We start from the raw sequence: 144,179 nt of genomic DNA on the forward strand, positions 1-144,179 counted from the left end.
ATCCAAGTGTGGGAAGCTTGTGGTCAGGGTCTTGGGATCTACTTCCTAGGACAATGAAACTATCAGTCAAAACAAAAGTCAGTGTGAGGAACTTGGTTTCTTTAGATTTGCAATAGGTCCTCAGTTACCAAAAATTGATTCTCAAAGCCACTTCCTGGAGAAATTAAATAGAGGGCATAGATAAAATTACTGGAAACCTGGGTGAAAAGTTTAAAGCAAAATGAACAGCTGGACCAACTGAATGAAGAGAGAAAGATTTGCACTTTCATTCCTCTTGGCCTAGACAGGAAGATGAAGCAGGTCCCATGAAATAGCCTGAGACCCCCAGAAATAAGGACCAAAAAGATTTTATAGCACATATGGAAACCTTCCAGTTATAATTTTACCATCTAAGTTTTGTTACTTCTGACCATAGGACATTTATGTTACCAAACTAAATAAGTGACGAACACACTTATTGTAATATTTAATTTTGTTATGAATTCTCATCACTTAACAGACCTGCCAATTTCACCTTGCCATTAATATTTCTCAAAATTCTCAATATTATCGACTGTAGACCAAAAAAGAACAAAATATACAACAATCAAGCTCAAACAGAGAAATAAAAGAAGCAGATGGCAAAACAAGATTTATTGTGCAAGGATTTTCTTGGGGATGCCTCTATGATGGAAAATAGGGAAAGACCCAGGAAAGGCTGCAAGGGCTGCAAAACTATGATACAAATCAGATGCCAAGTGAAGTATAGAGGAAGGAAATATTGGGTGGAAATATGTTAGACTGTTATGCCAATCAAAGAAGTTGTGGCAAAAGCATCAGGGAATTCCCAAGCCAAAGACAGTTATCAGGAGGGTCCCAAGTTTCCAAGGAACAGGTCAGCCTTAGTATAGTCCTGTTGAGGTGCGGTCTTTTAGCACCTGCAGACATAGATTCCAGAATGAAACAGCTGTGGCTCTTGGTCAGTTATACTCAATAGATTTGGAAGTCAGTGAAGAAGGAGAGTGAATTCTCAGGGCTCCCACATAGTTTATTTATATATAAGTTTCCCTGTGCAAAGTTTTCAGACTTTAAAGGATCCTTTTTGAGATCATAGGGAAGTCAGAGGTTATTCATCACTAAATTCCATCTTCAACAAAGGAAAGAACTAGGGTTGAAAGATGTTACTTAATTTTCTCAACAGCACACCATGAGCTAGTTTTAAACCTAGGACATGAACCTCATGCCTGGCTTCCCAGGCCAGAGGTACACTACCATGTTGCCTCATTTCCATGCCAGCTGCCTCACTTTATCCCTGACACATGAAATTCTGATTTCTGGATTAAAACATATACATCGCTCACTCTTACTCTTTAGCAGAGTAATCAAGCTCGACATCATTAACCATTAACCTTTTCTGTTTGCCTGGTAGAGCACGTGAGAGAGGGTAGCAGGCAATGAGCTCCTAGGGTGCTGGAGAGGTGCCAATACAATTATGCTCCTCCGGCTCTCTGAACCAGCAGCGGTGTCTGAGGTTGACAAGAAGTGTGGGTGAGGCATCCCTGGGCACCAAGCTGCATGAAGACTTCACTCATCTCCCAGTTAGCCGGGGCTGGCAACCTGACAATCAGCACAGTCAGTTCAGCCTGTGATCCTTTTGAGTAGAGAAGGACAGACATATTGGGAAGCCCCAGTCAGATGAGAGCTACCTTCCTGAATCCTACATTTGGAGTGTTGCCCTCTAACTGTCTCTTCTTATTATAGTGAGGAGTATTGTGGGGATGATTAAATAGTGAAGGCAAGGCTGCCACTTCCATAATCACATCTTCTGACCTCTTGGTGAAACGGCAATGATTGCAGATAGATTCCCACAAACACATAACAAGCTTTTTTTTAAGGTGATATTGTCTTTCATGAATATATAGATTAATCATATTATATTTTCCATTATATAAAATTTAGCTGAAAATTGGAATAACTTGCTTATTCTACTACTCTATTTACACATACTGAAATAAATATCTCTGTACTAAATGCAGTCTTGTGATAGACTCAAATCCAGGCAAATAACGATATGCTGAGAGTTCTGACCTGTTCTAGGAGCAGGTTCGTTTTAATGTACCATATATTTGTCTGAACTTAACACGTATAAAACCTAACTGAGATGTTAGAGCACAAATGATAGGAACAAATGAAGTAGAATATCATAAAGTATTAAACTAAATATACAGATCCAAAATATATAGTAATAACCACTAAGATAATGTTATAATAATAGTATTATTTGTCATATGTATAATGCTTAGGAATGTCATGGCCATTTCACATAATTTCTTCACTAGAGCTTTTGGAGATGAGTAGAGCAAGAATTATTATTTCTACACTAAAGATAAATTAACCTGTTCTTAATACAGGTTAAGAGATAAATAATTTTGTGAAATTTCATATAACTACAACATAAGAGACTTTGGACAAGAACTTTGTTTGATTCCTATTCCAATAATATATTTCATGGGCAATCATACAGTTACTACTGGATGGAGTTATCAGAATCATTCATGTCAATGTTAGGAGTTGAGAAAGTAAAATCAATCAAAAAATATTACAGAACACTTTTACTCTGGGTCATTTCTGTACAAAGAACACTGCAAAACATAAGAGAAAGAGAATATACAGAGGATCTCCATTGGCCATCACTGAGGTGACTTCCCATAGAGAGCACATCTAAGAGTCATTTTCCTAGAGGTGGTAGGTTATTATTTGCCCTAACTTCCTAATAGGCTTGTTCACAAAGCTATTTCTTGACAATTCCACAAGCTCCTGGTAGGATATTTTAAAGGTATAAAAATCTGAGTTTCCTAGAATTCTAGTGAGACTCTAACTAAATTCCATAAAATAATTAGAAAAAAAAAAAAAGAGAAAACATAGTTTATTCTTAAATCTTAAGTTTGTAGTCAGGAATGTGGATCTATAGAAATCTAGATAATCCATTGTTTTATATTCAATAAATGCCTCATAAGAGATGTGATGTCGATTTAACCTTAAACAATAGGTAAAATTTAGACAGGGAGAAAATAAAAGGTATTCATTAGAAAAAGCTGTGTTCATGAGATGTGTTTGGTACCTGGTGTGTGCTGGGTTTGGGAGATTATTTAAGTTAGAGAATTTTAGAGAAAGTCATCTGCTGAGAGAGAAACATCAATTCTCATTACTAATCTTAGAAATACAACTTTTTCTTCCTTTAAAATATTCTATTGAAAGCTTGGGGAATTGTCAAAGAATATCTCTGTGGTTGGCCTATCAGAAAATTAGGACCGAGGAGGAGGAGAGAAGATGGCGGAAGAGTAAGACGCGGAGATCACCTTCCTTCCCACAGATACAGTAGAAATACATCTACACGTGGAACTGCTCCTACAGAACACCCACTGAACGCTGGCAGAAAACGTCCGACCTCCAAAAAGGCAAGAAACTCCCCCTGTACTTGGGTAGGGCAAAAGAGAAAAAAGAAATAACAGAGACAAAAGAATAGGGACGGCACCTGCACCAGTGGGAGGGAGCTGTGAAGGAGGAAAGATTTCCACGCACTAGGAAGCCCCTTCGCGGGCAGAGACTGCGGGTGGCAGAGGGGGGAAGCTTCGGAGCCACGGAGGAGAGCGCAGCCACAGGGGTGCGGAGGGCAAAGCGGAGAGGCTCCCGCACGGAGAAGCGGTGCCGACCAGCACTCACCAGCCCGAGAGGCTTCTCTGCTCCCCCGCCGGGGCGGGCGGGGGCTGGGAGCTGAGGCTCGGGCTTCGGTCGGATCGCAGGGAGAGGACTGGGATTGGCGGCGTGAACACAGCCTGAAGGGGTTAGCGCACCACAGCTAGCTGGGAGGGAGTCCGAGAAAAATTCTGCAGCTGCCAAAGAGGCAAGAGACTTTTTCTTCCCTCTTTGTTTCCTGGTGCGCGAGGAGAGGGGATTCAGAGCGCCGCCTAAACGAACTTCAGAGACGGGCGCGAGCCGCAGCTAACAGCGCGGATCCCACAGCAACAGGGGCGCAGAGGAAAAAGCGGAGAGACTCCCGCACAGAGGCTCGGCGCCGAGCAGCGCTCACCAGCCCGAGAGGCTTGTCTGCTCCCCCGCCGGGGCGGGCGGGGCTGGGAGCTGAGGCTCAGCTTCGGTCGGATCGCAGGGAGAGGACTGGGGCTGGCGGCGTGAACACAGCCTGAAGGGCTTAGCGCACCACAGCTGACTGGGAGGGAGACCGGGAAAAGGTCTGCAGCTGCCGAAGAGGCAAGAGGCTTTTTCTTGCCTCTTTGTTTCAGTGCGCGCAAGGAGAGGGGATTCAGAGCGCCGCCTAAACAAACTCCAGAGAAAGGCGCGAGCCGCGGCGATCAGCGCGGACCCCAGAGACGGGCGTGAGACGCTGGGGCTGCTGCTGCCGCCTCCAAAAAGCCTGTGTGTGAGCACAGGTCACTCTCCACACCGCCCCTCCCGGGAGCCGGTGCAGCCCGCCACTGCCAGGGTCCCGTGATCCCCGGACAAATTCCCCAGGAGAACGCACTGTGCGCCGTCTGGTGCAACGTCACGCCGGCTGGTGCAACATCAGGCTGGTGCAACGTCACGCCGGCCTCTGCTGCCACAGGCTCGCCCCGCCTCCTCCGTACCCCTCCCTCCCCGCGGCCTGAGTGAGCCAGCGCCCCCGAAGCAGCTGCTCCTTTAACCCCGTTCTGTCTGGGCGGGGAATAGACGCCCTCAGGCGACCTACACGCAGAGGCGGGTCCAAATCCAAAGCTGAACCCCAGGAGCTGTGTGAACAGGGAGGAGAAGGGGAAATCTCTCCCAGCAGCCTCAGAAGCAGCGGATTAAAACTCCACAAACAACTTGATGTGCCTGCATCTGTTGAATACCTGAATAGACAACGAATCATCCCAAATTCAGGAGGTGGACTTTGGGAGCAGGATATATTAATTTTTCCCCTGTTCCTTTTTTTTTGTGAGTGTATATGTATATGCTTCTGGGTGAGATTTTGTCTGTATAGCTTTGCTTTACAATAGCTTTATTTTGCTTACTATACTATAGCCTCTTTCTTTCTTTCTTTCTTTCTTTCTTTCTTTCTTTCTTTCTTTCTTTCTTTCTATTTTTTCTCCCTTTTACTCTGAGCCGTGTGGACGAAAGGCTCTTGGTGCTCCAGCCAGGCATCAGGGCCGTGCCTCTGAGGTGGGAGAGCCAACTTCAGGACACTGGTCCACAAGAGACCTCCCAGCTCCACGTAATACCAAACGGTAAAAATCTCTCAGAGATCTCCATCTCAAAATCAAGACCCAGCATCACTCAATGACCAGCAAGCTACAGTGCTGAACACCCTATGCCAAACAACTAGCAAGACAGGAACACAGCCCCATCCATTAGCAGAGAGGCTGCCTAAAATCATAATAAGGCCACAGACACCCCAAAATACACCACCAGACGTGGATGTGCCCACCAGAAAGACAAGATCCAGCCTCATCCACCAGAGCTCAGGCACTAGTTCCCTACACCAGGAAGCCTACACAACCCACTGAACCAACCTTAGCCACTGGGGACAGATACCAAAAACAACGGGAACTACAAACCTGCAGTCTGTGAAAAGGAGACCCCAAACACAGTAAGATAAGCAAAATGAGACGACAGAAAAACACACAGCAGATGAAGGAGCAGGGTCAAAGCACACTAGACTTAACAAATGAAGAGGAAATAGGTAGTCTACCTGAAAAAGAATTCAGAATAATGATAGTAAGGATGATCCAAAATCTTGGAAATAGAATAGACAAAATGCAAGAAACATTTAACAAGGACGTAGAAGAACTAAAGAGGAACCAAGCAATGATGAAAAACACAATAAATGAAATTAAAAATACTCTAGATGGGATCAATAGCAGAATAACTGAGGCAGAAGAAAGGATAAGTGACCTGGAAGATAAAATGGTGGAAATAACTACTACAGAGCAGGATAAAGAAAAAAGAATGAAAAGAACTGAGGACAGTCTCAGAGACCTCTGGGACAACATTAAACGCACCAACATTCGAATTATAGGGGTCCCAGAAGAAGAAGAGAAAAAGAAAGGGACTGAGAAAATATTTGAAGAGATTATAGTTGAAAACTTCCCTAATATGGGAAAGGAAATAGTTAATCAAGTCCTGGAAGCACAGAGAGTCCCATACAGGATAAACCCAAGGAGAAACACGCCAAGACACATATTAATCAAACTGTCAAAAATTAAATATAAGGAAAACATATTAAAGGCAGCAAGGGAAAAAAAACAAATAACACACAAGGGAATCCCCATAAGGTTAACATCTGATCTTTCAGCAGAAACTCTGCAAGCCAGAAGGGAGTGGCAGGATATACTTAAAGTGATGAAGGAGAAAAACCTACAACCAAGATTACTCTACCCAGCAAGGATCTCATTCAGATTCGATGGAGAAATTAAAACCTTTACAGACAAGCAAAAGCTGAGAGAGTTCAGCACCACCAAACCAGCTTTACAACAAATGCTAAAGGAACTTCTCTAGGCAAGAAACACAAGAGAAGGAAAACACCTACAATAACAAACCCAAAACATTTAAGAAAATGGGAATAGGAACATACATATCGATAATTACCTTGAATGTAAATGGATTAAATGCTCCCACCAAAAGACACAGGCTGGCTGAATGGATACAAAAAGAAGACCCATATATATGCTGTCTACAAGAGACCCACTTCAGACCTAGAGACACATACAGACTGAAAGTGAGGGGATGGAAAAAGATATTCCATGCAAATGGAAATCAAAAGAAAGCTGGAGTAGCAATTCTCATATCAGACAAAATAGACTTCAAAATAAAGACTATTACAAGAGACAAAGAAGGACACTATATAATGATCAAGGGATCGATCCAAGAGGAAGCTATAACAATTGTAAATATTTATGCACCCAACATAGGATCACCTCAATACATAAGGCAAATACTAACAGCCATAAAAGGGGAAATCGACAGCAACACAATCATAGTAGGGGACTTTAACACCCCACTTTCACCAATGGACAGATCATCCAAAATGAAAATAAATAAGGAAACACAAGCTTTAAATGATACATTAAACAAGATGGACTTAATTGATATTTATAGGACATTCTACCCAAAAACAACAGAATACACATTTTTCTCAAGTGCTCATGGAACATTCTCCAGGATAGATCATATCTTGGGTCATAAATCAAGCCTTGGTAAATTTAAGAAAATTGAAATCGTATCAAGTATCTTTTCCGACCACAACGCTATGAGACTAGATATCAATTACAGGAAAAGATCTGTAAAAAATACAAACACATGGAGGCTACACAATACACTACTTAATAACGAAGTGATTACTGAAGAAATCAAAGGGGAAATCAAAAAATACCTAGAAACAAACGACAATGGAGATACGACGACCCAAAACCTATGGGACGCAGCAAAAGCAGTGCTAAGAGGGAAGTTTATAGCAATACAAGCCTACCTCAAGAAACAGGAAACATCTCGAATAAACAACCTAACCTTGCACCTGAAGCAATTAGAGAAAGAAGAACAAAAAAACCCCAAAGCCAGCAGAAGGAAAGAAATTATAAAGATCAGGTCAGAAATAAATGAAAAAGAAATGAAGGAAACAATAGCAAAAATCAATGAAACTAAAAGCTGGTTCTTTGAGAAGATAAACAAAATTGATAAACCATTAGCCAGACTCATCAAGAGAAAAAGGGAGAAGACTCAGATCAATAGAATTAGAAATGAAAATGGAGAAGTAACCACTGACACTGCAGAAATACAAAAGATCATGAGAGATTACTACAAGCAACTCTATGCCAATAAAATGGACAACCTGGAAGAAATGGACAGATTCTTAGAAATGCACAAACTGCCGAGACTGAACCAGGAAGAAATAGAAAATATGAACAGACCAATCACAAGCACTGAAATTGAAACTGTGATTAAAAACCTTCCAACAAACAAAAGCCCAGGACCAGATGGTTTCACAGGTGAATTCTATCAAACATTTAGAGACGAGCTAACACCTATCCTTCTCAAACTCTTCCAAAATATTGCAGAGGGAGGAACACTCCCAAACTCATTCTACGAGGCCACCATCACCCTGATACCAAAACCAGACAAAGATGTCACAAAGAAAGAAAACTACAGGCCAATATCACTGATGAACATAGATGCAAAAATCCTCAACAAAATACTAGCAAACAGAATCCAACAGCACATTAAAAGGATCATACACCATGATCAAGTGGGGTTTATCCCAGGAATGCAAGGATTCTTCAATATACGCAAATCAATCAATGTGATACACCATATTAACAAATTGAAGGAGAAAAACCATATGATCATCTCAATAGATGCAGAGAAAGCTTTCGACAAAATTCAACACCCATTTATGATAAAAGCCCTGCAGAAAGTAGGCATAGAGGGAACTTTCCTCAACATAATAAAGGCCATATATGACAAACCCACAGCCAACATTGTCCTCAATGGTGAAAAACTGAAACCATTTCCACTAAGATCAGGAACAAGACAAGGTTGCCCACTCTCACCACTATTATTCAACATAGTTTTGGAAGTGTTAGCCACAGCAATCAGAGAAGACAAAGAAATAAAAGGAATCCAAATCGGAAAAGAAGAAGTAAAGCTGTCACTATTTGCAGATGACATGATACTATACATAGAGAATCCTAAAGATGCTACCAGAAAACTCCTAGAGCTAATCAATGAATTTGGTAAAGTAGCAGGATACAAAATAAATGCACAGAAATCTCTTGCATTTCTATACACTAATGACGAAAAATCTGAAAGTGAAATTAAGAAATCACTCCCATTTACCATTGCAACAAAAAGAATAAAATATCTAGGAATAAACCTACCTAAGGAGACAAAAGACCTGTATGCAGAAAATTATAAGACACTGATGAAAGAAATTAAAGATGATACAAATAGATGGAGAGATATACCATGTTCCTGGATTGGAAGAATCAACATTGTGAAAATGACTCTACTACCCAAAGCAATCTACAGATTCAATGCAATCCCTATCAAACTACCACTGGCATTTTTCACAGAACTAGAACAAAAAATTTCACAATTTGTATGGAAACACAAAAGACCCCGAATAGCCAAAGCAATCTTGAGAACGAAAAATGGAGCTGGGGGAATCAGGCTCCCTGACTTCAGACTCTATTACAAAGCTTCAGTAATCAAGACAGTTTGGTACTGGCACAAAAACAGAAATATAGATCAATGGAACAGGATAGAAAGCCCAGAGATAAACCCACACACATATGGTCATCTTATCTTTGATAAAGGTGGCAAGAATATACAGTGGAGAAAAGACAGCCTCTTCAATAAGTGGTGCTGGGAAAATTGGACAGGTACATGTAAAAGTATGAAATTAGAACACTCCCTGACACCATGCACAAAAATAAACTCAAAATGGATTAAAGACCTAAGTGTAAGGGCAGACACTATCAAACTCTTAGAGGAAAACATAGGCAGAACACTCTATGACATACATCACAGCAAGATTCTTTTTGACCCAGCTCCCAGAGAAATGGAAATAAGAACACAAATAAACAAATGGGACCTAATGAAACTTAAAAGCTTTTGCACAGCAAAGGAAACCATAAACAAGACCAAAAGACAGCCATCAGAATGGGAGAAAATATTTGCAAATGAAGCAACTGACAAAGGATTAATCTCCAAGATTTACAAGCAGCTCATGCAGCTCAATAACAAAAAAACCAACAACCCAATCCAAAAATGGGCAGAAGACCTAAATAGACATTTCTCCAAAGAAGATATACAGATGGCCTACAGACACATGAAAGAATGCTCAACATCATTAATCATTAGAGAAATGCAAATCAAAACTACAATGAGATATCATCTCACACCGGTCAGAATGGCCATCATCAAAAAATCTACAAACAATAAATGCTGGAGAGGGTGTGGAGGAAAGGGAACACTCTTGCACTGCTGGTGGGAATGCAAATTGATACAGCCACTATGGAGAACAGTATGGAGGTTCCTGAAAAAACTACAAATAGAACTACCATACGACCCAGCAATCCCAATACTGGGCATATACCCTGAGAAAACCATAGGTCAAAAAGAGTCATGTACCAAAATGTTCATTGCAGCTCTATTTACAATAGCCAGGACATGGAAGCAACCTAAATGTCCATCGACAGATGAATGGATAAAGAAGATGTGGCACATATATACAATGGAATATTACTCAGCCATAAAAAGAAATGAAATGGAGGTATTTGTAATGAGGTGGATGGAGTTAGAGTCTGTCATACAGAGTGAAGTAAGTCAGAAAGAGAAAAACAAATACAGTATGCTAACACATATATACGGAATCTAAGGGAAAAAAAAAAAAAGGCCATGAAGAACCTAGTGGCAAGACGGGAATAAAGACACAGACCTACTAGAGAATGGACTTGAGGATATGGGGAGGGGGTGGGGTGAGATGTGACAGGGTAAGAGAGTGTCATGGACATATATACACTACCAAATGTAAAATAGATAACTAGTGGGAAGCAGCCGCATAGCACAGGGAGATCAGCTCGGTGCTTTGTGACCACCTAGAGGGGTGGGATGGGGAGGGTGGGAGGGAGGGAGATGCAAGAGGGAAGAGAAATGGGAACATATTGTATATGTATAACTGATTCACTTTGTTATAAAGCAGAATTTAACACACCATTGTAAGGCAATTATACTTCAATAAAGATGTTTAAAAAAAAAAAAAAAAAAAAAAAATTAGGACCAATAATCAACTCACCACCTCTAGGAGAATGACCTAAAGGGATATGCTCTTCCTGTGTGGGGAGTTACCTCAGCAAAGGCCAATTGAGAGAGAAAACCTCAATACTAAGAGCATTCCTCTTTCATATTTCTGTACATGATTATTTCTTCCAAAATAAAGGAGAAAAAACAAAAAAGGGAAGGATAGAGTACTAGCCCCATTAGTTAATACTAAATATAAAAACTGTGTAATAGTCATATGTTTGTTTCAAAAGTATCCCACTTGCACTGGTCACTAACTTACCACTCCAGACTAGATGCCTAATGTGTTCTACATAGCCCTTCTCCCAACTGCAGAAGTCATGGTCTCCTTTTATGTCTTGTAAAGAATCTGATAAACAAATTACTCCATAGATGGCTCTGTAAGGTTGTGGGAAAAAGTTACTGGAGTTAAAAATTAACAGGTATAAGATCCAGTATTACTAACTACTTATAAGATTGTGAAAGAAGAAGAACAAAGAGCATTGCTCATCACTCAGTTCTGCAAAGGTTAAGTCACTACCCACTGACAGTGCACCTTGAGAGGAATTCAGAATGAAAAACAAGATGAAGCACTTTGTGCTTTGAATAAATGGACCCCTAGATAGTTAAATGCATATCTCAGGAAGAATTTTAATGACTCCAGATTGTTGCATCTTCCCATACATAGAAAAGCACTAAAATAATTAAATTGAGATGTCGGTTCATTGTGATTAGCAGTCATCTTTTACCAAGATGTATGCTAGACTACATGTATTTCCCAGCCAAAAAAAAATTATACATAAACTCTCCCTTATCTCTTCAGAGCAGCTCTTTGGAGCTGAGTGCCTGTTTCCCAATCTATAGTCCTCTGTAAGAGCCTGAATAAAACCTAAATTCACAACCCTTATATTGTGTGTTTTTCTTTAAGTCAACAGGTGTTTTAGCTAAACTAAGATCTCTTTGGATCTTAGTAAATGCAGGTGTTGGAGAAATGATCTCTAAGTAATTTTCCAACTCTAATATTTTACGATGTTTACTTAGAGATGTAAGTTCCAAACGAGTGAATAAATATAGAAGTGCTCTGAATAGTAAATTGTATTCAATAAATTAATGTTATGAAAATTATCCCATGACGTGTACTTGCTATATTCTGAGAGGAACAGAATCCTGGGAAAAGAATGGTCAGACATTTTGTTGCTTGCTGGCATCATTTGCTCTTTGGCTTTTTGCATTCCACCTGCCCAGCCATGCATATTTCCTATTTCACCCATTTCTGCCTTCTGAACTTGGGGGGTTAATCCCTATGTTAAGGTCTCATGTGGCCACAGAGCTCTACCTCCAAAGAGACTAAAGCAGGAGTTTTTGACAAACTACCTCCAGCCATGGAGATTATAGAGCAATCCTCAGATTGATTTGCTTTTCAATACAAAAATGGAAATTCAAGCATCATGTTACAAGCACTATGTCTCCACACCACCACATACCCTACCTCCTTCCTTGTTATCTGTCTCTGTCTTGCCTGTTACTTCCAGCATAATTAATCAAGGTTAACAACGCAGGCATAGTGCCATCTCTCATCACTGCCTGGTGTTCTAATGGGCTTGGATGTATGCACATGCTGAGGGGACATTTAAATGATGTTTGTGTGCTGCACAGTCAGAAAAAACATTTCTGCACTGGCTTCTTTGATCTCCTAAAAGCCAGCTATCACAGTACAAGAAGATTTTTTAAGTGGATATAAATAAATCCAGGTCGTTCCAAACTACCCCACAAGGCCTCATGTGGCTCCAGTGGCTCATCCCAGTTTGCCTTTCCACAGATTTTATTGGGCACAGTTATCACACTTCAAATAAGTTTGGGTTCCAACCACAGAATTAAAACAAAAATGAAATCCTTTCTAAAAGGATTGTAAGGGGTTATTGTTAGAGTTGGGGGAAAAAAAGAAAGGGGAATCAGTTTCTCCCATCAGAAAAATCAAGGAGAGATTTCTGTGTTATGCATTATTAGCAACTTTAGGGTAAAACAATAGATGTTCTTGACTTTAGTTTGAGCCTGGTGCCAGTGTCAAAATGCAGATAGAAACAAGTTGTAAATACTTTCAAATTGCCAAATTTATTTGAAGCAAATTGGAAGTGGGGGTAATTCAGAAGGGAGTTAGAATCAGAAAAGACTTCACAAACGAGGCATTTGACATGGAGAAAAAGAGCATTTTGGCATAGGAGAATCCATATAAGGAAAACAAACAAATCCACAACATATTCTGGGAATTGTGGAAAGATAATATGCTGGAACACATATTGCATGAGGTGGGGGTGAATAAAGAAGAGGTAAAAGAAACTAGTAGGGATATATGGAGTCATATTGAGAAATGATGAGGACCTTCAATAAAGACGCCCTTGAGAATGTAGATGACAGAAGAGCAAATCATTTGATATCTCTGTGAGGAGTAGGATCAGTGGAACCCAAGTTACAAATAACTATAAAAACTCTAGTTGGAGTTATTGCGTGAAAGAAAGGATCAAAATTACAAAAGAAAGTGATTTGTTGAAAAGTTAAGTTGCGTGTATACTGCATCATATATACCCATAGGACATAGATATGGAATATCTAAGCAGTTGTTGGAAATACAGGCCTGGATATGAGGAGAGAGAAAGGGGATGAAAATTTGGTGACAAGAGAAATATAAGGATTGGAATTTAAAATTTGTATAGTTTGGAAAGTGTTGGGAAGTCCCAAGGATAGATTAGGAAAGTGATCACTGTGGTAGGAAATAAGTCAGAAATAAGTAAAAACCAGAAGTGTGTAGGGCTTGAAACCTAAGACAAGAGTTCATGTTGTGTACTGGACATTGCAAAAGTCAAAATAATTACAGTATGAGAAATAAAGAGGATTGTTGGAGTCGGCAATTAAGTACAAGTGTAAGTAATTTCAGGAGAGAAGGTAAAGCAAAATCCCAGAGGGAGAGTAGATGAAAGGTAACTATGGATTTAGAGTGTAACTAATCGGAAAACAAGTTTCAAAGTAAAGAGGACAACAATAGGGTGATAATTCTGTGGTTTGAGAAGATTACAGGTGAGGGTAAGTGAAAGTTAAACTTGAAGAATATCACAAGTGTCAGTTCCAACCGTAAAGTGTGATCACCTCTATGCAGATATTTTGGAAGAGAAGGTGTCTCAAGGGTTCTAGGTTATCACCTGGCTCCCATTTATCAATTGGCCCTTCAAGCTGTTAGAAACTACCTAGAACTCTTGAGCACAGTTCCCCTCTATATGATGCTGCAACTTTGGCCCAACACTTAAGGGGGGAATGATGCAATTTTTCTACATGACCAGAGGCTAAATGGGTGAAGCAGTCTCCATTAAGATGTTGGAGTAACAAAAACAAAAACCAAAAACCAAAAAAAAACCCACTAAAAGCAGGGAAACAAGGAGGGAAATCAGAATCTCAGCTGATGGGAGCAAGTAACATGACTGCTAAGAAAATTAATGTTACATCTGAGTTGCCACGATGTGCTCAATAAAAACAGAATGGAAGAGAAGAAGAGAAGATATATAGAATGTAGTGCTTGGGATTGAATTAGGATCCTGGAGCCAGAGAGGATTAAAAACCAGGATGTCTGGCAAAAGAGAGAGACACACAGGCAAGACTGGAACAAGCAGGTAGAAGACTGATTTTGAATCAAACAAGTGGGTTTATTAGGAAAGGGTACAAAATCTCAATGGGTACCAAACCAAATGAGGAAATAAGTAGCAATTAACACAGGTATCCAATACATTTTCTTCTGTAGAACTGTGGTTGGTCAAAACATCAAGAAATCATTTAAAGTTGCAATCATGGAGTCTCTGATTATACCTCTAGAAGCAAGTCCAATATATCCAAAGTAAGTTAGGAAAAGCTGGTAGTGGAGACAAATACAGGCAAGATGGGAATTAAGATTAAGATGGATGAACATTGAATACAAATACCTCTGTGCTTTTGAAGAGTGGTGACACAGACATGACCAATGGTGGGGTTTTTGTAATAACATCACCTTTAATTTGTACACATTTTATTTAGTTAAGATTTCCTCTCAATTGACCCACACAACAATGTTAGCAAAAGCAAGGTTAGAAATAAGAATCACCACTTGTAGATAAGAAGCATATTAAAGTAATTATCTCAAGGTCTTGAAATTACTGGCAAAGTCAAACCTAGAACTGGTGAGACTTAGTCCAGTACCTTTGTGTGTGTGTGTGTGTGTGTGTGTGTGTGTGTGTGTGCCCTATTTCTTTATAAATTCCAATAATTTTTAAAAATTTCAGATTAAAACAAAATGATTAAGGAGCCTGATGATAATTCTAATAATTCTTTTAATTTCTTTTTTCTTGTCTCCTTTCTTTCTCAGGTTCAAGACGTGAATGTGACAGATAATTCTACATTTTGAAAAAAGTGAAAAACTATTTCCTTTCTTTTGCTATCTAAGCTTCTTAATGAAGGCCTATGGGATCAGGAAATATTTGAAAAACTGAAACAAACCTCATGAGAGTAAGATTTGACTGCTTTTCTCCCTGAACACTCTCTCCTTGATCTGCAAACATTCCACACACAAGGACAGCAACTAAGTCACATTTCTCCCTTGTCCAGCCTCACTCCCTCCTTATTTTTTTAGAGTCTTTTGTCATTTAGGAAATTAGACTAAAATAATGATGCATTCCTTTGTGAATAATCTTGTAAAGCTGTTGGTCTAGTTGCTTAGAGTAGTAGCTCTTCATCTCTGTGGAAAAAACAAGGAGTGAGTTGAAGAGGGGTTGAGGAGACAATGAAAGTGACCAGTTAAATCTCAGAATTTTTTTTTTTTCATTACCAAAAAGAAAAGAAAAAAATAAGATTAACTGTTCTCTGGATGATGGAGCTTTTCAGGAGACCAAGTAAGTCTTCTATAAACAGTTTTACCTTCCTGACTGTGATTTACCAGACAGACACCAAATTTGTTCTGAGCACCATTGATGCCTCAGACACAATGGTGGATGACAGCTCACATAACCTCTCTTTCAGCTTTCATCTCATATATTCCATTTGAAGTTGAGTCCTGACAAGAGAGAGGTACGGAATTAATATTACCTTGTATCAGCTCAGTCTCCAGAGGGAACAGCAAGGTTTTTCTGGAAACAATAAACCCTTTAAATATGACAGGGGAAATGGGACCTTAGGAGGTCTCTGAAAGTATCCATTATTAAAGAAAAGGGAGAAAAGTCCTCATGGTGACTTTGATTTTTTTTTTTTCTTTTCAGAAAAAACAGTGAACTAGTGCCAGTTTTACATACAAATTTAAAGATGTGGGATGATTTATGTTAAAAATCTCTCTTTCCCCTCCCCTATAGCACATGCAGTGGAGAGAAAGAATTCATTATGACTGTGTTTCTTATGACATTGATATTCCTTTATTTTTTAATCTTTACCAAATAAAATTAAAATAAAACTCATGACGACTTTGAAAATAAAATCCAGAGGAAAAATATTATATCTGATCACATATATAAAGGTCAGATTTAATAGCCCAAATATGCAGGCAAGAACATATGTGTCCATCTCAAGCACTAGAAAAATTGTTAAATGAAACTTAAATGTGTGGATTTCCACAAGATTCAAACAGGGAAAAAAAAATCACATACATACACACACAATTGCATATGTATATGTACATATGTGTGTATTAATAAAATATCTTACTATAATAATTTATTACAATTAAAAATAAGTACATATGTGAACTGTATCTCACTAAATTTTTTTTATAAAATGAAAGTACTTAAAAATAAGAACATTCCATCCATATGCAGCAGAATACACATTCTTCTAATGTACACATGGAATATTTTCCAGAATAGATCACATGCTATGCCATCAAACAAGTCTTAATAAATTTAAGAAGATTGAAATCATAGCAGGCAACTTTTCCAAACACAAGGCTATGAGCTAGAAATCAACTACAAGAACAAAACTGAAAAAAACCACAAATATGTATGAGGCTAAAGAGTATTCTGTAAACAAATCAAAGAGTAAATTTAAAAATACCTGGAGACAAATGAAAACAAAAACACAATGATCCAAAACCTATGGGATGTGGAAAAAGCAATTTTAAGAGGGAAATTTATGGTGGTATAAGCCTACCTCAGGAAACAAAAAAAATCTCAAATAAGCAACTTAAACTTACACCTATAATAACTAGGAAAAGTAGAACAAAGCCCAAAATTAGTAGAAGGAAATACTGTAAATAATAAAGATCAGAGCAGAGATAAAAGATATGGAGATTATAAAAACAGTAGAAAAGATCAGTGAAACTAAGAGCTGGTTGTTTGACAAGATAAACAAAATTGATAATCTTCAGCCAGACTCATCAAGTGAAAAAAAGAGAGAGGTCTAAAATCAATAAAATCAGAAATGAAAAAGAAGTTACAGCCAACAAACAGAAATACAAATTTCATAAGAAATCACTATGGCAATTATATGCCAATAAAATGGACAACCTAGAAGAAATGGGCAAATTCCTAGAAATATGCCCTCTCCCAAGACTGAATCAGGAAGAAATAGAAAATAGGAACAGACCAATTACCAGCAATAAAACTAAATTTGTAATAAATAAACTTCCAACAAACAAAATTTGAGGACCTGATGCCTTCACAGATGAATTCACCAAACATTTAAAGAAGAGTAAACACCCATCTTTCTCAAACTGTGCCAAAAAAATTAAGGAGGAGGGAACACACCCAAACTCATTCTACAAGGCCAGAATCACCCTGATAATAAAACCTAATACATTACAAAATGAAAATCACAGGCCAATATTACTGATGAACATACATGCAAAACTTCTCAACAAAATATTAGCAAACCAAATTCAAGAATACATTAAAAGGATCTTACACCATGATTAGGTGGGATTTATCCCAAGAATGAAGGGATGATTCAATATCCACAAAACAATCAATGTGATACACCACATTAAAAAACTGAAGAATAAAAATCATGCAAACATCTCAACAGATGCAGACAAAGATTTTTACAAGATTCAACATCGATTTATGATAAAAACTCTCAACAAAGTGGGTATAGAGGAAACATACTTCAACAAAATAAAGGCCATATATGAAAAGCCCACAGCTAACATCATACTCAATGGTAAAAAGCTGAAAGCATTTCCTTTGAGATCAGGAACAAGACAAGGATGCCATGTCATTCCACTTTTATTTAACATAGTATTGGAAGTCCTAGCCACAGCCATCAGACAAGAAATATAAATAAAAGTGATCCAGGTTGGAAAGGAAGAAGTCAAACTGTCACAGTTTGCAGATGACGTGATACTATACACAGAAAATCCTAAAGATACCACTCAAAAACTATCAGAAATTATCAATGAATTCAGTAAAACTGCAGGATACAAAATGTACAGAAATCTGTTGCATTTCTATACACTAACAATGAACTCTCAGAAAGAGAAAAGTTTTAAAAATTCCAATTACAATCACATCAAAATAATAAAATATCTAGAAATAAATCTAACTATGGAGGTATACAACCTATACTTGGAAAACTATAAGACACTGATGAAAGAAATTAAGGACAACACCAAAAAATGGAAAGATATACTGTACTCATGGATTAGAACAACTAATATTGTTAAAATGACCATACTACCCAAGGCAACCTACAGATTCAGTGCAATCCCTATCACAATCCAATGGCATTTTTCACACACCTAGAACAAATAATTTTAAAATTTGTATGGAAACACAAAAAACCCCAAATAGCCAAAATGATCTTGACAAAGAACAAAGCTGGATGTATCACACTTCCTGATTTCAGACTATACTACAAAGCTACAGTAATCAAAGCTATATGGTACTGGCACAAAAACAGACATGTAGATCAATCAAACAGAAGAGATCCCAGAAATAAATCCACACTTATATGGTTAATTATTCTATGTCAAAGGAGGAAAGACTATACAATGGGGAAAAGATAACCTCTTCAATAAGTGGTGTTGGGAAAACTGGACAGCTACATGCAAAAGAATAAAACTGGACTACTTTTTTACACCATGTAGAAAAAATTAACATGAAATGGATCAAAGACTTAAATATAAACCATAAAACCATAAAACTTCTAGAAGAAAACATAGGCAGTATGCTCACTGACATTAGTCTAGCAATGTGTTTTTTGTATCTGTTTCCTCAGGCAAGGTAAACAAAAGCAAAAATAAATGACTATAGCTACATCAAACTAAAAATCTTTTGCAGAGCAAAGGAAACTATTGGGTTGGCCAAAAATTTCGTTCGGGTATTTCCATAAGATGTTACAAAAAACTTAATGAACTTTTTGGCCAACCCAATGTCAACAAAATGAAAAGTTCACCTACTGAATGGAAGAATATATTTGCAAATGATATATCTGATAAGGGGTTGATATCCAAAATATATAGAAAATTCATACAACTTAACATCAAAACAAACAACTTGATTAAAAAATGGACAAAGGAGCTTAATAGGCATTTTTCCAAAGAAGACACACAGATGGCCAACAGGCACACAGAAAGAAGCTCAAAATCACTAATCATCAGGGAAATGCAAATCAAAACCACAATGAACTCTCATCTCACACCTGTCAGAATGGCAATTATCAAAAAGTCAACAAATAACAAGTGTTGGCGAAGATGTGGAGAAAAGGGAACCCTCATGCAATGTTGGTGAAAATGTAAATTGATGCAGTCTCTATGGCGTAAATTGATGCAGCCACTATGGAAAACAATATGGAGGTTCCTCAAAAACATTAAAAATAGTACTACCATGCAATCTATCCAAAGAAAACAAAAACACTAATTCCCAAGGATACATGTATTACTATGTTCATTGCAGCATTATTTACAGTAAGCAAGATATGGAAGCAATCTAAGTGTCTATTAATAGATGAATGGATAAAGAAGATGTAATATATACATGTAAAATCCTTCCAAGGTCCATACAACACAGATGGACCGTGGAAGAATTATGGTAAGTGAGATAAGTCTGAAAAAGAAAGACAAATACTGTATGCTTTCACTTGTATGTAGAATCTAAAAAACAAAAGAAATGAACAAATATAACAAAACAAAAACTGAGTCATAGCTGAGTCATACAGAGAATAAACAGGTGGTTGTCAGAGGGGAGGGGAGATGGAAGAGGAGATAAATAAGTGAGGGAGATTAAGAGGTATAAGCTTCCAGTTACAAAATAAATGAGTCATGGTTATGAAGTGTACAGTGTGGAAATATAGTCAATAATTATGCAATATCTTTTTATGGTGACAGATGGTAACTAGGTTTATCATGGCTATCATTTTAAAATATATCAAAATATTTAATCACTATGTTGTGTACCAGGAACTAACATAGTGCTATAGGTGAACTATACTTCAAAAACAAACAAACAAACAAGGAAACAGAGAAAGGGATCAGATTTGTGGTTATCAGAGCCCGGGTGTTGGGGAGAGGGAGAACCAGATAAAGGTAGTCAAAATGTACAAACTTCTCTTTATAAGATAAACAAGTACTAGGAATGTAATGTATAACATGATAAATATAATTAACACTGTTGTATGTTACATATGAAAGTTAAGAGAGTAAATCCTAAGAGTCTCCATCACAAGGAAAACATAATATTTTTATATTTCTTTAATCTACATGAGATGATTGATGTTCACTAAACTTATTGTGGTAATCATATCATGATATATGTAAGTCAAATTATTATACTGTACACTAAATTATACATTGCTTTATCTCAATTATATCTCAATAAAACAGGAAAAAAGAAAAAAAATAAGTACATTTACTCACTTGGCATTTAGCAAAGATGGTCTGATATTTTTCAAATCTCTTTTTGTTGAGTAACTTGTAATAGCTTCTCTAACTACGATATTGAAGAAAATAAATCTGAGGCAACACTGTATGTTGAACCTGGAGTCCAAAATACTAAACTTCCTACTTGTAAAAGTAGCTTATTTTTTCTGTGTGACCAAACCATTATCTGTAAAATGGGTATAATAATATTTATCTCACAACATCCTTTGGAAGGACAATCAAGTGGAGTCATTTACATGAGTAGTTATAAATAACTAAAAATCCCTTCTGGGAATGCTGAGGAGCACTGGGGCTCCAGTTTAGGATGCTTACAGAATAAGGCTGAGCATGGGATTGACTAGGACTAAAAGATAGAACAAGAAAGTCTTGAATTCCAGGTTCTCATTGGTGCTCATCTAGGATTGTAAGGATGAGGGCCAGCACCGGTGTCCCACTGGAATTGGGGAGACTGTTTTAATTATCTATTGTAGTATCACAATTTACCTCAAAATCCTTTGGCTTAGATCCACAGAATTTACTATCTCACAATTTTTGTGGGTCAGGAATCCAAGCAGGATGTTGCTGGGAGCCTCTAACTCAGGACCTCTCATAGTCTGTAATCAAGGTAATGGCCTGGGCTGCAGTCATCTCAAGGCTGGGCTGGGAAGGATATGTTTCCAAGCTCTGTCATTTGGATGGCAGTAGGCCTCAGAAGATTCTCTTCCAAGTTCATTCAGGTGACTGTTGACCTGCTTTAGGAGTGCTGCCAACAAGAAACATCTGTTCCTAGCTACATGGGGCTCTCCATAGGGCTGAACAACATGGTAGCTTGTTTAGGAAGAGCAATGGCTCAGAGAAGAAACCAGGCTTTTTGTAACTTAATCTCCAAATTGGCATCCATAGCTTCTTATGTATTCTATTTCACAGAAGGGAATCACTAGGTCCAGCCTATACCCAAGGGAAGGGAGTTACACAGGCCCATAAATACCAGGGGCAGGGATCTATGGGGACCACTTTAGAGGTTGCCTATCAAACTGGGAGACAAGGAAAAATCTGTAAGAACCTGATGGAAAGCACCCTAGAAACCCCAGGAAAGGTCTACTCACAAAAGAAATGGAAAGGAAAGCACATAGGTTCAGAAGTTAGGGCTTGGGAAATCCCCTGTCACCATGGTACACAAAGGAAGAGAGGTGTTTTGAGCCCCTGGAACTCAGAAGGACATATTAACAACTTCACATTTCCAGGGTCCATCACTGTAACTAGAAGACTTGATGTTTGAGGATCTTTTTAAATTTGATTTTTAAATTAAGTCATGGAGGTATGTATTCCCTAATTGAAAGCTGAGGAGAGAGTCTCTGAGTTATCCAAACACTTGCCTACAGCCCTGGTCAGTGGTTAAACCAGGTCTGGAACGAAGTGTTATGATTTCCAACCTGTATTCTTCTGAGGTTGCCACCTTCTCCTTGGTGTAAAAGACACATGACAGTACAGAGCAGAATACTCCATGGCACGTGCCTCTGTGCTGATGATTCGTGTTTATTCATCAAGCAAAGGGGATCATAGCAGAGATGCTTTTAAAATCTCACTATCTAGTTTTCCCCATGGGACAGGTCATTTAATACAAAGGGTTGCTCCAAGAAAAGCACTGCAATTTACCTTCACTTACCAGGTGCAAGGAAACTGCAATGAACAGGAACACAGCTGAACTCAATTAAGCACTCTTTTTTTTTTTTTTACCCCCTCCCACCCCCAACCACCGCTACCACCAGAATGTTCCTTTAAGAAGAAAGAGGCCAGCTACAGTAAGTGAGCTAATGTTTGTTAGCAATTTCTCTAAAAAAGCCACTTCCTGAGTATGTCCTGGGTCAGAACACACTAATTTGAATTTTTTATACATTGTTAATTGATGTCCCTGAGGGATCACAAACTCATTTATTCAAGGAAGATTCAGTGATATTCACCAGATAGGAATTAATGAGGTAAGCACATAGAACCACACATTTAAGAAAATTTTCCACAGCCAAATGGGATTAAAAGTAACTGGGATCTGGGGGTAGATCTTTGTTTCCCAGAGTAAAGTAAAACTAAATAACCAGAGACTACTATAACAAATGGCCTGTATGTGAAAGGTTGATCTCTTAAATATATTTAATAGTTTAATTTCTATAGGTTAAAAGTGATATCATTAAGAATTAAAAATTTAGTTAAATTAAATGACATTTTTTAAAACCACACCTTCCATTTTATAAAACATTTTCACACACATGATCTCCAGCTAACTTCAATCATTTGTATTTGCCCATTGCCAAAAACTTCTCCAGGTGTAAAGCTTTATCTAGATTTCCCTTTCTCAATACTATAGTCTGTTGTTGTCAACAACAATACTAATGTTGTTACTACCTAACAACATTCCTTCCAACACATCGACAAGCACACTCCACCTGACCAACTCCTCCTTATCTCCTCCTTAGATCTCAATTTAGCCTTCACTTCCTCTAGGGTCATTCCCATCCTAGACTGAATTTTATAATCCATTGGAAAGGCCATCCCCACACCAATTACTTCAAGATCACTTGAGACAGAGCCAAGCATCCATATAGTTTTAAAGCACTCCAGGTGATTCAAATGTAATCATGAATTTGAGAAAATAAACCAGAGTTAAAATGTTTTGCATGGGAGCAGTGTTGGTTTTAGTCAGACCCAGGCAAACAAGAATTCAAATATACTCTATCTTGTGAGAAGTATCCAGAGTCATTTATCTGGACTGTGAATAGCTAGAAGATAAGGATTTACTGTAAGCCTTTTTGTTTTTAATATCCCTATAGCATGTAGCTCCTACATAGCTATGCAATGAGCAATAGTAGACCTTAACAAAACTATCTGAACATCAGAATCTCTAGGGAAGTTTATGAAATGTGGAAATTCTTAGGTTTGACTCTGTACCTATAGAATCAAAATTTGTGGATTTAGATAATTCTGATACCATAGATTGAGGAGACATTAGTCTAAAGTGAAGGGACCTTGGAATTCATTTACTTTGAAAATATACCTAGAGCAGGAACCACAAGTAAAACCTCCCAACAGATACTTGAACATTTCTAGTGACATGATGTTCATTATTTCTCCTTCAAGTCCTCTTCACTGTTAGACCACTATGGTATTAACCCATTCTTGCTGATCGATATCCTTTCAAAGTCCTTTTCTTTAGAATGAATATTTGTTAGTTCTTGCTGTCTCTTTCAAAAATTTTAAGGAGTATGAGGTTATAGTAGTAAACATAATAAATTGCCTGGCCGTAAGAAACTGAGGGGTATAAACAAGTAAAAATAAATTAAGGTAGTATGTTAAGTACTACCGAAGGAGTTCCAAACAGGATGATGACCTGAACTTGTACAACAGGCATATAAGTCAGTCTTGGGGGAGTCCAGGAAGGTTTCCTAGAAAAAATGTGGACTAAGATGAGGCCTGGAAAGTTAGTAGGGATTATCTAGGGGAAATGTGTGACTAGAAGGGGAGGGGCAGAGCAATATATAAGAGTATTGTAGAGCAGTATTCTAGGCAAATAATTTTTCCAGGGATTAAGGTGATCAACTATCCTGGTTTGTCCAGGACTTGCCTAGTTTTAGCACTGAACATTTCATGTTTTGGTAAACCTATTAGTCTCAGGTTAGTAACCATAGAGGTTTAATGGACATTGCTGTGGTGAGATGGCCAAAATGATTTCATTAAAAAGAAGATGGTTAATAAAGTTTACCACTGATGCTCAGTCTCCAGTGTGCATGCAGAGTTTAAGGAAGGACTTCAGAAAGTATGGAAAGGATGATTAAAGAGATTCTAGAATGATAATAAAGACACATAACCAATTTTACAATTTTTCTTGCATTATCCTGTTCATATTTTCAAAATGACTCTGTGTGTCATCTTTAATACATGTGTGATAGATAGAGACCTGACTCCTATGCTAGATAGTTATGACAGGCCTTAGTCTTTGGACAGATCTTAGATAAATACTCATCATATAGGAACTTATCAAGTCCAGAAATTGGTTTCACCAATCTCAACTGATAAGAAAAGGGTTTGTTAAATTGCTTGGTCAATTTGAAGATTTAGGAGGAAAGATTACCAGGAAAAGAATACTCTGATCTCAGACTTAGAAAGAAGGCAGATATGATGTGAGAAAGAAGGCATATATGAAGTGATGCCCTAGAATTTCTTGGAACAGAGTTTAACGCAAAGTTCTCTTTTAAGTGAACATGCTAGTGGGATTTTTTAAGTTAATTAGTTGACAAGACTACTTAGCATATTAGAACACCGCATACTCCAAAGTTAAAAGATTAAAAATAATTTTTCTCCTACTGTCTCACAATTAATTGCTTTCTGCAGCTTGCCTGAAACAGCTGTTTCCTTATTCTTTCTTATTGAGGCTTGACCACAGGCATGTAATATTCAATGCCAGTTTTCAAATGTGATTCGTGGAAAATTAAAAATCCCCTTTTCTATAATTTTTTTTCTGGTTTGCATGAGGAATTTGGAGATATTAGTCCAAGAGGAAACATTAGGAACTCACACTTACCTGGGAGCTCCATGCCCTAAGAGAAAATGAGAATATCATTGTACAGTTTAGCATTAAAGCGATAGGGACTTATTCTGTTATTCCTTTAATGGATGTTTGCATTTTAAATGAGACTTACAGACTTCGACAGTGTTTAATCTAAAGGAATTATTTTCATACTCTAGCAAGTTGGGAAGTGCTGAAGAAACTATTTCAAGTGTGGGGGTTACATTATGTCATAACAATATGGTATGACTAAAGAAGAGGTAATCTTAGAGCCCATTATATTTATGATCTTTGCTGTTACTAATGTATAATAATAATAATAATAATAATAATAATAATAATAATTGTTATTATCACTAACAAATACTAACAAATACTCAGCATTGTATATGAGCCAGGCACTATTCAAGGCACTAAGGATGCAACAGGAACAAAGCCCATGCACTCATGAAACTTTTAATCTAACAGATAACTAATGAATGAACAAACCAATACTCAAACAAGAAAAATGCCAGTTGACAATAAATGTTAGTGATGGAGAGGGACTGGAATACTACTATTTTATTTATCGCCATAATTTGGTTGCCATAATCATAATTATGTTTACTCAGGATATCTGAAATCAGATAAACTGAGAATAAAGGAATACATCATCTCACCATTCAACAAATATTTATAGAGCTTTTCCCACATTGCAGGTGCTGTATTAGATGTTAGAAACAACACTTTCTATTGAACTGTGCGTCAATGATTCAGGTCCTCACCTCCTTTTGGGAACCAATTATTCTGGCAACATATGGAGGTGGTATGAGACTCTCCCTTACACTATCTCATGCTGGTTCCCTATATCCTTATTTTCTCTTTCTTTTAGTTACTTTTTCCACAATCTCTAGGCCATAATCTTGATACCAACTGTTCTTTGGCTAAAGGTTTTATATTTTGACTTTCTTTATATATGTCTCTACTTCCTCTAAAATTTTAATTACTCAGAGGGACAGTGTTCTTCCCATAATTAGAGGGAGCGTCTTAACTGAAAATATCCTTCTAATCGCCTGTTCCATAATATGACCCCAAACTGGCCAGTTGCTCTGCCTGAGTTCTCAGAAGATGGTCAGTATCCTTGTTTAGTGACAGTTCTTTTCATACTCTGGTTTGGGAAATATATATTTTCTAGTGATGAGAGTTCATGCAGATGCCTCGAACCATAAAGGGTTTTCTTGACCATAGTTTTATGAAAAAAAAAATCATAAAGGATTTATTCATGAAGGATTTATTCCTCCACCAAATACTTACGGTGTTGACTATATGCTAGAAACTGATCAAGGCACTGGGGATAAAACAATAAGACTAACCAAACAACCAACCAAGTCCCTGTCCTCATGGAGTTTACTGGTGTGCCGGTGAAATCTATACGGATGAAATATATTTTAGTTTTAAAAGTGTTTTTAAAATGTATTTGCTTGCTTGTTTATTTCTTTTAAGATTCCCAGAGAAATCTGAGAACACTGTGTAACAAAAAGGACATTTCCCATAGTTTTGGTCAAAACCTGCTTCCTATTTTAATGCTAAAGAACAAAACTGCAATAATTATGATGATATTTAAAAAAAGCTTCATTAAGTCCTCTTTCCAGACAAATGGTGGAGTTAAAAGAACTGGTGACTTCTTGGCTATGCATTAGACTATATGTGTATGTAGATACAAGCTTGTATTAGTATGCATGTGTGTATACAGATGTGCATATGTGTTTGTCTTCAGCTGTCCCTTATTAAGTGTCTAACCATTATACTATAGTCTTCTGAAAGCTAAAAGGAAACTCTCAAACTTACATGATTGTCTCCCAAACTCAGTTAACATAATCTCAGGACAAGGGTCTTGCAAGTGTTGTTAGTATTCCTGCTATAAGATGTGGTTTTATATATATTTCCAATGGTTGGTTTTTCAACACATATTTTTTCTATATTTCAAGTACATTTATTCAATTACAAAGCTAAGGTATCTATGTAATATTTTACCATAAAGTAATTAAGTTGATGTCGTTGCTAAACAAGGAAATTATTTTTCATGTGTGAGATATCTTTGATTAGAAATTTGGCATCTAGGATATCTCCTTATTTTTTATCACCTGGGCACCATTGTTTCAGTATTATCTGGTTACCTTCATTTGGAAGAGTGGGTATAACAGAGGAATATAAAGTTGATCTATGATTGCCTGTTGCCAAGAGCATATATTCAATTGCTAAATCATTGATGGTCAACAATCTGCTACTTATATTACCTTTATAGGTCCCTCAGTTTTAAAGCATTTACCTTAGTTTCCTCTGTCTAATTATTCTAAAAGAGTCAGTCTGATACTTATATAGAGTAAGAAGTTCCCTAAGGGGGAAGTTTTTAAAGCACTAGGATGACTGAGGCCTACATAAGACACACCTTCTGGTGCATGAATGATGACTACAATTATTTTTAATAAAAATACAGTCTCTCTTTTCACCATTAGAAGTGAGTCTAAAATGAGTTCTTCCATGAGGGATAATGGAGTGACTCACATTCATTTTGAGGCATCAGGGGCCACATACCAGGTCTTTTCTTGACAGTGTATTTTTATGTTTGAGAAGGCAGCAATAGTAAGATGAATACATATTTCCAAAACACCAAAATTTGAAAAAATGTTCCTTAAAAGGGCAGAATTAGAGCATATGTGACTTCTTCACTAGTGTTTTATTGATATCAGGTTGATTGCCCAGACTCTTATGTGCACCCTTAATGAGCAGGATGGAGGCACAGAGAACTTGGCTGGAATTGAGGGTGGTCGGAGGACTATGAGGGAACCACTGTATTCACCAGTAAGGAAAAAGAAAAATGAGTGACTTCTGCCAGGTGACATTAGACTGTCAGTGGGATTTCCTAAATGTATAATGTCATACTTTCAAGGATTTATTTATAAAAATAAATTGTTCCTCCACCTTCTGTTCATGACATGGACAGATTGACTCAGATATCATACACTCAGCACTTTTTAAATGTAGATCAATTAGGTTTTCTTTAGCTTAATATACAAATAGCTATTCATTTTAGAAAATCATTTAAAAATTGAAATGATAAAGAAAAATTAAACAAAATAAGTGGCTTTCTCTGGAGGCCAAGAACCTAAATATATACTGTGTCTACTCACCTGCCTAGAAGTAGATATAAAGGTAAGTGAGAAAGCTGTGTCAGAATGGGGGAGTACTGAGAAGGGGCCCAACTGTCTATTTCCCAAGCTTTAAGAAGTCCTGGAGGTAGGGCTTAGTGGAAACAATAGAGGAAGTGTGGGAGTGGAATAAAAGAGACCTAGAATTCTCTTCCCTGATGTAGTCCTGGGAGGTAGCAAATCTGGAGAGTTTCAGAAGCTATTCACAGTGAGGACCAGTAAACTAGGTGTGGCTGTTGCTGGGCTGTCTTTTATTTTAGACTGGATTATTGGTCACAGTTTGTTTCTCTCCTATAATACTATTTTATATCTACATGATTCCCATGGTCTCATGGAGGTTGAAATATACTGAATTTGGGCTTGGCTGTGAAAATTGCTTTTTCCAATGAGATGTTAGCAACTACAACCTGAACAAATGCTTCAAAATGAAAGTTCTGGTTGAACATATCCTCTTACCCTGCTTCCTTTTGCTATGAGAAGGAAATTCCTTGGGTAGCTGCAGAGAGCTTCTCTGTACTCTGAAGCTAAACCCAGCCTCATCTGAATTCATTGAACCTCAGTGGACTCCCACACACATACAAGAAATAAATGCTCATCATTGTAAACCACTGAGTTTTGCGGTGGTTTGTTGTACAGCACTGTTGCAAAACTGACCAGTACAAATGTCCAGTCAGTTGACCTGAAATCATCTCCAAGTTCTCTAGGTGAGGGAAGAACCACCCATATGTTTCCCTGTAGCCAAGAAAGATAAATATGAGGAACAGGGGAATAATGCTTATAATAGAAAAACAATGTAAGTCAATTTTTTTTGTGAACTGAGAAACCTAAAAGCTTCTTAACAGCAAAATAATTACAGATTTGAATTAGTGCTCTAAAACAAATATAAAATTTGGTATAATAGAAAAAGTTGGGGCAGACCAATTATATAAAATTAGGGTATACTAACCTTCAAAGTTAGCTGGTCCTCACATTTTCTGTCTTTGGAATATGAGAGTGAAGGAACCACTTTACTCCTATATTAATGCAATTCAATCAATGCAGCAAACTGGAGCTAAAATTATGGCAAGCTGAGAGCCCTCATGAAAGTTAAAGTTGTGATGGAGCAAAAACAGTGAGTTAGAAGAGATAGTTGGTTAGAAGGTATTTGAACTCAGAAAAAAATCAGAGATGCAAAGAAGAAGATACTTAATTATTAGACAATCTGTACACCTACTTGGGTCCCTGTTAGTTTCATGTTATTTTTCTGAATCTTTTGATATTTATTCTGTCTATAAAAATCTCCATTACTTAAGTGAAGTGCGCTGGTTCCTCATTATTAGAAACAGCAACAAAAAAGTCTATTATTGTTGAAGCACCTGAAACTTTGAAATAAGGCTAAAAACAATAACTTACACATTTCTATACTCAATAAGCTTTGATTCCAAAATAAAACATTACATTACATAAGTGTTCTACTCTGGGTAGCTGAGGGAACTCTTTATCTCATTACAAATGGCACCAATTTGTTCCAAGTGTCTCTCCTCATGAGTGGGTCTGTGTGAGTTTCTCCAAATTCCAATCTAACTCAGAATTGCAGTAATTTATTTGGGTCTCATCCAAGGATTGTATATCATTTCTAGGAGAAATGGCAAACCCATTTCTAGGAGATACTATGCTTAGAAAATTCTCCTTAATTCATTTCATGTTTTCCCACTCAGCAGACTGGAAATGCCCAAACCTATTTGCTAGTACAATTCACTCCTTAATTATGGGAGGCCTAATTGCCACTCCTCTGTGGTATAACAGGCTTCTAAGTTCCCATTTCTATGCCCAAAATGGGAACTTGACTGTGTAACTGAACTACTTATTTAATTGGAGTGGAATAGAAGGGGGGAAAAAGAGAGAGATTGCACAGACTGCCTATAGAGTATAAACAAGTCAGATTCATTTACATATGTAAATTTAGCCAATTTTAGGCTTCTAATAAGCTCTCTTCCTTCCTTTAAATCAGCACTTTAGGCGAGACCATCAAGATGGCAGAAGAGTAAGATGTAGAGATCACCTCCTTCCTCACAAATACATCAGAAAGACATCTACATGTGGGACAACTCCTACAGAACATCTACTGAACACTGGCAGAAGACTTCAGACTTCCCAAAAGGCAAGAAATTCCCCACTTACCTGGGTAGGGCAAAAGAAAAAAGAAAAAACAGAGACAAAAGAATAGGGATGGGAACTGCACCATTGGGAGGGAGCTGTGAAGGAGGAAAAGTTTCCACACATTAGGAAGCCCCTTCACTGATGGAGATGGTGGGCGGCAGTGGGGAAAGCTTCGGAGCTATGGAGGAGAGTGCAGCAATAAGTGTGCAGAGGGCAAAGCGGAGAGATTCCCGCACAGAGGATCGGTGCCGACCAGCACTCACTAGCCCAAGAGGCTTGTCTAATCACCCGCTGGGGTGGGTGGGGGCTGAGAGCTGAGGTTGGGCCTTCAGAGGTCAGATTCCAGGGAGAGGACTGGGGTTGGCTGCGTGAACACAGCTTGAAGGGGGCTAGTGCACCACGGCTAGCCATGAGGGAGTCCAGGAAAAACTCTGGATCTGCCTAATAGGCAAGAGACCATTGTTTCAGGGTGCGTGAAAAGAGGGGATTCAGAGCACCGCCTAAACGAGCTTCAGAGATGGGCACAAGCCACGGTTATCAGCACAGACAATGAGACAGACATGAAATGCTAAGGCTGCTGCTGCAGCCACCAAGAAGCTTGTGTGCAAGCACAGGTCACTAACCACACCTCCCCTCCTGGGAGCCTGTGCAGCCCGCCATTGCCAGGGTCCCGTGATCCAGGGACAACTACCCCAGGAGAACGCATGGCATGCGTCAGGCTGCTGAAACGTCACGCCGGCCTCTGCCACCGCGGCTCGCCCTGCAACCATACCCCTCCCTTCCCCCGGCCTGAGTGAGCCAAAGCCCCCGAAGCACCTGCTCCTTTAACCCCGTCCTGTGTGAGCAAAGAACAGATGCCCTCAGGCGACCTACACACAGAGGCGGGTCCAAATCCAAAGCTGAACCCCGGGAGCTGTGCGAACAAAGAAAAGAAAGGGAAATCTCTCCCAGCAGCCTCAGAAGCAGTGGATTAAAGCTCCACAAACAAATTGATGTACCTGCATCTGTGGAATACATGAATAGACAACGAATAATCCCAAATTGAGGAGGTGGACTTTGGGAGCAGGATATATTAATTTTTCCCATTTTCCTCTTTTTGTGAGTGTGTATGTGTATCCTTCTGTGTGAAATTTTCTCTGTATAGCTTTGCTTTCACCATTTATCCTAGGGTTCAGTCCATCCGTTTTATTTTATTTTATTTTATTTTATACTTAGAAATTTTTTTTTTCTAAATAAATTTTTTCTTAATAATTTTTTCATTATTTCTTATTTAAAAAAATTTTAAAAATTTTTTTCTTAATATATTTTTTCTTAATAATTTTTTATTATTTTTAACTTTAAAAATTGAAAAAATATTTTTTCTAATAAATTTTTCCTTAAAAATTTTTTTTCTTATTTTTTACTTAAAAAAATTAAAAATAATTTTCTTAGTAATTTTTTTCTTAATAATTTTTTCTTATTTTTTATTATAAAAAATTAAAAATTTTATTTAAAAAAAATAAATTTTTTTCTTAATAAATTTTTTCTTAATAATTATTTTCTTATTTTTTGTTATAATACTTTTATTTTCTTTTATCTTACTTTCTTTTCTTTTCTTTTCTTTTCTTTTATCCTCTTTCTTTCTTTCTTTCTATTTTTTCTCCCTTTTATGTGTATGAAAGGCTCTTGGTGCTCCAGCCAGGCGTCAGGGCTGTCTCTGAGGTGGGAGAGCCAACTTCAGGACACTGGTCCACAAGAGACCTCTCAGCTCCACGCAATACCAAACAGCAAAAATCTCTCAGAGATCTCCATCTCAACAACAAGACCCAGCTTCACTCAACCACCAGCAAGCTACAGTGCTGGACACCCTATGCCAAACAACTAGCAAGACAGGAAAACAACCCCATCCAATAGCAGAGAGGCTGCCTAAAATCATAATAAGGCCACAGACACCCCAAAACACACCACCACACGTGGACCTGCTCAGCAGAAAGACAAGATACAGCCTCATCCACCAGAACACAAGAACCAGTCCCCTCCACAAGGAAGCCTACACAATCCACTGAACCAACTTTAGCCACTGGGGACAGATACCAAAAACAAAAGGAGCTACGAATCTGCAGCCTGTGAAAAGGAGACCCCAAACACAGTAAGATAAGCAAAATAAGAAGACAGAAAAACACACAGCAGATGAAGGAGCAAGGTAAAAACCCACCAGACCTAACAAATGAAGAGGAAATAGGCAGTCTACCTGAAAAAGAATTCAGAATAATGATAGTAAAGATGATCCAAAATCTTGGAAATAGAATAGACAAAATGCAAGAAACATTTAACAAGGACGTAGAAGAACTAAAGAGGAACCAAGCAACGATGAAAAACACAATAAATGAAATTAAAAATACTCTAGATGGGATCAATAGCAGAATAACTGAGGCAGAAGAACGGGTAAGTGACCTGGAAGATAAAATAGTGGAAATAACTACTGCAGAGCAGAATAAAGAAAAAAGATTGAAAAGAACTGAATAGTCTCAGAGACCTCTGGGACAACATTAAACGCACCAACATTCGAATTATAGGGGTCCCAGAAGAAGAAGAGAAAAAGAAAGGGACTGAGAAAATACTTGAAGAGATTATAGTTGAAAACTTCCCTAATATGGGAAAGGAAATAGTTAATCAAGTTCTGGAAACACAGAGAGTCCCATACAGGATAAGTCGAAGGAGAAACACGCCAAGACACATATTAATCAAACTATCAAAAATTAAATATAAAGAAAAGATATTAAAAGCAGCAAGGAAAAAACAACAAATAACACACAAGGGAATCCCCATAAGGTTAACAGCTGATCTCTCAGCAGAAACTCAGCAAGCCAGAAGGGAGTGGCAGGATATACTTAAAGTGATGAAGGAGAAAAACCTACAACCAAGATTACTCTACCCAGCAAGGATCTCATTCAGATTTGATGGAGAAATTAAAATATTTACAGACAAGCAAAAGCTGAGAGAGTTCAGCACCACCAAACCAGCTTTACAACAAATGCTAAAGGAACTTCTCTAGGCAAGAAACACAAGAGAAGGAAAACACCTACAATAACAAACCCAAAATATTTAAGAAAATGGGAATACGAACATACATATCGATAATTACCTTAAATGTAAATGGATTAAATGCTCCCACCAAAAGACACAGACTGGCTGAATGGATACAAAAACAAGACCCGTATATATACTGTCTACAAGAGACCCACTTCAGACCGAGGGACACATACAGACTTAAAGTAAGGGGACGGAAAAAGATATTCCATGCAAATGGAAATCAAAAGAAAGCTGGCATAGCAATTCTCATATCAGACAAAATAGACTTTAAAACAAAGACTTTTACAAGAGACAAAGAAGGACACTACATAATGATCAAGGGATCAATCCAAGCAGAAGATATAACAATTGTAAATATTTATGCACCCAACATAGGAGCACCTCAATACATAAGGGAAATACTAACAGCCATAAAAGGGGGAATTGACAGTAACACAATCATAGTAGCGGACTTTAACACCCCACTTTCACCAATGGACAGATCATCCAAAATGAAAATAAATAAGGAAACACAAGCTTTAAATGACACATTAAACAAGATGGACTTAATTGATATTTATAGGACATTCCACCCAAAAACAACAGAATACACATTTTTCTCAAGTGTTCATGGAAAATTCTCCAGGATAGATCATATCTTGCGTCACAAATCAAGCCTTGGTAAATTTAAGAAAATTGAAATCGTATCAAGTATCTTTTCCGACCACAACGTTATGAGACTAGATATCAATTACAGGAAAAGATCTGTAAAAAATACAAACACATGGAGGCTACACAATACACTACTTAATAACGAAGTGATCACTGAAGAAATCAAAGGGGAAATCAAAAAATACCTAGAAACAAATTACAATGGAGACACGACGATCCAAAACCTGTGGGATGCAGCAAAAGCAGTTCTAAGAGGGAAGTTTATAGCAATACAATCCTACCTCAAGAAACAGGAAACATCTCGAATAAACAACCTAACCTTACACCTAAAACAATTAGAGAAAGAAGACAAAAAAACCCCAAAGTTACCAGAAGGAAAGAAGTCAGAAACATCAGATTAGAAATAAATGAAAAAGAAATGAAGGAAACGATAGCAAAGATCAATAAAACTAAAAGCTGGTTCTTTGAGAAGATAAAAAAAAATTGACAAACCATTAGCCAGACTCATCAAGAAAAAAAGGGAGAAGACTCAAATCAATAGAATTAGAAATGAAAAAGGAGAAGTAACAAGTGACACTGCAGAAATACAAAGGAACATGAGAGATTACTACAAGCAACTCTATGCCAATAAAATGGACAACCTGGAAGAAATGGACAGATTCTTAGAAATGCACAACCTTCTGAGACTAAACCAGGAAGGAATAGAAAATATTAACAGACCAATCACAAGCACTGAAATTGAAACTGTGATTTAAAATCTTCCAACAAACAAAAGCCCAGGACCAGGTGGCTTCACAGGCGAATTCTACCAAACATTTAGAGAAGAGCTAACACCTATCCTTCTCAAACTCTTCCAAAATATTGCAGAGGGAGGAACACTCCCCAACTCATTCTACGAGGCCACCATCACCCTGATACCAAAACCAGAGAAAGATGTCACAAAGAAAGAAAACTACAGGGCAATATCACTGATGAACATAGACGCAAAAATCCTCAACCAAATACTAGCAAACAGAATCCAACAGCACATTAAAAGGATCATACACCATGATCAAGTGGGGTTTATTCCAGGAATGCAAGGATTCTTCAGTATAAACAAATCAATCAACTTGATACACCATATTAACAAATTGAAGGAGAAAAACCATATAATCATCTCAATAGATGCAGGGAAAGCTTTTGACAAAATTCAACACCATTTATGATAAAAGCCCTGCAGAAAGTAGGCATAGAGGGAACTTTCCTCAACATAATAAAGGCCATATATGACAAACCCACAGCCAACATTGTCCTCATTGGTGAAAAACTGAAACCATTTCCACTAAGATCAGGAACAAGACAAGGTTGCCCACTCTCACCACTAGTATTCAACATATTCTTGGAAGTGTTAGCCACAGCAATCAGAGAAGCAAAAGAAATAAAAGGAATCCAAATCGGAAAAGAAGAAGTAACGCTGTCACTGTTTGCAGATGACATGATACTATACATAGAGAATCCTAAAGATGCTACCAGAAAACTACCAGAGCTAATCAATGAATTTGGTAAAGTAGCAGGGTACAAAATTAATGCACAGAAATCTCTTGCATTCCTATTCACTAATGATGAAAAATCCGAAAGTGAAATTAAAAAATACTCCTATTTACCATTGCAACAAAAAGAATAAAATATCTAGGAATAAACCTACCTAAGGAGACAAAAGACCTGTATGCAGAAAATTATAAGACACTGATGAAAGAAATTAAAGATGATACAAATAGGTGGAGAGATATACCATGTTCTTGGATTGGAAGAATCAACATTGTGAAAATGAGTATGCTACCCAAAGCAATCTACAGATTCAATGCAATCCCTATCAAACAACCACTTGCATTTTTCACGGAAAGAGAACAAAAAATTTCACAATTTGTATGGAAACACAAAAGACCTCGAATAGCCAAAGCAATCTTGAGAAACAAAAACGGAGCTGGAGAATGAAAAATGGAGCTGGAGGAATCAGGCTCCCTGACTTCAGACTATACTACAAAGCTACAGTAATCAAGACAGTTTGGTACTGGTGCAAAAACAGAAACATAGATCAATGGAACAGGATAGAAAGCCCAGAGATAAACCCATGCACATATGGTCACCTCATCTTTGATAAAGGAGGCAAGCAAAAACAGTGGAGAAAAGACAGCCTCTTCAATAAGTGGTGCTGGGAAATCTGGACAGGTACATGTAAAAGTATGAAATTAGAACACTCCCTAACACCATACACAAAAATAAACTCAAAATGGATTAAAGACCTAAATGTAAGGCCAGACACTATCAAAGTCTTAGTGGAAAACATAGGCAGAACACTCTATGACATAAATCACAGCAAGATCCTTTTTGACCCACCTCCTAGAGAAATGGAAATAAAAACACAAATAAACAAATGGGACCTAATGAAACTTAAAATTTTTTGCACAGCAAAGGAAACCATAAACAAGAACAAAAGACAACCCTCAGAATGGGAGAAGACATTTGCAAGTGAAGCAACTGACAAAGAATTAATCTCCAAGATTTACAAGCAGCTCATGTAGCTAATAACAAAAAAACAAACAACCCAATCCAAAAATGGGCAGAAGACCTAAATAGACATTTCTCCAAAGAAGATATACAGATTGGCAACAAACACATGAAAGAATGCTCAACATCATTAATCATTAGAGAAATGCAAATCAAAACTAAAATGAGGTATCATCTCACACTGGTCAGAATGGCCATCATCAAAAAATCTAGAAACAATCAATGCTGGAAAGGGTGTGGAGAAAAGGGAACACTCTTGCACTGTTGGTGGGAATTTAAATTGATACAGCCACTATGGAGAACAGTATGGAGGTTCCTTAAAAAACTAAAAATAAAACTACCATATGACCCAGCAATCCCACTACTCGGTATGTACCCTGAGAAAACCATAAATCAGAAAGAGTCATGTACCACAATGTTCATTGCAGCACTGTTTACAACAGCCAAGACATGGAAACAACCTAAGTGTCCATTGACAGATGAATGGATAACAGAGATATGGCACATACATACAATGGAATATTACTCAGCCATAAAAAGAAACGAGTTATTTGTAGTGAGGTGGATGGACCTAGAGTCTGTCATACAGAGTGAGGTAAGTTAGAGAGAGAAAAACAAATACCATATGCTAACACATATCTATGGAATCTTAAAAAAAAAAAGTTTCTGAAGAACCAAGGGGCAGGAAAGGAATAAAGACACAGATGTAGAGTATGGACTTGAGGACAGGGCGAGGGGGAAGGGTAAGCTGGGACAAAGTGAGAGAGTGGCATGGACATATATACACTACCAAATGTAAAATCGATAGCTAGTGGGAAGCAGCCACATAGAACAGGGAGATCAGCTCGGTGCTTTGTGACCACCTAGAGGGGTGAGATAGGGAGGGTCGGAGGCAGGGAGACACAGAGGGAAGAGATATGGGGATATATGTATATGTATAGCTGTTTCAGTTTGTTATAAAGCAGAAACTAACACACCATTGTAAAGCAATTATACTCCAATAGAGATGTTAAAAAAATTAAAATTAAAAAAAATAAATTAAAAAAAATCAACACTTCAAAGGGATTTGCAAGGAGGTTCCCTGAAGTAAAATTGAACTTGAGAGTAAACATTGAAATGTGCTTATGTTTTCTCACTTGAATATTCTGAAGACATTTAGCATATACTTTTAATCTATAAAGTACACTTAATGATATTTTATTAATTACATGAATTAATACAAGATTTTGAAACTAAATACTATTAGCCTCCAAGAATTATAGACACCATAAAGATTTATATCACTGGCATACAGGATATGACTATGGCAGATAATTCAGATAAATTATGCCTTAAATCCTTCATCTGCTTAATTATATGAATATTTCAGTCAAAATGGCCTGTATTAGAACATCAGGGGCATAATTCTTGAAAGAAAAAAATGACAAGCTTAAATGCATTAAAATTAAAAATGTCTGCTCTGTGAAAGACACTGCCAGGAGAATAAAAAGACAAATCACTGCCAGGAGAATAAAAAGACAAATCACAGACAAATCACATTTGGATATCAAATATCCAAACATCCAAAGAAATTTTAGAATTCAACAGTAACAAAACAGACAACCTGATTTTTAAAATGGGCCAAAGACCTTAATAGACATCTCACCATAGGGTCACAGATGACAAATAAACATATGAAGAGATACTCCACATCATATGTCACCAGGGAAATGCAATTTTTTAAATGAGATACCACTACATACTTATTAATATCACCAAAATGTAAAACACTGACAACACCCAAGTCTGGTGAGGATGTAGAACAATAGGAACTCTAATTTGTTGCTAGCAGCAATGTGAATTGTATATCCACTTTGGAAAACAGTTGGTGATTTCTTAGAAAATTAAGCATACTCTTCCCTTATGATCCAGCAATTATGCTCCTTGGTATTTAGACAAATGAGTTGAAACTCCTTTAGTATCAGACAGACTTATGAGCTTCACACAAGTCTCATGGATGCTTAAAGCACATATCTGTAAACACACAGATGTTTATGGCAGATTTATTCATAATTGCCAAAACTCAGAAACATCCAAGATGATCCTCAGTAGGTGAATGGATAGGTAAGTTGTGGCACATCCAGACAGTGGGATATTATTCAGTTCTAAAAAGACATGAATTATCAAGTCACAAAAAGACATGGAAGAAACTTAGATATTTATTACTATGTGAAAGGAGCCAATCTGAAAAGACTACAAACTGCATGATTCCAACTGTACGACATTTTGAAAAAGACAAAATTATGGAGACAGTCAAAAGATAATTGGTTTCCAGGGAATAGGGACTGGGGAGGGGGGAAGGATGAATAGATGGAGGACAGAGGAATTTTAGGGCAACTAGATTAGTCTGTCTGATACTATAATTGTGGAGACATGCTATTATACATTTGTCCAAACTCATAGAATGTACAACACCAGTAGTGAACTCTAATGTAAACTATGGACTTTGAGTCATGATGTGTCAATGTTGGTTCATCAATTGTAACACAGGTATCATGCTGCTCCTGGATGTTGATAATGGGAGAGGCTATGCATATATGGTGGTAAGGGGTACGTGGGAAATATCTGATCCTTCCTCTCAGTTTTGCTGTGAATCTAAATCTTCTCTAACAATTAAAGTTTATTTTAAAAAAAAATGGTGTGGATTAAGAAGGCACAAATTTATTTTTCAATTATGTCTATATTTGACCAATATAAGTAGACTGCCTAAATATGTTTTGATTGTTGCCTATCTCTTCAGTTCACTGTTTGAGTGAATAGGCAGCTCATTTAAACATCATGAGCAGTCTGATCTTTGGAGAGAAAAGGCCAATGCAGAGAAGTCCTGTCAGTGGGAAGTTATCTGTTTAAATATTCTCTCATCATTATTATTCTTTTAATGAAGTGGAAATGGGATGAATTTATTGCATGTAATAAACTCACCCACTCCCAGACTCCATCCTTTGAGAGCATCTAAAGGCATTCCCTCCACAAAGTCATGAGAAGTGAACTGCTGAGAGGAGTCCTAACATCTTTGAGAAGTATTGTATTCATTCTCTGCAGGCTACAGATGAAAGTAAAAGAGGCTGCCATATGAGATAGGTTTCCTGACTGTAGGGCAGTTGATGAAACTCCTAGGAGGTAGAAGGCAGTAGCACTTAGCTGTCAGAGACAAGGGTGGTAATCAGAATGTTTTGACACAAAGAGATCTTTGATGTTGTCCCATTGATCATGAGGTCCCTAGAAGAAAATCCTACTTAATTTGATCAGAGTCATTCCTCCTCAACCAATTCTCCTCCACCAATATCTGTATCTGAAACAGTAAAGACCAGTTTCTCTTATGCTGGAGAGGCTTTAGGAAGACCCTTGCAATAATTTTCTGAGTATGTGCTCAAATTTTCCTCTGTGTTCCTCTCCAAAGTAATTGCTATTACGTGATGCATGATACAGGCATAATGAGATGGCTGTAGACTGGGGAAAGAGAAATACCCAGAATTTTTTGGAATAATTGAATCCTGAATCTGAGATACTGCTAACCTTTGGGGACCCAGAAAGCCCTAGTAGTCCACTGGTCAGAGTGAGAATTTACGGGGTTAGGTGGTAAAATAGAATGTTGTCTCAAATTCACTTCAAAGTAAAATTACCACACGGTTATTCCCCAGTCCTTACGTATGTGGTTAGACCAGATATACTCAGAAAGTTGCAGAATTCCTATATTGATTCTCTGACCCATTAGGTTTAAGCTTTGAAAAAGGACAAGTTAAAAAAAAAAAACAACATCAACAACAACAGGAGTTCCCCTGATCTTATGAAAAACAGTAATACTTCATGGTACTTTCTTGGAAATTAGTGCCATAACCATTTAAAAGATATGGGGAGGGTATCCTTATCACATCCCTTTTTAACTTGTTAATCTGTACTGTGCAGAAAATAGATGGATATTGAAGAATGAGAAGGATTATCATAAATTTAGTCAGTTAGTGACATCAATTGCAGCTGAATCACATGTAATCTCCTCACCAGAGCAAACCAGCACGCTCAGGGAAATCTGATATTAAGCTATCGATATTTTGAGTACATTTTCCTCTATATAAATAGGCATAATTTAGCTCTCACCTGACTTCATTCTCTCATATCAGGGTTATATTAACTCTGTACTATAATTAGTCTGCAGGAAATTTGATTCTCTCACATCCCTCAGGACACATTGTTCTACTACTTTGATTTTCTCATGCTGATAGGACCTTGTAAGCAGAATGTAGCAAGAAGTATCATGTCTTGGTAATTTGCATTTTTTACATCCAGAGGTCAGAAAATAAACCCCATAAAAATTCAGGGGCCTGGACAATAAATATATGGTGAAACTTTTAGAAAATATTCAACTTTTAGATATTCCCTTTAAAAGGAAAGAACAATTGTATCATCTTGCAACCACAACTTCTAACAAAGTGTAAATATTTTGGAAAGGATCTTAGAATTTTAGAGGCCACTTACAACATATTGGGTTCTTCTACTCCTAGCTATTTATTTATTTATTATTTATTTATTTATTTATTTATTTTTAAACATCTTTATTGGAGTATAATTGCTTTACAATGGTGTGTTAGTTTCTGCTTTATAACAAAGTGAATCAGCTATATATATACATATATCCCCATATTTCCCTTCCTCCCACCCTCCCTATCCCACCCCTCTAGGTGGACACAAAGCACAGAGCTGACTTCCCTGTGCTATGTGGCTGCTTCCCACTAGCCATCTTTTTTTAAATTTCAAAGTGTATATGTGTCCATGCCACTCTCTCACTTTATCCCAGCTTACCCTTCCCCCTCCCCGCATCCTCAAGTCCATTCTCTAGTAGGTCTGTGTCTTTATTCCCGCCCTGCCCCTAGGTTCTTCATGAACTTTTTTTTTTTTCTTTTTTTTTAGATTCCATATATATGTGTTAACATACCATATTTGTATTTCTCTTTCTGATTTACTTCACTCTGTATGACAGACGCTAGGTCCATCCAACTCACTACAAATAACTCAATTTTGTGTCTTTTTATGGCTGAGTAGTAGTTCATTATATATATGAGCCACATCTTCTTTATCCATTCATCTGTCGATGGACACTTAGGTTGTTTCCATGTCCTAGCTATTGTAAATAGAGCTGCAATGAACACTGTGGTACATGACTCTTTTTGAATTATGGTTTTCTCGGGGTATTTGCAAAGTAGTGGGATTGCTGGGTCGTATGGTAATTCTGTTTTTAGTTTTTTAAGGAAGCTCCATAATGTTCTCCATATTGGCTGTATCATTTTACATTCCCACCAACAGTGCAGAACGGTTCCCTTTTCTCCACACACTCTCCAGCATTTATTCTTTGTACATTTTTTGATGACGGCCATTCTGATTGGTGTGAGATGATATCTCATTGTAGTTTTGATTTGCATTCCTCTAATAATTAATGATGTTGAGCATTCTTTCATGTGTTTGTTGGCAATCTGTATATCTTCTTTGGAGAAATGTCTATTTAGACCTTCTGCCCATTTTGGATTGGGTTGTTTGTTTTTGTGATATTGAGCTTCATGAGCTGCTTGTAAATTTTGGACATTAATCCTTAGTCAGTTGCTTCATTTATAAATATTTTCTCCCATTCTGTGGTTGGCTTTTCGTCTTGTTTATCGTTTCCTTTGCTGTGCAAAAGCTTTTAAGTTTCATTAGGTCGCATTTGTTTATTTTTCTTTTTCTTTCCATTTCTCCAGGAGGTGGGTCAAAAAGGATCTTGCTGTGATTTATGTCATAGAGTATTCTGCCTATGTTTTCCACTAAGAGTTTGATAGTGTCTGGCCTTACATTTAGGTCTTTAATCCATTTTGAGTTTGTTTTTGTGTATGGTGTTAGCGAGTTTTCTAATTTCATACTTTTACATGTACCTGTACAGTTTTCCCAGCACCATTTACTGACGAGGCTGTCTTTTCTCCACTGTAAATTCTTGCCCCCTTTATCAAAGATAAGGTGACTATATGTGCGTGGGTTTATCTCTGGGCTTTCTATCCTGTTCCATTGATCTATATTTCTGTTTTTGTGCCAGTACCATACTGTCTTGATTACTGTAGCTTTGTAGTATAGTCTGAAGTCAGGGAGCCTGATTCTTCCAGCTCCGTTTTTGTTTCTCAAGATTGCTTTGGCTATTCGGGGTCTTTAGTGTTTCCATACAAATTGTGAAATTTTTTGTTCTCTTTCTGTGAAAAAATGCCACTGGTAGTTTGATAGGGATTGCATTGAATGTGTAGATTGCTTTGGGTAGTAGAGTCATTTTCACAATGTTGAATCTTCCAATCCAAGAACATGGTATATCTCTCCATCTCTTTGTATCATCTTTAATTTCTTTCATCAGTGTCTTATAGTTTTCTGCATACAGGTCTTTTGTCTCCTTAGGTAGGTTTATTCTGAGGTATTTTATTCTTTTTGTTACAATGGTGAGTGGGAGTGTTTCCTTAATTTCACTTTCAGATTTTTCATCATTACTGTATAGGAATGCAAGATATTTCTGTGCATTAATTTTGTACACCACTACTTTATCAAATTCATTGATTAGCTCTAGTAGTTTTCTGGTAGCATCTTTAGGATTCTGTATGTGTAGTATCATGTCATCTGCAAACAGTGACAGCGTTACTTCTTCTTTTCCGATTTGGATTCCTTTTATTTCTTTTTCTTCTCTGATTGCTGTGGCTAAAATTTCCCAAAAAATGTTGAATACTAGTGGTGAGAGTGGGCAACCTTGTCTTGTTCCTGATCTTAGTGGAAATGGTTTCAGTTTTTCACCATTGAGGACGATTTTGGCTGTGGGTTTGTCATATATGACCTCTATTATGTGGAGGTAAGTTCCCTCTCTGCCTAGTTTCTGGAGGGTTTTTAACATAAATCGGTGTTGAATTTTCTGAAAAACTTTTTCTGCATCTATTGAGATGATCATATGGTTTTTATTCTTCAATTTGTTCGTATGGTGTATCACATTGATTGATTTACATATATTGAAGAATCCTTACATTCCTGGGATAAACCCTACTTGATCATGGTGTATGATCCTTGTAATGTGCTGTTGGATTCTGTTTGCTAGTATTTTCTTGAGGATTTTTGCATCTATGTTCATCAGTGATATTGGCCCGTAATTTTCTTTCTTTGTGACATCTTTGTCTGGTTTTGGTATCAGGGTGATGGTGGCCTTGTAGAATGAGTTTAGGAGTGTTCCTCCCTCTGCTATATTTTGGAACAGTTTGAGAAGGACAGGTGTTAGCTCTCCTCTAAATGTTTGATAGAATTCACCTGTTAAGCCATCTGGTCTTAAGCTTTTGTGTGTTGGAATCTTCATAATCACAGTTTCAATTTCAGTGTTTGTGATTGGTCTGTTTATATTTTCTATTTCTTCCTGGTTCAGTCTCAGAAGGTTGTGCTTTTCTAAGTATTTGTCCGTTTCTTCCACGTTGTCCATTTTATTGGCATATAGTTGCTTTTAGTAATCTCTCATGTTCCTTTGTATTTCTGCAGTGTCACTTGTTACTTCTCCTTTTTCATTTCTAATTCTATTCATTTGAGTCTTCTCCCTTTTTGTTGATGATTCTGGCTAATGGTTTATCAATTTTGTTTCTCTTGTCAAAGACCAGCTTTTAGTTTTATTGATCTTTGGTATTTTTTCCTTCATTTATTTTTCATTTATTTCTGATCTGATCCATATGACTTCTTTCCTTCTGCTAACTTTGTGGGTTTTTTTTTCTTCTTTCTCTGATTGCTTTAGGTGTAATATTAGGTTGTTTATTTGAGATGTTTCTTGTTTCTTAAGGTAGGATTATATTGCTATAAACTTCCCTCTTAGCACTGCTTTTGCTGCATCCCATAGGTTTTGGGTCATCGTGTCTCTATTGTCAATTGTTTCTAGGTATTTTTTAATTTCCTCTTTGATTTCTTCAGTGATCTCTTGGTTATTAAGTAGTCTATTTTTTAGTCTCCATGTATTTGTATGTTTTACAGATTTTTTCCTGTAATTGATATCTAGTCTCATAGCGTTGTGGTCAGAAAAGATACTTGATACGATTTCAAATTTCTTAAATTTACCAAGGCTTGTTTTGTGACCCAAGATATGATCTATCCTGGAGAATATTCTATGAGTACTTGAGAAGAAAGAGTATTTTGTGGTTTTTGGGTGGAATGTCCTCTAAATATCAATAAGTCCATCTTGTTTAATGTATCATTTAAAGCTTGTGTTTCCTTATTTATTTTCATTTTGGATGATCTGTCCATTGGTGAAAGTTGGGCGTTAATGTCCCCTGCTATGATTGTGTTACTGTCAATTTCCCCTTTTATGGCTGTTAGCATTTGCCTTATGTATTGAGGTGCTCCTATGTTGGGTGCGTAAATATTACAATTGTTATATCTTCTTCTTGGATTGATCCCTTGATCATTATGTAGTGTCCTTCTTTGTCTCTTGTAATAGTCTTTGTTTTTAAGTCTATTTTGTCTGATATGAGAATTGCTATGCCAGCTTTCTTTGGATTTCCATTTGATGGAATATCTTTTTCCATCCCCTCACTTTCAGTCTGTATGTGTCCCAAGGTCTGAAATGTGTCTCTTGTAGACAACATATATAGAGGTCTTGTTTTTATATCCATTCAGCCAGTCTATATCTTTTGGTTGGAGTATTTAATCCATTTACATTTAAGGTAATTATCAATATGTATGCTCCTATTGCCATGTTCTTAATTGTTTTGAGTTTGTTATTGAAGGTCTTTTCCTTCTCTTGTGTTTCCTGCCTATAGAAGTTCCTTTACCATTTGTTGTAAAGCTAGTTTGGTGGTGCTGAATTCTCTTAGCTTTTGCTTGTCTGTGACGTTTTTAAGTTTCTCCATCAAATTTGAATGAGATCCTTGCTGGGTAGATGAATCTTGGTTGTAGATTTTTCCCTTTCCTCACTTTAAATATGTCCTTTCACTCCCGTCTGGCTTGCAGAGTTTCTGCTGAAAGATCAGCTGTTAACCTTATGGGGATTCCCTTGTATGTTATTTCTTGTTTTCCCTTGATGCTTTTAATATTTTTCTTTGTATTTAATTTTTGATCGATTCATTAGTATGTGTCTTAGTATGTTTCTCCCTGGATTTTATAGTACTCTCTGTGCTTCCTGGAATTCGTTAACTATTTCCTTTCCCATAATAGGGAAGTTTTCAACTATAATCTCTTCAAATATTTTCTCAGTCCCTTTTTTTTTCTCTTCTTCTTTTGGGATCCCTATAATTCGAATGTTGCTGCTTTTAACGTTGTCCCAGAAGTCTCTGAGACTGTCCTCAAGTCTTTGCATTCTTTTTTCTTTATTCTGCTCTGAAGTAGTTATTTCCACTATTTTATCCTCCATGTCACTTATCCGTTCTTCTGCCTCAGTTATTCTGCTATTGATTCCTTCTAGAGAATTTTTAATTGCATGTATTGTGTTGTTCATCACTGTTTGTTTGCTTTTTAGTTCTTCTTGGTCATTGTTAAACGTTTCTTGTATTTTCTCCATTCTATTTCCAAGATTTTGGATCATCTTTACTATCATTACTGTGAATTCTTTTTCAGGTATACTGCTTATTTCCTCTTCATTTGTTAGGTCTGGTGTGTTTTTACCTTGCTCCTTCATCTGCTGTGTGTTTCTATGTCTTCTCATTTTGCTTAACTTACTGTGTTTGGGGTCTCCTTTTCGCAGGCTGCTTGTTCGTAGTTCTCATTGTTATTGGTGTCTTCCCCCAGTGGCTAACGTTGGTTCAGTGGGTTGTGTAGGCTTCCTGGTGGAAAGGACTAGTGCATGTGTTCTGGTGGATGAAGCTGGATCTTGTCTTTCTGGTGAGCAGGTCCACGTCTGGTGGTTTGTTTTGGGGTGTCTGTGACCTTATTATGATTTTAGGCAGCCTCTATGCTAATGGGTGAGTTTGTTTTCCTGTCTTGCTAGTTGTTTGGCATAGGGTGTCCATCACTGTAGCTCGCTGGTCGTTGAGTGGGATTGGGACTTGGTGTTGAGATGGAGATCTCTGGGAAATTTTCACCATTTGATATTACATGGAGCTGGGATGTCTCTTGTGGAGCAATGTCCTGAACTTGGTTCTCCCACCACAGGCACAGCCCTGACGCCTGGCCGGAGCACCAAGGCCCTGTCATCCACACGGCTCAGAATAAAAGGGAGAAGAAAAGAAAGAAAGAAAGAAAAATAAATAAATAAAATAAAGCTATTAAAATAAAAAATAAAAAAAATAATTATTAAAAATGAAAAAAGAGAGTAACAAAACCAAAAAGCAAATCCACCAATGATAAGAAGCTCTAAAAACTATACTTAAAAAAAAAAAAAAGGACAGACAGAACCCTAGGACAAATGGTAAAAGCAAAACTACAGAGAAAAATTCACACAAAGAAGCATACACATGCACACTCACAAAATAAGAAAAAGGAAAAATATATATATATCTTTTCTCCCAAAGTCCACCACCTCAATTTGGGATGATTCATTGTCTATTCAGTTATTCCACAGTTGCAGGGTATATCTAGTTGATTGTGGATATTTAATCCGCTGCTCCTGAGCCTGCTGGGAGAGATTTCCCATTCTCTTCTTTGTTCGCACAGCTCCTGGGGTTCAGCTTTTGATTGGCCCCCGCCTCTACATGTAGGTCGCCTGAGGGCATCTTTTCCCCGCTCAGACAGGATGAGGTTAAAGGAGCAGATGATTTGGGGGCTCTGGCTCACTCAGGACAGGGGGAGGGAGGGGTACAGAATGCGGGTCAAGCCTGCGGCGGCAGAGGGCAGCATGATGTTGCAACAGCCTGAGGTGCTGTGTGTTCTCCTGGAGAAGTTGTCCCCGGATCGCGGGACCCTGGCAGTGGCAGGCTGCACAGGCTCCCTGGAAGGGAGGCATGGACAGTGACCTGTGCCTGCACACAGTCCTCCTGGTGGCTGCAGCAGCAGCCCTATCAGCTCATGCCCGTCTCTGGGGTCCGTGCTGACAGTCGCGGCCCACCCCCATCTCTAGAGCTCATTCAAGTGGCACTCCTAATCCCCTCTCCTCACACACCTCGAAACAGGGAGGCAAGAAAAGTCTCTTGTCTCCTCGGCAGCTCCAGACCTTTTCCCGGACTCCCTCCTGGCTAGCTGTGGCTCACTAGCCCCCTTCAGGCTGTATTCATGTAGCCTACCCAGTCCTCTCCCTGGGATCTGACCTCCAAAGCTGGAACCTCAGCTCCTAGCCACACCCGTCCTGGCGGGTGAGCAGACAAGCCTCTCAGGCTAGTGAGTGCTGGTCGGCACCGATCCTTTGTGCGGGGATCTCTTCGCTTTGCCCTCTGCACCCCTGTTGCTGCACTCTCCTCCGTGGCTCTGAAGCTTGCCCCCTTCGCCACCCACAGTCTCTGCCCGTGAAGGGGCTTCCTAGTGTGTGGAAACTTTTCCTCCTTCACAGCTCCCTCCCACTCGTGCAGGTCCTGTCCCTATTCTTTTGTCTCTGTTTTTTCTTTTTTCTTCTGCCCTATCCATGTACGTGGGGAGTTTCTTGCCTTTGGGGAGGTCTGAGGTCTTCTGCCAGTGTTCAGTAGGGGTTGTTCCACATGTAGTTGTATTTCTGATGTATTTGTGGGGCAGAAAGTGATCTCCATGTCTTACTCTTCCACCATCTTGAAGCTCCTCCTAGCTATTTATTTTTTAAGTCACAGTCCCTAAACCAGCAACTTTGAGTATGATCCAGGAAAAAGTAAGCCTTTTCACCTGGTCCAGGTTGCAATTCAAGCAGCTCTGCCATTTGTCTCTTATGATGCCATGGATATTAGAATGTTGTAAGCAGGATCTGAAAAATTCTAGCAGGAGAATCACAGTGTGGCCCCCTAGAGGTTTGGAGAAAAGCTCTGTTGTCCTCAGTGGATAACCAGTGTTCTTTAGATAGGCTGATCTCAAACTTTTTCATCTCAGGAGTCGTTTATGTTCTTAACATTTTTTGAAAACCCCAAAGAGTTTTTGTTTCTGTGGATTGTATCTTCTGATACTTGCTGTATTAGAAACTGAAGTTGTGAAAAAATTAAAATATTTATCTAATAATTTATTTAAAATAACAATAAACCCATTATATGATAACAAAAATGATGTATTTTTATGAAATGTTCACTGTTTTCTCAATAACCTGATGAACAAGGTAACCCTTTCAGCCTTTTTCCTCAGTGTATAGGAAAAACCTTTCCTCCTGTGTGTTTCTGCTTTCCTGTCACACTATTACTGCACTCACAACACTTCTGACACCAGATGTGAGGGGTTTTTTTTTTCCCCACATCAAATAATTTTCTGTGATATCATCTGGGTGTCCTACAATTCAATTTAATTCTGACATAAGAAGCGTTAGTGCAGATTTTACAGATTAAGGCCTCAGTACCATGAGACTGTCCCCCACTTCAGAAGCCAATTGTAAGTAGCAGGTTCCCAGGTTCTACAACTTCTGTCCGACTTGGCTACAAATCAGAGATTCCCATGACCTCCCTCTTGAATTTGTGTGTTTGCTAGAACAGAACTCAGGGAAACACTTACTTGCATTAACAAGTTTATTACATAATAAAGGATGTGGTTTAGGATACACATGAATAGCCAGATGAAGAGGTATGTTGGGGAAGATCTTGGGAGTGTAGCAGCTTCTGTCCCCATTAAGTTAGGATGCATCACCCTCTAGTACATGGATGTGTCAACCTACCTGGAAGTTTCCCAAGCCCCATACTATAGGCATGATAGATTATTAACTCTATTTCCAGCCCCTCTCCCTTTTCTGGAGAATTGGGGGGTGGGGCTGAAAATTCCAAGCTTTATTCATGGCTTGATATTTGGTGACCAACCCCCATCCTGGAGCCATCTAGGAGCCTACACAGAGTCATCTCATTAGAATAAAAGACACTCCTATTACCCAGAAAATTCCAAGGGATTTTAGGGACTCTGTGTCAGGAACTGGGGTCAAAGAAACAAATATTAGAAAAAAAGATGCTTTTAGTGCTCTTATCAGTTAGGAAATTGCAAGAGTGTTAGGAGCTCTGTGTTGGGAACTGGTCAAAGACTAAATGTTAGAAAAAAAAAAAAAACTATTCTCTTATTTACATGGGTTTAGGAGCCCTGTTTCAAGAAACAGGGATATCTCTCTATCATCTATCTATCTCTCTCTCTATCTATCTATCTATCTATCTATCTATCTATCATCTGCCGATTTTATTATTTCACTTCTGTGCTGGTTCATTTGGCTCCTGAAAAAGAGATAAATTGTTTGTGGGTTCAAAAACAAGTATGATCCTCAACAAGGCCAATCTTGATACTACTACTGAATACCCAATCTATCAACATATCTGGGGAGACCACCCAGTCATCTGTTGCCAGAACAGTTGTATTGGAAACCATCCATTATGGATTAAACAATGGTTTGTCCTCTTTTGGACTTTGCTTATATTGGATATGGATTTGAATTAACTTTCCAAGACATATCTGCCAGCAATAATATCTGTGAACTGCCAGAATGCTTTATTCACCACTGTAATATCCCAGACTACATTGCTTCTGATTAAAAAAATACTTATTTGGCAGCAAAAATGTGTAGCAATGAGCTTATGTTGCAGACATTCACTGGCTTTACATCACTCAGAAAAAGTTGTACTAATGCACAGTGGACTGACCTTTTGAAGAATCAATTACAAACCCAACTAGGAATAGATTTCCAATATACAATGCTCCTTTCCCATAACCAAAGTACAATGATAGAGAAACATAGTATGGAAATGTGATGTGCTCCTCTCAATATTAATACATAATGAACTATTCATGAAAAGCATGTTTACTAATAATTTGACTTTAGGCACTTCAGGCTTAGAGGTTTTGTACCCAAGAAAGAAGACGATATAATACTTCATTTTAAGTGGAGGTTTGGATTGCCACTTAGCTATTTTTTGGTTCCTCATGATATTGAACAATCCAACATAAAAGGACAACTCTTCTGTGCCCTCTATGTTTGTTAGGGCACTCAATATTGACTATTATACAGAAATTGATGTACTGGTACATAATGGAAATAAGGAGGAATGGGTATGGAACACATAGGATACTCTAAAGTTTCTCCTAGTACAGCCATATCCATCAAAATGATTCAATGGAGTAATGTAGAAACCCACGTATACAGAGGGCAACCAAATGTCCGGGTTTGCCTGAGACTGTCTTCGTTTATACACCTTATACTAGCATAATTATTAATAACCCTCTCATACTCAAAACTGCCTCAGATTAAAATACAAAGTATATCTATCTATGTTTATCTATCTATCTATCTATCTATCTATCTATCTATCTATCTATCTGGTGATTTTAATCACATTGTGAACCATCAGAGACTTAGATTCTTCAGGGTTTATGACATGAATTGTCCCTCCAGTAAAATATTCTTGACAAACTAGATGCTGGTTAAGGGCAAGAGGAATATTGAAAGAGCAGTGGAGAAAATAAGTTAAATATACTAACCTAGCTTTGTGGCCAGCTGTGAAAATGAGAACTCTAGAACCTACCCATTTTCTTGTCTTGCTCTCTATTATCTGTATGTATGTATCTATCTATCAATCATCCATCTATCTAGATATATATCTATAGATACATATCTCCATCTATATCTATATATAGAGTGTGAGATATATACATATAATATCTATATATCTAGATTATATATATATATATATATAATTTAAATATACAGATCTAGATATATAGATAAATCTAAATAATATCTACTTATCTAATATATATCTGTGTATGTGTATAATTTATTTTTTCTTACCATTTTTATAGGGTAATAGTGATTGTGATTAACTATAAATTAATGCAGATTTTATTGGCTTATAAAGATAAGCTTGAAGTTAATTCTAATTCCTGGAAAGAATAATAGATTTGACTTGGGCCATTTCATTTGTAAGAGAAGTTAAGTACCTTTTCTTTTGTTTGAGGAAGATTTATGCTCTGTAAAGAAGCAGGTTCTTGCTGCTAATGTTCATTATTGGAAAATAATGTATGGGAGAAGTGTGGGGGAAATTCTTAAACATGTAGATCCCTTGGAACACTTTCATACTGGATTCAGTAGGTCCCACAGTAGGGCTTGAGAGTTTGGATATTTAACCATCTCTGCAAAAGATTGGAAAACAGGCAGTTCCCAGGTTACAAATTGGGGAACCCTATGTTTGTTAGAAGGAGAAAGCAAAGTTAAGCGGAATTTGTCAAAGTTAGGATTCCTGATTCAGTGGAAAGCCAAACTTACAGGAAGGTTTTAGGATTCTCCCAACAGTGCTGAGAGTATAAAAGGTATGTATCCTGGTGTCGGCAAACCACTTCTCTTTCCTCCTGTGACATCTGATTCCCTGGGCTGACTGAGATGTCATCTGCACAGAGGCTTTGATGACCCGTCACGAAGGCATACTCAGTGCTTGGGGCTAAACAGAACTCAGACTATACATTTTTCTCCCAACAAAAGTCATCCTTTCTCATTGGAGGCAGCCCCATCAAGATTTTAAGTTTTGCTACAAGGGTGGACCAGATCAAACCAGCTATGTGTCACAACTTGGGCTGTTCTTAATTCAAGCCTGGAGCATAATTGAGGCTCCAGGAAATAGTAGACCCATTTAATTAATTTTGCTCCTCTCTACTGCCTGCTGGAACAGAGCCTTTGGTGAGAAAAAGATAAAGGAATCATAGGAAAAGAAAAAGTAATTCCTATATACGTAGCTGAATGAAGCTGTCATTTTGACTCTTCAGCAACCTGTTGAACATTTAAGGAGAGACTATTTATTGTGTAACCACTATTACCATTTCATATGTTGGTTTTGCTAGTTGAAATGCACTAGGGTTGGGAAGGAAGAGACAAAAAAGAGGAGCCTCTGATTGATTTGGATTACTTTGGCTAATTTCTTGTGGGTCACTGAGGTTTTTTGTAATTTATTTGGTTAAATTTTTTCTTCCTATTTTATTGACCTATAATTGACACATAACACTGTATAAGTTTAATCAGCATAATGATTTGACTTAAATACATCATGAAATGATTACCACAACTTTAGTGAACATCCATCATCTCATATAGACACAAAATAAAAGAAAAAAAATATTTTTTCTTGTGGTGAGAACTCAGGATTTACTCTTTTTATTAAATAAACATTTTTTTAAATTTTTCCAGTTTTATTAAGATATAATTGGTATATAATATTGTATTGATTTGACTTGATATATGTGTGCATTGCAAAATGATCAGAACAATAAGTTTAGTTAACATTCACCATCTCACATAGTTACAATTTTTTTTCTTGTAATGAGAAGGTTTAAGTTCTACTTTCTTAGAAACTTTTAAATATACAGTACAGTATTTTAACTATAGTCTCCATGCTGTACATTACATCTCCATAACTTATGTATCTTATAATTAGAAATTGGTGCCTTTTGACCACTGTCATCCACTTCTCCTACCCCCCACAAAATCATTGAGTTTAATGATTGCACCAAGTGGTTCAAGGTTTAAAAAAAAAAAAAAAATCTCAGTAATCAAAACTAAGCAGACTTTGTAACAACAGGTGGTAAATTTTTCATCCAAAGTCCTTCTTTGATCATATAACAAGGACCTCAGTAATGGAATGAGGGGTGACAATTATTTTTGCTCTTAGTTTCTCCCCAATAAACTAGACAATGTAGAATTGTAGAATCATAGTGCCCTATTTTCAGAACTAGGAGAGATATTTGAGAACATTTGCTCCAGCTTTTATTTCATTGGTGGGAAAAAGAGGCCTAGAGAAAAAGACATCATTTGTCCGAAGTAAAATAGCTAGTTAGAATAAAATAAAATGAGAAAAAACTATGATAACTACTGATAACAAACTTGGTATTTCAATCATATTTTAAAGAATTTTTTTTTCAGAAAGATATCATGTGTTAGTTTAAGTGAAGGTTCTTTGCTTTAACAAAAATAGTAATACCATAGAAACTTTACTAGCATTGAAGCTTTGGGAAGATATGAAATACATATATATGAAAATAGAAACGTGATATTTTCTTCTCTCACAGTTACTTATAAACCAAATTAACTAAGCAGAATTAACTAAAACAGATAATTATTATTAATGGCATACAGTTTTTATTCATCTTAACAAAGAATTTGCTAGTTATTTTTTATTCTGTGGTAAGGCACATAAAAATGTGCATAAAAGATGTCATAAAAACTATGGTGGATAAGGAAAGGAGTAAAAAAGGAGACATACAAGTAACATAATTTTTCTCTAATGGCTGAAGTTTCCACAAAAGAATTCAACTTCCATTATGGATTTAAAGTAATATAGAGCTGGATATGGACTTAAGTGCAATTGGAACATCCTGTGTGACTCCAGTCACACTTAAGGTAAGTAAGCCCCAAAATGCTCCATTAGAATGTAATGTCTTTATTATTTATTGCTCTATGGAGTGAGGGATGAAACATAAAGAGTACTGTATCACTACAAACTTAGCTGGACATAGCTAAGGGGAAAGAAACTTGGTTTGAACGTTGATATTAGAACTCAACTGGACTAAAATGAGATGCTGGGTAGGGTAGCATTCTGGTGAGTGCTGAAAGTAGAAGGCAGAGTATAGAGCTTAGAATTCTGAAACAAAAAACAGCGACTGTGAATTATACCTATGATTAGATAATAGTATAGTTTCCATAAAATCCAAAGAATTAATATTATACAGAATAGTTCTCTTGAGAAAGCAGAATTAAATGTTAAATTAATAAGAGAGGGATATCTGAAAAGTCCCCAAACATTTGGGGAAAAAACCCAAAACATTCCTAAATATACACTGGGTCAAAGATGACATTAAAGAAAAAATTTTCCAACATATTTTCAACTGAATTACAGTGGAAAAATTCCTTTTATTTTTATTTTATTTTTTTTTTAATTTTTATTTATGATAAAGAATGCTTATTTTATTTAAGCTACTTTGCATTTACATACAAAATGTCAGAGTGAATGATGAAGACTTTTTTGCTCACAGAAAATGCTCCAAATAAAAATGTATTTAACAAATACATTTTTGCATACAGATGCACTTATAAATATGATATCATTGGTTTTGACCAATAGGCTCTATAACAAAGAGACACTGGGAATCTGTGCCTGTAGTTACTGTAAAAATATCGAGAACAAGGGCCACTATATCTATATCATCTTCAAGAAGCTCCATATGACACTCTTTTTTATCTTTTATTTTTATTTTTTAAACAGCTTTACTATAGTATAATTGATCAATAATATGTTAGGTGAGACCCAGAGCAGTATTTAGTGTTGGGTTAATTACTTTCCACTACTGATGCAAGACCTTTCTGGGTTTTCTACCCAATGCCTTGTGAAGCATGAAGATTTCCAGTATAAGTTGTGGAAACAGGTATTATTTCCCCACCTGTGTCAGTGCCAACCAGTCTTACATCCCTGGGCTTGGATAGTTTTCTTACGCAATTCACTGAGCAGCTCTTTGCTGAACTCTTTAAGGAGGACCCTTGCAGATCTCCAGAGTTTTCCCTCTGAGTTCTGTTTTCTTTGGTGTGCTGTGAACTTTATCCACCTTGGTCTCCCTGGACACTCAGCTCTGTCTCTTCAACCCAAGGAATCCACTGGGTTTGGCCTGAGTTTCACCTCCTTGTGCTGTGTCCCAGAAACTCTCTTTAGTCAGTCAGGTAGGACAATCATAGGGTTTAGCTCATTTTATTTTCTATTTCACAGGAATCATTGACCTTCATTGCTGATGTGTAGTGTTCTAAAAGCTATTTTTAATATATTTTGTCCTTAGGATGGGGGCAGGTGCAGTTGTTTCAGTTGGTAAGGTAAACACAGTCCCCGTTATATTACTTTGAGTTGGTCAGGTGCAAAAGTCCACCTTCCATTAGTTTTAACTAAGTAAAAAATGAATTGCTAACTAGATACAAATTCTGTATGATGTGTTTCTGATTCAAAAAAAAAATTAAGATAAATTTGAGGAGCTTACTCTCTTGTAGGGAATGTAAAACATGAAGGTTAATCATTGCAATAAAAATGCAGAAAAGGATAAGCACCTAATCAGTGGATAAATGGCTGTGAAAGTCTGGATTTAAGGGCAGTGATAGCTTGCTCTCAGCTCATGATATTAAGGCAAGTTTAATAGAAGAAAACACTTTTGAGTTGGATGGGGAATGTAGAATACCTGGGAGAGGTAGAATAGTACAAAGTGACGGTAGAGTGGTATAAAGCCAGGAAGAATTTTGGATGCTAGACAAAAGAGCAGTAAATTCTATCAAACATTTATGAAAGAAGTAAAAAAGTCTTTAAAAAACTCTTTTAGAAAATACAGGAGGAGGGAACCCTACCCAACTTATTTTATAAGGTGATCATAACTCTGATACCAAAACCTGACAGAGACATTGAAGGAACAAAATAATATTACAAATCAATGTATGTCATGGATAGTGACACAAAGATCCTCAAAAGAATATTAGCAACTGAATCCAGTAAAGTGTAAAAAGAATACTACATGGTCAGAAATGCAAGATTTGTTCAATCTTTGAAAATCAATGAATATAATTCACTGCATTAATATAACATAAAGGAAAATTTTATTAGTATCTTGACAGATCCAGAAAAAGCAGTTGACAAAATTCAACACATATTCATGATGAAAATCCTCAGCAAACTGTAAAAATACCTCAGTCTGATAAATGGCATCCAAAACTCCTTTAGCATACAACATTATAAGAAATATAAAATTGAACTCTTTACCCATATGAAAAGAAACAAGGAAAACATGAATGCTCATTAAACACATATAAATGTGTTCAATATTAATTGTTATCTGGAAAATCTAAATTAAAATCGCATTGAGGTACTATTACACATCTGCCAGAATAGCTAAAATTATAAAGAAACACAAACCCAAATTTATTGAAGATATGATGAAATAGGCGCTCTACCTGTGATAGAGTTGAAACTCTATCAGTGGCAAAACCACTTTGAAAAAGAGTTTGCTAGTGTTGACTTAAACAAATAGACTGCCAGTTATTTCTCCAGCAAAAATGGGTTTCCTCAGGATCAGCAAAGAATTGCAATTTGGGGTTGGACAACCAAGGTGAGCTAGGTGCAAGTTCCCATGCCACAAAGAGAGAATTCTTTATGGAGGGGAAAGGGAAATTGGGAGGGCTATAGTAAACAAAGAGTCCATTGGAGGAAGTGAAAGTTCAAAGTAAAGTGGCTTTTCATTGACTGAGTTGTGACAGTCTCTCATTGGCTGAATCCCTGCCAAGAAAGGAATGGAATTCTTTCTTCTTCCTGTTGGGCTCTGCTATCATCATTGGACATGGGAGCTCTCAATTCTGGCCTCCCAACCCTATTTTAAGTGAAGTTTCTGTTTATTATGTTTTACACTAGTTTCTTAAAAAGTTACACATACTAAATGATTCAGCAATTTCATTCTCATGTATTTACCTATGAGAATTAAAAATGTATGTTTATACAAAGATTTGATCACAGAGGTTCACAGCAGCTTTATTTATAATAGACAACAACTGAAAACAACTCAAATGTCCATCAATAGGGGTATGGACAAAAAAGCTACAGTATATTCATAAAAGGGAATAATACTCAGCAATAAAAATAAATAACTTACTGATAAATGAAACACCAAGCTGAGTAAAAGCAGCTCAACACAAAAGGGTACATACTTTAGTAACCCTTTTGTATGAAGTTTAAAACAAGCAAAACTAATTTATGGTGACAGAATTCAGAGGAGTGGGGATCCTGGGAGGGGAATATAGGAAATTTCTGAGGTGATGGAAATGTTATCTTATTAGTGGTGTAGATTATACAGGTGTATGCATTATCAAAATGCATTGAATTATACAGTTAAAACCTATGTATCTCATTTTGTAAACTGTATCTCAACTAAAAAAATAACTAATGGAAAGGATGACACAAAGTTTTCCATGAGAGCAGTAATAAATATGATATTCCCAAGAAAGTAAGGAAGAAGTTCTATATTCAGCAGAAGTCTGTGACAGTACTTTCAGAAATAAGAACTGGAGGAATGGCAGATTTTGTTTATAGAAATCCTTGAGAACCAAGCAGAAGATGTATATTATGATGCTCCATCAAAATAAGACCCACAGATGCTTTTTGAACAGCAAGTATCATGTTAAAGCAGTGTTTTTTAGATAAGTATGTGCAAGGATGTGTGTAGAGACTAGAATTAGGTTGTGGTGGAAGAAAGAGCTCCCTGCTTTATAAAACCAAGCACATCGTTGTCTCTAAAGAAAGCCAGGCTGTTGGACCATCACAAGCTGCAAAGTTGAGGTCAAGGGAACAGGGCAGTGTATAAGCATAAACAAGTCCAAAGACATTCTTTCAGTGAATGAAGGACTCTAATTCACTATTGGAATCTGGGAAAAAGATGGATAATGGACTAAAGCCAGGAAGTATTCACATAGAAGCAGCCAGTCTATATCTTAACAGCATAAGCATTGAATTAGCCAGAAGGCACAGAGTCAACACCCAATTACTGAGGAAAGTGCAAAGAGAAGAGACATTGCAGTGCATTGAATTTAAGTGCCTAGCAAATAGAGATCCACTTGCCTTTCCTAAAGATGCAATTAAGAACCTTCAGTTCCAATAACCACATGATCTGGAATTAAAATGTTGCCTGGTTTTTTTTCTACAGATGGTAGATGTTCCAACACAAGTTTCAACACAAGTTTCATTCTAGTACATGTTAAAAAGATTCAGTTCACCATTCATTCTATGTGTATACAGGAATCAGGGTGGTGATTATAAAGGAAACTACTCAACATTGTTTCTCTCTTAAAATACAGAGCTTATTTTTAGTTCAGGTGCCAACTAATACAATAATGTGTTTTTTTAAAAAAACAAACCAGAACTTACATATCCAAATGAATTTGTCCTTCTAACAATCTCTTGCTGTGTATCTATTTTATTATTGGACCTTTATTGAACACTTTTAATCATTGTGTTTAGAACCCATGATGTATGATTTTACTATGAATCCTGAAGAATGATAAATCTTTGCTCTTTGAAGGTGTATTCATTTTATTTTAAGTTGAAAATTTCTTTGAAATATGTTTCAAATAGAGGGTGGGAATACAAGGTAATTCCACTATGGTTAAAAAAAAAAAAAAAAGGAAAAAAGAAGGTGTTGACAGAAACCAGTTTCTTTGTATGAAATATGCTCTGGCTCTGAAGAGAAATCCATTTAAAAAAATTAGGAACTGTGTTATTAAATGTCTGGATGTTTCCAAATACCCAGCTGTTTGGCATTATGCAGCTCCTTTATCCAGTTGATTGAACAGTGAATGTTTCACTTTACATCTGCCTGTTTGCTGCTGTGTAAATACTACCATTAACTTTATCATCACTGCTGCAATCTGACCATGTAAACCCTCTCTTATACAGTTCATTAATGTTTTATACTTTTCCAAGGATTACTTATTTTCTGGGTCCTACAATCTTATTAGGTAAGTATGTCAGGTATGACTTGACCCACTTTCCAAATGAGACACAGTCAGTGCCTTGATCTCACTCACTGGCAACTTGTGCAGATCAGGAAAGAGGGCAACAGGGTTGATGTCTGTGCTGGGAGGAAGGAGGACTGCCTTTCTGCTGATTTTCATATTTTTCCCTAGGACTCTCTGAGTGTGTCCTTTTCTGCACTTGTGCTACAGGTATTGTTCTCCATCTCTTTAATTTTCATTCCACTCATTTCAAGAACTAATTTTTCCCTTTGTGTGAGAGAGAATTAGATAAAGAATATTCTTACCTCTATCTCCTATAGGCAGATGAACCATCTGGGCTTTTTCATATTCTGATATCTTTTAAATTCCCTTCCTGTCTTTTTGACATAGGTATGTTTTTCTTTTTAACATACGAATCTAAGTAAACTGACATCCAGTTTATTATTCTACTTATGTGAGGAACAAAAATCAAGATTATGTATAGGAGTTACTTCTATAGAGTATAAGAGCACCATGCTCTTCTAAGACACAAAGATTTTTGCAAGTGAAATCATAAAACAGACTACATCAGTAGCCTGTTTAATTAAATTTTAATTTTGCTAAACTTGACATATCCATCTAGTAAATATTCAATTTAGTTATCTAAGGTATTTTAGTTAACCATTGTAGTTTTCCATTAATGTATAATTATTTTGCCTAAATTTGCACTTAAACTTTCACAAAAGGGTATCCTGTACATCATATAAAATCTTTTAAAAATGGCATGGCAAAGTTTAATGAGAGGGTGAGGGGATTTAGTTCTAATCCATGTCATTAGCTGAATATACATATAAATTTAATTGCAAAATATAAAGTGCTTTCCAACGAGCCACCCAGTGATAAAACATAGCACTTCACCTTCACACAGTAACAGTACACCTCAAACTACTATGAACGTAGGAAGTCCTCAGTGATTTCACACTGCATCTGATGGGTGGAGCTTAAGGAAATAAAATTATTTCTAATGATAGTAAAATAACTGAGTTTATGAGCACTGACTATAAGAGACTAACTGTCCTCGTGATAAGCTTACCCTTTCTTACAAAGAGGAAAAGCAACATGCCCAAGATCAAGCTGTTGTTTGGTGGTGACAGAGTCTATCTTCCAGACATACACTCTGACATACAATGCTACACGGCCTCCTTCTTAGAAAAGGGAATGCTACCAGTACATCTGCTCAGGTTCTTATCCATTTCTAGTAACATTCCCATGAAGTTTCTGTTTAAATTCATAGAGCTTCTCCCTGGTGCCAGAGTGTGGATCAGAGACAGAGAATTCAAATATAATTTATGAATTGACTAATGCAACATTTTGCTTATCCATTTGAGAAACATTAAGTACACTCTATGTTCCTGGCACATGTAGGTGAACATTCCAGAAAGGAATATAGATTTACAAATAGTCACAATACAGTGGGTTACCACAAACTGGTGAGGAACTTCAGGAGACTATGGAATGAACTCTGGACCCAGCAGTGGGGATGAAGTGTGCATCAGGGAAGCTTTATGTTCTCATTCAGTGACTAATTTCAATCCCTTTTTCATGCTTTCCAAACTATCTCTACCTTCTCCAAGTGGGCAAAACTGTCTCTACTCATTTTTTTTTTCTCACTTCATTTGTAAAGATCTAGATCCTCTACTACAAGCCTTTCAATTATCTTCTTTCCATTTAACTATCACTCTGTCTCACCATCAGTTCTTCTTTTCCGTTTTTAAAAACATATCTCTCCTGCTATCCAAAGTTAACTCTTCTACCCCTGCTCTAAATAATAGTTTTGCCCATCTCCTCCAGGTCCTCCAGGGTCTGGCCTCATAATTGTTTCTTCTGATTATTTTTCCTTAAAGTAGAAATGTGCCCAAGTATCCTATATGCTTAAAATCAAAAGACAAAACAACAACAAGAAACATTCATCTAACCAACTGAGCTAAGTTATTTTTTATGTATATATTTTTTTTCTTTTCCAATAAGCATACCCAAAGAAGGCCTGGGATGTCTGCTGCCACTTCCCTGTCTCACTGCACTTTTTAATTCAAATTAAGCTACACCAAGCCTCCTTATTTTTTATCAGTTCATTTGCAGTGGATTGCTCTCAGCCTCCATTCTGTTTTCTACTTCATCAACATTTGACTTTGACCCAATTCCTTCCTTCTACTGCTTCCTTGTTCCTAAATTCCATAAAATTTCTCCCAAGCAGCATTTTCCTGAATATGCTTCTAATATATCCTCTGCACTCTTTAAATATCCTTCTAAATATTTTTCTCTACCTCAGATCAAATATTGCCTCTGCTTGGAATGACCTTCTTCTTATATGTCTGCTGAAATTCTGTGCATAATTAAAGATCTAAAGTGAGTATCATTCACTGCAAAATACCCCTGTTTTCTCTTAGCCAAAATTTAGTGCTTTCTCCTTGGCTTCCATAGGACCTAGTAATATTTTTCACTTTCTGACTTTTGCTGTTATTGTTGTTTCTTAAAATTATGACATTTTGCAAAAGTAGAGGGAAAAAATATAACAGACACTTATGCTCCAACAAACATTAACATTTGCTATACTTATTTCAGATATATTTTTAGCATAAAAAGTATATGTATGACTGTGCTTTCCCAATGAAAATCATCATCCTAAAATAATTCTACCTGAATAGATTATCTGTTCTATGTTTTAATTGCCTATATGTATGTATGGATGTATGTGTTTATGTATGTATAATGAATACACATATAAATGTGTGTATAATATGAATACTCTTAAAATATATAATATTGATGTTTGTATTTAATTTTCTCATAAATTGTTTAGGTACACAGTGCTTTGCTACTGGCTTTTCACTAAACAGGGTATTTAATAATTTGTGTATATTAATATATAGGCTAATATGGCAAAATGGGTCATAAATTTTAAATCTACATATGAATTCAATCACATCTATCCATTTGCTATTGGACATTCGGGATTTCGTTTTTGTTTGTTCTCTTTCACTATTACAAACACTGCTAAGATTTCTTTGTGCATATGCACAGATGTTTCTGCATAGTATATGTATGGTGGCCACAAAGTCTTTATATCCTAATAAAAAGTATGTTCTGTTCTATTCTTGGCATAGAGTTGATTTTCTCACCTGGTAATGTAGACATTCTTTTGGGAGTCATTAAGAAAGTCCCTATAGATCTTTTCAAATCACTGCAAGGATATTATGCATAGAGACAATGTAGTTGCTCTGTACATGGAAAGGCATTGCTGAATCATTAATACATATTTCCAAAGGAATCTCCAGATAGGTTGGTCCTATTCATACTCCCACAATAAATACATAAAAGTTTCCATTACTCCAGGTTATTGCCAAGAATTGGTGTTTTCAAACTTTTGTTTTGTCTGATGAATAATACAGTTAATTAGTCTCATTATTTTAATACAAATTTCACTTGGTACAAGAGAAGATTATCATGTTCTTGTATATATATTGGTAATAACTATCTCTATCCTGAGAATTGCCTATCAATAAACTTTGCCCACTTATATTGTACTATCATTTACTATTGATTTCCAGAACTTCTATTTTCCATGTCCTGTATGTTTAATTTACATTTTAAAAAATTGTTATTGAGGTATAGTTGATTTACAATGTTGTATTAGTTTCAGGTGTACAGCAGAGTGAATCAGTTATACACATACATATATCTACTCTTTTTTAGATTCTTTTCCCATATAGGCCATTACAGAGTATTGAGTAGAGTTCCCTGTGCTATAAAGTAGGTCCTTATTAGTTATCTATTTTATATATAGTAGTGTATATGTGTCAATACCTATCTTCCAATTTATCCCTCCCCTCCTTATCCTCCAGTAACCATAAATTTATTTTCTACATCTGTAACTCTATTTCTGTTTTGTAGATAAGTTCATTTGTGGCCTTTTTTTTTTTTTATAGATTCCACATATAAGCATTATTATATGATATTTGTCTTTCTCTGTCTGACTTACTTCACTCATTATGACAATCTCTACATCCATCCATGTTGCCACAAATAGTATTATTTTGTTCTTTTTTATGACTGAGTAATATTCCATTGTATATATGTACCACATCTTCTTTATCCCTTCCTCTGTTGATGGACATTCAGGTTGCTTCCATGTCCTGGCTATTGTAAATAGTGTTGGAATGAACATTGGGGGTGCATGTATCTTTTCGAATTATGGTTTCCTCCAGATATATGCCCAGAAGTGGGATTGCTGGATCATATGGTAGCTCTATTTTTAGTTTTTTAAGGAACCTCCATACTGTTCTCCATAGTGGCTGTACCAGTTTACATTCCCACCAACAGTGTAGGAGGGTTCCATTTTCTCCATACTCTCTACAGCATTTATTGTTTGTAGATTTTTTGATGATGGCCATTTTGACTGGTGTGAGTTGATACCTCATTGTAGTTTTGATTTGCATTTCTCTAATAATTAGTGATGTTGAGCATCTTTTCGTGTGCTTTTCAACCATCTGTATGTCTTCTTTGGAGAAATGTCTATTTAGATCTTCTGCCCATTTTTTGATTGGATTGTTTATTTTTTTGATATTGAGCTGCATGAGCTGTTTGTATATTTTGGAGATTAATCCATTGTTGGTTGCTTTCTTTGCAACTATTTTCTCCCAATCTGAGGGTTGTCTTTTCATTTTGTTGATGGTTTCCTTTGCTGTGCAAAAGCTTTTAAATCACAGCAAGATCTTTTTCAATCCACATCCTAGAGTAATGAAAGCAAAAACAAAAATAAACAAATGGGACCTAATTAAGCTTAATTTACATTTTTATTGACCTTTTTCTCAAAATAGTGTATATTTCATAACCATTCTCATTGTAATGTGCTCATATGACATGCTATTCCTAATTTATTATAAATGTTAGTTATATAAAGTCAAATAGATCTTTTGTTTTTAAAGGTCATATCCCCATGCAAAATTCCCTCATTTCACAAATACCTTTCAATATAAGTTCATTTATTCATAGAGATCTGACCAATTATTACAACAGAGAGACAAATACACCCAAACAGGCTGTTTACAGTATACAATCAAGAGTGAGTTATTTGTTTCACTTTCAGGCAGTCTTCATATGTTTGCTTGTGATTGTTTCCTCAAACTCAATGAGAATTTTCTGTTAAATACTAGTAGCTGGAATTTAACTACATACCAATTTATAAACACAAATTATGCAAAGATAGAATTACTATGTTTTTATTCATTTAATAGTTCACCCTCTTCTCTTAGTCACAAAATATTAGAAGGAAAAAAAAAGAGGAAAATTTTACAGACTGAAACTCCTTCATAAAGCACGCCATGATTCCTCAGATTCTTATATGCTATTGATGAAATATTATTTTTAAGTGTTTCTTATGCTCCTGAACATACTTATATAAAAATGTATGTTGATTTTAAGTGACATAGAAATAGGCCATTTATTTTAGAGTATTAGGAAAAGAGTTCTGTAACATTTAACATAAAAAGAAAGTATTTTCTTTCCTTTGACAAAAGAATACCTTCATGAATGAAGAGCTATAGTATGTTCAAAAATAGAAAGACTTAGTGTCTTAAAAATAATTTTTACTAAATTAATCTAAATTTGATGCATACCAAAAATGGTTATTAATTAGTCTGTATGAAAATCAAGCAACTGATTCTAAGTATATTATAAAAGGTCAAGAAACCTTTCCAATGCAGGAAGGAAAGAAGGAAGGACTCCCCAACATATCAAGACTTAAACACTAAAGCTGCATAAATGAAAATACTGTGTTATTGACACTAAGAAGAAAAATCAAGCACTGAAAAAAAGTGGAGGGCATAATAGTAGCCCCACATATTTTTAGATTTTCCATATATGACAAAAAATAATTTTCCAGCTCAGTGGGGGGAAGTAATAGACTATTCCTGATAAAATAGATTAACCAATGGGGAAAATATTAGTATATCCTTCCACTGTACCATATGTATGAATAAATTCAGATGAATTAAATACTTAAATATGAAAGTGAAAATTTTAAGGGGACAATATGGAATAACTTTATAACTTTGTATAGAAAGGGATTTATGAAAACAAGATGCAAAATGTTACAGAATATAATGCATAATTTCACATATTTTATTACATAAAAATATAATTCTTAAGTACAAAAAAAAACATACATCATTTGAAAATGCTAGCTACATGAACAGGAAATGTATTTACAACACACCTATATGACAAAATATTAGAATCTACAATATATAAAAAGCATCAACAAACCAATAAAACATACAGACACTGAATATAAAAAAAATAATAAGTAAAGGAGGATTCAAGACGATTCCAAGAAAATCAATTACTGAGTCAATAAATATGAGTAAAGATATTCAACTTCACTTATAATCTCTAAGTGGTCATAAAACAAGACACCATGTTATATTCATTTGTTAAGCTAAAGTGGAAAAGAGAGAAATAGAAGATCAACAGTGATAACTGTTGCAGACAAGATCCACTGATAGATGCTAAAATTAGTAGGTGAAAATTTGAAGAGAAACAGATTTTTGGATAGTCTCAAAGTATCTTCCTCAAGATATTTATTAAGTACAAAGTGAAACAGAGTTATTTCACAGTGGAGAAACCCAGACAAACACCACTTTAACCAAGTGATTAAGGTTAACAACACCAGTAATGTTGTGTTGTTATCATGAATCCTTTGATACCATGCACCGTACGTCATGTTTATAATATTGTTGCCAAAAAAGCAGAATCTCATTTCAATCTTGATAAAACATAAGATAAACCAAAATTGAGGAACATACTATAAAATAACAGGTTAGTTTTCTTCAAAAAAATCAAGACAAAGAAAGACTGAGGAAACGTTAAATGTGATCCCACATCACATTTAGTTGCTATTTTTCCTTAGTTTTTTTCAATCTTTAATGTAACATGGTCACCAATTCATTTATGTATTATCTATAATTGTTTTTTCCCTATAAAGGCAGAGTTGAATGGTTACCACAGAGACTGTATGACTTAGACTAAAATATTTACTATTTTGCGCTTTATAGAAAAAGTTTGCTGATCCATGTTAAATAAAAATTACTAAAGTAGAACTACATATATCCAAATGGTTAAATCTCAAAAATATAGTGTCCCAGAGAAAAAAGCTGCAGAATTCTATGCTGTTTTCAAGAGCTTTAAAACATTTGATATAGATATAGATATACAGATATATAGTTTTAATGTGAAAACTTATGTTAATTTTTCTATTTCTGCATAACAAATGACCACAAACATAGTGGCTTAAAGCAAAACCCATTTATTAACTCACAGTTCTGCAGGTCAGAGGTAAGAGCACTGGGTGACTGGGTTCTTTGCTCAGGGTCTCAGAAGATTGGCATCAAAGTATTGACCAGGACTGGATCTCATCAGAGGCCTGAAGTTCTCTTCCAAGTTCATTTAGATTGTTGGAAGAATTCGATTTCCTGTAGTGTATAACTGAAGTACTAGTTCCCTTGATGTCTGTTAGCTGGGGTCACTCTAAACAGCTAGAGGCTGCCTGCATTCCTAGCCACATGGCCCTCTTCACAGCCAACAGTGGAGAATTCCCTTCTACTCCCCACCCCCACCTCTAACCCCTCTCCAACGACGCTGAATCTCTCTTATGTTTTGAGGTTTTGAATCTCTTTCACCAGGAACAGTTCTTTTAAGGGCTTCCTGATTAAATCCAATCACAGTAGTCCCTATATTAATGTTGGATTGAAAAATGGAAGAAGGTATGTGTATACCAATGCTGGGAATCTTGGGAACCATCTAAGAATTCTGTCTTTCCATGTAGTAGAATGACAAATCCCATTTAATAATAGTATTTATTCCAGGAATGGAGAAATGCAGAGATATTTATTCTAAGAGGTACACAGATGTCTTAAAAAAAACTGTAACATTTTCTTTCCTCAAATAAACCTAAAACAAATGTGACAAATTTTTGAAATGCAATGGTGCTAGATATTTAACACATAGATGTGCATCATAGTATTCTTTATATCTTTTGTATATATGGATTTTTCCAATTAGATTAAAAAATGTGTATATCTTCAAGTTTCACTTAAAATTCACCCTTCCAATGGAAGCATTTTTCAACATTTTCTTCATTGTTTTTTAACCACAGATCCTTTGCATTATCATAACTCTCTTCTCATTATAGTTAATACAACCATTCCTGAACATAAAATATATGTCATGGACTATTTTGTGCAATTTACACATACTACCGCTAATCAATATATGAAACCTGTAAAAAAAGGTAAGAGTATCTGCAGGCCAAAGATGAAAAGAAATGTAACCCAGTATGTTGAGTTTCTGATATTTTTACAAGTGGGGGAGTTTGGCAGAATTGAAACACTTTGTATTTTTTACTTCATCTAACTTTGTTCTTAATTTTCTCACGTCTGCCTTGGTACTAAACTCTAATACTTGAAGACAAAAGTCCCTTGCCTTATTTATTTTTTGTGACGCATTGGTTCCTAAAAAAGTAATTTCATGTAATAGGTATTCTTAAAATAAATGATTCAATTGATTAAATATTATAGAATGTTCTCAGCATCAGATGAGAGTATGTTCTAGAAAAATTATTTTATAAACATGAAAAGAGTTTGTGTGTGTACATGAGGGTGTATTAGGTGTGGGCAAGAGTTAGGTATAGTCCCATTTTGACACTGAGAATCTATGATAAAATTCTACTCTAATTCTGATGCTTGGAATCACCCCTCCCCAAGATTAGAACTTTGCATTACCCTTTAATGATGAGGGATTCCTTTCCCTATTCTAGAGGTTCACCAGCTGTAACTTTTTGGTTCCAACTTATATTACCTTATTGATTTGCTAGAATCTCAAATACTTAGTATAAATATTATGTTATTAGCCATTCATATTAATAACAACATTTAACAGATTCCTTTAAGAATCAGAATTTCAAAACAGCACACCAAAACTCTCACTGTGGAAAGTGTGCTAACTGTAAATATGTATTTATATCTACAGATATTCAAACACATTCTTTTTTTTTTTTTTAATTAATTTATTTAATTTTTGGCTGTGCTGGGTCTTCGTTTCTGTGCGAGGGCTTTCTCTAGTTGAGGCAAGTGCGGGCCACTCTTCATCGCGGTGCGCGGGCCTCTCACTATCACGGCATCTCTTGTTGCGGAGCACAGGCTCCAGACGCGCAGGCTCAGTAGCTGTGGCTCACGGGCCTAGTTGCTCCGTGGCATGTGGGATCTTCCCAGACCAGGGCTCGAACCCGTGTCCCCTGCACTGGCAGGCAGATTCTCAACCACTGTGCCACCAGGGAAGCCCCAAACACATTCATTTTTGATGAAGCAGAAATAGTCATGTAGTGGTCACAGATGGAATTAGACTTCCATTTATGTAGAACAAATTATAATGTGATGAACTGTTGGAACTCCTAGTCTTTAATATAAAATTTTCTCCAAGCTACCAGTAAATTCCCAAGGAGGTACTCCCAACAGTATTCCTATTTTCCAGGTGAACAAGTTTGTCTGACTATAAATCCTACAAGTTATCCTAAAGCATGGTATCTCCTATACAGACCTCATTAAATGTTGCAGGCATAATGTAAATAGCAAGAGTAATGAACCAAGGCTCAAAAACATGGATTCTAGAAATATCATCATGTATATAGATTTCTATGACCTTGGACAGATGAAATAAGTTACCTGGATCTCATATGATTCAACTGTCAAATCAGGATAATGTATATTAAGTATTAAGTTATGAAAGAATGCTTCAAAAAATAAGTATGACTATAAGTAAGGAAGGTAGTTTTTTTGTTTGTTTGTTTGATATTTTTTCTGCTCTCTTTTTTCCTTGTAACTTAAGTCTGGAGCAAGGCTTTTCAGGGCCAATGTATGGCTTCAGGAGTTTGTCAGGGACACAAGCTTCTTACAAATCTAATATGGTCAGCCCATAGTCCTCAGTGTAAAAAAGATTGTTTAAGTTCCGGAATTGACATCTGCATTCCAGGTTGCAGGACAAAGAAAGGGAACATAAAAATGTGTAAAGTAATCCAGCTATATGTTAATGTGGTTTCTCAGAAGCTTTCACATAAAATTTGTGCTTACATCGGCCTGTCATTTTGTCATTCTATTTGTTTTTTTTTAAGTATATATTTGTTAATTTATTAAAAAATAACAAACTCATCATATCTTAGCATAACATTTTAAACATTTAATTTAATTTTTATTTTATATTGGAGTATACCTGATTTACAATGTTGTGTTAGTTTCAGGTATACACTGAAGTGATTCAGTTATACATATATATATATTCATTCTTCTTCAGATTTTTTCCCCATATGGTTATTATATAATATTGAGTAGAGTTCCCTGTGCTATACAGTAGGTGTTTGTTGATTATCTATTTTATATACAGTAGTGTGTATACATGAATCTGAAACTCGTGATTTGTCCCTACTCCCACCTTCCCCTTTGGTAACCATACATTTTTATTCTATGTCTGTGAGTCTGTTTCTGTTTTGTAAATAAGTTCATTCGTATCATTATTTTTAGATTCCACATATAAGTGATATCATGTGATATCTGCCTTTCTATCTCTGACTTAATTCATGTAGTATAACAATCTCTAGGTTCATCCATGTTGGTGGAAATGGCATTATTTCATTCTTTTTTATGGCTGAGTAATATTCTACTGTATATGTGAACCACACCTCCTTTACCCATTCCTCTGTTCACGGACATTTAGGTTGCTTCCAGGTTTTGGTTATTGTAAATAGTGCTGCAATGAACGTTAGGGTGTATATATCTTTTTAAATTATGGTTTTCTCTGTATATATGCCCAGGTGTTGGGTTGCTGGATCATATGGTAAATCTACTTTTAGCTTTATAAGGAACCTCCATAGTGTTTTCCATAGTGACTGTACCAATTTACATTCCCACCAACAATGTAGGAGGGTTCAGTTTTCTCCACACCCTCTCTAGCATTCATTGTTTGTAGACATTTTAGTGATGACCATTCTGCTTGGTGTGAGGTGATACCTCATTGTAGTTTTGATTTACATTTCTCTAATAATTAGCGATATTGAGCATATTTTCATGTACTTTTTGGCAATCTGTATGTCTACTTTGGAGAAATGCCTATTTAGATATGCCCATTTTTTGATTATGTTATTTGATTTTTGATATTGAGCTGCATGAACTCTATGTATTTTGAAGATTAATCACTTGTCAGTCAGTTCAATTGCAAATATTTTCTATCACTCAAAGGGTTAATTTTCATCTTGTTTATGGTTTCCTTTGCTGTGCAAAGCTTTTAAGTTTAATTAGGTCCCATTTGTTTACTTTTGTTTTTATTTTCATTACTCTAGGAGGTGGGTCAAAGAAGATCTTGCTGAGATTTATGTCAAAGAGTGTTCTGCCTATGTTTTCCTGTAAGAGTTTTATAGTGTCTGAGCTTACATTTAGGTCTTTAATCCATTTTGAGTTTATTTTTGTGTATGGTGTTAGAGAATGTTCTAATTTCATTCTTTACATGTAGCTGTCCACTTCCCCAGCACCACTTATTGAAGAGACTGGCTTTTCTCCATTTTATATTCTTACCTCCTCTGTCATAAATTGATTGACCATAGGTGAGTGGTTTTATCTCTGAACTTTCTATCCTGTTCCATTGATGTATATTTCTGTTTTTGTGCCAGCACCATACTGTTTTGATTACTGTAGCTTTGTAGTATAGCCTGAAGTCAGGCTCCTTTTTTCTTTCTCAAGATTGCTTGGCTATTCAGGGTCTTTTGTGTTCCAATATAAATTTTAAATTATTTTGCTCTGGTTCTGTGAAAAATGCCATCGGTCATTTGATAGGTATTGCAATGAATCTGTAGATTGCCTTGGGTAGTATACTCATTTTGACAATATTGATTCTTTCAAACTAAGAACATAATATATCCTTCCATCTGTTTGTGTCATCTCCGATTTCTTTCATCATCATCTTATAATTTTCAGAGTAGAGGTTCTTTGTCTCCTTAGGTAGGTTTATTTCTAGGTTTTTAAAATTATTTTTGATGCAATGGTAAATGAGATTGTTTCCTTAATTTCTCTTTCTGATCTTTCATTGTTAGTGTATAGAAATGCAAAAGATTTCCGTGTATTAATTTTGTATCCTGCAACTTTACCAAATTTATTGATGAGCTCTTGTAGTTTTCTGTTGACTTCTTTAGTATTTTCTATGTAGAGTATTATGTCGTCTGCAAACAGTGACAGTTTTACTTCTTCCTTTCCAATTTGTATTCCTTTTATGTCTTTTTCTTCTCTGATTGCTGTGGCTAGGACTTCCAAAACTATGTTGAATAAAAGTGGCAAGAGTGGACATCCTTGTCTTCTTCCTGATCTCCTGGGAAATACTTTCAGTTTTTCATCATTGAATATGACGTTAGTTGTAGGTTTGTTCTATATAGCCTTTATTATGTTGAAGTATATTAGCTCTATACTCACTTTCTGTAGAGTTTTTATCACAGATGGATGTTTAATATTATCAGAAGCTGTTTCTGCATCTATTAAGATGATCCTATGGTTTTTCTTCTTCAGTTTGTTAATGTGGTTTGTGGATATTGAAAAATCCTTGCCTCCCTGGGATAAATCCCACTTGTTCATGGTGTATGAACTCTTTAATGCATTGTTGGATTTGGTGTTCAAGTATTTTGTTGAGGATTTTTGCATCTACGTTCATCAGTGATATTGGCCTGTAATTTTCTTTTTTCCTGTAATATCTTTATCTGGTTTTGGCATCATGGTGATGATGACTACATAGAATGAATTTGGAAGTGTTCCTTCCTCTTCAGTTTTTTGGTATACTTTCACAAGGATAGATGTTAACTCTTCTCTAAATGTTTGGTAGAATTCAACTGTGAAGCCATCTGGTCCTTGACTTTTCTTTGTTGCAAGTTTTTATATTACTGATTCAATTTCATTACTGGTAATTGGTCTGTTCACATTTTATATCTCTTCCTGGTTCATTCTTGGGAGATTGTACCTTTCTTTGAAGCTGTCCATTTCCTCTAGGTTGTCCATTTTATTGGCATATAGTTGTTTATAGTTGTCTCTTATCATCCTTTGTTTTTCTGTGGTGTTGTTTGTCACTTTGTCTTTCTCATTTCTGATTTCATTGATTTGGGCCCTCTTTTTTTTTTTTTTTTTTTTGATGAGTCTGTGTAAAGTTTTGTCAATTTTGTTTATCTTTTCAAAGAACTAGATTTTAGCTTCATTGATTTTTTATATTCTTTTTAGTCTCTATTTCATTTATTTCTGCTCTAATCTTTATGATTTGTTTTTCCTTCCACTAACTTTGGGCTTTGTTTGTCATTCTTTAGTTCCATTAGGTGTAAGTTTACGTTGTTTATTTGAGATTTTTCTTGTTTCCTGAGATAAGCTTGCATTGCTATAGACTGTCCTCTTAGAACTGATTTTACTGCATCCCATAGGTTTTGGGATGTCATGTTTTCATTTTCATTTGCCTCTAGGTACTTTTTTATCCTCTTTAATTCCTTCAGTGATCCATTGGTTGTTTAGTAGCATATTGTTTAACCTCCATGTGTTTGTGTTTTTTGCAGTTTTCTTGTTGACTTCTAGTCTCATAGCATTGTGATCATAAAAAATTCTTGATATGATTTCACTTTTCTTAAATTTACTGAGGTATGTTTTGTGGTTTAGCATGTGATCTATCCTGGAGAATGTTCCATGTACAGTTGAAAAGAATGTGTATTCTGCTACTTTTGATGGAATGCTCTGTAAATAACAATTAAGTATATTTGATTTAGTGTGTCATTTAAGGCCTGTGTTTCCTTATTGATTTTCTGTCTGGATGATCTGTCCATTGATGAACATAGGGCATTAAAGTCCCCTACTATTATTGTGTTACTATTGATTTATCCTTTTGTGACTGTTAATATTCTGAGGTGCATCTATGTTGTGTGCATATATATTTACAATTGTTATATCTTCTTCTTGGATTGATCCTTTGATCATTATGTAGTGTACTCTGTCTCTTGTAACAGTCTTTATTTTATAGTCTATTTCATCTGACATAAGTTTTACTACTCCAGCTTTCTTTAGATTTCCATCCACATGGAATACCTTTTTCCATCCCTTCACTTTTAGTCTGTATGTGTCCCTAGATCTGAAGTGGGTCTCTTGAAGACAACATATATATGGGTCTTATTTTTGTATCCATTCAGCCAGTGTACACCTTTTGGTTGGAGCATTTAATCCATTTACATGTAAAGTAATTATCGATATGTATGTTCTTATTGTCATTTTGTTAATTGTTTCAGATTTGTTTTTGTAGGTTTGTTTTCTTCCCTTCTTCTTTTGTTCTCTTCTCTTGTGATTTGATGACTATATTTAGTGTTTTGTTTTTTCTTTTTTTGTGTGTATCTATCGTAGATTTTTGGTTTGTGGTTATCATGTGGTTTTGTTTTAGCAGTCTATATATATAAATATAAGCTCATTTTAAGTTGCTGGTCTCTTAATTTCCAATGTATTTCCAGTATCCTGCATTTGTATTCTCCTCTTCTCAGGATTGCTGGTTTTCATATCACATTTGTGTGTAATTGATTTTCTACCTTCACTGTATCTTTGCCTTTACTGCTGAGATTTCCCATTTGTAGTTTTCTTGTTTCTACTTGTAGCCTTTTTTTTCCACCTAGAGAAGTCCCTTTAGCATTTGTTGTAATGCTGGTTTAGTGGTGCTGAATTCTCTTAGCTTTTGCTTATCTGTAAATCTTTTGATTTCTCCATTGAAGCTGAATGAGAGCTTTGTATAGTATTGTATTGTTGGTTGTAGTTTTTTCCTTTCATCATTTTAAATATATCATACCACTCCATTCTGGCCTGTAGAGTTTCTGCTGAAAAATTAGGTGAGGACCTTATGGGGATTCTCTAATATGTTATTTGTTGCTTTTCCCTTGTTGCTTTTACTATTTTCTCTTTGGCTTTGATTTCAGTTTGATTAATATGTGTCTCAGCATGTTTCTCCTTGGGTTTATCCTGTATGAGACTCTCTGTGCTTCCTCAACTTGAGTGTTTCCTTTCCCATGTTAGGGAAGTTTTTGGCTACTATCTCTTTAAATATTTTCTCAGGCCTTTTCTCTCTTCTCCTTCTGGGACTCCTATAATGCCAACGTTGGTTCATTTAATGTTGTCCTAGAGGTCCCTTAGACTGTCTTCATTTTTTTTTTAATTCTTTTTTCTTTATTCTGTTCTGTGGCAGTGATTTCAACCAATCTGTCTTCTAGCTCACTTATTTGTTCTTCTGCCTCATTTTGTCTGGTATTGATTCCTTCTAGTGTATTTTTCATTTCACTTATTATATTGTTCAATTCTGTTTGTTCTTTACATCTTCTAGCCCTTTGGTAAACATTTCTTGTATCTTCTTTGTTTGTTCCTCCATTCTTTTTCCAAGTTGTCGATCAACTTTACTATCATTACTCTGAATTCTTTTTCAGATAGATTGCCTAACTCCACTTTACTTAGTTGTTCTTCTGGTGTTTTATCTTGTTCCTTTGTCTGGAACCTATTTCTCTCCATCTCATTTTGTCTTTCAGTATTTGTGTTCTCCATTCCTCAGGCTGCAGGATTGTAGTTCCTCTTGCTTCTAGTGTCTGCCCCCTGGTAGGTGAGCTTGATTCAGGGACTTTGTGCAAGCTTCCTGGTGGGCAGGGCTGGTGCCTTCCCACTGACGGATGGAGCTGGTTCGTCTCCCTCTTGTTGACAGTGCCATGTCAAAGGGTGTGTTTAGAAGTGGCTGGGGGCTCAGGATGACTTTAGGTAGCCTGTCTGCTGATGGGTGGGGTTGTCTTCCCACCATGTTTGTTGTTTTGCCTGAGGCATCCCATGACTGAAGCTGCAGTGGGTGGGACCAAATCTTGGTTGGTCCAAAATGACAAGCTTCAGGAGAGCTCATGCCAATGAATATTCCCTGGGGCCTCCACCACCAGTGTCCTTGTCCCCACAGTAAGCCACAGCCAATCCCCCTCTAGGAGACCCTCCAAGACCCACAGGTAGGTCTCGCCCAGGATCCTATGGAGTCACTCCTTTGCCATGGTTCCCAATGCACATGAAACTTTATGTGCATCCTCCCAGAGTATGATCTCTGTTTCCCCTGGTCCTGTGGAGTTCCTGCAGTCAAGCCCTGTTGGCCTTCAAAGCCCAATGCTCATCGGGCTCCTTCCAATGCCAGACCCCCAGGCTGGGAAGTCTGATGTAGGGCTCAGAACTCTCACTCCTCTGGGAGAACCTTTGCAAGATAATTATTTCCCAGTTTGTGGATCACCCACCTGGTGGGTATGGAATTTGATTATATCTTAAAAGTTCACCTTCTACAGTCTCTTTGTGGCTTCTTCTCTGTCTTTGGATGTAGAATATCTTCTTTGGTAGGTTCCAGTCTTTTTTGTTGATGGTTGTTCAGCAGTTAGTCGTGAATGTGGTGTTTTTGTAAGAAGAGGTGAGCTCAAGTCTTTCTACTCTGCCATCTTGTTCTTGTCTCCTTTCAATCCACTGGCAAGGGATTCCCTTTCCAAACAGGGTCAGGGCCATTGTCTTGCCATTCTATTTGTAAAGGAAGTGAGTAATATAGTCATAGGAGACAATATGTCTGACTCAAAGTCAGTTATTCTATCTCTAAGAAAGATGGGGAAGGAAGATATTAGTGTACATGATGAACAGTTGCAACTACATTAGTAAATTCAAGGCTTGAACAGATAGTAAGGTGTAGCTTCTACATCTTAGAGTTATAATTCTATAATCGTTATATATGCATACATGTAAAAAATCCTCACCATATGTACATGCACACACATATTTAACCTTCCTGTCAAATTTATAAATATGAATATCTAGCATAAAAGTACATTTTTTTCTGATAAGCACAGCTTTTTAAAAGTAACATTTCCATGAGGCACTTAAACTTTACTATCTACAACATTTCTAAAAAGAGAAAAAAATACATATACTACAGGGCTTAGAACCTGCTATCAATTCCTTTCGTAGAGGCAGAATGGCTCTTATAGCAAAGATATTTATGAGTTGTAAATTGCTATTTATAAATTCAGTGTTTGGTGTTCATGTCAATGGACAACATATGGTCCCAACATTTCCAAATAGCTTGAACTGATAAATAGGCCACTGAAGTGGTTCATCTAACACATTCATTCCTACAGGAGCCAGGTTGCAGGGTTACATCTGAAGTACTGCTCACTGACTTTGAGATTGCAAGATGCTTGCTTTGGAAACTGGGCCAGGATTTATGAAATTATTTTTCATCATGATTTATATGAGTCTCTGTGGAGAGACTTAGTGATCCATCAAGAAGAACCCTACTCATTTACCTCACATTTCAGAATGAAACAGCCCCCAATACCAACAATGTCTTCCTGTTTGTGTTGAGCTACTACTGAGCTATATCTAGTGGACATAATTGGGGGCCATGATGTTTCCATATATTTTAATCCAAATGAGTGATGTCCTTTAGCCTTTCCAAGGGGAACAAAAAGAACCAGTCGAGAGATGTCTGACCTACAGTTAGCACATATATATTAAAAATAAATTTAGAGGGTCTGAAATGTAAGGAACTAACAAGTAAATAACTGAATAAACTGAAGAAAAAAAAAAAAAAAAAACAGTGTCACCCTTCCCAGGAAGACTTAGAAAGTAATTTTTCTCTTTTGTAAAAGGAAGGGTCTTGTCCCCTGATAAAAATATTATGCACATTTGATAAGAAGCATTTGTAGGGTAAAGGGTTGTCTCTGTAACCTTAAAATCACATTACAGGGAAGAGTTTTTCTATCTTCTTTTCTAAGTCTGAGAATTTGCCCTCACCTGAAGATTTGAAAACATATTAAATTCCTCACGGCCTAGTATTGTCTTCTTCCCAACCCCAAAATTGTTCCTAATGGTCTGTGTTTGCAGAGAAGAAATCATCAGGTGGATAGATGTGGTTTCCAGCTGTGACTGATAGAAGTAAGAAATCAGTTGGTGAAGAGAGGAGTCATCAAAGTCATAAACAAATGGAGTCATTTTATAAAAAATCATGTGCTGACTGTGTTCAAACCCCAGGGCAGTAATTTAGATCTCAGGTGGCTGTGGGTAGATTTGGTAAGGAGAAATATGATCCTAAAAATAGAACTTAGCAGAAAGGGTCAGGACAAGGGACGAGGAGGCGCAGGTTCCAGTCTAGATTATGTCATGCATTAGTCAAGTGGTCTCAAGCAACTCATGTCAATTCTTGAATTAGAGATACATGAAGGATGGATTTCTGAGAAGATTAAATCATAATGTAATACGTATAAACATGATTTGGAACCTGCAGAAAAAAATTTAAGGCAATGATATTTTTTTCTTTAAGAAACTATTTCTTCCTATTTGAAAAATGGGCAGAGGTAATTTTTAATTGAATAGGTCTTTCCTATGTGAGAATAAATTACTACTACTACTCATTATTATAGCAGTTATAATTCTTACTTGTTCTCTAACTTTCAGAGTCTTTTTCTGTATGTTCATTCATTCTACACATGTCCTAAATGCTTTCTGCCCCATAGCCATCACCCATATAGTAGGAACTTATTTCTCTCTTTTAGTTGTGTTATCTAATGATGTTTAGAACATCTCTAAAGGGAAACTTTACACGTAACCACTAACTTTATTTTTTTTTAAAAGAGACTTTATTTTTTAGAGCAGTATTAGGTTCACAGCAGAATTGACCAGAAAGTACAGAGGGTCCTTGACTATCCCCTGCTCCTCCCCCCCCCACTTGCAGTCTTCTCCGTATCAACATCCCCAACCAGAGTGGTACATATGTTACAATCAATGAACCTACACTGAAGCATCATTATCACCCAAAGTCCATAGTTTACCCTGAGAACCAATAACTTTTAATCTACTGCAATCTCTTTGCATCATTACCCTCTTTTATACTCTCCTAGTCCCAGTCTGATGCCTGGAGGCCACTTGGAGACATCTAAACACTGACCTTGCCTATCGAAAAGATACTCATGTAGCTGGATTGGTTGCTGGCTCTGGATGCCTCAAATGTTCTAATATTCTGGGAGCCAGAATTGTGTCAGGTCTGAGAAGAAGCACCAGAAGAAGCCTGCTCCCCTAATCCTGTATTAAATTTTGTCCCTCAAGCTCAGAAACAACTCTTCTTATGTTTAGAATCTCACAAATTTTATCTTGAACAGATTCCACTATCTGTATCTCCACGATCTTTCCGTGGGAATCAAAGCTTAAAAACCTGATAGAGAACAGACATTTTATTTCCTCTTCGTTTTACTGTCTCTTTACCCTCTTACTATATTCTGCCAATTTTTTTAACTACAAAAAAATCCCCCATGCATAGGAAGGGAAACAAATAGACATTTGAGAACAGAGCTGGGTAGGAAGAGGGTATATTGTTAAAATAATAGTAGAAAAGCCAAAAATATATAAGCATGTATATCATAGATGCAAATATGCATAAACAATTATACCAAATACAAAGGAAAGGTGACTTTATTTATTTATTTTTCTTTAACTGGCCTAATCTCCCTTACAAGCTCCTTCCTTCAACCCTCACTCCACTTAACCAGTCAGCAAGAAAGGTTGAATTTGTCCAATAATGTTATTCAAATTATTCCTGGATTAAATGATTTATTTGTTTAAATATTCAATGAATTAAATGAATTCGGAATTCCTTTCTATCTCAGAGCTGGTTTAATATTTTTTCTTTTTGGTTTGATCAATGCTCAATCTTTTAGATTCTTCTGCTTCCTCTGTTTTTCAAGATGGCAACTGGGCATATGAGAGAGGTCAAGGACCTTTTTTTTCTGGATGAGATGAGACCACAGATCCAGTGTTGTTTCTTGAATCTCTTATGCTATTGTGGAGTGCCTGGTTTAATCCTGTTCCTAATGCGGTGACAGAGTATAGTTAATCAATTTGGTCCTTAGAAGTGTCATGCTTGATCAACCAAGCTCAACAATTCAATGGTAACCACTTATCACATATCAACTTCTTTACTGGTTAAGGATGTTTTCTGTGAATATAGAATTTTGAATTGACAGGTTTTGGCATTTAAAGTTATCTCAGGTATTATTTTATTGTCTTAACTTTCTTTCATTCCTTTCATTCTTCCTTTCTTCTCTCCTCCCTCTTTCTTTCTCTCTTTCTTTCCTTCTTCCTTCCTTTCTTTCTTTCTTTCTTCCTTCCTTCCTTCCTTCCTTCCTTCCTTCCTTCCTTTCTTTCTTTCTTTCTTTCTTTCTTTCTTTCTTTCTTTCTTTCTTTCTTTCTTTCTTTCTTTCTTTCTTTCTTTTTCTTCCTTTCTTTTCTTTCTTTCTTCCTCTCCTTCTTTCTTTCTCACTTTCTCTCTTTCTTTCTGCCTGTACCCCCCTGCCCAAGATATCTGTATTTTTATAAAGATCCCCATGTGATCTTTAAAATGTGAAGTCAGGACTGGGAAGTACATTTGGATAAAATTTTCAGGAGAAATAACAGGAAAGAAAAATTGGAAAGATTAATATTTCACTGGAGAACTTAGCTCAAATGGAATAGTTGGTCTAGCATAGGTAGAGAGAGTAAAACTGAGGTTGCATTTTCAAATTTTGTACCAATTCCATTAAAATTTATTAATTCCAATTCTACCTTGACTCCAAAATGTGAACTCATCTGAATGTCGTAATTATTGGTTTATGAAGGAGGAGGCCAAGAATATTCTGCCTACAGTCTTATTTTATCTTTACTCCCCACACTTCAGAATTTTGATTCTTTTATCTCTTTGTAATAATTGTATTCTGATAGAATTTCTTATGAAAAGTCAGTGGATTTAAATTGATATGTCCCTGTATATAATGTGTCATTTTTTTCTGGCTGTTTTCAGGATTTTTTTTCTTATTTTCCGATACCAATAACTTGACTATGATATATCAAGGTGTGTTCTGTATGCTTATCCTGCTTAAAGTTGCTGAGCTTCTCAAATCTATAAATTTATGTCCAAGCCAAAATTTGGGAAATGTTTAGCCATTATTTCTTCAGGTATTTTTCTGTCCCCTCCTCTCTGTATTATCCCAATGTGCCTCTGAATACATGTATTTTAGATCTTTTTATATTACCTCATGGGCTCTTGAAAATCTTTTTCTTTTTCTTTTTTGAATATTTTTCCTCTGTGTTCTTCATACTAAAATATTTGAATTGATCCATCATCACATTAGCAAACTCAGGGAGGAAAACATTTTCCTTCTTCCCTTCTGAATTCTTTGGCTGGTCTAATAATTACATTGACATAAATCAGATTAATAGGAGAAAAAGAAATTTAATTTTGTATATGTGGGAATTCAAAAGATATGAAACTCAAAGAGTGACCAAAGTAGGTAGGCTTTATACCTTTTAGACAAAGAAACAATTATTTATGAAGATTTGATGAAACAAAGGGGTTTGGGTTTGAGGTAGCAAATTAAAAAGGAAGTAACATAGTTTCTACAGCCTTCTTGGCCTTGAATTCCCTATCTCTGGTGATAAGAATGCTTTCTACTTTCCAGGTATAGGGAGGATACCTTCACATATGAAATGTATTTCCTGCTTTCTGGAGGACAAAGGAGGGTCAGAGGGTCCTTGCCAGTTGTTTCTTAAGTAATTTTAATTCAAAATAATCAATATGCCAAAGTGGCATACTTTGGGTGGGTTATCCTGCCTTCCTTCTGTATCCATGTCATTCATGCAAGTTTCAGTAATCAGCAAGAGATTTGGGAAGAATGTACACACAAAATTTAGAGATTTCCTTCTCTGGCTTTCCCCTTTCCTGGATTTCTACCCTCAATTTCCGTTGACTACTGATGTCCTTTATTCCATTCTCTGGTGTTACACACCAGAAAAACTGTGTTTTCTGAGTTTTTTTCTCCTCTAAATGGTGAAAACTGAGCCTGCTCTCAGTATAAAGACTATGAAGCTAAAAAACTTTTCCAATGTGTAGACTCTAGTCCATTATTTGTCTGTTTTTGGTAACTCTCCCCTGTTTTCAGGTAGGTTTTGTTTTATATGTGTGTGTTTCTTCCAAACTTTAGAGTTGTCTACAAGACAGTTGGATCCATAGAAGCCACTTATTCATAATGGAAAAATATATTTTCTTAATGTCAGTATTTCAGTTCTTCCTTATTGTATCTTATAATATCCTCCAATGCTGTTGTTTTTCTACTATTTTTTCCTATAGCTCTTCTTTCAGCTTAAATAAAATATATATTCTATTAAGTTTATTTATCCCATCTAGTAGTCTTTGAAAGTTTGTATTCAGATTCTTTGACTTAAGCTTTATTCTGAGCTGACCTTTTTTTTTTTTTTACATGCTATGTGCTTTTATTTCATTCTCATTTTCAATTTTTTTCCTAAAATGTTTGGATAGTTGCCATGCTCTTGTTTTATTATTTTCATATTTCATTTGGGTAATCAGTCTAATATTATTTATTCTAATAGAATATAATTTTCTTCACTTTAGGAAATCACTGTATTATATCCCAGACTTTAAATTGAGGACTGGAATGATTTTGTTCACTCAACTTTTTAACCTGAGAACAAAAAGAAAAAAGAAAGAAAGGGGAGGTACATTCCCCTAGGGCACTGTGCAGCCTTTGTTGTAGAGCCGGGCTCTTTGTCTCTTCTAAAGTTTGTCTAAATATTTTCTACTGGGTTTCATCCAATGGGGGAGTACAGTAAGCAGAATATCATTATCTGATGGGATGGGACAACCCGATCTTTTAGATTATCCCACAACTTTACTGTGAAGCCCTGGAAAATGGAGAGTCCTGTAGGATTTTACTGATTCTGATGTGGTCAAAGCAATTATAAGTGAAAAAGTTGTACTCGAAAGGATTTTCTGTTATTATTCCATTGACTGTGTAATCATACCCATTCTACTTAATTTCATTGTGGGAGTAATTAGTGGGCAGTCTCAGAATTTTCTTGCTTTATTTCTTTTCTTCTCTGTTTCTTCATGGGGATAGGGGAGTAGGTATAAGATGCATAGTACTCTAAGCTGCACTTGAATTTTCACTTTATTTCCTAGACTGACACTTTTAAAAGTGTGTTGTATGAGGTATGATGTATGGTTATGTAAGGAAACAAATCTTGCCACCCCAGAGTGTGTTTCTTTGGCTTGAGAAATATGTTGCACTAATTGTCTTTAAGAAACAGAACTCTCATGAAGTCTTTCTTTTTACTTCCCCCCTTAACTGCCTAAAAGAATTTAGATAAAGGGCCTGGTCCAGGAAGAGCACTATGGAATAGAGGTGGTAAGGGGAACTCAGCAGGGCCTGGAGACCAAAGTACTTTCTGCATTCCACTGTCTCTGCATGGCATAACAAACATTTGTTTTTTCATCTCCATGTGAATTGCCTTTCTCTTTTTTGAAATCCGAAACCTCTACCTCCTCTCCTTCTCTCATGTGGCACATAGCCTTAATTGCCTAAATTGTACTTGGGCTTCATATTCTTATGGATCTCTCACACATATGTAAATTTGGTTTTTCTCCTGTTAATCTGTCTCATGTCAGTTTAACCTAGAAAGGATAGAAGGGAAGTTTTTTCCACCCCCACAGTTGCTTTTGACAATTTTTTTTCTGATTTTATTTTTTGTTATTTTGGTAGTTTATATTGTAAGATATTGAAGGTAAGGGGTTGGGAAATTGTGGCTCTTCTATCTGCTTTCTTACCCACAAGCATTTTACCATTTTTTTTAAATATACCTTTATTGGAGTATAATTGCCTTACAATGTTGTGTTAGTTCCTGCTGTACAACAAAGTGAATCAGCTACATGTATACATATATCTCCATATCCCCTCCCTCTTGAGCCTCCCTCCCTATCCCACCCTCTAGGTCATCACAAAGCATCAAGCTGATCTCCCTGACATATGCAGCAGCTTCCAACTAGCCATCCATTTTACATTTGGTAGTGTATATAGGTCAATGCTATTCTCTCACTTCATTGCAGCTTCCCCTTTCCCTGCTGTGTCCTCAAGTCTGTTCTCTACGTCTGTGTCTTTATTCCTGCCCTGACACTAGGTTCATCAGTACTTTTTTTTTTTTTTTTTTTTTAGATTACATATATATGCATTACATATGGTATTTGTTTTTCTCTTTCTGACTTACTTCACTAGGTATGACAGTCTCTAGGTCCATCCACCTCATTACAAATAACTTAATTTTGTCCCATTTTATGGCTGAGTCATATTCCATTGTATATATGTGCCACATCTTTATCCATTCCTCTGTTGATGGACACTTAGGTTGCTTCCATGTCCTAGGTATTATAAATAGTGCTGCAATGACCATTGTGATACATGTATCTTTTTGAATTATGGTTTTCTCAGGGTATTTGCAAAGTAGTGGGATTGCTGGGTCGTATGGTAGTTCTAGTTTTAGTTTTTTAAGGAACCTCCATACTGTTCTCCATCGTGGCTGCATCAATTTACATTCCCACAAACAGTGCAAGAGTGTTCCCTTTTCTCCACACCCTCTCCAGCATTTATTGTTTGTAGATTTTTTGATGATGGCCGTTCTGTCCGGTGTAAGGTTATACCTCATTGTAGTTTTGATTTGCATTTCTCTAGTGATTAGTGATGTTGAGCATCCTTTCATGTGTTTGTTGGAAATCTGTATAACTTCTCTGGAGAAATGTCTATTTAGATCTTCTACCCATTTTTGGATTGGGTTGTTTGTTTTTTTGATATTGAGCTGCATGAGCTGCTTGTAAGTTTTGGAGATTAATCCTTTGTCAGTTGCTACGTTTGTAAATATTTTCTCCCATTCTGAGGGTTGTCTTTTTGTCTTGTTTATGATTTCCTCTGCTGTGCAAAAGCTTTTAAGTTTCATTAGTTCCCCTTTTGTTTTTATTTCCATTTCTCTAGGAGGTGGGTCAAAAAGGATCTTGCCGTGATTTATGTCATAGAGTGTTCTGCCTATGTTTTCCTCTAAGAGTTTTATAGTGTCTGGCCTTACATTTAGGTCCTTTATCTATTTTGAGTTTATTTTTGTGTATGGTGTTAGGGAGTGTTCTAATTTCATTCTTTTACATGTATCTGTCCAGTTTTCCCAGCACCACTTATTGAAAAGGCTGTCTTTTCTCCATTGTATATTCTTGCCTCCTTTTTCAAAAATAAGGTGACCATATGTGTGTGGGTTTATCTTTGGACTTCCTATCCTGTTCCATTGATCTATATTTCTGTTTTTGTGCCAGTATTATACTGTCTTGATTACTGTAGCTTTGTAGTATAGTCTGAAGTCAGGAATCTGATTCCTCCAGCTCTCTTTTTCTTTCTCAAGATTGCTTTGGTGATTCAGGGTCTTTTGTGTTTCCATGCAAATTAAAAAATTTTTTGTTCTAGTTCTGTGAAAAATGCCATCAGTAATTTGATAGGGATTACATTGAATCTGTAGATTGCTTTGGGTAGTATAGTGATTTTCACAATGTTGATTCTTCCAATCCAAGAACATGATATATCTCTCCATCTGTTTTTATCGTCTTTGATTTCTTTCATCAGTGTCTTATACTTTTCTGCATACAGGTCTTTTGCCTCCTTAGGTAGGTTTATTCCTAGGTGTTTTATTTTTTTGTTGTTACAATGGTAAATGGGAGTGTTTCTCTTTCTGATTTTTTGTTGTTAGTGTATAGTAATGCAAGAGATTTCTGTGCCTAAATTTTATATTCCACTACATTTCCAAATTCATTGATTAGTTCTAGTAGCTTTCTGGTGGCATCTTTAGGATATTCTATGTATAGTATCATGTCATCTGCAAAGAGTGATGGTTTTCTTCTTCTTTTCTAATATGGATTTCTTTTGTTTCTTTTTCTCCTCTGACTGCCATGGCTAGGACTTCCTATTCAAACTATGTTGAATAATAGTGGTGAGAGTGTACATCCTTGTTTTGTTCCTGATCTTAGAGGAAATGCTTAAAGTTTTTCACTATTGAGAAAGATGTTTGCTGTGGGTTTGTCGTATATGTCCTTTATTATGTTGAGGTAGGTTCCCTCTATGTCCACTTTCTGGAGAGTTTTTATCATAAATTGGTGTTGAATTTTGTCAAAAGCTTTGTCTGCAATCTATTGAGATGATCATATGGATTTTATCCTTCAATTTGTTAATATGGTGTATCACACTGATTGATTTTCGTACATTGAAGAATCCAATCCTTGCATTCCTGGGATAAACCCCATTTGATCATGGTGTATGTTCATTTTAATAGGCTGTTGGATTCTGCTTGCTAGTATTTTGTTGAGGATTTTTGAATCTTTGTTCATCAGTGATATTGACCTATAATTTTCTTTTGTTGTGACATCTTTTTCTGGTTTTGGTATCAGGGTGATGGTCAACTCATAGAATGAGTTCAGGAGTATTCCTCCTTCTGCTATATTTTGGAAGAGTTTGAGAAGCTTAAGTGTTAACTCTTCTCTAAATGTTTGACAGAAAATGCCTGTGAAGCCATCTAGCTCTCAGCTTTTGTTTGTTGAAGAATTTTAATCACCGTTTCAATTTCAGTGCTTGTGATTCATCTGTTCATATTTTCTATTTTTTCCTGGTTCAGTCTTGGAAGGTTGTACTTTTCTATGAATTGGCCCATTTCTTCCAGGTTGTCCATTTTATTGGTATATAATTTCTTGTAGTAGTCTCTCCTGATCCTTTGTATCTCTGCATTGTCAGTTGTTACTTTTCCTTTTTCGTTTCTAATTCTGTTGATTTGAGTCTTCTCCCTTTTTTTCCTAATGAGTCTAGTTAACATTTTATCAATTTTGTTTATCTTCTCTAAGAACAACCTTTTAGTTTTATTGATCTTTGTTATTGTTTTCTTTATTCTTTTTTCATATATTTCTGATCTGTTCTTTATGATTTCTTTCCTTCTGCTAACTTTGGGTTTTTGTTGTTGTTGTTGTTCTTCTTTATCTAACTGCTTTAGGTGTAAGGTTAGGTTGTTTATTTGAGATTTTTCTTGTTTCTTGAGGTAAGATTTTATTTCTATAAACTTCCCTCTTAGAACTTCTTTTGCTGCACCCCATATGTTTTGGGTCATCATATTTTCATTATCATTTGTTTCTCGGTATATTTTGATTTCTTCAGTAATCTCTTGGTTATTGGTTATTTAGTAGTGTGTTGTTTAGTCTCCATGTGCTTGTATTTTTTATATTTTTTTCCTGTAATTGATATCCAGTCTCATAATGTTGTTGTTGGAAAAGTTGCTTCATACAATTTCATTTTTCTTAAATTTACCTAGGCTTAATTTGTGACTCAAGATGTGATCTATATTGGAGAATGTTCCACGTGCACTTGAGAAGATACTGTATTCTGTTGTTTTGGAATGGAATGTCCTATAAATATCAATTAAGTCCATCTGGGGGCTTCCCTGATGGGACAGTGGTTACGAATCTGCCTGCCAGTGAAGGGGACATGGGTTCAAACCCTGGTCTGGGAAGATCCCACATGCCGTGGAGCAACTAAGCCCATGCACCACAACAACTGAGCTTGTGCTCTAGAGTACACAAGCCACAACTACTGAGCCTGTGTGCCCCGAGTCTGTGCTCTGCAACGAGAAACCGCCACTGTGAGAAGTCCACACACCACAATGAAGGGTAGCTCCTGCTCATCACTAGAGAAAGCCCACACACAGCAACGAAAACCAAATGCAGCCAAAAATAAATAAATAAAATAAATAAATTTATAAATAAGGCACTGATGAAGGAAATTATAGATGATACAAATCAACAGAAAGATAGCTCATGTGCATTGATTGGAAAAATTAATGTAGTTAAAATGTCCATTCTACCCAAAATAATCTACAAATTTGATACAACCCCTATCAAAATACCCAGGACATTTTCCCAGAACTAAAACAAATATACCTAACATTTACATGAAACCACAAAAAACCCCAAATTGCCAATGCAATCTTGAGAAGAAAGAACAAAGGTAGAGGTGTCATGCTCCCTGACTTCAGACTATACTACAAAGCTAGAGTAATCAAAACAGTATGGTACTGGCACAAAAATAAAACACACAGATCAACGGAACAGAATAGAGAGCCCAGAAATAAACCAACGTACCTATGGTAAATTAATCTATGATAAAGGAGGCAAGAATATACCATGGAGAAAAGATAGTCTCTTCAATAAGTTGTGCTGAGAAAACTGGAGAGCTACATGTAAAAGAATGAATTTAGAACATATTCTCACACCATATATAAAAATAAACTCAAAACAAATCAAAGATCTAAATGTAAGACCAGAAACCATAGCATTCTAGATGAAAACATAGGGAGAACACTCTGAAATAAATTGTAGCAATAATATTTTGGGTCTGTCTCCTCAGGCAAAGAAAATAAAAGTAAAAATAAACAATGCAGACCTAATTAAACTTAAAAGATTTTGCACAGCAAAGGAAATTATCAACAACATGAAAACACAACCCACTGAATGAGAGAAAATATTTGCAAATGATATGACCAGTAAGGGGTTAATATCTGAAATATATAAACAGCTCATACACCTCAATATACAAATTACAAACAACTCGATTAAAAAGTGGGCAGGAGACCTGAATAAACATAAACATGGGAGCTGACACTGGACCTGGATGAAGGGGAGTTGCCTCCCTGATTAATAATGCTTTATCTCAATTAAAAACACCCCAATAATCACAATTGCAACATGCCATATTGATATAGGAAAACTTCTAACTATTCTAGTAATCACACAATGTAAGGTATTATTTCTCATGCCTTTATATATAGTTGTACTTGGTTTTGATGAAACTTTGCTTTTATTTCAGTATTACAAATTAACTCACAGAGGAATTGAGGATAAAGTTTTTCCAAACAATTGTTTGGAGTCTTCACTTGGAAATATAACTGGGTATGCAGAAACTGAATAAACAGGTAGTCTATCACCTGTAAACAAAAGCCAAATGCCCTCTGAAGAGAAAGAAGAAATAAATCATCAAGTAAATGAACATTGCATTTTGGCAACAAAATGAACTTAACCCTTGTTTGGTTTTCAAGGAAATATATCCCGTTTAGGAACATTAGAAAAAGAAATATCCACAGCATCCAACTTACTAAAGGAGATGCATGTGCTGATCATTTCTCTCCTATGCTCACTGCCCTAGGCAGGGGAAGGATTTTCCTGCTGTCCTTTTGCCTTATCTCTTCCAATTTTATATCTTCATCCTCAATAGATTTCAAGGCCCACTGTAATGAATATAAATATGTTTGCTACATTAGGACTGTAAAACCACAGTTTACTAGTTTCCTCTATCTTTCTGCCCCAGTGAAATATATCTAACATACAGCTATTCAATAAAGTATCATCTTATAATAGTAGAAAAACCAGCCTGGAATTCAGCCATCTTCCAACTACTAATAAAATATTTCTCTCTGTAATACTGAAGTAGGCTAATGAGGGGTATATTTGAAGTAGAAGTTAGTTTTGTTTTTAATGTATGAGCTCAGGGGAACAACCATTTCTGAACAATTGAATTAAAGCAAGAAACGTGTTTACTACTTTGAAATCATAGTGTTTTTTTTTTTCCTTCTCCTTGTTAATTCGACTATTTAATTATTAATTGTTGCAGATGTACTATAGTACTCAAGAGTGAAAAAAGATTGAGAAAGAGGTCCTAGACAAAGGAAGAGATGATACAAAAGTAATGGAATCTGTGACCTCTGCTCTTGTGAATGTCTTTCTAAACATTTTTTGAATCCCGTTATAGTCTCACCATCCAATTATTTATTCAAAAAATATTAAATGTCCCCAAAATATAATGCCATGTACTAGGCCTTGGGAAGTCATCATTTAAAAGACAAACACAATCCTCCTAAAGGTATTTACATTATGAGAAATGACAAATGTTATCAACCAGGACTCATTACCTAATTAATTATTTTATAGTTGCCCTGTAAATAAAAGTAAAATAAGTGCAATGAAATTATATAATAAGAAGCTTAGAACCAGTCAGGGAAATTTTATTTGAAGAAGTACGGTTGGAACTGACCTTTGAAAGATGTATACCTAAATGAGGAGTATCACAGCCAAAGGTAATAGCATTGCCTTAACCCTAAGATGGAGAAAAAAATGGCATATTCAAAAATTGAAAGAATGCCAATGTGGCAGAAACAAGAAAGCAAGTGGAATAACTGCTAGAAATGAGCCTATGAAGTGGGCAGTGGATACATCCCACATACGTTCTAGATACTTATTCTTGGAGCAATGAATACCCATTGGAGGATTTTAAACAAGGCAGTGACATAAGCATATTTTCTTAAATTTCACTGTGTGAATAACAAATTAGAGAGTGACAAGTTAGGATTCAGTAAGAAAAGCTAAAACTTGGGAGAGGATTGTAATTCTTACTATGATGGTGGCAGGGAAATTGATAAAAGTGGGTCAGTTTGAGAAATATTTATTTATTTATTTATTTATTTTTTAACATCTTTATTGGAGTATAATTGCTTTACAATGGTGTGTTAGTTTCTGCTTTATAACAAAGTGAATCAGTTATACATATATATATGTTCCCATATCTTTTCCCTCTTGAGTCTACCTCCCTCCCACCCTCCCTATCCCACCCCTCTAGGGGGTCACAAAGCACCGAGCTGATCTCCCTGTGCTATGCGGCTGCTTCCCACTAGCTATCTATTTTACGTTTGGTAGTGTATATATGTCCATGCCACTCTCTCACTTTGTCACAGCTTACCCTTCCTCCTCTCCATATCCTCAAGTCCATTCTCTAGTAGGTCTGTGTGCCCCTAGGTTCTTCATGACCTTTTTTTTTTTTTTTTTTTTAGAAATATTTATGTTTCATGGCTAAAGAAGGATGAGGGAGAAACCATAGTAAAAAGCAACCCCTGAATTTCTGCTTAGAGCAATTGCAAGGGTGGTGGTAGTAGTGTTTGTTGACTCTTACAGTCAAAGACACTTGAATCCCAAAACAGCATAAGAAAAAAAAAATTAGAATTAGGAAATTTATTGACTTGAATAACCAAAAGTTTGGAAGAATAGAGGTAGAATTAGATTTATGGTTGTTTGGAAGGCAATATTATAACACAATAAGATGTTTTCCCTTTCAACACTTATCACTGATTCTCTAAAACTGTTGGTTTGATTTTTCCTGTTGGGTAGATGGTCTTTCTTTATATCATGAGAGACTCAGGTACAGGCATCTCTTTAAATCAAAAAATCAATTAGGCATAAGGAGCTTCTCTCTGCCACTTTTAATTTGGTAAGTCTCAAGAAAGAATTATCTTTGCTTGTTTTCTGTGTTGTCTTCCTGTGGTCAGAGGTTTAAAATGGTTACCGAAGAAGGAAATGAGTGGACTAGGCTGCTGGATGATTCACTATAAACCTTAAAGTCACCATAGTAGTATTTGCTAACATGGAATCATTGAATATCTGAAGAACATCAAATTGGAGGGTTGGGAGAAGGTGAGTTCTAGAAATATTAACCTTTAGAACCTGTAAGCATCTAATTGGAAAGTGTTGACTAGGCACTTAGATTATCAGGTCTGTAGCTCAAAGTTGAGATCTGATCTAAAGATAATAACTTTAGCATAAGTATGATAATATTATTATATTATAAGATAACTTATTATTATAAGATATTATTATTATATAAGATAATAACTTTATCATAAATTATGAATGAATCATAAGTAGATGGCAATTGAAGCCATGACATTTATGGAATAACAGAGAGAGAGTATACAAAGAAAAAAATATAGTTAAAATGAACCTTGAGGTAACATTTAAACTATCAGGCCAGAGACTGAGAAGTATGAACCAAAAAAATACAGGGAAGTCTAGGAACCAAAGGAAGAACCTGTTTCAAAAAGAAAGATATTGTAAATGAGTGGATGCTGCTAAAATCACAGAGTAACACCTGAAACAAATCCATTTAAATAGTAAAATGGATGGCATTGTTGGCAATAAGGAGTGTCATTTTGGTGGAGTGATAGTAGTGGGGAAGCCTGATTAGAAAATGGAGAAGGTGAGAGCAAACAACTCTACCAAGAGGTGACTATGCAACAGAACATGGACAATTGGGCTTAATTGGAGATGAACAGAGATCAGGATTTTTCTTGTGATTTTTATGATATATATGTATATATATATATATACATATATATATATGCTTGTGTGTATGTGTAATACAGGACAGTGGTTATACTTAATTGGTAATGGGTCTGTGCATATTTTGTTCTTCATTTAAAAATTTACATTAAGGATGCCAGTGGGAAGGTGTACAATGCAAGAAGCTGGAAGAAAGATATAGGAAAGACATAAAGATGATTAAAAATTGTAATGAATAATTTTCCTTTCTGAACCTTAAATAAATTTTTATGTCAGCACTACAAAGTTTGACATTCAAATATTCTATTTCATTAATTTTGCTTTTGTCTCTCTCATATTCTCAATAATATTTTCAGTTTAGAGTCTGTATGAGAAGGCCCATTAGAACACTTAACAGGGCAGGGCACAGAGTAAACATTCTATAATTTACATTGGGCATTTAATTCCAGTTTAATGGAAAATCAAGACATACAGTAATTTTTGCAAATTTCTACTAATCCATCCTTCATGGTTATAAAAGGGTGTTCACTCAAATGAAATGATCATATGTTCTATCCTCTTATTAATATTGATAAGTTTCATGTGTATTTTTAAAATATCAATTGTATGGATAATTGTGGAGCAGTGAACCTACAATTTTCACACATGCCCAGGCAAGGAAAATCTAGTAATAGATTTTTGTTTGAGGATTTTTTTGGCAGGGACTCATGCTTGGGCATTTTAGATAAGAAAGTTAGTCTCCCGGACTATGCTCCCTAAATATTTATGGAAAAAAGTTCATCTTAATGTCCTTAGAAATCTCACCATTAGGGGGAAACATGCCAGGAGGAAAATAGTTGAGATTCAGGTAGGAAGAAGAAAGTAATAATATTCACAAATACAGGCAGGACATGATGTGGTTTTTATAGTGAAGAGATTTGAAGTCTCCAACTATTAATGGTTAAGTTTCCTTTCTGTGCCTTAACATTTTCCCAATTTCCCAGTCCTACTCTGTACTCCCTATTTCTTCCCAACACGCATCCTGACTTGAGCATTAAGCCACAAGAATTCTATAAAAGTGACTGCAGTTGTATTTCTCTGGAATTCACCATATTTTTTCTCCAGTGCTGCACATCCAAGGCATTGGAATCCTATAGTTCTTGCATTTACAGCTTGGCTCTCTTCCATTCCTCTTTCCTTACTTGGATTTGGAAACCTGTGTATGTAGTCAAAACATTCCAGAACTTCTATAACACAGTAAATAATGTATAATAAAGTACTCAAAAGAATTTGGTCCATGATCTTCAGCAGTTGCTTTAAGTCCTCACAGTGTTCAGAAACTATGAGTCTGGGCATTAAATATTTTCAGATGATAGGATCATCTCAGCCCCAGGTCAAATCTGCTTGTATTAATAGGGATCCCTTACCTCTTCCTTCAGAGAGGACGGATGGCTAGGAAGTTTTTTCTTTTGAAACCTCTGGAGAGACGGAGAAGTCCATATTATCATTTCTATGATATATATCAGCTGAATGAGAGATATGAGAGATGACGGTGGGGATATTGTAAGCTGAAAAAAAAGAGGTTACATAATCACAGAAGATCAACACTTAGAAAAAATACACTGCCACTAAAATTTTATATGAGGAGTAAATGCAGAATAAAGGCATGATCTATAGAAAAGTGGGAGTGACCAGGGAAATCTCTCAATAACTGGCAAACAGAAATTCTCACCACGTACTGTGTTGGAAAAGAAATATGTCAAAAAGTTCAGTGCAGGTTCAAATTGAGAAATGAATCATAAAGAATGATTAGAATAAAATACTTATTATAGAGACTCAAACTTACTCAACTATGAGAGTTGGTAAAGCAGCATTGGCTCAGTTTTTTCTTCTGCTTTTGCATCTGACACTGAACCTGAAGTTACAGAGCAGGCAGTCAGGAAGAGAAAATGAACATGAAGCAGGGACACCTGGAAATTATGTATATCTCTTACCAGAACCCATGTTGGCTTTTCCCCATTTCCAAGTCTCCAACTTAACTGTCATGGGGATCTGCAGAAAAAGCTGACAGCTTTCTGGTGGAGCTACACTCACACCAGGACCAGAAGTTGGAGAAGGTGAAGTAAGAGTGAGAGGAGTGAGAGGAGGCACGTGACCTGTTGCTGCCCTCACCAGCAAGGTGAGTCAATAGAAATGCAAAACATGTGGGAGCTACAACAGGGTCTGAACTGCACCCACCTCCAAGGAATAGACAAAGCTTCTGTTCAGTTCTGCTCATCTTGTGTGACTTTCTCTTGTGGCCTACCTTAATCGGGACATATAGGGTAATGAATTCTGGGAAAGATTGTTCAGCTTTATCAAGTTGAAACATTACCAAGATGTCAGTATCTTTTAGCAAAAATGTTCAGATCAATGACTTAATTTTTATTGAAAAACAAAATCAGATCTTCCTTGCCAGAATACATTATTATTCAAGGGATGCCTGCAGGCTCCAAATCCTCTTACCTTGACCTCCTCCATGTGCGTGAAGTCCTGATGAATTATAGCTAAGTCAAGGAAACCAGGAGTTTTGAAGGGTCTGACCTTTAAGGGAAATATACAATGACTATTTTCAGTTTAACAGGCAGGAATTCCAATTTTTGGAAACCAGCAGCCATTTTTTTTGTTTACAAATATCAGGCTAATAAGTATTTACCAAACCAGCCTGTTTTATGCAATTACTTAGTTCTGTTTACTCTCACTCCATTTTTTATGATAGGCATTTTCAAACATTTCAAGAGGTGACCAGGAAGACACTTACATATGTAGTTAGCACAAAATTATCTAAATAATGGGAATTGGGAGACACTAGGAAAGCTACTCTTATGTAGTATTTTTCTGTTGCCTGAAATTCCACTGCTGTTAATCCCTCTCTTTTCTAAGACTATTCCACTTCCTGCAACTTCCTTTTGAAATAAGGATGAGGTGTTCCAATAAGACAGTGAAATTATCTTATTGTTCATCATATGGATTTTTTCAACTAAGGGAAAATGAAACAGGAAAGGAAGCTAGCTGTCTGAGAAGGAAAGAGGCAAAAGGATTAGATATAATTGTATTAAAGGTAAATGTCCCTAAGTTCAGAGTTTCCCCATGTAAAGTATTATGTCAAGAGCGATACTTTCTGTCAAAAGACTTAAGAAGAGCGCATTCCAGCACATCAGAAGCTCACCACCCAGTAATAATAACCAACATTCTGTGAGTACACAGCGTGTGCCTGTCTTTGCCACTGGTCCAAGGGCAGACCTGCAGTTAATGAGGTATAACTCTTACCAACCCTATGAGGGAGGCACTATGATTACCCTTATCTGATACAGGATGAAATTGAGTCACAAAAGTGTTAGGTAACTTAACTCAGTCTTATATATGCAGTAGAATGCAGAGCTGGAATTTGAGTTTAGAAAGTCAAAGGCTGATAAGGAATTCTCTAATTTAGTTAATCTTAGTAATTCCAGTAAATAAATTCATACAATCACCATCAAAGGGAAAAAAAAAAACTTAGTTAAGTAATTAGGAATGAAGAGAAAAGGGTTTTCGTATAGTAAGATATTTAAAACTAGAAAATATTGATGACATATTCACATATGAGTGGAATTCAAAAAAGTTGAATGCTTTTTAAATGAGGTCTGAAGATGAAAGTACGTTATTAGATATGAAGGCATCAAGTACACAAAGTACAGTTGCATTCATTTGACCCACTGATCTTCCACTTGAAATGTTCTCTCCCCATCTCTCTACTTTTCCAAATTTGATTCATTTATCAAGGTCCAGTTTGAGAATGTGGACACAAACTCCACAATCAATTTACTGGTGATGTTAACCAAGCCAAAGAACATAGGTGTTCCCAGTTATAGAATGAAGATTTGTGGCTAGATATAGAGTGGCAGACACTCTCAGCTGATTGACTGATACCCCTGCTTCCTGGCAAATAGAATCCCACTTTTGTCCAGGGCTATAAGATACACAGTACTAGCTGAGATAACTTACTTTCCCAGATGACTTGGTAGATAGGGATGGTCATGTGACACAATTATAGCCAATGAGGTATAAGAAAGCATCTACTGGTTGTTCTGTACATATTTTTGCTTTTTTGTTGTGGCAGAGAGAAAAAGACACATGTGTATGGCATTACTACTTTCCCCTTTTCTTGTCCTCAAAACAGTTGTTATACCCAGAGATGCAGCAGCCATATTTTGATGGTCAGGCAAGAAAAAGTTCCTAATACGTTAACAATTGCAAAAATAAAACAAAAACCTTGCATTGTTGATGGAATTGTTGAACATCTGAATCAATTCCAGCAATGTTCCAGGCTTATTTATAAGGGAGAAATACTACTACTCTTGTAAAGTTATTTGGGCCATATTTAATATTAGTAGTAACTGAGGCATTTCCAGTTTTTATTTTCAGGGATCTTAAAACTGAACTGAGGAAAACTCTGATGCTGCAGAGGGTTGTACTAAGAATGCCATGAGGGGTGGGCGGAGTGGGTGATTGTGGGGCACTGAGAATCATACCCTTTCCCCTAACTTCACCCACTTTGTAACAGTTACATGTTAAGTTTCTGCTTAAGAGTTTATCTAAAGATAAATTTAAATGTATTAGAAAATGTTTAAAGCCTTTATCTGGCTGATTTCTAACTTCCATTTCAGTTTTAAAATCTCAATTTCTGAATTCTTTCCTGAAACTTTCCCTAATAATTCAAAGTCTTACTTATTTTTGACAAGTCATGGTGCTTATTATCTGTATTATCTTTTGACAGTTTACTCTGGCAACTTATAATTTACATTATACTTTACACATAATGCCTAGAAAATTTTTATTTGTATTAGTCTTATCTGTAGAGATTGTCAGTTAAAAGCTACAGAGGTTGAAATACCTCTAGGAATGTGGTAGAAGTCCTGTACATATACATACATAGAAAGGGTCCAGTACATGTGCATTCAGTTGGATTATGTGCCATCTAAAAATCTTTGATCCTTGTTACCTCTACGTCAGAGATTTCAGGTTACATTACTCACCACATTCAAAGTACAATGGAAGAAAATTACACACATTTGATACCCATGTTTCATACCCTAAAGACATCATCATAAAATTAGAAGGGGCTTCTCTTTGAAGAAAAGGACTTCTTTACATTCATCTTCATCTCTGCCTCTAGTCTGATCTGGCATTTATTCCTGACATAAACAAAGTTGAAGCATGGAGTTGCTAGGATTATTCTAGCATACTAAGAGTGTTTTTTCAGATTGCAGAATTAGTGTGTCATGTTTCTTCACAGCTTCTGCCTTAATTTCTGTTAATGTTGCTGATCATTGGTTTCACAATGAAATTCAGTCTAATGAGTTAGTGGGTTTCCACCTTTACACTGATAGCACAAAAGGCTGCATAGGTAATGTCAGAGTATCTGCAGGAGGCAAATAAAGAAAGAGATTGATACACTATGTAAATAGCTTTCACACAGAATTTTATTTTATTGTATTTTGTTATATTTTTATTGCTGAGTTGCTACAAGCACAACTGTGTGTGGGTCAGAGGGGAGCACGATAAAGCTACTCACAGTTGAGATAATCAATGATATTATTTTGGAAAAGATGTCCAACCAGTAGCAGGAGAGGCTTCCTATTCTGGAGTTCAAACTTTTATTCATTTGTGTATTTGAAGAATGTTTATGGAAAACAACTTTGCTTGGCACATAGGAGACAGAGGTTTACAGGATAATTCCTGCCCTCCAGAAACATGCAAAGAAAAATAAAATAATAAGATAAAATAAAAGTAATATGTATCTAGCACAGTTATGGCACAAGGGAGAAGCTTAATAAAGATTAGGCAAAATTGTTATTAGTGGCAAGAATAGGTTTGCTTCAACTCACCCATTGAAGTCCACAGATGCACTCAAACCTTCTTTCAAAGTATAAGTGCTCATTATTTCAAAGGTAGTTCTAACAAGTGTGTAACTTGTTTCTTAAATTTTCAGAAGATTAGAAGAGGCTAATTAAACAGAAAGGGGAGGGTGAACAAATAAAAAAGGTGAAAAATAGGTATGTCAAAAAATTATAAAAACCCACATGCAATAACAACAAACAGACAAATACAAAAAAACCTATATTATTCAGAAGCTTTTAAGTGTGGGACAAACAGAATGCATAGTTTAGGAGCCTGCACAGTAGACTATAAGGGGCATACAGAATAGACAACAGTCAAGTAGCATTTGAGCACTAGGTTTTCTTCACATGTTTATGTCACTCATTCTTTACAAAGACCCTGCTGGAGTAACTTGTTCTAGTTAACAAAAGAAGAGATAAAGGATTCAAGTAGTCAAGAAGCATATTCAACATGAATCATGAATATGAAGTTCAAGATGTTAAAGTAATTTAAATATGTAATTTTGATTTCATCTTTGAGTTTTAGAGCTGCTTGGGAACGAATCCGTTGAGGGGATACATAATTATAAATCTGTAAATGGAATTTAAGAGTTTCCTAATGCTCTAATCTTATTAGAGTTAAATATTCCTAATTCAGAGAACAATTAATATGGCCACATTCAAATACATAAAGAAACCAAGAACTTTCTTCAAAAACAGTATGTCAAATGTGCTACTGACCTGATCAAGGATAGAAAATCTTGCTAATTTCACTCTTAGATCCTTAAGACTCAGCAGAATTCCAAGTAAAAAATTAATATTCAATTAGCATGATTTAGAAATTGTTGATTACTTTACTTTCTGTTTTTTTGTTTGTTTGTTTAATTGTTGCCACACCCAGTTGCTTAAAGTGATGAAAAGTGATCACAGTGGATTCTTTCCCTCTTTTTTCTTTATTCTCCACATCAACTACTCCTACTCTTTTCTCCTCAGACAGATGATTATAACATTCTTTTCCCATGTCCTATCCATCAGAGTGGTCATAGACAAATACTTTCTGTCCCAGTTACTTTTCTATAGCAGAACTCCCCTATATGGTAAAATCAGAGTCAAGAAATCCTCCACATATCTCATATTCATGGTAAATAACACTTAGATATTCTCTTTGCACCATTCCTTTAAAAAGTTAACCCAAAATAATTTATCTCAGTGCTCAATCTGACATAATAAAATGTTTATTTTTACATAATTTGCTTTTTAATGGTCCAGTCATATTAGACATTGAAATTCAAGATTACTGTGTTTTGATCTCCTTTATTTTCATCTTTCATCTACTTTATTTCTGAGTGGTATTTCTTCATCTTGAGCTTGCAGTGGTATTTGGACTCGTTTGTACTTCATATGTATGTTCTAAAAGCCCCTAGAAGGAGTCAGGGACACCCTATCTTCTTCATGTATTTGTCTTTACAGTATTTACATATATATTTACAGCATGTGGTATGGGGCTTAGAGTGACCTGTGCTATTTATAAGTTTAAGATCTTGGACAATTTGCTTGACATATCCAAGCCTCAGGCTTTTCATTTATGGAAAGGGGATAATAATAGTTACCTCATGGTTGACAATAAGATTACATGGCATAAGTTATTTAAAGCAGATACTGAGGTTGCAATAAAAGAGTACTAAGCATTATCACTTTTATTATCTAACACAGTGCCTAAAATAATAAAGGACTCAAAGACCTATTGATGATGACAAAATCTCAAGAGAGGTTAAAATTCCACTCCTTGTTCCTTACTGTATTAATTAGTAATACAGTCTCAATTCCCCAGAAAACTCCACGTTTGTTTTTGAGTTTTGTGTGATCCAGTTGGCTCTCTAACTATTAAATAGTGATAAAATAAATCAGTTCATTTCATTTTTCCTCATTTCACATTCCAGTCTCCTGCCTCTTATACCCCCCCAACCCAGCTGCTCAATACCTTCCTGAAATTAAGGTGACTGCCAAGAAACACCACAGAAGTATCCCTTCCCGTATGTCAAGCATAAAATGGTGGTAGGCTTATCATCAGAAAACATGCACATGATCTTCATCTCTACCATAAGCTAGCTCTGTAACTTTACATAAGACCGGTAACCTCTCTGTGCCGTAGTTTATATAACTGCAAAATGGGGTGAAAATCCTCAATTTTTTCACAAGAAATTTGTAAAGATTGAATGTGGTAAACATTTTTTTGTTTGTGAATACACTTGACATCTATAATGATGTCTAAATCTTAGACATTCTATTATACTACATGCTCCAGATTATGCCTTCATGAATATTCTTCTTTCAAAATGACTCACTTCTATGTGCATTTCTTCTGTCTCTGACTTAAATAGTTTTATCTATCACATAACTAGCTAACGGTGTTATTAGTGTTAATTGGTACTTAATGATCGGTAATGTAACCCAGGTGAAATATTTGGATTTTGATAGAAGGCTTCAAGGTACAAAATATACCTATCAGGAGTGGATCTAGTGAAAACAATAGTTGTCTCTGAGTTCATATTGGAAAGTTCTGGGAAATATATTTGACACAAGTTGGACTTTTGTGTTATAACACAGTTTATTGTCAGTTTCCTATAGTCAGGGATGACTCCCGATTGGGTATAAAAATTAAAACATTCTCCCTTGCCTTAAACTTACATCTCATTCAGTATCAACTGGGAAAAGAGGCAGTTTTGATTTCATGGTTGTCTATTTTATGAGAGGTGGATTAAAATACACACCACATCATGAACCAGTGGGGGAGGTTGAATTCCAGTCAGATTTAGATGAGAAAATTAAAATGAAAAAAAGTAAAGTTAGCTGTTTGGTACATGGCGATTTGTGAACATGTTAACTGAAGTGTGTCTAGATGTATCCTCCTTAGCCACTAGGGGTCAGAATTACACAGCACACTCACAGAACATGGATAACTAGTGGGCCTGAAAGGAGGGACCAGAAATCACCGTTTGGAAACGGTTTTGAGCATTGTGTGCAGAGTACACTGAGAGAGCATTTGCCATATGCCTGCCAGGTCTAATTATATGTTAAAGGGTAAGAACATGAAATTGGCACATCGACTTGCTCAGCCTATTTTTCCAGTCTTATTTTACTCTATTCCCTTATAAGATACCACTTGGAACTAGATTTGAAAGAGACTCTCCCCAACTCTAGAGGTCAGATTTCTGTCAGCCACCATGGCGGGAAAATTTGACATTGAAGAACTTAAAATCTTCTGTGGGGAATAGGATTAAGAGAGGCAGTATGTATGGTTAACCTATTGAAAACCATTATAATATCAGCTACCTTTGCCAAAACAAAATAATAAAACAGCATAGAAAAAAAATTAAATAGGAAAATGTCAATGCTTTTTTATGTATTTTAAAAAGAATAGTGGACAGAACTATAAATTTCTAACTATCATCTCTTGGCTCATTAGTTTTTCATGATTGCCCTACAACTTCAAAGAGGTACATATAATTGTTTATTTGTTGCAAATAAATAAGACATGAAGACATGAGGCATATTTGTCTGTCTGATCCTTAACATCTTTTGGTTTTACTACTGGAGAGCGGACCCCTCCTGTTCCTCGAATTCCACTATGGGCCCTAATGCCAGCCCTCCCAGGTTTCCTCTGCCACCTCCTGTGCATTGCTTCAGCTGTCTCTCTTCTTACAACAACAAGTCACAGAGAGCTCTTGTGATACCTAAATTTATTCACCTCATCTTCCTTTTCCTTTCTTAAGGCTTTTGGTAAAAACCTAACTTTTTGACATTGGTTTATCTCCCTTTCCTATTAACAATGAGGAGGAGGGGCAAGATGGCGGAAGAGTAATACACAGAGATCACCTTCATTCCCACAGATACAGTAGAAATACATCTACACGTGGAACTGCTCCTACAGAACACCCACTGAATGCTGGCAGAAGACATAAGACCTCCCAAAAGGCAAGAAAATCCCCACGTATTTGGGTAAAAGAAAAAAGAAATAACAGAGACAAAAGAATAGGGACAGGACCTGCACCAGTGGGAGGGAGCTGTGAAGGAGGAAAGGTTTCCACACACTAGGAAGCCCCTTCGTGGGCAGAGACTGTGGGTGGCAGAGGGGGGAAGCTTCGGAGCCACGGAGGAGAGCGCAGCCACAGGGGTGCGGAGGGCAAAGTGGAGAGATTCCCGCACGGGTGATCAGTGCTGAGTAGCACTCACCAGCCGGAGAGGCTTGTCTGCTCCCCTGCTGGGGTGGGCGGGGGCTGGGAGCTGAGGCTCGGGCTTCGATGCTAGCCGGGAGGGAGTCTGGGAAAAAGTCTGCAGCTGCCGAAGAGGCAAGAGACATTTTCTTGTCTCTTTGTTTCGTGGCGCTCAAGGAGAGGGGATTCAGAGCACCGCCTAAAAGAACTCCAGAGGCGGGCGCGAGCCTCAGCTAACAGTGCGGAACTCAGAGACAGGCGCGAGCCGCGGTTATCAGCGTGGACCCCAGAGATGGTCAGGAGATGCTAAGGCTGCTGCTGCCGCCACCAAGAAACCTGTGTGCGAGCACAGGTCACTCTCCACACCGCCCCTCCCAGGAGCCGGTGCAGCTCGCCACGGCCAGGCTCCCATGATCCAGGGACAACTTCCCTGGGAGAACACACGGCGCGCCTCAGGCTGCTACAATGTCACGCCAGGCTCTGCCACCGCAGGCTTGCCCCGCCTCCTCCGTACCCTTCTCTCCCCCTGGCCTGAGTGAGCCACAGCCCCCGAAGCAGCTGCTCCTTTAACCCCGTTCTGTCTGGGCGGGGAACAGACGCCCTCAGGCGACCTACACGCAGAGGCGGGTCCAAATCCAAAGCTGAACCCCGGGAGCTGTACGAACAAAGAAGAGAGAGGGAAATCTCTCCCACCAGCCTCAGAAGCAGCGGATTAAAGCTCCACAAACAACTTGATGTACCTGTATCTGTTGAATACCTGAATAGACAACGAATCATCCCAAATTCAACAGGTGGACTTTGGGAGCAGAATATATTAATTTTTCCCCTTTTCCTTTTTTTCTGAGTGTATATGTATATGCTTTTGGGTGAGATTTTGTCTGTATAGCTTTGCTTTCACCATTAGTCCTAGGGTTAGGTCCGTCCGTTTTTGTTTTGTTTTTTTTTTACTTAAAAATTTTTTTTCCTAATAAATGTTTTATTAATAATTTTTTCCTTATTTTCTATTTTTAGAAATTAAAAAATATTTTAATAAGTTTTTTCATATATTTTATTTTAAGAAATTAAATTTTTTTTTTAATAATTTTTTTCTTAATAATTTTTTTCTTATTTTTTATCATGAAAAATTAATAAATCTATTTTTAAAAATTAAAAAAAAATTTCTGAATACATTTATTCTTAATAATTTTTTTTCTTATTTTTTATTATAATAGCTTTATTTTATTTTATTTTATCCTCTTTCTTTCTTTCTTTCTATTTTTTTCTCTCTTTTATTCTGAGCCGTGTGGATGAAAGGCTCTTGGTGCTCCAGCCAGGCATCAGGGCTGTGCCTCTGAGGTGGGACAGCCAACTTCAGGACACTGGTCCACAAGAAACCTCCCAGCTCCACATAATACCAAATGGTGAAAATCTCTCAGAGATCTCCATCTCAACATCAAGACCCAGTTTCACTCAACGACCAGCAAGCTACAGTGCTGGACACCCTATGCCAAACAACTAGCAAGACAGGAACACAGCTCCATCCATTAGCAGAGAGGCTGCCTAAAATCATAATAAGGCCACAGACACCCCTAAACACACCACCAGACGTGGACGTGTCCACCAGAAAGACAAGATCCAACCTCATCCACCAGAACACAGGCACTAGTCTCCTCCACCAGGAAGCCTACACAACCCACTGAACCAACCTTAGCCACTGGGGACAGATACCAAAAACAACGGGAACTACGAACCTGCAGCCTGTGAAAAGGAGACCCCAAACACAGTAAGATAAGCAAAATGAGAAGACAGAAAAACACACAGCAGGTGAAGTAGCAGGGTCAAAACACACCAGACCTAACAAATGAAGAGGAAACAGGCAGTCTACCTGAAAAGGAATTCAGAATAATGATAGTAAAGATGATCCAAAATCTTGGAAATAGAATAGACAAAATGCAAGAAACATTTAACAAGGACGTAGAAGAACTAAAGAGGAAGCAAGCAATGACGAAAAACACAATAAATGAAATTAAAAATACTCTAGATTGGATCAATAGTAGAATAACTGAGGCAGAAGAGAGATAAGTGACCTGGAAGATAAAATAGTGGAAATAACTACTGCAGAGCAGAATAAAGAAAAAAGAATGAAAAGAACTGAGGACAGTCTCAGAGACCTCTGGGACAACATTAAATGCACGAACATTCGAATTATAGGGGTCCCAGAAGAAGAAGAGAAAAAGAAAGGGACTGAGAAAATATTTGAAGAGATTATAGTTGAAAACTTCCCTAATATGGGAAAGGAAATAGTTAATCAAGTCCTGGAAGCACAGAGAGTCCCATACAGGATAAATCCACGGAGAAACTCACCAAGACACATATTAATCAAACTATCAAAAATTAAATATAAAGAAAAGATATTAAAAGCAGCAAGGGAAAAAAAAAACTAATAACACACAAGGGAATCCCCATAAGGTTAACAGCTGATCTTTCAGCAGAAACTCTGCAAGCCAGAAGAGAGTGGCAGGATATACTTAAAGTCATGAAGGAGAAAAACCTACAACCAAGGTTACTCTACCCAGCAAGGATCTCATTCAGATTTGATGGAGAAATTAAAACCTTTACAGACAAGCAAAAGCTGAGAGAGTTCAGCACCACCAAACCAGCTTTACAACAAATGCTAAAGGAACTTCTCTAAGCAAGAAACACAAGAGAAGGAAAACACCTACAATAACAAACCCAAAATATTTAAGAAAATGGGAGTAGGAACATACATACCGATAATTACCTTGAATGTAAATGGATTAAATGCTCCCACCAAAAGACACAGGCTGGCTGACTGGATACAAAAACAAGACCCATATATATGCTGTGTACAAGAGACCCAATTCTGACCTGGAGACACATACAGACTGAAAGTGAGGGGATGGAAAAAGATATTCTATGCAAATGGAAATCAAAAGAAAGCTGGAGTAGCAATTCTCATATCAGACAAAATAGACTTTAAAATAAAGACTATTACAAGAGACAAAGAAGGACACTATATAATGATCAAGGGGTCGATCCAAGAGGAAGGTATAACAATTGTAAATATTTATGCACCCAACATAGGAGCACCTCAATATATCAGGCAAATACTAACAACCATAAAAGGGGAAATCGACAGTAACACAATCATAGTAGGGGACTTTAACACCCCACTTTCACCAATGGACAGATCATCCAAAATGAAAATAAATAAGGAAACACAAGCTTTAAATGATACATTAAACAAGATGGACTTAATTGATATTTATAGGACATTCCACTCAAAAACAACAGAATACACATTTTTCTCAAGTGCTCATGGAACATTCTCCAGGATAGATCATACCTTGTGTCACAGATCAAGCCTTGGTCAATTTAAGAAAATTGAAATCATATCAAGTATCTTTTCCGACCACAACACTATGAGACTAGATATCAATTACAGGAAAATATCTGTAAAAAATACAAACACATGGAGGCTACACAATACACTACTTAATAACGAAGTGATCACTGAAGAAATCAAAGGAGAAGTCAAAAAATACCTAGAAACAAATGACAATGGAGACACGACGAACCAAAACCTATGGGATGCAGCAAAAGCAGTTCTATGAGGGAAGTTTATAGCAATACAAGCCTACATCAAGAAACAGAAAACATCTCGAATAAACAACCTAACCTTGCACCTAAAGCAATTAGAGAAAGAAGGCCAAAAAAAACGCCAAAGCTAGCAGAAGGAAAGAAATCATAAAGATCAGATCAGAAATAAATGAAAAAGAAATGAAGGAAACAATAGCAAAAATCAATGAAACTAAAAGCTGGTTCTTCAAGAAGATAAACAAAATTGATAAACCATTAGCCAGACTCATCAAGAGAAAAAGGGAGAAGACTCAAATCAATAGAATTAGAAGTGAAAAAGGAAAAGTAACAACTGACAGTGCAGAAATACAAACGATCATGAGAGATTACTACAAGCAACTCTATGCCAATAAAATGGAGAACTTGGAAGAAATGGACAGATTCTTAGAAATGCACAACCTACTGAGAAACAGAAAATATGAACAGACCAATCACAAGCACTGAAATTGAAACTGTGATTAAAAATCTTCCACGAAACAAAAGCCCAGGACCAGATGGCTTCACTGGCGAATTCTATCAAACATTTAGAGAAGAGCTAACACCTATCCTTCTCAAACTCTTCCAAAATATTGCAGAGGGAGGAACACTCCCAAACTCATTCTATGAGGCCACTATCACCCTGATACCAAAACCAGACAAAGATGTCACAAAGAAAGAAAACTACCGGCCAATATCACTGATGAACATAGATGCAAAAATCCTCAACAAAATACTAGCAAACAGAATCCATCAGCACATTAAAAGGATTATACACCATGATCAAGTGGGGTTTATTCCAGGAATGCAAGGATTCTTCAATATACGCAAATCAATCAACGTGATACATCATATTAACAAACTGAAGGAGAAAAACCATATGATCATCTCAATAGATGCAGAGAAAGCTTTTGACAAAATTCAACACCCATTTATGATAAAAGCTCTGCAGAAAGTAGGCATAGAGGGAACTTTCCTCAACATAATAAAGGCCATATATGACAAACCCACAGCCAACATTGTCCTCAATGGTGAAAAACTGAAACCATTTCCGCTAAGATCAGGAACAAGACAAGGTTGCCCACTCTCACCACTATTATTCAACATAGTTTTGGAAGTGTTAGCCACAGCAATCAGAGAAGAAAAAAAATAAAAGGAATCCAAATTGGAAAAGAAGAAGTAAAGCTGTCACTGTTTGCAGATGACATGATACTATACACAGAGAATCCTAAAGATGCTACCAGAAAACTACTAGAGCTAATCAATGAATTTGGTAAAGTAGCAAGATACAAAATTAATGCACAGAAATCTCTTGCATTCCTATATACTAATGATGAAAAATCTGAAAGTAAAATTAAGAAAACATTCCCATTTACCATTGCAACAAAAAGAATAAAATATCTAGGAATAAACCTACCTAAGGAGACAAAAGACCTGTATGCAGAAAATTATAGGACACTGATGAAAGAAATTAAAGATGATACAAATAGATGGAGAGATATACCATGTTCTTGGATTGGAAGAATCAACATTGTGAAAATGACTCTACTACCCAAAGCAATCTACAGATTCAGTGCAATCCCTATCAAACTACCACAGGCATTTTTCACAGAACTAGAACAAAAAATTTCACAATTTTTATGGAGACACAAAAGACTCCGAATAGCCAAAGCAATCTTGAGAACGAAAAATGGAGCTGGAGGAATCAGGCTCCCTGACTTCAGACTATATTACAAAGCTACAGTAATCAAGACAGTTTGGTACTGGCACAAAAACAGAAATATAGATCAATGGAACAGGATAGAAAGCCCAGAGATAAACCCACGCACATATGGTCACCTTATCTTCGATAAAGGAGGCAAGCATATACAGTGGAGAAAAGACAGCCTCTTCAGTAAGTGGTGCTGGGAAAATTGGACAGGTACATGTAAAGGTATGAAATTAGAACACTCCCTGACACCATACACAAAAGTAAACTCAAAATGGATTAAAGACCTAAGTGTAAAGCCAGACACTATCAAACTCTTAGAGGAAAACATAGGCAGAACACTCTATGACATAAATCGCAGCAAGATCCTTTTTGACCTAGCTCCTAGAGAAATGGAAATAAAAACACAAATAAACAAATGGGACCCAATGAAACTTAAAAGCTTTTGCACAGCAAAGGAAACCATAAACAAGACCAAAAGACAACCCTCAGAATGGGAGAAAATATTTGCAAATGAAGCAACTGACAAAGGATTAATCTCCAAGATTTACAAGCAGCACATGCAGCTCAATAACAAAAAAACAAACAACCCAATCCAAAAATGGGCAGAAGACCTAAATAGACATTTCTCCAAAGAAAATATACAGATGGCCAACAGACACATGAAAGAATGCTCAACATCCTTAATCATTAGAGAAATGCAAATCAAAACTGCAATGAGGTATCATCTCACACCGGTCAGAATGGCCATCATCAAAAAATCTACAAACAATAAATGCTGGAGAGGGTGTGGAGAAAAGGGAACACTCTTGCACTGTTGGTGGAAATGTAAATTGATACAGCTGCTATGGAGAACAGTATGGAGGTTCCTTAAAAAACTAAAAATAGAACTACCATACGACCCAGCAATCCCACTACTGGGCATATTCCCTGAGAAAACCATAATTCAAAAAGAGCCATGTAACAAAATGTTCATTGCAGCTCTATTTACAATAGCCAGGACATGGAAGCAACCTAAGTGTCCATCATCAGATGAATGGATAAAGAAGATGTGGCACATATATACAATGGAATATTACTCAGCCATAAAAAGAAAATGAAATGGAGGTATTTGTAATGAGGTGGATAGAGTTAGAGTCTGTCATACAGAGTGAAGTAAGTCAGAAAGAGAAAAACAAATACAGTATGCTAACACATGTATATGGAATCTAAGGAAAAAAAAAAAAGGTCATGAAGAACCTAGTGGCAAGATGGGAATAAAGACACAGACCTACTAAAGAATGGACTTGAGGATATGGGGAGGGGGTGGGGTGAGATGTGACAGGGTGAGAGAGTGTCATGGACATATATACACTACCAAATGTCAAATAGATAGCTAGTGGGAAGCAGCCGCATAGCACAGGGAAATCAGCTCGGTGCTTTGTGACCACCTAGAGGGGTGGGATAGGGAGGGTCGGAGGGAGGGAGATGCAAGAGGGAAGAGATATGGGAATATATGTATATGTATAACTGATTCACTTTGTTATAAAGCAGAAACTAACACACCATTGTAAAGCAATTATACTTCAATAAAGATGTTAAAAAAAAAAATGAACAGTTTCCTTTTTCTACAACTGTACTCGAGTGATATGTGTGTGTATATATATATATAAATATATATTAATTCATATATAATATATGTTCATAGATATAATATATGAACATATGAATATAATATATATTATATTAATAGAAATAAATTATTTTATTATTAATATCATATTAATGTAAGTAATATTAATATAATAATTACTACTATTATATTTAATTGATATTAATATTAATATAATATTTCTATTATTATATTACTATTATATAAATACAATTATATAATATATAATATATTCATATATGACATGAATATATATGAATATATTATAGTGAATATTATATATAGTGGATCTTATATATTCATTATAATATATTTATATATATAATATATATTCATTCATATATTATATATTAATTCATATATAATATATATTATATATTAATATATATGTGTGTATATATATATTCTTTTCTCATATCTGGTATCTTATGTGATCATAACTCTAAACTATTAAATATGGGCTGGAAAAATTGATTAAATGCATTTGCATTCTCTTTGGATGAAGATAGGACATTACAGAAACAACACAAACAGGGACCTCATTTGTGCAGATATATAGGCAGTAAGGTACTATAAAATAAGCACAGACAGGTAAACAGGTGGCAGAGCAAGTAAATAGCTTGTGTTTAAAAATCCACAATAGAAAAAGAATCTCTGAAAATCACTGACAAAGAAAAAGTTTAAAAAAGAAAAATAGGAAAGGGGACAATGAATATAAAGAGACAATTTATAAGGCAAGAAGTGCTAAGGTCAATATTGGAAAGAAACAACTTCATTGGTACCTGAGAAATGAAAATTAGAACAGCAGTTAATTAATATTAATGCTTTTGTATGGCTTCAATTACAAAAGAAATAATACTCGTCTAAAGTAGTATACTCTGTAGTACTTCCCCCAAATTTAACTACTTTTTCATGTATGGAAATTATTCCTCTGGACTTTTATCTATGAACAAATAGATAACACTGAGATTCTTAGATTTATAGTGATGGTGGCTATTCTTATTTTTCTAAGGGGAAAGGTTTATTTGTTGTTTTTTTTTCTCTTACATGTCATAGAAGTCATTCGTATGGGGTCTTTTTATGTCATCCATTTATGTTTTATAAGATTATATATCAGAGATGTTATTTGAAATTTCATTAACCATTCCTTTATTGATAGATATTTAGGGTCTCCATAATGTTTTATTATAACAATGCTGGAACAATTTTTACACGTTACCAATTGAGATAAATTTTTCACCCTTAAGACTGCCAGTAAATGTAAGTAATTGATGATGTCTGGCATGACATGGACATAGGCAAACAAATACCTTTTTACACATTTATGGGAAAATAATTGGTAATAACTTCTTTTGATGGCAATTTGGCAACATCTAGAAAAGAACGAAATCTTGGGAGGAAACACACTAAGTTTTTAACTGAGGTTATTTCTGGGAAGAGCAGTTAGATTACAGAAGATGGAGTAATTTAGAAAGAATTTAACATTTTACTCTATATAATGCCTTACTGTTTGAATTTTTACAGTAATTGTGTATCCCTCTGAAAAAAGAACAAAATAAGAACTAGGAGAATTCCATGATCAAATACTCTTTCATCCCATATACTATCTTTCCCTTTTAGACATTTACAATGTTCATTAGCACATTTAAGCCCTGATAAGTCTCAAGTTATTCAAATACTGTGTCATTTATTCAAATAATTCCTATTAATACATCCACAATTGAGTATTTCCCTTTAGAAAACTATGCTGATTGTTGAAGAATAGGTATAAAGAAAAAGAGGTCTTTCCAATACCAAATTGCTCAAAATCAATCACTCTTGAGGTTTCCATAAGAATCAGCCTCACAACTTTAGGTTCAAGGGCAAATAACCTCTAAGGGCAAATGACATCTCCTAGGTTGGTTTCGGTAATTAACTCTGTGCTTCATGAATTTTGTGTTTCCGGGCAGTGTATACTCCTAACTTTAAGTATGTGGTCCTCACAGTAAGCCAAGGAACTCTAAAGTCCAGTACAATAAAAAAAAAAAAGTCCACTTATTTATTTATCATGTTTAAATCTAGCTTGAGTGTAAGGCTTTAACCATGAGCAAGATACAGCACAGTTTCTTCATTTTCTCAAACCACAGCTTCTTTCGGCTTGCCTCCCCTACCTCAGCTGCTGACATTCAAATTGACTTTTCACATTTATAATAGGAGTTTTTCTCTTGTTTTTACCATTGTCCTCTGAGACCACTGCTGTAATTTTCTGCTGATGCACAAGATGGAAGAAGGTGCCCTGGAAAGTACACCACTTATTCCAGTCATTTTGCTAAAGGATGCTCAAGTGTGGACAAAGTCGTCAGAGAGAATGACAGGGAGCTACATGCTGCTGTCAGGAATTGCTTCCTCATCAGTGGCCCAATTTTCAGAAATGAGACCAAAAACCACGTGCTCTCCAGCTTTCAGACAAGAAAGAATTGAGATGTACAACATCTAAACTAAAGGAATGAGACAGATTACTTTTTTTAAAAAGCAACAAAAAGGAAAAACAAAAAGAAAGAAAACCTCAGTGATGCATACCCCTGGGCACAAACACCAGCATTTTGAAAGACAATATTAAACTTGATACAAAGTCAATCCATGACACTCAAATGTTTACTGAGTGCTTTGTGCTCTGCCTGTTAAGTGAGAAAAAGTGGAAAGTCAGGGTAAAGAATGCAGAAAGAGGAAAAGAATAGGAGCTATGATTTTCAATCATAAGAAGTCTGTGACTCAGAAGATAAACACAAATAAGAAATAGAGATGGAAGGGTGGGGCAGTAATTCTATATTTTTCAAAATATGTTTCATGAAACAATATTTTCATGGATGCTAATAGGTATAACGACAAAAAAAAAACTAAAACAAAGCAAAACGGAATCAACAAAAAATGACTCTCAGGTAATTAAATGTCAAACTTCTCAGGGCTGGTACTGAGTAAATGAGTTTCCTCATTCAAAAAGAGGGAGGTATAATTTGCTACATTTGAGAATAGAACGGTTTTTATTGACAGCAAGTCTATTAACTCTGTAAAACTACCTTTTTGGAGAAAAGTGATTAGGAGACATCAGAGGTCTCTAGTCTATTTCTGCTGCTGTCTAGTTATATGACTTTGACAAATATCCATCCTTTCCTGAAGTTTAGACTTCCCATCTGTAAAAAAACAGAGTTGTCAAGGTAGTCCCAGAGGCCTAAATATACTATGTTTACATGATAGTACATCCCCAAGTCCTCACATATGTAGCACAAACTAGAATATTACTTTATTGCTTAGGTAACATTTTCTCAGGCCACACCTTCTGAGAGAGTTATAATAGCAATGAAAACAAACAACAAAATCTTTGGCTCTGAACCTTTATTCTGAAGACCAAGTGGATATAGTATGAAAATTCAGGTTTGATAATTGGTGGTCATTAAACTCGTCTAGTTGTAGTTGTCGGAAGTCTGTGATCAACTCTCCAGTAAACTATAGGTCACTACCAAGGCCATGTAGACCTCCCAAGTGTGTGGGCCTCTTTCTGTGAAGTTGTTACATTTATTTCATCTTAATGGGAAATATCAGCATGAAAAAACATGGGACTTCATGTTTTGTCTTCAACATTTGAAGAGCTTAGAGGCTGTCACTTCTGTCCTTACAACAAGAAAAAGCTAGATATATTGAAAATTAATTATTTTTGACTGATCAGAAAATTGAGTTTGTAGGGCAAACTGCAACCAGGAGATCTGGAGAGACAGGTGCATCCAGAGAGTCAAAGCTGGGTAAGTTGCTAGAGGCATAAACTGGTGGGAACTCAGTAATAATTTTGACAAATTGCTGGAGGCTGAGTTTGGACTAGGGTGAGTCAGAAACACCTGGAGTCCTGGTCTTTGAAGGGCTCCACACTTTCATGAGCTTTACCACCAGAAACCCCACCAGGATCTCACAGTGAAGATCCAATAAAGAATCCTTCATGACTCTGGCAGGGAACATGGGAGAATAATCTTTGTGAAACACATGCTTTTTACATAACAAAAAAGAATTTTCCTTCCAGGGGAAAAGACTTTATCAGAGCCTTATCCCTGATGGGGGAAAGGCATTCTTCCTATTCCCATTCCAGCCCAATCTCTTGTTTCACCTAAGGGGAGAAAAGTACACAGTCAACAGGAGCCAGGGCTTCAAGGATATAGATTTGGGACTCAGTAGCCAGGGAGGAGTATGTATGGCAGGAGGGAAAACTAGACCTCTTTAGAAACTGTTGTGAAAGTCTGAACTGATGGGTAATGTAAGCCAAAAAAAAAAAAAAAAAAAAATCAACATGATAAGACTGAAATTTAATCAGAAGATTATTAAACACTTTCCCTACTTCATATCTTATCACCACACCAACAGGACTCCAGTTTAGTAACTGTTGATTACAGTTGAAAGAGTTGAAAGACAAAGACTCTAACTGAGGAGTTTCTAGGGAAGTCCAAAGACAATATGGGGGTACAAAACAAGTGCACTATAGGAATTTGAAACCTCTGACACCTACAGCTACAGCAAACATTAAACACAGTCCAATTTTTAGCCAGAGTAACATAAAATCTCAAGCTAAATGCCTATTTACCTTACTTCCGATTACTCGATGTATGTGCAGATTTCAACAAAAAATTAGAAGGCATTTCAAAAGACAAGAAAAAGCACAATCTGAAGAGAAAAAAAAAAAGGATCAGAACAAAATTTCATTATGACACAGATGTTGGAATGATCAGACATGAAATTTAAAATAGCCAAAGTGGAAATGTGGAGGGGAGGCATAAATTAGAAGTTTGGGATTAACAAATACACACTACTATATATAAAATAGATAATCAACAATGATGTACTGTATAGCACAGGAAACTCTACCCAAAATTCTGTGATAACCTGTATGGGAAAGGAATCTGAAAAAGAATGGATATATATATATATGTATAAATGAATCATTTTGCTGTACACCTGAAACTAACACAACATAGTAAGTCAAATATACTCTAATATGAAATAATTTTTTTTTAAAGTAACCATCATGCTTCTGACAGGCATGTGCAGCTCTGTGATGGCATCTAAACAATAAAGATTTAAAGGAGGAAAATAAAGTAATACTGTAATTAATAATATTAAGGTCTTAATTGGAAAAAGTAGACAACATGCCAGAACAGATGGATAACATAAGCAGAGAAAATAAAAATTATAAGAAAGAAACAAAATAAGAATGTACTTTAATAGAGGAGTCAAGATGGCAGAATGGAGGATGTGGAATTCGTTGCTCCTCACAAGTACATCAAGAATACATCTACAAATGGAACAATTCTAAAAGAGTACCTGCTGAACATTAGCAGAAGACTTCAGACACATAAAAGGACAAGAAAAATCACCTCAAACCAGGTAAGATAAAAGAAAGAAAAAAAGAAAAAAGGAATCAAAATAGGGAGCAGCAAGTCAAACTTAGTGGGAAGCTGAAGGTGAGCAGAGACCCCTGCACTCAGAAAAACCCCCTCATGGTGGGGAAATCAGCTGGGACAGAAAGGGACTTTGAGGGATCAAAGGAGAATGCAGCAGACTGTCTGTGGAAGGCAGCACAAAGTAAGAACTGTGTGCATGGTCTGTGCTGCAACCCTGTGCACCCCAGCCTGAGTGGTGTGTCTCATGTTGTGGAAGGAGGCTGGGTGCTGGTAAGTGGGTTTGGAGCATGGACCCAGGGAAGGGACAGCTGTTGGTTGTGAAAAGACAGCCTGAAGTGACAGGAGTAAGGAGCTCCACAATGGGGAAAGATTGTGGGAAAAGCCCAGGACACCATAGTAGCAAGGCATCATAGCTGAGTGGAGTGTAAGGGGCAGGGCCACCATTGCAAAACCTTTCTCCACTTGCCAGCTTCTTCAGCCTTCTGTGGGCACTGGGAGAGGCACCCATCTGAGCAGGTTCACCTGCTCATCAAGCCAAGGCCTCTTCTGCTCATGTAGGCAGCAGGGTCCTGAGTGCCCAACTCAAAGCCTCCTTAGAAATCAGCCCTGAGCACCTCTGCCTGAGATAGGAATCTGTCAGTGCTGATGGGGGCTGAGTGCTAAAGCATGGGGTTAAGAGAGCAGATCTAGGGAGAGGACCGCTGTTTGTTGCACGGATACAACAGAGGGGACGGGAGTGAGGGGCTCCACAGCCAAAAGGGCCCCTAGAGGAAGCATGGTCTACCTAGGAAATGAAGTTCCATTTTTGAGTGGCACACAAGGGGCAAGTCCTCCACTGCCCCCACATGCCAGCCCCTCCCTCTGTGGGCACTGGGAGGGACTCCCACCAGAATGAGTGCACCCCAGTCTGCTGCAGCTGCCTACCAGTCTACACCACCACAGGCAATTCATGCACACCCCAGTTGTGGCTGCCATAACCTTCCCCAGCCTGAGTGAGTAAGTGTGTCCCAATCAGTCACTGCTTTCATTCCCTCTTGCCTTGATGGGAAGCAGACGCCTGAAGGTAACACACACACAAAGGTGGGGCCAAAACCAAAGCTGAGCACCATGGGCAGCGCAACTAAGAAAAAAGGAATGGAAATCTCTCTGTGCATCTGCAAAAGCCACGGATAAAATACCGATTGGCTTGGTAAATCCTGCATCTGTGGAATATCTGTATAGACATCGAGTGTCCCCACAGCTGAGAAGAGTCTGGCTATAGAACCAGTGGACTTTGGGGGCAAGCACATGTGGGTGTTGGGACAGGTCAGAGTCTGAGCCAGTCCCACAGTGCCCACAGCAAGTCCAGAGACCTACCTAGAGGTATTGGAGAGCCCCCTGGGTAGGCAGGTGTTGGCTCTGGCTCACTGTGGGAGCAAGGACACTGACAGAGGAGGTCCCAGGAAAATATTATTATTACTGTTATTCTTTTTTTGTTTCATTTTGTATAGTTGTTGGTGTTGTTTTTATTATTGTGTATATATATATTTAATATATCTTTATTTTTCTAGTTTTATTTTACTTTTTTGTTGTTTTGTGTATTTTTCTTGTTTTTGTTCTTAGATATTTTTACTTATTAATTTTTTGATCATTTTAAAATGTTTTATGTTTTCTTTGTTTTTTCTTTCTGTTTAGTTTGCTGTCTTTGTTTAATTTTTCATTTTTTGTTTATTTTAGTTTAGTCCTTATCAATTGTTCTCATTTTTGAGTTATATTGTTTGTTCTCGTTTTTTTTGGAGGGGTTACAGTTTTTGGTTTTTTTTTTTTTTTCTGTCTACTTCTTTGTTTACTTCAGTTAGTTTTTTTATGGTTTTCTAGTTATCATTTGTCTTGGATTTGGTGTATCTGCTTGTTTGTTTTCTTTGTTTGTGTGCATGTGTGTGTGTTGTGTTGTTGTTGCTGTTTGTTTGTTTTTGTTTTTGCTATTTGTCTTGGGTTTCATTTGTGTGTTTGTTTTCCTTTCTTTCATTTCTTTTTTCTTTGGCCATGCTGCATGTCTTGTGGGTTCTTTGTTGCCTGGCCGAGGGTTGGGCCTGGGCCTCCAGGGTGGGACCACCAAGTCCAGGACACTGGGCCACCAGAGAATTCCCAGACCCAGGAAATATTAATTAGCACATGCTCTCCCGTAGATATCTATCTCAACAAAAAGACCCGGCTCCACACAACTGCCTACAGGATTCAGTGCTGGACACCTGATGATGAACAACCAGCAAGAGAGGAATGCAGCCCCACTAATCAGCAGACAGCTTTCCTAAAGTTGTACTAAGCTCACAGACACCCCAAAACACACCACTTGTTGTGATCCTGCTCACCAGAGGGAAAAGACTCAGCTCCACCCACCAGAGAGCAGGGACCAGTCCCTCTCACCAGGAAGCCTATTCAAGAACCTGGACCAACCTCACCCACAAAGAGACACAAAAGAAACAGGGGGAACTATGATGCTGCAGCCTGTGGAAAGGAAACCATAAACACAGTAATTTAGACAAAATGAGATGACAGAGGAATATGTTGCAGATGAAGGAGCAAGGTAAAAACCCACAAGACCAAATAAATGAAGAGAGAATAGGCAATCTACATGAAAAAGAATTCAGAGTAATGATAGTAAATATGACCCAAGATATTGGAAATAGAATGGAGGCATGGATCAAGAAAATAAAAGAAATGTTTCACAAGGAACTAGAGGAAATAAAGAACAAACAGTGATGAACAATACAATAACTGAAATGAAAATACGCTAGAAGGAATCAATAGCAGAATGACTGAGGCAGAAGAACAGATAAGTGAGCTGGAAGATAGAATGGTGAAAATAACTGCTACAGAGCAGAATAAAAAAAAAAAACTGAATGAAAATAAAAGAGGACAGTCTCAGAGACCTCTGGACCAACATTGAATGCACCAACATTTGAATTATAGGGGTCCCAGAAGAAGAAGACAAAGAGAAAGGGTCTGAGAAAATATTTGAAAAGATTATAGATGAAAACTTCCTTGACATGGGAAAGGAAATAGGCAATCAAGTCCGGGAAGAATAGAGAGTCCCATACGGGATAAACCCAAGGAGGAACACAAGGAGACACACATTAATCAAACTAAAAAAATTAAATACAAAGAAAAAATATTAAAAGCAGCAAGGGAAAATGAACAAATAACATACAAGGGTATCCCTATAAGGTTATCAGCTGATTTTTCAGCAGAAACTCTGCAGGCCAGAGGGAGTGGCAGGGTATATTTAAAGTGATGAAAGGGAAAAAGCTACAATCAAGATTACTCTAACCAGTAAGGATCTCATTCAGATTCGAAGGAGAAATCAAAAGCTTTACAGACAGGCAAAAGCTAAGAGAATACAGCACCAACAAACCAGCTTTACAGCACATGTTAAAGGAACTTCTCTAGGCGGGAAACACAAGAGAAGAACAAGACCTACAAAAACAAACACAAAACAACTAAGAAAAAAATGGTAATAGGAACATACATATTGCTAATTACCTTAAATGTAAATGGATTAAATGTTGCAATCAAAAGACAGAGACAGGCTGAATGGATACAAAAACAAGAGGCATATATATGCTACCTACAAGAGACCCACTTCAGAGCTAAGGACACATACAGACTGAAAGTGAGGGGATGGAAAAACATATTCCATGCAAATGGAAATTAAAAGAATGCTGGAGTAGCAATACTCATGTCAGAAAAAATAGACTTTCAAATAAGGTCTGTTACAAGAGAAAAGGAAGGACAATACATAATGATCAAGGGATCAATCTAAGAAGATATAACAATTGTAAATATTTATGCACCCAATATTAGAGAACCTCAATACATAAGGTAAATGTTAAGAGCCATAAAAGGGGAAATTGACAGTAGCACAATAATATTGGGAATCTTTAACACTCCACTTACAGCAACGGATAGATCATCCAGACAGAAAATTAATAAGTAAACACAAGCCTTAAAATGACACATTAGATGAGATATACCTAATTGATATTTATAGGACATTCCATCCGAAAGCAGCAGAATACACTTTCTTCTCAAGTGCACATGGAACATTCTCCAGGATAGATCACATCTTGAGTCACAAATCAAGTCTCAGTAAATTTAAGAAAATTGAAATTGTATCAAGCATCCTTTCTGACCACAACACTATGAGATTAGAAATCAATTATGACAAAAAAAAAAGCAAACTGTAAAACACACAAACACATAGGGGCTAAACCATATGCTACTAAATAACCAAGAGATCATTGAAGAAATCAAAGAGAAAATTTTTAAAATACCTAGAAACAAATGACAACAAAAAATTCATGACCCAAAACCTATGGGATGAAGCAAAAGCAGTTCTAGGAGGGAAGTTTATAACAATACAATCCTACCTCAAGAAACAAGAAAAATCTCAAATAAAAACCAAAACTTACACCTAAAGCAACTAGAGAAAGAAGAACAAACAAAACCAAAACTTAGTAGAAGGAAAGAAATCATAAAGATCAGAGCGGAAATAAATGAAATAGAAACAAAAAAAAAATAGCAAAGATCAATAAAACCAAAAGTTTGTTCTTTGAGAAGATAAACAAAATTGATAAACCTTTAACAGACTCATCAAGAAACAAAGGGAGAGAACTCAAATCAATATAATTAGAAATGATAAAGGAGAAATTACAACAGACACAACAGAAATACAAAGGATCATAAGAGACTACTACAAGCAACTATACGCCAATAAAATTGGAAACCTGGAAGACATGGACAAATTCTTAGAAAAGTACAACCTTCTGAGACTGAGAAAGGAAGAAATGGAAAATATGAACAGACAAATCACAAGTAATGAAATTGAAACTCTGATTAAATATCTTCCAACAAATAAAAATTCAGGACCAGATGGCTTCACATATGAATTCTACCAAACATTTAGAGAAGAGTTAACACCTATGCTTTTCGAACTCTTCCACAAAGTTACAGATGGAAGAACACTCCCCAACTCATTCTACAAGGCTGCTATCACCCTGATACCAAAGCCAGACAAAGATATCAAAAAGAAGAAAAAAAAAACTACGTGCCAATATCACTGATGAACATACACTTAAAACTTCTCAACAAAATACTAGCAAACTGAATCAAATAACACATTAAAAGGATCATACACTACGAACAAGTGGGATTTATCCCAGGGATGCAAGGATTTTTCAATACATGCAAAATAATGAATGTGATGCACCATATTAAGAAATTGAAGGATTAAAACCAAATGATCATATCAATAGATGCAGAAAAAGTTTTTGACAAATTTCAACACCAATTTATGGTAAAATCTCTTCAGAATGTGGCATAAGAGGAAGCTTCCTCAACATACTAAAGGCCATATATGACAACCCCACAGAAAACATCATTCTCAGTGATGAAAAACTGAAAGCATTTCCTCTAAGTTCAGGAACAAGACAAGGTGTTCACTCTCACAACGATTATTCAGCATCGTTTTGGAAGTCCAAGCCACGAAAATCAGAGAAGAAAAAGAAACAAAAGGAATGCAAATTCGAAAAGAAGAAGTAAAACTGTCACTGTTTGAACATGACATGATACTTTACATAGAAAATCCTAAAGATGCTACCAGAAAACCTCTAGAGGTCATCAATGAATTTGGTAAAGTAGCAGGATGCAAATTAATACACAGAAATCTTTTGCATTCCTATACACTAATATGAGAAATCTGAAAGAGAAATTAAGGAAACAATCCCATTTACCATTGCAACAACAACAACAAAAATACCTAGGAATAAACCTACCTAAGGAGGAAAAATACCTGCAGAAAACTATAAAATACTGATGAAAGAAATCCAAGATGACACAACAGGTAGAAAGATACACCATATTCTTGGATTGGAAGAATCAATATTGTGAAAATGACTATACTACTCAAAGCAATCTACAGATTCAATGCAATCCCTATCAAACTACCAATAGCATTTTTCACAGAATTAGAACCAAAAATTTTACAATTTGTATGAAAACACAAAAGACTTCAAATAGCCAAAGCAATCCTGAGAAAGAAAAACGGAGCTGGAGCAATCAGACTCTCTGACTTCAGACTATACTACAAAGCTACAGTCATCAAAACCAGTATGGTACTGGCACAAAAACAGAAATATAGATCAATGGAAAAGGATAGAATGTCCAGAGATAAACTCGCATACCTATGTTCCCCTAATCTGATAAAGGTGGCAAGAATATACAATGGAGAAAGGACAGTGTCTTCAAAAAGTGATGCTGGGAAAACTGGACAGCAATATGTAAAAGAATGAAATTAGAACACTCCCAAACACCATACAGAAAAATTAACTAAAAATGGATTAAAGACCTTAATGTAAGGCCAGATAGTATAAAACTCTTAGAGGAAAACATAGGCAGAACATTCTTTGGCATAAATCGCAGCAAGCTCTGTTTGATCCACCTCCTAGAGTAATGAGAATAAAAACAAAAATAAACAAATGGGACCTAATTAAACTTAAAAGCTTTTTCACTACAAAGGAAACCATAAACAAAACAAAAAGACAACCCTCAGAATGGGGGAAAATATATGCAAATGAAGAAACTGATTAAAAGGGTTAATCTCCAAAATATACAAACAGCTTATGCAGCTCAATATCAAAAAAACAAACAACCTGATCAAAAAAAAGGGCAGAAGATCTAAATAGACATTTCTCCAAAGGAGACATACAGACAGCCAAAAAGCACATGAAAATATGTGCAACATCACTAATTATTAGAGAAATGGAAATCAAACCACCTCACACTGGTCAGAATGGCTATCATCAAAACATCTACATACAATAAATGGATAAAGAAGATGTGGTACATATATACAATGCAATATTACTCAGCCATAAAAAAGAACAAAATAATGCCATTTGCAGCAACATGGATGGACCTAGAGATTGTCATACTGAGTGAAGTAAGTCAGACACAGAAAGAGAAATATCATATGATAATGCTCATTTGTGGAATTTAAAAATAAAGGGTACGAATGAACTTATCTACAAAGTAGAAGTAGAGTCATGGATGTAGAAAACAAACTTATGGTTACCAGGGGATGGGGGGGAGAGATAAATTAGGAGATTGGGATTGACATATATACACTACTATATATAAAATAGATAACTAATAACAACTTGCTCTATAGCACAGGGAACTCTACTTAATAGTCTGTAATGGACTATATGGAAAAAGAATAACAAAAAAGAGTGAATATATATATAACCAAAAAAACTGACTCAGTTATATATATATATATATATATATATATATATATATATATATATATATATATATATATATATATATATATATAACTGATTCACTCTGTTGTACACCTGAAACTAATACAACTTTGTAAATAAACTATATTCCAACAACTTTTTTTTTTTAAAGTAGACCTTGATATTTAAGAATGCCTGTTATAAAGTGTGGGAAAATAACTAATTTTTTAATATTATTATATAATTGATAATGGTAAATTAAGAGAGAAAATTGGAGTATATAAAATGCTCAATTAATATTAGAGAAGGCAGAAAAAGAGGGAGAAAAAAGAAACAGAAAGTCTTAGTGAATAGAAAATAGTTACAAATATGATAGATGCCAATCCATCAATATCAAAACATCACTTTAAATGTAAATGATCTAAATAACAACTTAAAAGACAGTGATTGTCAGAGTGGATTTAAAAAAATAAATTACCTGTTGTCTGCAGAAAATCCTCATTAAATATAGAAACTCAGATAGGTTAAAAGTAAAAGGAAGGAGGAACATATACAATGCTAACACTGTCAAAAGAAAACTTTAGTAGCTATACTAATTTCAGAACAAGGAAGATAAGCAGAGATAAAGAGGAGCACTACATAATAATAAAGGCATCAATTCTCAAAGAAGAAATACCACGTATGGAGCTAAAAAGAGAATATCAAAATACATGGGGCAAAAACTGATAGAACTAAAAGAAAAATAGACAAATCCACTATTATAGTTGGATGTTTCAGTATTACTCTGTGACTAACAAATAGACAGACAGAAAATTAGTAAAAATATAGATGACCTGAACATCAATGTTATTCAATTTGGTCTAATTGCATTTTATAGAATACTCCATCCAACAATAATAAAATACACATTTCCCTCAAGTTCATATAGCACATTTATCAATATAGACCACATTTTGTTCATTAAACACACATTAAAAAATTTTAAAGTACAGAAATCATAAAAAGTAAGTTATGAGACTACAGTGAAATTATACTAGAAATTCATAAAAGAAGGATATCTAGAAAATTCTTAATATTTGGAAATTAAAAACATATTTCTAAATGGTAGATGGATCAAAGAAGTCTCAAGATAAATTTTAAAATATATTTTAAACTAAATTAAAGTGAAAATATAACTTATCAAAATTTGTGGGCTACAGCCTAAACAGTGTTTAGCAGAAATTTTATAGCATTAAAATTTATAGCATTAAAATACATCTATCAGAAAAGAATAAAGCTCTAAAATCAATAATGTAAGCTTCCATTTTAGAAAAGTAGTTTAAAATAAGTAATCTTAGCCTAAAGCAAGTGGAAGAAAAGAAATAACAAATTTTCATTTTCAATGCACCTGAAAACCAAAAAACAATAGACAAAATCAACAAAACTGAAAACTGGTCTTTCAAAAAAGCCTATGAATTCAATGAGACTCTATGGATGAATAGATCTTGGGGGTAGGTCAAACAAAGCAAATAAAATGTATACTATTCATAAACATCACACAAACTTCATAAAGTAAGGTTTGTAATTATTTCCCATTACCTTAGGTAATGTATTGATGGTTAACCATATCATTCTTTTCTAAAGTATGTATCAAAGGAATAAATAACATTAAAAGATGAAGCCAAATATAATTTCATAAAGCAGGCCAATATTTGTTATGTTGTGAAGGCCAGGTTATGTGTGATCTCAAGCTAATCACACATGCAATGAGGAAAAAATTTTATCCTTGTTCTTTGGCCCATTAGATTTTTTTTCTTGTGATTTTTTTCTTGGTACTGAGAGCTATTTCTATCCCATTTGTCATCATGTAATTTAAACACGAACATTTAATGGAAGTGTATGTCTGGGGTCATACAATGCTTAACAGGAAATAGGCACAGATAACTATCAACAGAGATAAACTATGCAATTCCAGGTAACACTCATGTTTTTTGGCTGCAAACAACCAAAATCAGTAAAGGGACTAAATCATATGGTGAAAGACATCTCACAGAATCCTTAGGAAGTTGAATCCTAGGCTTGGTATCTACTCTGTCAAGATAAATATGAAGTCATACCACAGAGTGAGTCTAGAGAAAACACTAAATGTACAAAGTGCACCTTACTTATACCTTCACCAAAATGTATTCAGTCTATTTTCTCCTTTTGACATCCTGACATCCAAATCTTGGTAGGGTATGGTACAGAAGTGGACCTAGGTCATATACATTCATTCTCTAGATGGAAAGGAGGATGAACTAGTGAGTATCAGGCATATTTAGTCTCTGCATAGGGATGTAGGCTCAGCTGCTTAAGAGGAGAAATTCCCAAACATAGGAATGGAGTTGAAGTGTTTGGAGCCCAATAGCATTGCAAATGCCACTACAATTCTAATTTTATTAAGAGCATAATTCTTTTTTAGATCACATAATTATGTCATATTGAAGCTGAAAGGGACAACTGCATTACCAATGGATACATAAATGCATATATTTTATGTATGTCTGTCATATATAGATTTATAAAATATACATGAAATGTTAAATGTGTGTTCCTGTATGTATGTATATGAGTACATGCATGTTACCATTCTGACTACTGAGCACACTGGAGATAGAGCTAATTGATACCGAATTTTTTTCTGTCCAGCTCAGATAAAACATTTATGAATACTATGATCTAAGTACCTGATACTAATCAATCATTTAAGGTAAAAATCTACTGCAAACATAAAACCACATTATTGTTAAAGAAAGAAATCAGAGACTGAAAGATCATAAAGACAATTATCAAGTTCAAAACAGAAAAGCATTGGAAAACTCAGGGTTAATGGCTAATAGCTAATATCTGGCTCCTCAATCTACCAGTCACTCTTCTGAGAGCTTTATGTGTAATAATGTATTTAATACTCATAACAAACATGTAAGATAAGCATTATCATAATTCTCATTTTATGGATGTGACAACTGAAGCACAGAGAAATAATTTGCAGATATGAGATTTGAACCCAGATAATCTACATCCAGAATCCATGCTCTTTACCATGATGCTAAGCTTCTCACAAAACTTAACCAAGAGTAGACATTCCAGCTATAAAAACTACTCTTATCAAATTTCAAAACTACCTAAAAATTAATTTTCTTTTTCACTCAGAATTTGTATTTTATAACATCTCGAGTATTGAAATAAGTTTCTTAATCTTCTAGTTAAGTTTGATGAAAAATTCTGCTAGTTACCTGTCATTTAACTTCAAATGTGCAGACAGAGGAACAATTCATTAAAGACCATGAAGAACTGCACTAACACCATACCACACACACACAAAAAAAATTCACAATTCTCCAGAAACCAAACTTAAAGCCATACAGTAGTGCAATCTACCTGATAGAGATTTTATAAAAGCTGTCACAAGGAAACAAAGACAGGAAGTTTAATGATCTCAGGGATGAAATTAATGAACAGAAAGAATACTTTATCAAAAGAAACTGAAACTCTAAAAAGGAACCAACCAGAAACTCTGGAGCTAAGAACTTAATAAACAAGATGAAGAATGCTTAAGAAAACATTGGAAATAGAGCAAACCATATGGAAGAGAAAATCAATAAGCTTGAAGATAAAAATCCAGAAATAATACCAGTAGAAGAGGAAAGAGAAATAAAATATAAGTAAATGGGGAAATTATATGAAAGCTATCCACCTCTTTTTAGGATGGATAACATTAGAGTAATGGATATCCCAGAAGTAAAAGAGAGGAACAAGGGAGGAGAGAGTTTATTTAAAGAAATAATATCTGATAACTTCCTAAAACTAAGGAAGGAACTAGATATACAAGTCCATGAAGCTAAGAAAACCCCTAATTACCTCAATGCAAAAAAACCTCCTCCAAGAGACATAACATTAAAATTATCAGAAGTCAATGACAAAGAAAGAATTTTAAACGAAGCAAGGGGGAAAAGTGGAGACCTACAAAGAAACCTTCAATGGCTATCAACAAATTTCTAACAGAAATCCCACAGGCCAGGAGGGAGTGCAATGACATTCTCAAAATACTGAAAGATAGAAACTGTCACCCAAGAATACTCTATCCAGCAAAGTTATCTTCTTCAGATAAGAAGAGATACTTTCCCAGAAAAACAAAAGCTGAGGGAGTTCATCAACACTAGATCTGACTTAAAAGAGATGTTGAGAGGAGTTCTTCTACCAGAAACAAAAAGACACAAATACAGAAAACTTTGAGCAAGTTTATAGAGAGAATCAGAAAATTGCCACACTTTATTAGAATAGGTTATTAAATGCTCTATTATAACATAAAGATTAAAGGGAGAAAAAAAGTAGAAAAATAACTACAGCTATTTCAATTGCAGTATATTTATAACATAAAATGATAATTTGAGATAAAAAAGAACAGATCTCATATAAGAAAATGAAGATAAGATGATAATAGAAAAAAAGTATATTTTATCTACAAGACGTTTCATAGAAACCTCAGAGTAACCACAAAACATAAATATAGAGCAGAGAAATAAACCATTTTTAGAAAGGAAACTAAGAAAAACATTATAGAAAACCACCAAACCAAAATGGCAGACAGAGACATAATGAAAAGGAAAAATGGAGCTATAGAAAAAACTAGAAAATAAAAGCTAAAATGGAAGTACTAAATCTTCATTTTCAATAATCACTCTAAAGTCAATGGATATAATTCACCAATCAAAACACACAGAGTGGCTGGGTGAATTAAAAAACAAGACAGAAATATATGCTGCCTCCAGGAGACATATCTCAGTTTTAAGGACAAACATAGACAAAAAGTGAAGGGATGGAAGATGATACTCCAAGCAAATGGCAACCAAAAGAAAGTGGATGTAGCCACACTGATATCAGACAAAATAGACTTCAAGCCAAAATGTAACAGGAGACAAAAATGGATGGTAATAATAATAAAGGGGGCAATTCATCAAGCATACATGACAGTTATTAATATGTATGCACTTACGTAGGAGCATCAAAATATATAAAGAAATTATTAACACACCTAAAGGGAGATATTAATAGCAACACAATAACAGCAGGAGACTTTAGCACTGCACTTACATTAATGGGTATATCATCCAGGCAGAAAGTAAACAATGAAAGAGCAGCATTAAATAAAACATTAGCACAGATGGATTTGATTTGTACAGGACATCCCATCCAAGTATGCAGCATAATACACATTCTTCTAAAGTGCACATAGAACTTCTTCAAGGATAGACCATATGTTGGGACACAAAACATGTCTCAATAAATTTCAGAAGCCTGAAATCATATCAAACATCTTTTCTAAGCACAATGGTATGAAACTAGAAATCAACTATGAAAAGAAAACTGAAAAAAATCACAAATGTGTTGAGGCTGAACAACATGCTACTGAACAACTATTGGGGCAATGAAGAAATCAAAGGAAAAATTGAAAATTGTCTGAAGATAAATGAAAATAAAAATAAATCATAGCAAAATCCATAGGATACAACAAAAGTGGTACTAAGAGGGAAGTTTATAGCAGTACAGGCCTACCTCAAGAAACAAAAATCTCAAACAATTTAACACAACACATAAAGGAACTAGAAAAAGAACACATGAAGGACAAATTATCAAAAAGATAAGAAATAACAAATATTGGTGAGGATGTGGAGAAAAGGAAATCCTCCTACACTGTTGGTGTGAATGTAAACTGGTGCAGCCACTATAGAGGACAGTATGGAGATTACTCAAAAAATTAGGAATAGAACTGTCATACTATCCACCTATTCCACTTCTGGGTATTTACCCAAAAAACATGAAAACACTAATTCAAAAAGAAATATGCATCCACAATGTTCATAGCATCATTATTTACAATAGCTGAGATGTGGAAACAACCTAAGTATCCATCAATGGATGAATGGTTAAAGAACATGTGGTATATATATATATATATGAGTATACCTTGAGGGTTTTATGCTAAGTGAAATGAGTCAGACAAAGAAAAAAAAAACATGATTTCACTCATATGTGGAATATAAAAACTAATAAATAGACAAAAATAAATAAATAAATAAACCAAACTAAACTAAAATAAACACATAAATACAGAGAACAGAGTAATGGTTATCAGAGGAGGAGAGGATAAAATGAATAAAGGGGATCAATTGCATGAATGACAATTGACAATTCTCAAATTAATTTATAGATTTAATATAATCCCAATCAAAATCTCACAAGGCATTGATGTGGAAATTAACAAGTTGGTTCTAAAATTCATATAGAGATGCAGAAGACTTAGAATAGCCAAAACAACCTTGAACATGTATAAAGTTGATAGACTAACACTACCCAATCATAAAAATTATTGTAAATCTACAATAATGGGAGCAATGTGGTATTGTCATAAAGACAGACAAATGGATCAACAGAGTGGAATAGAAGTAGACTAACATAAATGAATAACCTATTTTCTAGAAGTTATAAAGGTAATTCAGTGAGGAAAGCATAATTTTTAAGCAGGTATTGCTGAAACAATTTGCTCTCCATAAACAAAAGCAAAAATTTAAGTCATTACTCACACTATATAATAAAATTAATTCAAAGTGGATCATTAAATTAAATAAACAACTTACAACTAAAATACTTGTAGAAGAAACATAGGAGAAGCCCATTATGATTTTATGTTAGGCAAAGATCGCTTAGATACATCACAAAATGTGTAGCCTATCAGAGACAAAATTTATAAAGTCAACTACATCAAAATTAATATCTCTCCATGTTGAAAGACACTTATAAGAGAATTAAAAGGAAAACCACAAACTGGGATAAATTGAATGCAGAATATATAAAAAAAAAATTTTTAAATATCAAAGATAAGAAAATAAATAACTCCATAGTGACTGAACCAATTTACATTCCCACCAACAGTGTATGAGGGTTCCTTTCTCTCCACATCTTCTCCAACATTTGTTATTGTAGACATTTTGACGACAGCCACTCTGACAGGTGTGAGGTGATACATCATTGTGGTTTTGATCTGCATTTCTCTAATAATGAGCAACATTGAGAATACTTATATGTGCCTGCTAGTATGTTTTATTTTGAAAAGTGTCTATTCAAATTTTCTGCTCATTTTTTAATTGAATTACTTGTTTTCTTGATGTTGTATTGCATGAGCTCTGCATATTTTGGATATTAACCCATTGTCATTCACATCATTTGCAAACGTTTTCTCCCATTCCATAGGTTGTCTTTTTGTTTTGTTGATGGTTTCCTTTTCTGTGCAAAAGCTTTTAAGTTTGATTAGGTCCCATTTGTTTATTTGTGCTTTTATTTCTTTTACCGTAGGAGATTGATCCAAGAAAATATTGCTACTATTTATATCAAAGACTCTTCTGCCTATGTTTTCTTCTAGTATCTTATGGTTTCTGATCTTACATTTAGGCCTTTAAACCATTTTGAGTTTATTTTTGTATATGGTGTGAGAGAATGTTCTAATCTCATGGTTTTACATGTGGCTGTCAAGTTTTCCCAGCAACATTTGTTGAAGAGGCTGTCTTTTCTCCATTGTATATTCTTGCCTTCTTTGTCATGGATTAATTAACCATAGGTTCATGGGCTTATTTCTGAGCTCTCTATTCTATTCTGTTAATTGGCTTGTTGTTTTTGTACCAATCCCATGCTTTTTTCATTACTGTAGCTTTGTAGTATAGTCTGGAGTCTAGGAAGGTTATACCTCCAGCTTTGTTCTTTTTTCACAGGATTGCTTTGGCAATTCTGGGTCTTTTGTGGTTCCATATACGTATGGAGTTTCTGTAAAAAACTAAAAATAGAACTACCATATGATACAGCAACTCCATTCTGGAGATACATGCACCCCAATGTTTATAGCAGTACTATTTATATTAGCCAGAGCATGGAAACAACCCAAGTGCCCATCATCAGACAAAAGGATTAAGAAGATGTGATATATATAATATTACTCAGTCATAAAGAGATACTGCCTTTTGCAGCAATGTGGATGAACCTGGGGAATATTATTCTTAGTGAAATAAGTCAGGCAGAGAAAGACATATATTATATGATATCACTTATATGTGGAATCTAAAAAATAATACAAATGAATGTATATGCAAAACATAAACAGACTCAAAGATATAGAAAAAAAACTTGTGATTACCAAAGGGGAGAGGGAAGGGTGAGGGACAAATTAATAGTATGGGATTAGCAGATACAAGCTGCTATATATAAAATAGATAAGCAACATAGCACAGATAATTAAACCCATTATCTTGTAATAATCTATAATGTAATGTAATCTTCAAAAATACTGAATCACTATGCTATACACCTGAAACTAACACAATATTGTAAATCAACTATACTTCAATAAAAAAGAATACAAGTATATAAATAACTCAATTATAGATAAAGATTTAAACAGTTACTTCACCAATGTGAATATACAAATCGGAAAAATTGCATGAAATGATTCCTACCATCATTAGTCATTAGGAAAACCCATATTTAAACCACAATGAGATAACACTAAACACTTATCAGAATGCCAGTAATTTAGTACTATACCCAGTGTTAGTGAGAATATGGATCAACTAGAAGTTTCATGAAGATATTTGCTCAGATATTCACACATTAGAGATGGCCTCCTCGACCACCCTATATCAACTTATTTTTCATATATAGAAACTTTGGCCTAAGTTTTAGCAACTGACAGTCAGATACCTTCATGAAACCTACTACAATCTTCCAGGTGATCTTTACCTAATAATTCTCTCTGTGCTGTCTCAGTCTTGAATAAGTGGAAAGGAATTGTTTGCTGCTATTTTCCATAGATCTTTCCAGATAAATGAAAATGTATTTCTCATTTCCAGGGCGTGCCTGAGAAAGGATTTTAGTCTATTATTTCTGCTAAATTATGTATATAAATTAAAATATATGCCACTTTATCTTGATAAATGCCTTTTATATAAGTAGGATTCATGACTGATATGCATAATTGTTTATATCTGACAACCTTAAAAGATAAAGGGTCAGGATGGCCTATACTTTTTCTGGCAACATTCTTCAACTTTCCCAATTTCAAATGAGTCAAGCTAGTTATGCTTCATATACGTCTATAAGTCATCAGCTGAACATATCACTGTTTTTATATCTAATGATTTTTTATCCTCCTGGGTAAAGGTTTCCAAACTCCTACTACTCACCTTAATGGTTTACATCCATGAAGAACTGTAAGAACTTTAAGAACTTACTGTATGTAAGAACTGTATGGGAACCTAGGGATGAATCAATTTTATTGAAGAAATCATTAAACAAAAATAAAAACAGTAAGATGCTTCTGATTTTGTTTTTTGTTTGTTTGTTTGTTTTCAGGGAGTGGGAGGTATGTTACTCCTAGACCATCTGCTTGAAATTCTCCTGAAAGTCCACATGATAGTTTAAGTAATTCTTGGAGCACAGTTTGAAAATACAAATTAAATACAATCTTTCATTTCATAAACCCAGTAAAATGACTTATAAATGTTCACGCAGCTAGTGGTAATTTTTCTAACAAGTTGTCTTCCACAACCAATCTCCTCTTAACTTTCAATAGAATGGACTTAGTTTCTATGTAGATGCTCCAGACTCAGCTCACTTCCCACTGATTCTGAGTGACTCATGCCACCAAAATATCATATAACTACCTCTATAAAAAAGAAAAAAACTGGACTTACCAAGATGGCAGAGGAGTAGGACGACATGGAGTTCATCTCTCTCCACAAATGCATCAAGAATACATCTACAGATGGAACAATTCTCACAGAACACCAGTTGAACACTAGCAGAAGAACTTGGACACTGGAAAGGACAAGAAATATCTCCACATAATCAGGTAGGATGAAAGAAAGAAGGGAAAAAGAAGAGGAGAGGAAGCAGGACAGGATCTGCACCCCAGGTGGGTAGCTGAAGCAGAGGCGAGGCTCCTACATCTAGGGAAGACCCCTCACTGATGGGGAAATCAGTTGGGACAGAAGGGGTGCATCTGAGGCTATCAGATGAGGGTGAAACAGCTGGTCTGTGGCAGACAGGACAGAGTAAGACCTACACAGATTGTCCGTGCCACCGCCCTGTGTGCCCCAGACTGGGATGTGTGTCTGCCAGTGCACACAGGGGTTGAGAGTTGAAATGTGGGAATTGGAGAGCAAACCCGAAGGGAGGACTGCAGTTGGCTGTGAGGAGACAGCCTGAGGGATGGGAGGGAGGAAATTTGTAATACTTGTGGAGGAAACCCAGACTGCCATAGAAGCAAGACACCACTGTTGAGTGATGCAAAGAGGTAGAGCTGCCTTTGCAGCCTCTCTCTCCATGCGCTGGCCCCCTGACCCACCAGCCACTAAGAAAATCCCCCTCCAGAACTGACCTTCTCGTGCCTGCCACCAGACTCCAAGAAAAGTCCCCCAAAGCACTGACCTTCTAACGCCAGCCTCCAGACACTAGGGCCAGATCTATTGCACCCATGGCCTCTGGCTTTCCTGTACACCAGTCACTACCAGGGTCCCCACAACCTAGGCAGTAGTACCACCTCAGTGCCCTGTCCTCACCAGGGCAGACCCAAGTGTCCTGGGCAGCCTGCTCCCATAAGCAGAGGTGAAGCTAAAACCACAGCTGAGCCCCAGGAACAGGGTGATAAAGGAAGAGGAACAAAAGTCCTCCCATGCAACTGCACCAGCCACAGATTAAGTCCCTGCAATCAGCTTGGTAAACCCTGCATCTATGGAATATCTGAATGGACAATGAGTGTTCCCACAAATGATACTGGTCTAGCTCTAGCATCTGTGGACTTTGGGGAATAATACACACAGGAGTTGGGCCAGGTCAGAGTCTGATCTGCCCCCACAGTGCCCAAAGGGATACCAGAGACCTACCTAGAGGTTTTGGAGGGCCTCCTGGAGAGGCAGAGGTTGGCTGTGACCCAAGGTGGGGGTAAGGACACTGAAAGCTGAGACCCCAGGAAAATATATAATTATTATTATTATTTTTAATGTTTCATTTTCTTCTGTTGTTGTCTTATTATTTGTTTTTATTTGTATTTTCACTTGGTTTTTTGTTTTTTTTAATTTTTAAAATGTATTTTTTATTTTTTATATTCCTATTTCTACATTACTTTTTCATTGTTCTGTGTTTTTTCCTTGTTTTCTTTTATTTTCTTCTCTTTGCTCTATTTTGTTTATATCTTTTTTCTTTGTTCTATTTGTTTTTATCTTTTTAATCTTTTTTAACATTTTTGTGTGCTTGATTTGTTTTCTTTGCTTTTTTCTTCAGTTTGCATTCTGCTTTTGTTTTGTTTTTATTTTTTATTTTTGTCAGTCTTGTATTTAATTGTTTGATTTCATTTTGGGGTTCTTTTGTTTGTCTGTTTGTTCTCTTTTTTTGTTTTCCCTGTTTTTGTTTCTGTTTTGTGTGTGTTTTTTGTTGTTTTGTTGTTGTTGTTTTTTTTGGTTCTGCTTTTACCATCAGTCTATGATTTTTGTCTGTTTGTTCTTGATTGTTGTTACTGTTTGCTTGTTGTCTTTTTTGTTTAATTTAATTTTTTAAAATTTTTGACTGCATTGAGTTTTTGATGGGCTTTGTCTAGTTGCAGCGAGTGAGGGATGTTCTTTGTTATGATGTACAGGCTTCTTATTGCAGTGACTTCTCTTGTTGCAGAACACAGTCTCTAGGCATGTGGGCTTCAGTAGTTGTGGTGAACAGGTTCAGTAGTTGTGGCTCACAGGCTCTAGAGGACAGGCTCAGTGGTTGTGGCACACGGGCTTAGTTGCTCCATGACATGTCGGGTCTTCCCACACCAGGGATCGAACCCATGTCCCCTGCATTGGCAGCCAGATTCTTAACCACTGCACCAACAGGGAAGTCCCTGTTTGATTGCTTTTGTCTTTGCTGTTTACTGTGGGTTTTTTGTCTGTTTGTTTTCATTTGTTTTCTTCCTGCACTTTCTTTTTTTTTCCACCTTTTATTGCCAAGCCGTTTGGCATGTGGGGTATTGTTTCCCAGGCCAGGGCTTGGGTCTGAGTCTCTGGGGTGGGGGTGCCGAGTCCAGGACACTGGAAAACCAGACAATTCCTGGTCCCAAGGGATATTAAACAGTGAGAACTCTCCCAGAGGTCCTCATTTCAACTCCAAGACCTGGCTCCACCCAACTGCCTACAGGCTCCAGTGCTGAATGCCCCATGCCAAACAAAAAGCAAGACAGGAACACAAACACACCCATCAGCAGACAGACTGCCTAAAGTCATACTAAGCCCACAGACACCCCAAAACACACCACCTGACATGGCCCTGCTCATCAGAGGAGAAAGAACCAGCTTCAACCACAAGAACACAGGCACCAGTCCCTCCAACCAGAAAGCCTACACAAGCCACTGGACAAAGCTCGTCCATTGGGGGCACACACCAGAAGCAAGAAGAAATAAGACCCTGCAGCCTGCAGAAGGGAGACTTCAAACACATTAAGTTACAAAAAATGAGAAGAGAAATATGTTTCAGACGAAGGAACAAGATGAAAACCCACAAGACCAAATAAATGAAGAAGAGATAAGCAAGCGATCTGGAAAATAATTCAGAGTAATGATAGTAAAGATGATAAAAATCTTGGAAATAGAATGGAGAAAATACAAGAAACGTTTAACAAGGACCTAGAAGAACTAAAGAGCAAACAACAATGATGAACAACACAATAACTGAAATTAAACATACTCTAGAAGGAATCAATAGCAGAATAACTGAGACAGAAGAACGGATAAGTGAGACAGAAGGTAGAATGGTGAAAATAACTGCCACAGAGCAGAATAAAGAAAAAAGAATAAAAAGAATTGAGGACAGTCTCAGAGACCTCTGGGAAAACATTAAATGCACCAACATTCGAATTATAGGCATCCCAAAAAAAGACGAGAAAGAGAAAGAGTCTGAGAAAATATTTGAAGAGATTTTAGTACAAAACTTTCCTAACATGGGAGAGGAAATAGTCAGTCAAGTCTGGGAAGGGCAGAGAGTCCCATACAGGATAAACCCAAGGAGAAACATGCAGAGACACATTTTAATCAAACTAACAAAAATTAAATACAAAGAAGCAATATTAAAACTAGCAGGGAAAAGCAACAAATAACATGCAAGGGAATCCCCATAAGGTTATCAGCTTATCTTTCAGCAGAAAGTCTGCAGGCCAGAAGAAAATGGCAGGATATATTTAAAATGATGAAAGATAAAAACCTACAACCAAGATTACTCTACCCAGCAAGGCTCTCATTCAGATTTGATAGAGAAATCAAAACCTTTACTGGCAAGCAAAAGCTAAGAGAATTCAGCACCAACAGACCAGCTTTACAACAAATGCTAAAAGAACTTCTCTAGGCAGGAAACACCAATGAAGAAAAAGACCTATAAAAACAAACACCCCAAAATTAGAAAATGTTAATGGGAACATACACATTGATAATTACTTTAAATGTAAATGGATTAAATGTGCCAACCAAAAGACACAGACCGGCTGAATGGATACAAAAACATTACCTATGTATATGTTGTCTACAAGAGACCCACTTCAGACCCAGGGACACATAGAGACAGAAAGTGAGGGGATGGAAAAAGACATTCTATGCAAATGGAAATCAAAAGAAAGCAGGAGTAGCAGTAGTCATGTCAGACAAAATAGACTTTAAAATAAAGACTGTCAAAAGAGACCAGGGAGGACACTTCATAATGATCAAGGGATCAATCCAAGAAAAAGATATAACAATTATAAATGTATATGCACCCAACATAGGAACACCTCAATACATAAGGTAAATGCTAACAGCCATAAAAGGGGAAATTGACAACAACACAATAATAGTGAGGGGCTTTAACACCCCATTACACCAATGGATAGATCATCCAGAAAGAAAATTAATAAGGAAACACGAGCCTTAAATGACATATTAGGCCAGATAGACTTAATTTTATTGCACATTCTACCTGAAAGTAGCAGAATACACTGTCTTTTCAAGTGCACATGGAATAGTCTCCAGGATAGATCACATCTTGGGTCACAAATGAAGCCTCAGTAAATTTAAGAAAATTGAAACCATAGCAAGCATCTTTTCTGACCACAATGCTATGAGATTACAAAACAATTACAGGAAAAAAAAAACAAAAACACATGGAGGCTAAACAATATGCAACTAAATAACCAACAGATCATGGGAGAAATCAAAGAAGAAATTGAAAAATAACTAGAAACAAATGACAAGGAAATCACAACGACCCAAAACCTATGGGATGCAGCAAGAGCAGTTCTAAGAGGGAATTTTATAGCAATACAATCCTACTTCAAGAAACAAGAGAAATCTCAAATAAAAAAACCTAACTTTACACCTAAAGCAACTAGAGAAAGGAGAAAAACAAAACCAAAAGTTAGTAGAAGGAAAGAAATCATAAATATCAGAGCAGAAATAAATGAAATAGAAAAAAACAAACAACCAGAAAATAAAACTAAAAGCTGGCTACTTGAGAAGATAAACAACATTGATAAACCTTTAATCAGACTCGTCAGGAAAAGAAGGGAGAGGACTCAAATCAATAAAGTTAGAAATGAAAACGAAGTTACAACTGACACGCAGAAATACAAAAGGACTACTACAAGCAACCGTATGCCAATAAAATGGACAACCTGGAAGAAACAGACAAAATCTTAGAAAAGTACAAACTTCCAAGACTGAACCAGAAAGAAATAGAAAATATGAACAGCCCAATCACCATTAATGTAATTGAAACTGTGATTTAAAATCTTTCAACAAACAAAAGTCCAGGGCCAGATGGCTTCACAGGCGAATTCTATCAAATATTTAGAGAAGAGCTAGCATCTATCCTTCTCAAGCTCTTCCACAAAATTACAGATGGAGGAACACTCCCAAACTCGTTGTATGAGGCCACAATCACCGTGATATCAAAACCAGACAATGATATCACAAAAAAAGAAAGTTACAGGCCAATATTACTGACGAACATAGATGCAAAAATCCTCAACAAAATACTAGCAAACAGAATCCAACAACACATTAAAAAGATCATACACCATGATCATTTATTTATCTGTGATTTATCCCAGGGATGCAAGGATTCTTCAATATATGGCAATCAATCAATGAGATACACTACATTAACAAATTGAAGAATAGCAACCATATGATCATCTCAATAGATGCAGAAATATCTTTTGACAAAATCCAAAACCCATTTATGTTAAAAATTCTCCAGATGGTGAGCATAGAGGGAAGCTACCTCAACATAATAAAGGCTATATATGACAAACCCACAGCAAACATTATTCTCAATGGTGAAAAACTGAAAGTATTTCCTCTAAGATCAGGAACAAGACAAGGGTGCCCACTCATGCCACTATTATTCAACATAGTTTTGGAAGTCTTAGCTACAGCAATCAGAGAAGAAAAGAAATAAAAGTAATACAAATTGGAAAAGAAGAAGTAAAACTGTCACTATTTGCAGATTCCATGATCCTATACATAGAAAATCCTAAAGATACCATCAGAAAACTACTATAGCTAATCAATGATTTTAGTGAAGTCACAGGACAGAAAATTAATACACAGATATCACTTGCAATCCTATACATTAACAACGAAAGATCAGAAAGAGAAATTAAGGAAACAATCCCATTTATCATTGCAGCAAAAAGAATAAAATACTTAGGAATAAACCTACCTAAGGAGACAAAATAACCGTACACAGAAAACCATAAGATACTAATGAAAGAAATCAAAGATGACAGAAACAGATGGAGAGATGTACCATTTTCTTGGATTAGAAAAATCAATATTGTGAAAATGACTATACTACATAAACCAGTCTACAGATTGAATGCAATCCCTATCAAATTACCAATGATATTTTTCACAGAACTAGAAAAAAAAATCATACAATTTGAATGGAAACACAAAAGACCTCGAATAGCAGAAGCATTCTTGAGAAACAAAAATGGATCTGGAGGAATCAGGCTCCCTGACTTCAGATTATACTACAAAGCTACAGTAATCAAGATAGTATGGTACTGGCACAAAAACAGAAATATAGATCAATGCAACAGGATAAAAAGCCCAGAGATAATTCCATGCACCTGTGGTCACCTAATCTATGACAATGGAGACCATAATATGCAATGGAGCAAAGATAGCCTCTTCATTAAGTCGTGCTGTGAAAACTGGACAGCTACATGTAAAAGAATAAAATTAGAACACTCTCTAACACCATACACATAAATAAATTCAAAATGGATTGAAGACCTAAATGTAAGACCAGACACTATAAAACTCTAAGAGGAAAACATAGGCAGAACACTCTTTGACATAAATCGCAGCAGGATCATTTTTAATACACCTCCTAGAGTAATGAGAAAAGAAACAAAGATAAACAAATATGACCTAATGAAAACTAAAAGCTTTTTCACAACAAAGGAAATCATAAACAAACAAAACAAAAAGATAACTCTCAGAATGGGAGAAAATATTTGCAAATGAAGCAACCGACAAAAGATTAATCTCCAAAATATACAAACAGCTTATGCAGCTCACTATCCAAAAAACAAACAACCCAATCAAAAAATGGATGGATGATCTAAATAGACATTTCTCCAAAGAAAACATGCAGATGGCTAAAAAGCACATGAAAAGATGCTTAACATCAGTAATTATTATAGTAATGCAAATCAAAACTACAATGAAGTATAACCTCACACCAGTCAGAAAGGCCACCGTCAAAGATCTACAAACAATAAATGCTGGAGAGCATGTGGAGAAAAGGGAGTTCTCATGAATTTTTGGTGGGAATGTAAACTGATGCAGCTACTATGAAGAACAGTATAGAGGTTCCTTAAAAAGCTAAAAATAGAACTACCATATGACCCAGCAATCCCACTCCTGGGCATATACCCAGAGAAAACAATAATTTGAAAAGATACGTTCACCCCAGTGTTCATTGTAGCACTATGTACAATAGCCAGGACATGGAAGAAACCTAAATGTCCATTGACAGACAAATGGGTAAAGAAGATGTGGTACATATATACAATGGAATATTACTCAGCTACAAAAAGGAATGAAATTGGGTCATTTGTAGAGATGTGGATGGACCTAGAGACTGTCATACAGAGTGAAGTAAGTCTGAAAGGGAAAAACAAATATCATATATTAACGCATATATGTGCAATCTGAATAAATTGGTATATACGATCTTATTTACAGAGTAGAAATAGAGACAGATATGGAGAACAAGCATATGGATACCCAGGGGAAAGAAGGGTGTGAGATGAATTGAGAGACTGGGATTGAAATATATAGAATATTGATACTATGTATGAAATAGATAACTAAGAAGATCCCACTGTATAGCACAGGGAACTCTACTCAATGTTCTGTGGTGACATAAATGAAAAGGAAATCCAAAAAGAGGGGGTATATGTATACATACAGCTGATTCACTTTGCTGTACAGTATGAACTAACACAATATTTTAAAGGAACTATACTTCAATTTAAAAAAAAAACAAAGGAAAGAAAAGAAAAGAAAGATTAAAAAAAAATAACAAGAACAGACTGTCCACCCACCAAGCAACTAAGGCTTTAGGTCAATCTTATATTTTCTAGGTTATGCTAATCATTCACCCTGAGTCTTTGTTCATAAGATATCCCTAGTTGTATCTTAAGCTACCCAAATATATCCAGTTGTTGCCTAAGATTAGTCCAAGACTTTTGTTTTTGTATTATTAAATACTCAGTTACTAAATAAGAATGCAAATATGTCTTGATTGAGAGACCAACTACAACCTGTTGGAAATGTTTACACAGTGCTGTTTTTTTTTTTAATTTTTTTTTAGTTTTTTTTTTAATAAGAATTATGAGGAAAAAGTTTTATGACTGATTAGCAAAATATGCCACGAGCTGTAGAGTGTTAGAATCTGACACTCATGCCATATAAATGCTATACCTTTCTTGAATTTTATGAGAAGTCCTAGATGACAAAGCCATAATATCATATCACTGCCTTCCCTGATTAAGTAAAACCAGTTACCTGAACTTTCACAATGACTGCTGGCTCTCCACTAGTTCCACTAGTTTCCTCCTAGGTTCTGTCTTTCTCACTCCCTAATTTGCTCCACTCTCCTCTGTCTTAATTTTCAGCCTGCCTACTGATGTTTTTTCCTGTGCGTTTTGGTAGCTTTAGCTACTTGATCTGTTTCTGACTAAGTGTCTGGCCTCTAGAACATGGTATTCAACTATTTCTGCATTTGAATAATGTGTAAACATCTTCCAAGATACACATTCCCAAAGAATCTGACACATTAGGTTTATGATGTGACCAAAGAGTTTCATACTTTTAAGAAGTTGCCTAGGACTTCCCTGTTTGCGCAGTGGTTAAGAATCCGCCTGCCAATGCAGGGGACATGGGTTTGAGCCCTAGTCTGGGAAGATCCCACATGACACAGAACAACTAAGCCCGTGTACCACAACTACTGAGGCTGCGTGCCACAAATACTGAAGCCCACGCACCTATAGCCTGTGCTCTGCAACAAGAGAAGCCACCTCAATGAAAAGCACACACACCACAATGAAGAGTAGCCCCCGCTCACTGCAACTAGAGAAAGCCCAGGTGCAGCAATGAAGACCCAATGCAGCCAAAAATAAATAAATAAATAAATTTATTAAAAAAAAAAATTTGCCTAGGTAAACCAGTAGCATAAATAAATAATAATAAAAACTGCCATAGACCATATTTCTATTACCAATTTCCTCAAATTCAGTTATTTTTAAACCTTTTGGCTCCCACTGAAACTTTGGACAGTTTTGAAGCTAAGACAGAGAATATGGATGTCATCTCAAACTTCCTTTAAAAATAAAGGATAAAAATATAACCAAACTTCACCTATGCAAATCAACTGGGAAAAAAAGGGTGGAGCTCTATATCATCTGAAGTTTATCCAGATGAAAAATGATATTTGCTCTAAATAAATTTCAGGGGCTTCCCTGGTGGCACAGTGGTTAAGAATCCACCTGCCAATTCAGGGGACATGGGTTTAAGCCCTCGTTCTGGAAGATCCCACATGCTGCAGAGCAACTAAGCCCATGTGCCACAATTATTGAGCCTGTGTTCTAGAGCCCATTTGCCACAACTATTGAAGCCTGTGCACCTAGAGCCCATGCCCCACAGCAAGAAAAGCCACTGCAATGAGAATCCTGTGCACCACAGCAAAGAATAACCCCCATTTGCCATAACTAGAGAAGACCTGCATGCAGCAATGAAGACCCAACACAGCCAAAAATAAATAAATAAATTTAAATAAATTTCAAATGAAATCTGTTCTAGATTCAATGGATTAGAATAACTTTGAAGGTATGCATATATATATATTACTTTCATGATACACACAGAATAATTTGAAAGGATTTAGTAGTGTAGTAGACCTTCAACAGATATATTTTAAATTAAAAATAATAGATTTTTACATGGTAATGGTCAGACTGATCATTTTGATAAATAAGCAAGAATAATTACAATTGAAATGGTTAAAATAACTGAGCCTACTTTGATAAATAAGCAAGAATAATTGCAATTGAAATAGTTCTAGGAAAATAGTTTAAAGTTCTTGGAAAACAGACTAGTTTTTTCCAAATTCCATATAAAACCAGAGAGAGTAATAAAATAGAAAAATAATAACAACATCAAATGGATAACATTTATGATAAAACAGGGTAATAAGATATCCTTATGGATCTAAAATAGTAGATAGGAGCAAATTACTAAATGTGAAAAAGTCTGCATTCTCTAAGCATCTTCACAGACGAGGGAAAGAGAAAGCAATGGGATGTCTAATGTACATGAGACCATAATAACCCCCAAATAGTCAACAAGTATTCACTGAAAAGCATGACAAGCCAAGAGAGAACAGTGGTTGAAAATGGAAGGATTATTGCACACACCAATAATGGGTAAGGATAGAGCCTGCAATCTGGTTCCATGTACTTTTTAAACTGTGTGACCAGGCTCTCCCCTCCCTTGGGTCTTGACACCACATTAAGGAGTAATTGAGCATAACAGGGAAAATATACAGGAAAAAACTGAAAGTCCAAATAAAAGTCAGATTGTGGAAAGAATGAAAAAAAAAAAAACTCAAAAAATAAAAACCTATATTTTAAATGATGATCAAGCAATAGAAGGAGCTCATTTTGGAAAGAAAGGCAGTATTGAAGCTTGCGTCTTTTTAATGTTTTAAGAAAACTGATTTAATATAACAAATAGACACCAGAAAGATATTAAGGTAAAATTCCATAAAAGGTACTATAAGAAAACAAAGACAGTAAGGAACAGAAAATATTCTTATAAAAATAAAGGTCAAAAAGACATACTGCAATGTACTGTTTTATTTTATTTTTTATTGATATATTTGACATATACATTGTATAATTTTAAGGTGCTGCAATGAACCATTAAAATGTAGGATTATAATTGTAATGTGCTATTTCAAAATTAGCTTTAAAATTGTATAAAATTAGCAGCATAAGTCATAATTTGAAGAACTCAGACACAATTTAACAGCATTCAGGAAACAAAAATAAAATTTAACTCACTTTAAAAATGAAGGCTAAACTGAAAGAAAAAGCACAAAAGAATGAATAAATACATCAAATACTAGTTTGAAATAAATGGAAGGTGAAAAGAAGAAAGTTTTTAAAAGAAAAAAATAGTAAAGAGATAAAAAGTATTTGAGAGAAGGTGACAAATATTGAAGACAGACAATGAAGATCCAACATACAAACAGTAGGAATCTTTGAAGCAGAAAACCAAGGCAAAACAAATGAAAACAGAAAAAATACTGAAACAATAAATCAAGAAAATCCACAATAAAAAATGAAACCCACCTATAGAAACAGCATACAGTGTACCTGAAAATATTAACCCAGAATGACCATAAAAATGGTTAAGAAAATGGGGAAGATCTGAGCAAAAAAGGACAAAAACAAAAATAAAAGTTTTTAAATGTTTTAAGAATCATTATTAATAGCAGTAATATTAGAATTATTCAGTCTATTTCGTGTGAAGAGTTAAATAAAGCAAATGCCTTTCAGTGAAATAAAGTAATTTGTTCTTGAGACTCTCTGTGTAGAAGAAAGAAAATGTAAACTAGAAGAAGTTAAATTAAAAATTCTGTGGTTCTGAACTTGAATTGAAAATATCAATCTGAATTCATAATATGAATATATAGCTTGGCTCTATCCACCCAAAAGACCTAGTAACAATAACCAACCCAGTGGCAATGAATATCCCTAAGGTCTTGAAAATAACTAGAAGTTGAAATGAGGGAAGGGAGGAAGAAAGAAAGGAAGGAAGGGAGAAAATAAAGGAAGGAAGGAAGGGGGGAAGGAAGGAAGGAAAGAAGGAAGGAAGGAATGAAGGAACGAAGGAAGGAAGGAAGGAAGGAAGGAAGGAAGGAAGGAAGGAACGGGGGAGGGAGGGAAGGAAGGGAGGGAAGAGAGGGAGGGAGAAAAGTATGGGAAAGGAGGGAGGGTATGGGGAAGGGAGGGAGGAGGGAAGGAAGGGAAACAAGGAGGGAAGCAGAACTTTGTGGAGAAATTTTAATTTTGGTTTCTAGAATATTTTTACTTCAATACTGGTAAGCACTGTAATGTATTGAAACTCTTCAAATATGTTTAAATGCATGAATTCCTAATGATATATTTAAAAAAATCTTACATTATAAGAAAGACAGGGAATTATGTAAATTTAAAAAACAAAGTTTAAGCATTTACTCTGACTTTTCTATGTGTATTGTACTAACAGGTGACCAAATAGTAGAGGCAGGAGGTGAGGGAAACATTTTCTTATAAAGTTAATACAACTTGTAAGGGAAAGTAAAATGATATCATTAAAATTTCACCATTTTGCAGTCCCAGAAATGGATGCTGACATTGCTTGTCAACATTTTCTAGCATCGCTGAAAGAGACAAAATCTGATATACTATGTTTTTCCTATAGTCTTGCAATACAATACTTACAGTTTTACCGAAGAAATTATACCTAAGAGCAAGTCAGTCTCTGCCCTCTTGTGTTTGCTCAAAATTATGCTTAACAAATCTTTATAGCACATAGATACCAAAGAAAGAAGATAGGAGCTACAAAACAGATTTCTAGTTATAGCTCTATCAGTTTTTGCACTTATGAAATGAAGCATTTGCACTAAATGTTATCTCTCTGTGTGTGTATGTGCATATGTGTGTGTTTCCCATTTCTAAACATTCTAGAATTTTACTATCTTGTCAGAGTTATTCAAATACCAGGTGGATAATAAAAATTTCTGTGTAGAACAATTTTTATCACATTTTGAACTTTCAAAACTATTTTATACATATTATCCCATTTAATCTTTAAATCAATGTTTAGAGACGGGTCAGAGCCAGCATGTGCTACCAGCACACTGGACTTAAGCACCATGGGGAGTAAACTGATGCAGTAAGGCTTGAAAGTATATCTCCTGTTACTCACTTGGCAATCAATCAATCAATCAATCAATCAATCAATCAATAAATAAATAAATAAATAAAACACTTTCTTTTCTGTTGTATTTAGAGGAAATAAAAGCCCTTGCCCAATCTTTAAAACGGAATTGCTGACCTTCAAGTTTCTAATAACCATAATTACCATTGAGGAAGGGCAAATAATTTTTATTTTATTTATTATTTATTTACATTTTTTAAAAATGGTGGGTTTAGGTGCCATTTTGTAGATTTGAAGCTCAGAATGAGGGAGAAA

The sequence above is a fragment of the Eschrichtius robustus genome, chromosome 14 (genome assembly GCF_028021215.1).
Source record: "Eschrichtius robustus isolate mEscRob2 chromosome 14, mEscRob2.pri, whole genome shotgun sequence".
NCBI lineage: Eukaryota > Metazoa > Chordata > Mammalia > Artiodactyla > Eschrichtiidae > Eschrichtius > Eschrichtius robustus.